A 144,179-nucleotide genomic window follows, 5' to 3' on the forward strand; every position below is an offset into this window, starting at 1 on the left:
CCAGAGAAGAGGACTTCAGCTGGTGGGGGTTGGGGACCCCCGCCAGCAAAGGTACCCGACGGCGGCGGCGGGGGAGAGTTGGCAGCGGCGGGAAGGGGGGTTGAAGGTGGTGGTGGTGGCAGTGGGGGGGGGGTCAAAAATGGCAGGGGGGGTCGGCGGTGCCGGGGGGAGCTAAAATGTGCCCCGTCACCTCGGGCTCTGGACCCCCCCTCCCGCTGAAGTCTGGCTATGCCCCTGGTTGAGAGTATATACAGTGTGAGCGACAAAACCAATTACACACAGCTGGTGCAAGGCTGGGTTTTCGATTTTCCATTTATTGAGACTAGTTAGAGTGAATAATAGGTCATTAGACGATTGAGAGTATATACAGACAACCATTTAACAGTGGAAGCACAGGTGAATGCGTTAGTTAAGAAAGTTTTTTTACCCCACTTGAGGCAAACTAGAGGAGGAAACCTAGTGGTTAGAGCACCAGACTGACAACCAGATAAGCTCAGTTCAAGTTCTACTGCTGGCTCCTTGTGAGCTTGGGCAAGTCTTTCAACTCTCCATTGTCTCAGGTACAAGCTTAGGGGTCCTTTTACTAAGCCGCAGAGGCGCCTATGAGCACCCAACATGCACCAATTCGGAGTTACCGCCGGCTACCGTGTGGCCTGTGCGGTAATTTCATTTTTTATGCATGCCTACTACGCGTGCCAGAAAATATATTTTATTTTCTGGTGCATGGTGAAAATCGGGCGGTAACTTTGACTTGATGCACGTAGGTGATTACTGCACGGTTAACGTGAGAAACCTTACCGATAAGTCAATGGCTGGCAGTAAGGTCTCAGACCCAAAATGGACACGCGGCAATTTTTATTTTGCCGCACATCCATTTTCGGCAAAAATTTTAAAAAGGCATTTTTGCAGGTACGCTGAAAAATGGATCTGCGCATGCCAAAAACCCACACCTACAATACTGCAGGCCATTTTTCAGCACACCTTAGTAAAAGGACCCCTTACATTGTAAGCCCTCTGGGGATAGGGAAATATTTGTGTACCTTAATGTAACTCACCTTGAGCTACTACTGAGAAAGGTATTAACTAAATTCAAATGAATAATAACAGAATATTGGCATATAAACCAACTTAGACATGTTGAGGTTGGACTCTCCAATCTGGATTATTGTAATGTGACATTATTGGGTCTCTCTGATCAACAGTTATAGCATTTACAAATTTTGCAAAATATGGCAACCAAAATAGTGCTGGGGGATCCAAGTAGGACAATTCCCTATTTGTGTTGCATTGGCTTCCAGTCCATGCTCAAATTCAGTTTAAATTATTGCTGGCACTGGGATATATGGATACTTTAATCTCTGTGTATGAGATGGTACATCAACCCATGGATTCTATATAAGGCATGGTGGGCAGCGTGTGTTAAATTGTGCATGCAGTCAATTTAAGCATGCTATTCAATTGAGTAACGAGCTAATCAGTGATAACCCTCCAACAGTACTTAGAACAGAAATGGATTTGTAGACTCCACTCTTTAGAACCTGGAGGTTTGAATACTCGCTTGGAATTGTGTCATTTTTCCTAGCCTGCTGATTGGCTGTTTACTTTCCAGCATCTGACGTCACGACGATTATAAATTCAACATGTAATGGCGGCAGATTGGAACTTCCACGCTGCCGAAGAGAGCTGTGCGAGTACTCTATGTACTGTTGGAGGATTTGCTATTGACTTTGATAAATTATATGTTTGCATGTGACTCCAATTGTAGAACGTTCACTATCTATTTTCCCACAGTTGCAGCCTGAGACCCTGAAGAAGCAGCGAAACGCTGGCCACCATCGACTCAGGGCAGCTTCTGAGGGTTCGCACAGCGTGAGCAGGAGTGAGAACATTAAACAGAGATAAGTGAACCTGTTTAATATTGAAGTTCTTGTGGCTTTGTAGTGTAACGTTCAATGCATTACAGATTAATTTATTAATGGAAAAAAAATTTTTTAAACTATAATAAAGTATTTTTGCTCCAGCTAGAAGAATTTTTATAGCTGTAGCTTCAGGGTTTTTTGCCAATGATGAAGAGAGGGCATTTTTGTCCATTTTAGCTTGTAGAGACTTTTTACAGAGTCCCCAAGCTCTTTGAGGCTTTTTCCCTGATTTTTGTTGTTTCGTTGTTTGTGCATCTATTTTTGATATTTGAAGGAGTGTAGGTGTGTCAGGGGTGTTGCTCAAATTTACGCACGTTGTTATAGAATTTGGAGTAACATGCCTACATTTAGGCACAGGTATTTACACCAGGTTTTCAGTGGTGTAAATGGCTGCACCTAAATGTAGTAGGCGTGTTCCCTGGTCCTATGTGCTATTCTACACACTGTGCTTAACTTTAGGCACTTTATATAGACTACTGCTAGGCATGATAATTTTTAATTAAATCGTCTACATTTTAGACACCATTTACAGAATCTAGCTCCAATTGTATGTGGAGGAGTGGCCTAGTGGTTGGAGCACCAGTCTTGACATCCAGAGGTGGCCAGTTCAAATCCCACTGCTGCTCCTCCTTGTGAACTTGGGCAAGTCACTTAACCCTCCATTGCCTCAGGTACAAAATTAAATTATGAGCCCTCTAGAGACAGAGAAATATCCACTGTACCTGAATGTAACTCACCTTGAGCTACTACTGAAAAAGGTGTGAGCAAAATCCCAATTATAAAAAAAAAATTGTATGGAGGGAATATTATGGCTGCCCAGTTTCACAATCATGCTTATTTTCGAAACGAGATCACTGGCCATCTTCCGACACAAATCGAGAGATGGCCGGCCATCTCCTGAAGCCAGCCAAATCAGTATAATGGACAGCTGATTTTGGCCAGCTCTAACTGCATTCCTTCGCGGAGCTGGCCAGACTTCAAGGGGGCATTTCGGCAGGGTAGCGGGGACTGGGCGTAGTTACGAGATGGACAGCTTCGCCTGATAATGGGAAAAAAGATGGCCGGTTCTGACGAGCATTTTGCCGGCTTCACTTGGTCCATTTATTTTCAGGACCAACACAGAAGAACAAGCCTCCACAAAAACAAACCAAGCAGGAAAACACATTAAAGAAGACAGAACACACAAAATAGGGCCAGTAATCCTGTAAATTGGAGCCGTTGTGATTATATTGCTGGAAGTGCTTGGCACATTGCGGCTATAGCTCTGTAGGCCTGAAAATCAGAGCTGTCACAGCAATGTGGTTGGGAGCCTTTCCTGAAATGCAGTCATCCTCATACCTAAATACCTATCATAGGCATGTTCTATTTTTGTATGTGAACTCACAATGGAGGTATATGCATTCATAATTCAGAGTAGAGGAGTGGCCTAGTGGTTAGAGCACTGGGCTTGCAATCCAGAGGTGGCTGGTTCAAATCCCACTGCTGCTCCTTGTGATCTTGGGCAAGTCATTTAACCCTCCATTGCCTCAGGTACAAACTTAAATTGTGAGCCCTCCTGGGACAGAGAAATATCCAGAGTACCTGAATGTAACTCACCTTAAGCTACTACTGAAAAAGGTGTGAGCAAAATCTAAATAAATAAAACAGCATTGCTTGGAAATAATTGTATATTGAGTTGACAGACGCTGCTGGATTTGGAAGATTTATGATTCCAAGCATCACCAGGATTTACTAATAGATGAAGTTTTTGGATTTTTTTTCTTTTTTTACTGCTATAAAAGGTACTTTGGAACATATTTTGGTCACTACATGGTAATTACTGGAGTGTTTTCCTAAACTGATGATAAGATTTACCACAACCTTAGAGCCTGTTTGGCAGGTTGGGTCTGTGGCAGACAGTGCTTTTTTTTGTAGGAAAAAAGGTACCGGTACTCACTATGGGTGGGGTCACCATATATGGCCACACCCATATGGTACACAAACAAAAAAAGCAACACTGTGCCTTTAGGACTCGGACAGTTGAAGTTCTTTATTAATGAGTGACCCGACAAGGGCCGCCTGCCCCTACTAGCGATTTTGTGCTAACCAGAAGGCTCTTTACAGAGTTTTACCTTCGCGAGTGCGGCGAGCTGCGATTATAATGATTGATTTTGGGGCATTGAATCTACACCACGTGTATGTCATAGAGTTGCTCTTTGACCCCTGAGGCAGGCGTTAACGCCGAAACACGGCCCGTGTCGGGTCACTCATTAATAAAGAACTTCAACTGTCCCACTCCTAAAGGCCCAGTGTTGTTTTTTTTGTTTATATACTTTCCATGCATGTTGTATTACCCTATTTGTGTCCCACCCATATGGTAGCCACACCCCTTATACCAGCCATGTCGCATATAAACAGGTATCATTGAAAATACTATACCAGTATAGGAGAAAAAAATAACATCATTTTTTTCATGATAAATAATTTCTGTAAGCTGTTACAGCTCCAGTATACCCAGTGCAAAAAAAGAGAGATGTAAAGTCTCAAATTGGACATATTCCAAACACTAAAATGAAAATAAAATGATTTTTCTACCTTTGTTGTCTGGTGACTATTTTTCTGATCATGTTGGTCCCAGTCTCTGATTCTGCTGCTATCTTTCCCTTAGCTCGGCTTCCTTTCCATTTATTTCTTTACTTTCCTCCTTTCTTCTTCATTCCTTGCTCTACATCCCTAGGTAAAAAGCTGGGTCTTCCGCAGACTTGACTGGAGGAGGTATAAAGTGAATCCAACTTTTGCCTATTTTATCCATCCATGTGCAGTTTTCTCCTCTTTTCCCTTTCCCTCATCTCCATCAGTACTTATCTCCTTCCTATTCTTCCCTCCCCTCCATCCATATGCATCTCCTTCCTCTCTCATCCATCCATGTCCAGCATTTCTCCTCTCTCCTCCCCCTCCATCCATGTTCATCTCTCTTCCTTCTCCTTCATCCATGTTCATCTCACTTCCACTCTTCCCTCCCCTCCATCCATCCAGCATTTCAACTCTCCCCTCCATGTCCAGAATTTCTCATCTCCCCTAAATCCATGTGCATCTGTCTTCCCTCCCCTCCATCCATATACAGCATTTCTCCTCTCCCCTCCATCCATGTTCATCTCATTTCCTCTCTCCGTGTCCAGAATTTGTCTTCTCCCCTAAATCCATGTGCATGTCTGTCTTCCCTCCCCTCCATCCATATACAGCATTTCTCCTCTCCCCTCCATCCATGTTCATCTCATTTCCTCTCTTTCCTCCTCTCCATCCATGACCAGCATGTCAACTCTCTCCCCTCCCCTCCATCCATGTCCAGAATTTCTTGTCTCCCCTAAATGCATGTGAATCTCCTCCTCTGTCTTCCCTGCTCTCCATCCATATACAGCATTTCTCCTCTCCCCCTCCTCTCAATGTTCATCTCACTTCCTCTCTCTTTCCTCCTCTCCATCCATGTTCAGCCTTTCAACTCTCTCCCCTCCATGTGCATCTCCTTCCTCTGTCTTCCCTCTCCTTCATCCATGTCCAGCATTTCTCCTCTCCCCTCCATCTGCATCTCCTTCCTCTCTTCCCTCTCCTCCAGCCATGTCCAGCATTTCTCCTGCCCTCCCCTCCATCCATGTCCAGCGGTTCTCCTATGGCTTCCCCTCCCATCCATGTCCAGTGATTCTCCTTTGCCCCTATCCTTCCCTCCCATCCATGTCCAGAGATTTCCCTCTCCCCTTCCATCCCCAGCAATTCTCATCTGGCCTCACCTCCCATCCATGTCCAGCGATTCTCCTTTGCTCCTATCCTTCCCTCTCATCCATGTCCAGCGATTCTCCTCTCTCCCCTGCCGTCCCCATGTCCAGTGATTCTTCTTTGCCCCTATCCTCCCCCTCCCTCCCATGTCCAGTGAATCACCCCAGCCTCCATCTGCCCCCGAGATCGTTCCAACCCCAGTCCCACCTGCCCGCCATCAGCTCCCCGAGTTTCCGTTCGTACCCCCTGCGTTGAAATCTCTTATTTACCTGAAGTTGCAGCAGCGAACCGGCAGTGAAAGCAGCAGGCAGGTTCACCTCCTTATCACTTCCCTCCCCTCTCACCGTCCCACCCTTGAGGAAAGGAAATTACATCAGAGGAAGGCGGGACGGTGAGAGGGAAGGGAAGCGACGAGGAGAGCCTGCCTGCTGCTTTTACTGCCGGTTCGCTGCTCTGACTGTGGGTAAATAAAAGATTTCAATGCAAGGGGGCATGATAGTGCTGGCCAGACTTATACGGTCTGTGCCCTGAAAAAGACAGGTACAAATCAAGGTAAGGTATACACACGAGTTTATCTTGTTGGGCAGACTGGATGGACCATTTGGGTCTTTTTTCTGCCGTCATCTACTATGTTTCTATGAATGGAAAGTCAGGGAGCTGAAGGCGGGCAGGTGAGCCGGCCCTCAGAAAAAAGGTGCCGGTATGCCGTACCGGCACAAAAAAAAGGCACTGGTGGCAGACGTTCTGAGGTCTTTTTATCCAGTATATTATTTAATCATTATTAATTTATTATTTTTTAAAGTTAGGTTGCTGTTGAGACAATAAAATTGAAGATTCAGCAGATATAGTAACTGACATTATCTACTTTTGTGTTATCAAATTTGTTTGCATCCCTTATTTTATGTGTCTGATCATTCTGGTGAGGTGAACAGTAGCATACAAAACAAAAACATCACCAGTAAGGAAAACTTATCCAAACATTTTGTGCCAAATAATTTCTTTTAAACAAAGAGAAAACTCCTCAGAACCTATCGGACGACAGTCCTAGGTTACAACATGCCACAATATTTTGGCCGTTGATAGTCTCTATCATAGGGGTTTGTTGGTCACTCCTTGTTTTATTTTATAATTTTTAAATCGTGCTCAACATTAAAAATAAGGCATCAAGTCCGTGAAAAATGGCGCCATTTTGCTGTGAAAAGTCAGAACTGAAAAGCTCCAGAAGTCAGCACTAGCACAAGGTGAAACAGTGGTACTGTTGGACCAAAGCTAAGTGTTGTTCTTTATCATCTGGCGCTTCCATTTCAATGTGTATATACAGTGGGGGAAATAAGTATTTGATCCCTTGCTGATTTTGTAAGTTTGCCCACTGACAAAGACATGAGCAGCCCATAATTGAAGGGTAGGTTATTGGTAACAGTGAGAGATAGCACATCACAAATTAAATCCGGAAAATCACATTGTGGAAAGTATATGAATTTATTTGCATTCTGCAGAGGGAAATAAGTATTTAATCCCTCTGGCAAACAAGACCTAATACTTGGTGGCAAAACCCTTGTTGGCAAGCACAGCGGTCAGACGTCTTCTGTAGTTGATGATGAGGTTTGCACACATGTCAGGAGGAATTTTGGTCCACTCCTCTTTGCAGATCATCTCTAAATCATTAAGAGTTCTGGGCTGTCGCTTGGCAACTCGCAGCTTCAGCTCCCTCCATAAGTTTTCAATGGGATTAAGGTCTGGTGACTGGCTAGGCCACTCCATGACCCTAATGTGCTTCTTCCTGAGCCACTCCTTTGTTGCCTTGGCTGTATGCTTTGGGTCATTGTCGTGCTGGAAGACCCAGCCACGACCCATTTTTAAGGCCCTGGCGGAGGGAAGGAGGTTGTCACTCAGAATTGTACGGTACATGGCCCCATCCATTCTCCCATTGATGTGGTGAAGTAGTCCTGTGCCCTTAGCAGAGAAACACCCCCAAAACATAACATTTCCACCTCCATGCTTGACAGTGGGGACGGTGTTCTTTGGGTCATAGGCAGCATTTCTCTTCCTCCAAACACGGCGAGTTGAGTTCATGCCAAAGAGCTCAATTTTTGTCTCATCTGACCACAGCACCTTCTCCCAATCACTCTCGGCATCATCCAGGTGTTCACTGGCAAACTTCAGACGGGCCGTCACATGTGCCTTCCGGAGCAGGGGGACCTTGCGGGCACTGCAGGATTGCAATCCGTTATGTCGTAATGTGTTACCAATGGTTTTCGTGGTGACAGTGGTCCCAGCTGCCTTGAGATCATTGACAAGTTCCCCCCTTGTAGTTGTAGGCTGATTTCTAACCTTCCTCATGATCAAGGATACCCCACGAGGTGAGATTTTGCGTGGAGCCCCAGATCTTTGTCGATTGACAGTCATTTTGTACTTCTTCCATTTTCTTACTATGGCACCAACAGTTGTCTCCTTCTCGCCCAGCGTCTTACTGATGGTTTTGTAGCCCATTCCAGCCTTGTGCAGGTGTATGATCTTGTCCCTGACATCCTTAGACAGCTCCTTGCTCTTGGCCATTTTGTAGAGGTTAGAGTCTGACTGATTCACTGAGTCTGTGGACAGGTGTCTTTCATACAGGTGACCATTGCCGACAGCTGTCTGTCATGCAGGTAACGAGTTGATTTGGAGCATCTACCTGGTCTGTAGGGGCCAGATCTCTTACTGGTTGGTGGGGGATCAAATACTTATTTCCCTCTGCAGAATGCAAATAAATTCATATACTTTCCACAATGTGATTTTCCGGATTTAATTTGTGATGTGCTCTCACTGTTACCAATAACCTACCCTTCAATTATGGGCTGCTCATGTCTTTGTCAGTGGGCAAACTTACAAAATCAGCAAGGGATCAAATACTTATTTCCCCCACTGTATGAGTACAGTCATTTTTCACAGACTTGATACCTTATTTTTAATGTTGAGCACGATTTAAAAATGATAAAATAAAACAAGGAGTAACCAACAAACCCCTATGATAGAGACTATCAACGGCCAAAATATTGTGGCACGTTGTAACCTAGGACTGTCGTCCGATAGGTTCTGAAGGGTTCTCTCTTTGTTTAAAAGAAATTATTTGGCACAAAATGTTTGGATAAGTTTTCCTTACTGGTGATGTTTTTGTTTTGTATGGTTTTACTATATTGTGGCACCAGTTTTCCTGCAAAACATTTTTTTGTGAAGTGTAGGTGAATAGTAGCATACCCCACTGCTATTCTCTTCCCCTTCACACAAGAGATTTGTGTTTACTAAGGTGTGCTAGCATTTTTTAATGCATGCTAAAAATTAGCATGCACTAAATGCTAGCCACACCCACAAACTCCTATGGGTGTCTAGTGTTTAGCACCTGCTAATCATTAGCGTGTGCTAAAAATGCTAGCATGCCTCTCGCACAGCATAATAAACAGGGCCCTTTGTTTCCTACAGAATTTTAGCCTGTTACAATCTATACCCTCACATAGCATCACACCTCCATAAACCTGATCCATTCGACCATTGATATTATTAGCATTTGTATATTCACCCCAATATCAAGGTGTTCCACTTATCTTCCATCAGATGTCTGAAATGCCAGTTTTATCTGTTTCTTTAGTGCTATACAGTCTACCAGATCTTATATTAACATAATAAAATGACAACATTTGAAGAACAGCATGGCATCCAGGGTTTTATATACCCTCCATGTGGGTTAGTTCTCCGCCCCCCCCCCCCCCTCCTCCACACACACATTTTTTAGGGCTGTATCTGATGCTCACTGTAAGCTAAAGAATTTTTTTAAGAGACTTCAAGGTGAGGGGAGGGTTAAAGTGTGAAACTTATGTTTTACTGTGAGTGGAAGTGCTTTATACTTTTATTCGAACATACCATATAGGAATGGGAAAATTAGGTTCTTACCGTGATAATTTTCTTTCCTTTAGTCATAGCAGATGCAGCCATTACCGATGGGTTGTGTCCATCAACCAGCAGAGGGAGATAGAGAGCACACTTTTTTCAGTGCCTCATACCAGCTTGCTTCACTGCCTCTCTTCAGTAGTTGAAGCTTCCAAAGCAGTATGGCAAACCGCAATGGGAACAACATGAGCTTTCCTCCCAGCGAACGATGGCCCTACAACAAAGGGCATTAACTCAGAATGGAGGGAATGAAACATTCTCCCGGAGGGCATAAACTCATCCTCCACTGACACAGAACTGGAGGGAATAAACTCATCCTCCCCAAGGGAATAAACTCATCCTCCAAAACATGAAACTGGAGGGAATTAAGTCATCCTCCTTTAATTGAACAAGAATCCTGAAGACTGTTTTCCGACTTTCTCCCAAGGACGGAATCTCCAGGAAACACGAACAGAACCTGAAATAGATTTACAGCAGATAGCATCAGACAGGGAGGGATCATGGCTGCATCTGCTATGACTAAAGGAAAGAAAATTATCAGGGTAAGAACCTAATTTTCCCTTCCTTGTCATCAAGCAGATGCAGCCATTACAGATGGGATGTGTCACGTCTGTGGCCGTGACCACCCTCAGACTTACCCTGTTTCTGGGAGTCAGTGGCTGTGCTGGCTTCTGCTTGTCTCTGTGTCTATCTTTGTTTCTCTCTGGCTCTGCATGCTGATTGCCCTACTGAACCTCACCTGTGTGGGCTATGCCTCTTCCAAGATGGCTTCCACCTCCTCCTCTATGCCAGTATCCAAGATGGCTCCCGCTGGTCCTTCCTGTGGGCTGACTTCTCTGTGTGTCAAGCCTCTGTTTGGATGCAAGGTGATTGCTGCAGCTGTGCCTCTGGTGTGGACGGGCTTTATTAATCACTTAGAGACTACAGCCCTTGCCTTTGCATTTCGTCTAAGGGCCCTGGTATGTGGAGTGTTCTGTTCACTGCTACATTGTTTGCTCTGTGTATGTTCCTAGTGCAGGACTAGCTAGCTTGGGCACAGCTTTGCTTGTTAGCCTGTGTATAGCTTTGCTAGTTCTCTGTGTTTGTTCCTAGTGTATGACTAGCTAGCTTGGGCACAGCTTTGCTTGTTAGCCTGTGTATAGCTTTGCTAGTTTTCTGTGTTGTTCCTAGTGTATGACTAGATAGCTTGGGCACAGCTTTGTTGGTTAGCTTGTGTACAGCTTTACTAGTTCTCCTGAGTTTGCTCTGTGTATGTTTCCACTGTATGACTTGTTAGCTTGGGCACAGCTTTGCTTTGTCAGCCTGTGTACAGCTTCCTGCGTTTGCATAGAGTATGTTTCTTGTGTATGACTGGTTTGCTTGGGCATAGCTTTCCTATTAGCTTGTGTACAGTTTACTAGTCCTCTTGTGTTTAGCCTGCTGGTTCCGTGTGTGTTTCTTTTGCTTCTGGAGCTTCAGCCCCTGTTCAGTCCGTTGCCAGTACTCCTTGATACTGAAGCTCCAGCCTTAGTCTTGTTCCTTGACCTGACCATTGCTTTAAACCTGCCTACTGCCGGAACCCGGACATTCCCTGCCTGTCTGCCCTGCCTTCGCCTAGGTGCCTGGGGGCACTCCTGGATCCTCATTCCTGCTGTTCCTGCTTGCAAGTTCCAGTTCCGGTTTTTCCTGTAAGTCCTGCCGGCCGCCCGAACCTGAGGGCTCAACCCTCGGGGAAAGGTGGTTAAGCGTAGGTGAAGCCTAGGTCCAGTGTGTTCCAGTCCAGCGGGTTTCACTCCTGTATGTTCCAGTCCAGTGGGGCCACTCCAGTGTGTTCCAGTCCAGCGGGCTCCACTCCAGTGCGCACCCGTCCGGTGCGTTCCAGTTCCATGAATTCCTGTGTAGAACTCCAGTCCGCGGTTCCAGTCCAGTCTTGTCTCATCTCTACCTTGAAGGTGATCTTGCCTGCCACTGCCGCTCCACGGTAGTGGCCCAAGGACTCACGAACCCAGTGCTCCCGGGGAAGACGCCTGACAGTATGCCAAGGTCCTCGAGCACGCGACAGGATGTATCAAAGCAATCCCTAGATAGGGTGGGAACAAGCCACACCACGCGCCAGCACTTGCGCTCCAAAATGTGCGTCCCTCCTGGCAGCCACATCCAGCCTGTAATGTCAGGCAAAAGAGAGCTTAGAAGCCCATGTTGCTGCACTACAAATCTCTTGAAGAGAGAGTGCTCCAGTTTCAGCCCAAGAAGAGGAAATTCCTCTAGTGGAATGCACCTTAAAGGCATCAGGCGGAGGCCGGCTGGCTAGCAAATAAGCTGAAAAGATAGATTCTTTAAGCCAGCAGGCAATAGTGGCTTTAGACGCTGGAGACCCTCTGCGAGGACCTGATAGCAAAACAAACAGATGATCAGAGGTCCTGAAAGAGTTAGTAACTCGCAGATACTGCAGCAGAGTCCTGCGCACGTCCAACAAGTGCAATTGCTGAAAAGATTCTGGAAACTCCTCCTCGACAAAGGAGGGCAAGAAAATAGGTTGGTTTAGGTGAAACGCTGAAACCACCTTAGGCAAGAAGGAAGGCACGGTCCGAACCATGACCCCACACTCTGAAAACTGCAGAAAAGGGTCTCTACAGGACAGCGCCTGGAGCTCTGACACCCGTCTCGCCGAAGTAATGGCCACTAACAAGACGGCCTTCAGTGTCAAATCTTTCTCTGAAGCACGCCAAAGCGGTTCAAAGGGAGCACCCTGAAGGGCCTTCAGCACTAGCCCCAGGTTCCAAGCTGGACAAGGTGCAAGCACGGGAGGACGGAGCCGAAGCACCCCTCTAAGAAACCGTGCCACATCCGGATGAGCAGCTAAAGACACGCCTTCAACCTTGCCACGCAGGGAGGCCAATGCTGCCACTTGCACCCGCAGGGAATTATAGGCCAAGCCTTTTTGTTCACCATCCTGCAAAAAGTCCAGAATCGGCGAGACAGGAGCCCGCAGAGGTGTGATCTCTCTGGAAGCACACCAGACTTCAAACTGGCGCCAAATCCTGGCATAAGCCACGGAAGTGGAACGCTTGCGGGCTTGCAGGAGAGTGGTAATTACTTTATTGGAATAGCCTCTGCCTCTCAATTGCGCCCTCTCAATCGCCAGACCATAAGACCAAATTGGCCGGCGTCCTCCATGGTCACCGGACCCTGTGACAACAGGTTGGGAACCAGAGGTAACTGAAGGGGAACCTCTATGAGCATCTGTCGGAGGTCCGCATACCAAGGCCTCCTGGGCCAATCCGGGGTGACGAGAACCACTTCTCCTGGATGCAGCCGAATCCGCAGGAGCACTCGCCCTATCAAGGGCCACGGAGGGAACACATACAGTAGGCCCGGAGGCCAGGGTTGAGCCAAGGCATCCAACCCCGCCGCGCGAGGATCTCTCCGTCTGCTGAAGAAGCACGGGACTTTGTCATTGGTGCTTGTCGCCCTTAGATCCATCACGGGCTTGCCCCACTTGGCACATATCTGCAGGAACACTTTGTCTGCAAGTTCCCACTCCGCTGGAACGATCTGATGCCTGCTTAGATAATCGGCTTGCACGTTGCTCTGACCTGCAATGTGAGCTGCCGACAGAAACTGTAGATGCAGCTCGGCCCAGTGGCAAATTTGTTCGGCCTGCGCGGCTAGAGCTCTGCACTGAGTGCCGCCTTGTCGATTTATGTAGGCCACTGCTGTCGTGTTGTCCGACATCACTCTGACAGCCAATCCTTCCAGGGTCACTTGAAAGGCCAGAAGCGGCTGAAACACCGCTTTCACCTCTAGGCGGTTGATGGACCACTCCGACTCCTCGGGTGTCCATAGACCCTGGGCATGCTTCCCCTTGCAATGTGCGCCCCAGCCTTTCAGACTGGCATCTGTCACCACTAGGCACCAATCGGGGAGTGCCAGCGGCATTCCTCGCTGCAGCATGCTGTCTGAGAGCCACCATTCCATGCTGAGTCGGGCCGCAGGGAGCCAAGAGAGTCTGCATTGGTAATCCTGAGATACTGGAGACCATCTTTGGAGTAGAGCATACTGTAGAGGTCTCAGGTGCACTCTCGCCCAGGGCACCAGTTCCAAGGTGGCCGTCATCGATCCAAGCAGCTGGACAATGTCCCAAGCTCGCAGGCGGGGCATCCTCAGGAGCAGACGGACCTGATTCTGAAGCTTGCACCGCCTTTGCTCGGGTAGGTACACATATCCCGAGGCTGTGTCGAACCTGGCCCCCAAATATTCTAGAGACTGCGAGGGGGTCAGGTGACTTTTGGCCAAATTGACGACCCAGCCCAGAGATTGAAGTACTGAGACCACTCTGGCTGTTACATGCTGACTCTCTGCAGCAGAGTTTGCTCGAAAGAGCCAGTCGTCCAGGTACGGGTGAACCCGAATACCCTCTCGCCTTAGAAAGGCAGCTACTACCACCATAACCTTCGAAAAGGTGCGGGGAGCTGTGACGAGGCCAAAAGGCAAGGCCCGGAACTGGAATTGCTTTCCCATCACCGCAAACCTCAGAAACTTCTGGTGCGGGGGCCAAATTGGAATGTGCAAGTAAGCTTCTTTCAGGTCCAGAGACGTGAGAAACTCTTCTGGCTGTACCGCTGCAATGACTGAGCGCAGGGTTTCCATGTGAAAATGCCGCACTCTCAGGGACTTGTTTAATTCTTTTAAGTCCAGAATAGGGAGAAAAAAAACCCTCCTTTTCACGGCACCACAAAGTAGATGGAGTAGCGGCCGCAGCTGTGTTCGGCGGGAGGTACCGGGGACACGGCCCCTATCTGAATCAGACCTTGTAAAGTCTCCTCTACCACTGCCCATTTGGCAGCAGAACCGCATCGGGACTCCACAAACACATCTCTTATAGGGGCGTCGAATTCTATTCTGTAACCGTCTCTGATCAGGTCCAACACCCACTGATCTGAGGAAATGTTGGCCCACTCCTCAGCAAAGAGGGAAAGACGTCCTCCAATGACAGGACTCGAGGAGAGGGCCGGCACACCATCATTGAGAGAGTCACCCCTGAACTCCAGGCCTTGAGCCAGTGGCTATGAAACGTTTGTCCGAGCAAAAGGAGTTCCTCTGCTGAAAACGGACACGAGAAGTGAACCCAGCAGAACACCCCGGGCGGTACCTTCGAGCTTCACGGAAGCGAGGTCTGTAAGAGGAGTGGACCGCCGCACCCTTAGAGGAAGGCCGAGGCCTATCTTCGGGCAAGCGCTGGGGTTTAGCCTCACCCAGGCCCTTCACAATTTTCTCCAACTCCTCACCAAACAGGAGAAGCCTTGAAAGGGCAACTTCACCAACCTTTGCTTAGAGGCCATGTCCGCCGCCCAATGCTGTAGCCAAAGAAGATGGCGAGCCGCCACTGCTACTGCCACGTGTTTAGCCGAAGCTCTGACAATATCATAAAGGGCATCAGCAAGAAAGGACAAGGCCGACTCCATCCGCGGAGCCACATCTGAAAAGGGCTCCGCTCCATCACCGGGCTGTTCCACTGCCTGTTGCAACCAAGCCAGGCAGGCTCTAACAGCATAACAACTGCATGCAGACGCCCGAATAGTGAGACCTGCAATTTCAAATGACCGTTTAAGTGCTGATTCCAGTCTACGGTCTTGAATATCCTTCAAACATGCATGGGATAAACAAAGGAATTCTGCTCAGAAGGAATGGATCCTAAGGAGCTTAGACGAGATTGGGTGGCAAAGCCGGTGGCGGGAGACGGAGATGGTGCTGGGCAGACTTATACGGTCTGTGCCAGAGCCGATGGTGGGAGGCGGGACTGGTGGTTGGGAGGCGGGGATAGTGCTGGGCAGACTTATACGGTCTGTGCCAGAACCGGTGGTGGGAGGCGGGGCTGGTGGTTGGGAGGCGGGGATAGTGCTGGGCAGACTTATACGGTCTGTGCCCGGGAAAGGACAGGTACAAATCAAGGTAAGGTATACACAAAAAGTAGCACATGTGAGTTTATCTTGTTGGGCAGACTGGATGGAACGCGCAGGTCTTTTTCTGCCATCATCTACTATGTTACGTTATGTTACCTCCTTCAACAGGGAGGGTAGTTCTCTTTGTCACAGCTGTGACTAGGGCATCCACTTTAGGCATAGCAAAGCAAGCCATATGCTCCTCACTCAGAGCGTATAATTGCCCCATAGCCCTGGAAACTGTCAAAGGTCCCTCGGGGTCAGCCCATTGAGCCGAAATAAGCTCTTGGATGGAGTCATGCAAAGGAAAGGCTCGAGCAGGCTTTTTGGTACTAGCCATCCTAGAGGAGGCTGCGCCACTGGCAGGGTCCTCAATAGAGAGAGCCTGCAGGGCATCAGAAATAAGCGCTGGCAGCTCATCACGGTGGAAACTCCTCACTGCGGAGGGATCGTCCAGATCCTGAGTCACTTCTGCACCAGACTCTGGCTCCTCAGACCATGAAGGCCTGCCAGAGTCCTCCGAATCCTCGCAGCCCGACCATGGGGGGGGGGGGGGGGGAATGGAGGTGCAGCACTTTCTGAAGGGGAATGAGCCCTCCTGCGCTTCATATTCTGCCAATTATCAGGCAATAACGCCTCAGAGGGCATACCCAGGCTAGAATCCACCAGGGGGGCATTAGAAGAGGCCCATGTCGGGCTTTGTGGGAGAGCTCTTTTAAGCATGTATGCTTTATGCATTAATAAGACAAATTCAGGGGAGAAAAATGCACCCTGGGCATCCGGATCTCTGCCGGGGCTAGTAGCTCTCATATGAGCCTCACTCCGAGGCCTCCCCCCGGGCTCAGGACTCTCCATCTCAGCGGAGGTTGCGCCATGTGGTAAATTCAAAATGGCGCCCGCTGCCAGCTCAGAGCGCGAAGAATCGTCGCTCGCCATGCTCGGGCCGACTCTTAACGTCTGTACAGCACAATTTATAGAGCCCCGCTGCTGATCTGCGCTTGCCACACTTGGAACAGCGCTTTACTGTCTCCGCAGCCATCGCCGAAAACAGCGGTAAAATTCAAAATGGCAGTTCGCGCCAAAATCGCCCCGATCGCGGGCCCATCCCGGAGGAGTCAGAAAACACTCTTACCTCACTGGACCGAGTATCACAGCTCTGGTCCCACAGAAAAAGGCAAGGAAAAAACCTCTGTTCCAGCGTCTAAGCGCTTTTTTTTTTTTTTTTTTTTTTTTTTAACGCTGTGAGGAAAGCAGAGGTAAATAGAACTCCAGAGGCTTAGGTGAGTGGGAAAGGCAGGGAAAGGGCGAACCTATGTGCCTGCATCCACTGTTGGTGGGGAAGGACAGGGAAAGCTAAGCAATGTGTCCACATCCATGGAGGTATGGGTAAGGCAGGGAAAGGGCGAACCTATGTGCCTTTAAAGTGAAGGTACTATAGCCTCCAACACCCCTGCTAACAACTGGCAAAAGCACAGGAGCAACCTCCAGAAAGATTTTAGATGGAGCTCGAAGAAGCTGCAGCCACTCTGCTAGGGGAGATAGAGAATACTGAAGAGAGGCAGTGGAGCAAGCTGGTATGAGGCACTGAAAAAAAGTGTGCTATCTATCTCCCTCTGCTGGTTGATGGACACAACCCATCTATAATGGCTGCATCTGCTTGATGACAAGGAAATCTGTGCTTAGCCCACACTTTTTTTTTTTTTTTATTCTGTCACTGCTTTTGGCCCCACCACTGCCCATGGAACAGAATTCTAATGATCAAAATGTCTTTCCTAACGTTGCCTTTAAATTTCTCTCCTTGCAATTCATTTCGTGTCCTCTAGTTCTACAGCCACTCAATTTTTGGAAGAGATTGTTTTGTTCCTTAAGGGCTCTTTTTACAAAGTGGCTTGTGGTAGTGTGGGAGCATGTATTGGACACACACTGGAACTTTTCTCCAGCAGGTCTGGAAAAAAAAGGGGGGGGTGGTTGGGCTGGGAAATGGACATGCAGCAAAATGAAAACCAGTAAGTGTGTATTTACAGCCCGAGCCCTTAACGCCACCCATTGACTTAGCAGTAAGGGCTCATGCGTCGTCTGCGTGGTAACTGCCACTTACCGCCAGGAATGCAAAGTGACTATATCATATCTTCCCTAGGGCATACATATTCAAGTTTCCTCTCATAGTTCCTGTGATGCAGACCCCCATACCCGTTTGGTAATTTTCCCTTGAATGGCTTTGAGTTTTGTTTTTATTTTTTTACATCCTTGGCAAGATACGACTTCCAAAACTGAACCTAGTACTCCAAATGCATTCTAACCAATAACTTGTACAGGGGCATTATCTCTTCCTTTATTTCTTCTAGTTATGCCCCTCTCAATACAACCAAGCATCCTTCTGGGCTTGGCCATCGTCTTGTCACACTGCTGTGCCACTTTGAGATCCTCAGACACTATTATGGTCTGGTCTGTGCACATGAGCTTCTGACCCATCACATAAAAGAACTTTTGAGTTTTCATGTTCCCCCCCCCCCCCCCCCCCCACATCACCCTACATTTCTTCGTATTAAAGCTTAACAGCCAAGCATAAGCTCATGCTTCTAAATTGCTGTAGCTCACTTCTCATGCATTCTGCTCCCTCCCTGATGCCCACTCTGTTCCTAATCTTTGATTCTTACACCTGCATACTTTTAAATATTTGCATGTTTCGCTTGAATTTACAGTCTGCTTATCAGTTGACATGTATAATTTGAAATCTTTCAGCTTTTCCTCTTTACTTAAAAGACGTCTGGGCTATCTTTGCCTTTATTGTGACCTTCCTAATGGGATGCCCTAGCTTCTCTGATCTGTTTAAAAAAAAAAAAATTAGCACTTGCAGCTTGATTCCACTGGTTTAGGTGAAGCCCATATTTTCAGAAAAAAAAAGTGTTCCTGTCCACAAAATGTTGCACAATTCCTAACAAATCTAAAGCCCTGTCCCAGCACTATCATCTCATGCATTCGTTGAGAATCTGGAGCTTGGCCTGCCTCTGGGATCTTGCACGTACAATGGGAAGCATTTTTGAAAATGCTTCCCTGGAAGTTTTGGATGCCATCTTTCTACCCCAAATCCTAAATTTGGCTTCCAGAACCCTCCCCTCATGCATATTCCTATGTTATTGCTACACACATGTAACATGGGGACAGCTGGCTCCTCCCCTGTACTCTCTTCAATCCTAACACACAAGGTTCATAACCTTCAGGCCAGGCATGCAAGTTACCAAATGATCCCTCACCTCCACCAACTACCCTGCTATCTACAATTCTAGTGATCAAACTATTCCAGCAACTGAAGAGAAAAAAAGTACCCATTTGGGGAGGGAAGTCAGGAAATGAATCAGGATACAGATGGACCTTTGTTCCTGACATAGTAGGGCAGCTCTTATGCTCCGTTTCCTACAGTAGTCAATCTAAATCACAAGTTCTTGGTAGAGACCCCAGTGATAAGCAGTGGCTTTCCCTAAATCTACCTTAACTTATATACTTTTCATCCAGAAATTAGTCCAAACCTTTTGTAAACCCAGCTATAACAATTGCTTTAAGGTCTCTATAGGTTCAATGAAATATGGGCTAAATAAAGACAGACATGCATAAGAACCTGATATGATTTATTAGAATTAATCAAAATTACTTTTCTGGGCATGGGTCATTATTTATGTAGGTTAATTGTATTTTGTTGACTAGTTTAATAGAAGTAGTAGTCAGCTGCATCACAGTATTTTCGAATGACTTGTTTGGGAACAGTAGATAACATTTAAACAAAACTTTTTTTTTTTAATATAAAAAGATAAAAAAAAAACTTTCAGATTTCCAGACCCAAGTCAGACACACATGAATCTGAACTGTATCAATAGAACGGCAAATATGTCCCTCTTAGCACACATATGTAATGAAGAAAATATATAGCTTTAACAGCTATCCACAATGTGTAATTGTAATATGTAACATTGTATACACTAATTTGGCCATATAAAATATTGTAGAAAGGATGTGCAACCACAGTTCCATGCACAAAATGGAAAATAATATTCTGCTTTAGGAAGCTTTTTTCCACCTCATCAAAGACCCCACGGCATGGATCACATATGACAGCGTAGCAAGATATGCAAACACCTAAAACAACAACAAAAAAGATTAGTTAATAAAATCAATTATGCAATTTATGAAAAGCATTGTCCACAGTGTGCCTAAAAGTAAGCATGGTGCCGGGTTAGAGAAAAACAGAACAAGTCTCCACATAAACAAACCACAGCAGAGAAGGCAAAACACAAAAAATAGTCAGTGCCAGTAATCTTTTAATACACTTTTAGAAGACTTGACATGGGCCATGTTTTGGGTATGACAGCTGCGTTGGGAGTCTCTGGAATCTTGGAAATCAAAAGTTCAGCCTGACATACAATAAGCTTAAAAACTACATCCGCAGTCCTTTGCCGTCTACAATCGTAGCACTCTTCTTCCAGTTGATGGAAGAGCACTGCAGTTGTGGCCGGCAAAGGATGCAGTTAAGATTTTGATCATTGATCCTTGCCATATTTAAGTACTGTATGCCAGTGTGAACTTTTGATTTTCAATACTCCAGAGACTCCTGATGCAGGTATCATAGCCGAAACACAGCCAGCGTGGAGTCTTCTAGAAGTGCAATAAAGGATTACTGGCACCAACTAAATTTTGTGTTTTTGCCTTCTCCACTGTGTTTTCTTGCCAGGTTAGAGACGCATTCCTAGGGTGGGTGGGTGGGTATGTATGAAAATACAGGCACAAAATATGTAATATATTTGTACACATGTGTAGCTAAGTTTCCAAAGAAAAACTACCAGAGTTGTTTCTCATTGAAACTAAGCTGCAAGGTACACATGTATGAAAAGTACTTTTATACTTTAAAACACCGCATGCTATGGAAAAATATCTCCTCTATTTCTATTTATTCATTTAGGTGCTAATACAGAACATACTAAAAACATGTTTTTTTGTCTGAAGTCTAGGGTGGGATATTAATGAGGGCACTTCAATCTTTAGTAAGCCTGAAATTGGTGATAGAAGACAAAGGCAGCCCGAGGGGGAGGGGTCCACACACACGGTAACCACATTTCTCTCATCCACCACCCCACTCCCTTGGAATGACTGGAATCCCCCCCCCCCCCCCCCACACCCCATGACCAGCATCTCTCTCCTCCACCCTGCCCACTATTAGACCGTAAAATTAAATCTTTTTGTGATTCGGACTGCATAACTAAAATGGCAGTATATATTATTCAGTGTCCCTGTAATAAGATATATGTAGGGAGAAGTATAAGAGCAATAAAAGGTATGCCTTACAGAACATAAGTCCAGGATTCTCACTAATAAAGTGGAAGCCCCGTTAGTACAACATTGGGCTGAATGTCAACATCAGACAGCAGACTTGCGATGGCGGATAATAGATAAGTGAGAGAAGGGTGGGAGGGAGGCGACTCAGAAAAAATGCTTAACTTCAGAGAGCAATTTTGGATATTCACTTTGAATGCTATAGAGCCTCACGGTTTAAAATTACAAAATTGAGTGGCTGGCACTAATCTGATGTTCTGTTTACTAGCTATCCTGGAGCTTGATTGGTGCTCTGAAAATCACATGAAGAATTGAATTGGCTATAAAGCCCTCCCTAAAAAAAAGCATGGCGACCATTTTAGAAGCCGTCATTTGGATGTAATCTATGGTCAGTGATGGTTAGTTTTAAGCTGGTGTATGATAGCTCTGTCAAAACTTATGGATTAATCCTGTATTATCTTATCCTGTAGGAGACTACCTTGAGACAGCTTACAAGCGAAACATGGATCTATGTTGGTGACAACTGGTCTCCACCAAGTATATCTGATCGTAGCTAAAAGCTAAGTACTTTTTTGAACTAGAGAGATATTATGTCATTTCTTTATAAATGCAAAATACAAAGAGAGACAACAATGCTTTTGAAAAAATAAATATAAAAAAACATTTTTGAGAATAAAATAAGGACTAATGCCATACGGTTTAAAATTGGATTGATGAGGATTGTGGCACCGCCCCTATTTGTATGCCTGGCTCATTGAATTATTCAGCCAAAGAGGAGGCGGGTACGCGTATCTGTTAGATCCTATCATGACTCCCTTATTCTATTGACTATTGTAATAGAAGGCTGAGAAATATCCGAGAAGCACAGCATAACTGTGGTTGATATAATGACCAGCTCCCTTTATTGCTTAACTGCATATAGTGCCTTGTTATTTTTGCGATACTATAAATAGGCACTGTTATGGACTCATTTAGGTGCTAATAGGTTGAAAAGGGGCTGACTCAGGAATAATGTTAGGAAGTATTTCTTTTTACTGAGAGGGTGGTAGATCCCTGGAATGCCCTCCCGTAGGAGGTGGAGATGAAAATGGTAACTGAATTAAAAAATGCATGGGACAAACACAAAGGAATCCTGTTTAGAAGGATTGGATCTAAAGAAGCTTAGCAGAGATTAGGTAGGAAAGCCGATGCCCTGATCGAGGCTGAATAGGTTTGGATGGGCTGAAGTAGAGCTATTTGGGAGCTTTGACAACTTCTTCAGAAATTTTAGAAGGCTGCCAGTGCCGGGCAGACTTCTATGGTCTATGCCCTAAAAATGCCAAGGATAAATCAAGATCATAAGTACATAAGTATTGCCATACTGGGAAAGACCAAAGGTCCATCAAGCCCAGCATCCTGTTTCCAACAGTGGCCAATCCAGGTGACAAATACCTGGCAAGATCCCCCAAAAAGTACAAAACATTTTATACTGCTTATCCCAGAAAGTAGTGGATTTTCCCCAAGTCCATTTAATAATGGTCTATGGACTTTTCCTTTAGGAAGCCGTCCAAACCTTTTTTTAAACTTCACTAAGCTAACCACCTTTACAACATTCTCTGGCAACGAATTACAAAGTTTAATTACACATTGAGTGAAGAAACATTTTCTCTGATTAGTTTTAAATTTACTACATTGTAGCTTCATCGCATGCTCCCTAGTCCTAGTATTTTTGGAAAGCGTAAACAGACGCTTCACATCTACCCGTTCAACTCCACTCATTATTTTATAGACCTCTATCATATCTCCCCTCAGCCGCCTTTTCTCCAAGCTGAAGAGCCCTAGCCACTTTAGCCTGTCCTCATAGAGAAGTCGTCCCATCCCCTTTATCATTTTCATCACCCTTCTCTGCACCTTTTCTAATTCCACTAAATCTTTTTTTGAGATGCAGCGACCAGAATTGAACACAATATTCGAGGTGCGGTCGCACCGTGGAGCGATACAACGGCATTATAACATCCTCATTTTTATTTTCCATTCCTTTCCTAATAATACTTAACATTCTATTTGCTTTCTTAGCTGCAGCAGCACACTAAGAAGAAGGTTTCAACGTATCAACGACAACGATCTCTTTCTTGGTCTATGACTCCTAGACTCCTAACATGGAACCTTGCATGATGTAGCAATAATTTGGGTTCCTCTTTCTCAAATGCATCACTTTGCACTTGCTCATATTAAACACCACCTGCCATTTAGACGCCCAGTCTCCCAGTCTTGTAAGGTCCTCTTGTAATTTTTCACAATCTTCCCGTGATTTAACGACTTTGACTTTTGTGTCATCAGCAAATTTAATTCTCACTAGTTACTCCCATCTCTAGGTCATTTATAAATGTGTTAAAAAGCAGCAGTCCAAGCACAGACCCCTGGGGAACCCCACTAACTACCCTTCTCCATTGAGAATACTGACCATTTAACCCTACTCTCTGTTTTCTATCTTTTAACCAGTTTTTAATCCACAATAGAATACTACCTCCTATCCCATGACTCTCCAATTTCCTCTGGAGTCTTTCATGAGGTACTTTGTCAAACGCCTTCTGAAAATCCAGATACACAATATCAACCGGCTCACCTTTATCCACATATTTGCTCACCCCTTCAAAGAAATGTAGTAGATTGGTACCATATGTAATGAATTTATCTTATTGGGCAGATTGGATGGACCATACAGGTCTTTATATGCTGTCATCTACTATGTTTGCCTAGATTGGTTGAGCAGGATAAGGATGCTTATTTGCTAAATAATCCTCCCCTGCTTAGTTTGTCAATTTCCATTTGACTGCGAGATGACTGAACAGCTCCAGTAAAGTAATGCATGCGCAAAGGATCCGGGGGGTTTCATGACCATACTGGTGCTGCTTTGCCCTTCTCCCATTTCCTTGGGGGTCTTCCTGTCATTATTGGTATGTTACCCATCTTCCAGTGTCTTGGGGGTCTTCCTGCCAATGTTGGATGTTGCTCTGTCCCTCTCCCCATGCCCTGAAGTCTTCATCTCACTATTTGTGCCACTTTGTCCCTCTTACGGTGGGGTTTGGAGTCTGTGTGTCAGTGTTAATGCTTTTTGCCCCTTTATTGCTTCCATGGGGACTTCGTGCTATTCTTGTTAGCTGGGAGTGCCCACCAGTAAGTTTCAATAAAAACAACAAAATGCCTCCGATACAATCTTAAATTGTAAGTTGCTTTGAGCTACCACCGAAAAAGGTGAGAGAAGATCAAAATAAATGAGTAAACAAAAAAATTCTTGCACCATTGATTTTAATGGACATGAATGAAAATGAAGACAACTTTTCAGAGTCCATAAATGACCTGTACCAAGCATGAACCCAACCAAAAATTTGTCATGCACATCCCTAATAGAATGCCACGCATACCTTCAGCTGTATTAAGGAGACCAGTTTTCAAATAGGATCATCTATTGGGGTAAAAAGACAACAAAACCCTTTCGTGCATGCTTCCAGTCGTCCTTCTGACTATTCGTTAATCTACCATTGTTGGAGACAATGGATTAGCCGCTGTTGGAAACAGGATACTGGGCTTGATGGATCTTTGTGTGACCTAGAATGGCAATGCTCAAATGGTGGAGTGAGCTTCAGACTCTGAAGTGCAAACACTCCAATTTCCCTTCAGAACAAGGTCCCTTGCAGTGTGGCAACACCTGCTAGAGTTTCCATTAATCAAAGTAAAGGCCTTTGAAGCCATTCAAAATGTAGGTTTACAGTGATTGCTTGTGGTTCTCCTAGAAGCTTACCTTAAATAAGAAGGTTCAATTATTATACGTTTAGTTTATTCATATTTACTTTACTATCAGGCTCATTTTCAAAGCACTTAGCCTCCAAAAGTTCCATAGAAACCTATGGAACTTAGCCTCCCAAAGTGCTTTGAAAATATGCCTCTATACCACCTTTGCTGACAGGTCAAGGCAGTTTACAATCTAAAAGCCATAAATTAGTCAGAAAGGAACTACAAATCAAGATAGGAAAGATGGGTCATACTCAGGAAATCAAGCTCACCATATAGAAACTAGAGGCGATAGAGGAAGGAGGGTTCAAAGGGAGAACAAGGAGGGGGGGGGGGGGTGAGAAAAAGGGAAAGGGAGTGGAGGATGAGAAGGTGAGTAGAACTGGTACTCCAGTGGTAGGGATGACTGCAGCCCTCCTAGGTAGGGTCAAAGTGAGGCAAAAAAGCCAGTTTTTGAGCGACGATTTAAACTTGTCAAAAAATAGCTCAGCCCAGAATTCGAGTGGAAACGGGACAGCAAATTTCAAATGGGCTTGCTTAGGACCTGGGAGCACTAGATGGTGATTGTTTATGGAGCAGGGAGAGGACGCAGGAGAATAGCAGATGGTGAGACACAAAAGATAGAGGGGAAGACCCATTTGAAAAGACTTGAAAGCGTGAGTAGTTTGAAAATGATTCTCTGCTCTACTGGAAGCCAGTGATAAGATTGAAATAAAGGAGAAGTGGGATCGTAGTGATTGACACAAAAGCATGACACAAAAGCCTAATTGTTATTTTGTAAAGTTTGCCCCTGTGAGCAAAACAATATTTTGTTGTGGAAATGGACTATTTGAAGACTGCCTACCCTGCCTGCAGGTAAAATTGCATGCACTGTTCCAGAACACATGTGCTTGTATCGGCATTTAGTGAAGGCATTCTCAGATGTGGAATACGGGTGAGGACTGAAATAAGATATGTACTTTTGTATTTTCAAAAGTACATGCATCGTTTTTGTCAGAAAAAGGATGTGCTAATATCTGTGGGTACTTTAGCAATTTTCAAATTGAGAGCATGCACATATACTTTCACAGGTACGGCGAACAAAAATGGCACATAGTTCCATTCTATAAACCTCGCCTAAAGTTAGGCACTGTTTATAGAACACGTTTAGCACCTATTCCCGTAAGTAAAATTTAGGTGTGGCCATTTATGCTAACTAAACCTGGTGTAAATGCCCGTGTCTAACCTTCTCTATAACAATGCATGTAATTTTTAGGAACGCCCATGACCCACTCGAGCTCCACCCATTGCCATCACCTTTAGAGATCCGCGTGTTTGAATTGGCGCACATCAATTTACAGAATATGCTTAGTGGCCAATTACTGGCACTGATTAGCTTGTTAACCAATTAAGTTGCAAGTACAATTTGGTCACACTGCCAAATTTGCACACACAACTTTAGGCGCCATCCCCCCAGATTCTATATAGCGCGCTAGAAATCCGCACCAAAATCCAAGCAGATTCTATAACAACGTGCGTAACTTAACAAGCTAATGAGCGCTAACAGAACTCAACAAGCAATAATGAGCACTAATTGGCATTAATTAGAATTTACATGCGCTACTCGCAAAGTGTATTCTGTAACAAAGTGCGCCAAACTTCTAACACATGCAGGCAAAAAGGGGCATGGCTATGGGTGGGGGAAATGGGAGTTTCATGGCTGAAATTTTGTGTGTATAGTTAAAGAATATGGTCCTCTGCGCCTAAATCTACACACAGATTTATTCAACGTTTTCAGTGGTGTAAATGGAGACGTGTAGTTTTAGGCGCTGAGATTTCAACTAAGCATATTCTATATACCAGGGGCGTAGCCAGACTTCGACGGGAGGGGGGTCCAGAGCCCGAGGTGAGGGGGCACATTTTAGCCCCATCCGGCGCCGCCGGCCCCCCTCCCCCCATTTTTGAGCCTCCCCCCGCCCCCGCCCTCGGTGCCAACCCTTTCGAACCCCCCCCTACCCGCCACTACCAACCCTTCCCTGCCGTCAGGTACATTTGCTGGCAGGGGTTCCCCAACCCCTGCCAACCGAAGTCCTCTTCTCCGGCGCGACCGCGTTGCTGATCTGCAAGGCTTCTGTTTCTGCGAGTCTGACGTCCTGCAGAAACAGAAGCCTTGCAGAGCAGCAACGCGGCCGCACCGAAGAAGAAGACTTCAGTTGGGGGAGGGGTTGGGGACCCCCTGCCAGCAAATGTACCCGACGGCGATGGCGGCAGCATGGGGGGGGCAGGGCCAAATCAACGTGGGCCCATGCCCCCACGTAGCTACGCCCCTGCTATATACCATGCCTAAATCTAGGCACTGCTTATAGAATACCCTTAGTAGACACTGATTTCTGTGCCGGGGGTTTTTTTTGTTTGTTTTTTAAGACGCCATATATAGAATCTCCCCACATATGTAAAATCTGGGGGATAGCGTAACAATAGCTTAACTTCTGTAAATGTCATCATTGGTCACTTATTTTAAATCATCAGTTTCCTTAATCATCCAAATGTTTAATACATTTGAAAAAACAAAGCTATTGTTATGCTATATGGCTGCTGCTGTGTTGATCCAAAAAAAATTTTTCTATAGATTATCAGTGTTTGTACTTTTGGAAGCTGTTACTTCACAATATTACTATTTCCTACTCCTAGAGACGTTTATATTAATTAACCACCATTCATGTTTTAAAACATAGAAAATAATGCTCCTTATCAATTTAAAACAAATGTTTTAAATTTGCCTTATTTATAATGGCACTTACCACTGCGGCAATGTTTTCTTGATACGCTTTATAATGGACACCTGAAGCAGCAGCTGACCTTCTTGTAGCAATAGCTTGTGCTACTGCAGCACTCAGGTAAAGCAGAGCAGCAATGCATTGGTAGGAAGTATCCTAAAAGAAAATCATTCAACATACTGAATTAACACAAACACAATGAACTAAGACCAACTACACTTGATTCGTCAAGGGGTGTAAAGCTTGAGGAAATGCATGAAATCTTATTTACATTATTAACCAATGAGTTTGGAAGTTATTTTGAAAGTGACTTTACAATGAAAAAAAAAAAGAATAGTCAAACCATCAAGAAGGCATTTAATTTGCTTACTGTTCACAAATCTAGATAATTCATTGTAACAAAAGACAAAACAAAAAAAAAAAACCTGAAATTCAATGAACTTCTCAAATAAGAAGTCCTCAAGAATACAGGGGCCATTTTACTAAGCAGTGTGTGAAGAAACTGTGTTTTAAGCCTGTAAAATGTATTGATAAGTTTCTTGTCTTAAATATGTCTGAAGTGTATTTCTCCTGTTTGGCCAGCAGATGGTGCATGTTTAAGCTTACAGCTGTTACAGAGGACTGACTCTTATTTGACACAGCCGTTAAGCCCGTTAAAATGGGCGAGTATTGGTATAGGGGTTTTCCAAGGCCCCCTCCCCCGCCGCTGCAAGGCCCCCTGCCCTCCCTCCTTCCCTGCCAGCTCCAAAGCCCCCTCCGTCCCTCCCTCCCAGCTCCAAGGCCCCCTGCCCTCCCTCCCCCTCCCTCCCAGTTACAAGGCCCCATTCCCTCTCGGCTCCAAGGGGCCCCCTCCCCCCCTCCCAGCTCCAAGGGCCCACTCTCCCAGCTCCAAGGCCCCCCCCTCTGTCCCTCCCTCCCAGTCAGCTTGAAGGCCCCCTTCTGTCCCTCCCTCCCAGCTCCAAGGCCCCCCCTCCTTGTCCCATGTCCAGCATCCTCCCTCCTTCCCTGCCAGCTGCAAGGCCCTCTGTCCCTCCCTCCCAGCTCCAACGGCCCTCTGTCCCTCTCCCTCCCAGCTCCAAGGCCCCCCTCCTTCTGCTACCTCCCATGTCCAGCATTTCTCCTGTCCTCCCCTCCCTCCCCCCCCCCAAGGTCACCCCCCCCCCCCCCCCGCCGCCACCCCTCCACCCGGGCCGGGCCCTCTGTTCGCCACTGAACTTACAGCGCTGAAACCGCAGCAAGCAGATCAGCTGAGCTCCCGTTGGCCTTCCTTCTCTGCCTGTGTCCCGCCCTCGTGTGACGTAACGTCACACGAGGGCGGGACACAGGCAGAGAAGGAAGGCTGACAGGAGCTCAGCTGATCTGCCTGCTGCATTTTCGGCGCTGTAAGTTCAATAGCGAAGAGAGGGCCCGGGCCGGGTGGAGGGGGGTGGCGGCGGCGCCGACCTCGGCGGATCCCTCCCTCCCCTTCGCGCAGTTTCCCTCTCTGTCCCGCACCCATCATCACGTATTGACGCGGGGGCGGGGCAGAGAGGGGAGTCTCTACTGCGCATTTGCGGGTGAGTATGGTCACTCAATTTATATGTTTGATAATAGGAAGTGCCTGTAGTGATGTAACCAGTTTTTATTTGAAACTTGACTGTTCTGGGCTCAGATTGGCCTGGAATTTTGAAATTACCCAGCAGCTGCTGACTGTTGCTTCAGTTTCAGCCAGGAAGGAAAGAGAGATCTCTTTGCTGAGGCTCGGTGAGTTATATATCCTGACATTCCCAGGTACTGCTTAGACAGTATATAAATGTCTAGCTACTGTTATAATTGATCCATATTTCAGTTACCTGTTATTGTTTGCTATTTGCACATTTTTTTTGTCCACGGTTCCAAGTTCTGAGAATAAACACATTTGTTTAGTTTGTTCTGCCTGTCTGGATTGATAAAGGCTCCTGGTGGTTTGTGTTTTGGGGCTGCGGGTGCTTTCTGGGAACTGTGGGATCACTGGGAGTGTGGCTCCAGTAACCTAGATATCACGGGGGATCATTTGAGCGCGGGAAACTCACCCAGAGGCAGTTGTTAGTATAGAGCACAAGTAGCAGGTGCAAGCTGACCTGAGCTGTGCTAGGAATAGACCATCTAACTGACCGTGGTGTAACCACAGGTGGGTGGCTAGGCGTTTCATGCCACTGTGTTAGGTACTAACACAGTTAAAAATGGAGTATCATGGGACCCGTTCAAGCGTCCTGCAGTAACTCCGAAATGTGCATGCAATAACCACGTGCTAAAAACATATTTTGAGTATTGTTTTAGGGGAGGGGTGCAGCATGGGCATTCCTGCTCTAATCAGTTAGCATATCTACATTCAGTGGCGTACCAAGGGGGGGCGCCGCGGCGCGCGCCTGCTCTGAGTTCGCTGACTTCGCTGCAGCTCCCTCTGCCCTGGAACAGGTTACTTCCTGTTCCGGGTCAGAGGGAGCTCCAGCGAACGCGCGAAGTCAGGGAACTCTGAGCAGGCGCGCGATGCGGCACCCCCCCCAGCGGCGTGCACCCGGGGGGGTTCCGCGCTGCATCGGGGGGGGGGGGGGGTGCCGCCCTGGGTGTCCGCCCCCCTAGGAACGCCACTGTCTACATTACCACACAACTGACTGGTTAGCACAGAAATACTGTTTAAGACCTTTCCAACCTACAAAATGAGTGGCAGTAAGTGCTCATATGGTATGCGAATGGCAATATTACTGTACGACAAATACAAAAAATAGAAAGTTAACCATTTTACAGCTGTGATAAAAATGGTCTTAACATACAGGAAACGCCCACGTAAGGGCACACACTAAGGCCACTTTTGCCACAAATCCATAATTATCTAGTAGGCTAGCTATGATTCAGGCTTGCATCAAACAGCTATAGGAATTTGATTACCACTGTTCTGCATGTCACTGCATCTGGAACAACCAAGCTCCTGCTTAAGGCAGATTTCTAGGATGATGCCAGGCATCATATGATATGTTTGAACCAGTCTTTAAAGTTTTCGGAAAGTACTGTTACCCTGCTCCTCCCCCTCAAAAAAACCCAAAGGTTGTTTTTTGTTTTTTTTTTGGGGGGGGGGGGGGGGGGGGGGAGGGTTAAGACTGAAATGTTTAAAGCTACAAAGTTTTAGGTCTGCTATGGCCCCTTCATTACCCATGGAACCAGGTCAGTGTGACCCCTTTGCAAGATGCTTGCATAGGGGAGTGGCTCTGAGAGGACAGCAGCCTATCATAATCAAGTTGGCCAACTCCATTTCAGTGGTGGGATGAACAGGCAGCAACAGACCAGGCTCATTCTGTTCTTCCTTCCTCAGATCAGTGTTGCCAGTTACCCGGTCCCCAAACCCGCCCAAAAAGTTCACACCCCCACCCCTGCCGTCATCAATCCCGCCTCCTCCGTCATCAGCCCCGCCCCCCACGGCCCGATAAATTGCACAAAACCCCAAAAAATAGCCCAAAAACCCGCGACCCGCAGCGGACAAAAATTTCCCGCAGTGGGTCACGGAAAACCGCCCAATTGGGCGGGAAAACCGCCCACCTGGCAACCGTGCCTCAGATCAGCTGTAGCAGGTGGCAACAACCCTAGTAAGTTCATCTAGGGAAGGGGGGGGGGGTGAGAATTAAAACAAACAAAAAAAAAAGAAGAATAGAATAAGTCAGAGCTGGAGAATGAGGATCCCTGGATTTGAGAGGGGGGTCCACAAAAAAATGTAGAAAGAAGGGCTACACTGGGAAAGGTGTTAAGGGTGGAAGAGAAGACAAAAGAAAAATAGGAAGGAAAGGAAAAGTATCCACTGAGATGGAAAGAGGAAGATGACAGGCAGACAGATAAAACAAAAAAAGAGGAGAGAAAAGGTCAAGAAATGAGACAGTGAGTCAGAAAATCAAGCCAGATAACCTAAGTTTGCAAACTATTTTATTACATGATAAGAGAATGTTAACAGGGACAACTAGTGCCACATGAGACATCAGTTCAGAATATGGATGTCTGTGGTTTATTTCAAGGGGGGGAGGTTTGATGGGACAGCTATATACAGTAATGTAGACTTTCTTCACTCCTGACTAGACTGGATTATGGAAATTCAGTCCATGTGCAGCTTCATAAAAAAATCATTTCAGAGGATTCCACTGTTGTAAAGTACAGTACAGCTGCAAGACTTACTGGAGGGCTCAGAGCAAGAGATGTGCTACTCCAATTTTCAGAGAGTGTAATTAGCTTTCTACTCAGCAGTGGTGTCAGTTCAAAATACTAATGCTGCTATTTAGACATGAGATGGCTCATCAATTTTATGGAACATCCAATTGTTCCTTATATATCAAGTTGTGATCTTCGGTACTCTCACGGAATTTTTATGCTGATTACTCCTCTTAGATAATTTAATCTGCATTTTTTTTCAGGAACAGGGCCATTTTGGTTGTGGCACGTTTCCTATAGCTATTCATTAGGGGACAAAAAGATCACTGGGTATGTTTATTAAAGGGTGATAAAGTTTTTGTACAAAACCTAAGGTGCAAAACCTAAGGTGTGATAAATGCAAAGTCTGTGCAGTAACGGCAGGACACATGCTGGGCATGGCCTCTGCATTGACTGAACAGGGCAGACACTTAGGCCCCGATGCTCAGATTCAGAAGCAAATGCGGGAGCTAGAGGGCATTAGCACCGGATCAGCGCCCTCATTTGTAAGCGCTGAATGCTCAGAGGGCTGTAGCACGGGGGAATAATGAGCATGCCACAGGATAGCACACGTTAGCATGCTAAATGCATTTAAAAGGGAAAATTAGGTTCTTATCCTGATAATTTTCTTTCCTTTAGTCATAGCAGATGAAGCCATTACGTATGGGTTGTGTCCATCAACCAGCAGGGGGAAGATAGAGAGCACTCAACTTTTCTCAGTGCCTTATGGCCAGCTAGCTCCACTGCCTCTTCAGTATTTGAAGCTTCCAAAGCAGTATGGCAAACCGCAATGGGAATAACATGAACTTTCCTCACAGCAAACAATGGCCCCTTAACAAGGGCATGAACTCAAAAATAGGAGGGAATGATCTCATCCTCCTGGAGGGAATAAACTCGTCCTCCACTTTGTATAAACAGAGGAAATACTTGCATCCTCCTGGAGGGAATAAACTCATCCTCCCAAAACATGAACTAGAGGGAATGAACTCATCCTCCTATAACTGTAACAAGAATCCTGAAGACTGTTTTCCGACTCCCCAAGGAAGGAATATAACTTCAGGAAACAAGAACAGCACCTAAAATCAGAATCACTGCAATACAGACAATCATACAGGGAGGGCTCATGGCTTCATCTGCTATGACTAAAGGAAAGAAAATTATCAGGGTAAGAACCTAATTTTCCCTTCCTTGTCATCAAGCAGATGAAGCCATTACGTATGGGATGTAACAAAGCAATCCCTAAATAGGGTGGGAATAAGCCACACCATGCGCTAGCACCTGTGCTCCAAAACGCGCATCCCTCCTGGCAGCCACATCTAGCCTGTAATGTCGGGCGAAAGAGAGCTTAGAAGCCCATGTTGCAGCACTGCAAATCTCATGAAGAAATAGTGCTCCAGTTTCCGCCCAGGAAAAGGAAATCACTCTTGTGGAATGTGCCTTAAAGGCTTCAGGCGGAGCCCGGCCAGACAGCAGATATGCTGAAAAGATAGCTTCTTTGAGCCAATGGGCAATAGTGGCTTTAGACGCTGAAGACCCTCTGCGAGGACCTGCAAACAGCACAAAAAGATGATCAGAGGTCCTGAAAGAATTTGTAATTTGCAGATACTGTAACAGAGTCCTGCGCACATCCAAAAGGTGCAACTGCCCAAATGAATCTGGAAACTCCTCCTCAACAAAGGAGGGAAGAAAAACAGGCTGGTTTAGGTGAAACGCTGAAACCACCCCTGACTCTGAGAATTGCAGAAAAGGGTCTCTACAGGACAGCGCCTGGAGCTCTGACACCCGTCTCGCCGAGGTAATGGCCACTAAAAAGACGGCCTTCAGTTTCAAATCTTTCTCTGAAGCATGCCGAAGCGGTTAAAAGGGAGCCCCCTGAAGGGCCTTCAATACTAACCCCAGGTTCCAAGCTGGACAAGGTGCCCGTACGGGAGGACGGAGCCGAAGCACCCCTCTAAGAAACCGTGCCACATCTGGATGAGCAGCTAAGGACACGCCTTCAACCTTGCCACGCAGGGAGGCCAATGCTGCCACTTGCACCCGCAGGGAATTATAGGCCAAGCCTTTGTGTACACTATCCTACAAAAAGTCCAGAATCGGCGAGACAGGAGCCCGCAACGGAGAAAGCGCTCTTGAAACACACCAGACTTCAAACTGGCGCCAAATCCTGGCATAAGCCACGGAAGTGGAGCACTTACGGGCCTGCAGGAGAGTGGAAATTACCTTATTTGAGTAGCCTCTCTCTCTCAATTGCGCCCTCTCAATCGCCATGCCATAAGACCAAAGCGGCAGGCGTCCTCCATGGCCACCAGACCCTGTGACAACAGGTGCGGAACCAGAGGGAACGGAAAGGGAGCCTCCAACAGCATCTGTCGGAGGTACGCATATCAAGGCCTCCTGGGCCAATCCGGGGCGATGAGCACCACTTCTCCTGGATGCAGCCGAATCCGCAGGAGCACTTGCCCTATCAAGCGCCACGGAGGGAAGACATACAGCAAGCCCAGGGGCCAGGGTTGAGCCAAGGCATCCAACCCGGCAGAGTGAGGATCCCTCCGTCTGCTGAAGAAGCACGGGACTTTGGCATTGGAACTGGTCGCCATAAGATCCATCATTGGCTTGCCCCATTTGGCAGGAATACATCATCTGCTAGTTCCCACTCCGCTGGATCGATCTGATGCCTGCTTAGATAGTCGGCTTGCATGTTGCTCTGACCTGCAATGTGAGCTGCTGACCGGGACTGTAGATGCAGCTCGGCCCAGTGGCAAATTTGTTCGGCCTGCGTGGCTAGAGCTCTGCACTGAGTGCCGCCTTGTCGATTTATGTAGGCCACTGCTGTCGTGTTGTCCGACATCACTCGGACAGCCAATCCTTCCAGGGTCACTTGAAAGGCCAGAAGAGCCAGAAACACCGCTTTCAACTCCAGGCGGTTGATAGACCACTCCGACTCTAGGGCGTCCACAGACCCTGGGCATGCTTCCCCTGGCAATGTGCGCCCCAGCCCTTCAGGCTGGCATCTGTCACCATTAGGCACCAATCGGGGAGCGCCAGCGGCATTCCCCGCCGTAACATGCTGTCCGAGAGCCACCACTCCATACTTAGGCGGGCCGCAGGGAGCCAAGAAAGTCTGCACTGATAATCCTGAGATACTGGAGACCATCGTTGAAGTAGAGAATACTGTAGAGGTCTCAGGTGCGCTCTCGCCCATGGCACCACTTCCAAGGTGGCCGTCATCGATCCCAACAGCTGGACAATGTCCCAAGCTCATGGGCGGGGCATCCTCAGGAGCAGACGGACCTGATTCTGAAGCTTGCACCGCCTTTGCTCGGGAAGAAACACATAGCCCGAGGCTGTGTCGAACCTGGCCCGCAAATATTCTAGAGATTGCGAGGGGGTCAGGTAACTTTTGGCCATATTGACGACCCAGCCCAGAGATTGAAGGACTGAAACCACTCTGGCTGTAGCTAGATGACTCTCTTTTTCTGAGTCTGCTCTGATGAGCCAGTCGTCTAGGTACGGGTGAACCCGGATACCCTCTCGCCTGAGAAAGGCAGCTACTACCACCACCACCACCACCATTACATTGGAGAAGGTTCGGGGAGCTGTGGCGAGGCCAAAAGGCAAGGCCCGAAACTGGAAATGTTTTCCCAACACCGCAAACCGCAGAAACTTCTGGTGTGGGGGCCAAATTGGTATGTGCAAGTAAGCTTCTTTCAGGTCCAGAGACGTGAGAAACTCTCCTGGCTGTACCGCCGCAATGACGGAGCGCAGGGTTTCCATGTGAAAATGCCGCACTCTTAAGGACTTGTTTAGCTCTAAGTCCAGGATCGGGCGAAAAGACCCACCTTTTCGTGGCACCACAAAGTAAATGGAGTAGCGGCCTAGACCTTGTTCGGCGGGAGGCACCGGAGTCACAGCCCCTATCTGGCACAGACTGTGCAGAGTCTCCTCTACCGCCGCCAGTTTGGCAGCAGAACCGCATCGGGACTCCACAAAAACGTCTCTCAACGGGGCATCGAATTCTATTCGGTATCCGTCTCTGATCAGGTCCAAGACCCACTGATCTGCAGAGATTTTGGCCCACTCCTCGATAAAGAGGGAAAGTCTTCCTCCGATGACAGGAAACGAGGATGGGGCCAGCGCACCATCATTGAGAGAGTCGCCCCTGAACTCCAGGCCTTGAACCGGCAGCTGCGGAACATTTGTCTGAGCGAAAGGAGTTTCTCTGCTTAAAGTGGGCACGCGAAGTGAACCCAGCAGCACGCCCCGGGCGGTACCTTCTAGCTTCACAGAAGCGAGGTCTGTAAGAGGAGCAGACCGCCTGAGGAAGGCTTCGGCCTATCTTCGGGCAAGCGCTGAGGTTTGGAATCCCTCAGGCCTTTAACAATGTTTTCCAGCTCCTCACCAAACAGGAGAAGGCCTTGAAAGGGCAACCTCACCAAACTTTGCTTAGAGGCCATGTCCGCCGCCCAATGTCGTAGCCAAAGAGTGCGGCGAGCCGCCACTGCTACAGCCATTTGCTTAGCCGAAGCTCTGACCATATCATAAAGGGCGTCAGCCAAAAAGGACAAGGCCGACTCCATCCGCGGAGCCACTTCAGATAAGGTCTCCGCTCCATCACCGGGCTGTTCCACTGCCTGCTGTAACCAAGCCAGGCAGGCTCTAGCAGCATAACAACTGCATGCAGACGCCCGAACAGTGAAACCTGCCAAATCAAAGGACCACTTCAGAGCTGAATCAAGCCTGAGGTCTTGAATATCCTTCAGGGCAACACCTCCTTCAACAGGGAGGGTAGTTCTCTTTTGTCACAGCCGTGACCAGGGCATCCACTTTAGGCATTGCAAAGCGAGCCAAATGTTCCTCACTCAGAGGGTATAATTGCCCCATAGCCCTGGCAACCTTCAAAGGTCCCTCGGGGTCAGCCCATTGAGCCAAAATAAGCTCTTGAATTGAGTCATGCAAAGGAAAGGTTCGAGCAGGCTTTCTGGTACTAGCCATCCTTGGATTAACCGAGGATGCTGTGCCACTCCCAGGATCTTCAATCGAGAGGGCTTGTAAGGCATCTGAAATAAGTGCTGGCAGCTCCTCGCGGTGGAAAATCCTCACCGCAGACGGATCATCAAGCTCCTGTGGCAATTCTGCACCTGACTCTGGCTCCTCAGTCCAAGAAGTTCTGCCAGACCCCTCATAGCCCGACCACGGGGGGGGGGAAAGGGGGGGTGCGCCACACTCAGAAGGGGAATTAGCCCTTCTGCGTTTATCAGGAGGATAAGAAACAGGCAAAGCCAACTCCAAAAGGCCAGGATCTACCGGGGGGAGAGGCAGAGGGTCCGAACATCCCTGTGGAAGAGCTCTTTTAAGCATGTATGCCCTATGCAGCATTAAAACAAAATCAGGGGAGAAAACCGCTCCCTGACTGCCCGGATCATGCCCAGGGCTATCAGCTCTATTATTAGCCTCACTCAGAAGACCTCCCTCCCCCCCCCCCCCCCCCCCCCGGATTCAGGGCTCTCCATCTCAAAGGAGGCCGCGCCATGTGGAAAATCCAAAATGGTGTTCGCTGCCAGCTCAGAGCGCGAAAGATCGCCGCTCGCCATGCTCGGGCCGGCTCTACCGTCTGTACAGCACGAATTACAGAGCCCCGCTGCTGATTTGCCCTTGCCACATTTAGAACAGCGCTTTACAGTCTCCGCAGCCATTGCCGAAAACGGCGGTAAAATTCAAAAATGGCGGTTCGCGCCAAAAACGTCCCGATCGCGGGCCCACCCCGGAGGAGTCAGAAAACACTCTTACCTCACTAGACCAAGTATCACAGCTCCGGTCCTGCAGAAGAATCACAAGAAAAAAAACCTCTTTTCCAAGATCGCTGTGCTAAAGCGCGACGCGACTTTAATTATTTTTTTTTAACGCTGTGAGGAAAGCAGAGGCAAAAGAGGTAAATAAAAAACACTCCGGAGGCTCAGATAAGTGGGAAAGGCAGGGAAAGGCGAACCAATGTGCCTGCATCCACTGAGTGGGAAAGGACAGGGAAAAGCAAGCTAATATGTCCACATCCACGGGGGCATGGGTAAGGCAGGGAAAGGGCTGACCTATGTGCCTTCAAAGTGAAGCTGCTATAGCCTCTAACACCCCGGCTAACAACTGGCAAGCCAGGAGCCACCCCCAGGCAGATTTTTGATGGAGCTCGAAGAAGCTGCAGCCACCCTGCTTGGGGAGATAGAGAATACTGAAGAGGCAGTGGAGCTAGCTGGCCATGAGGCACTGAGAAAAGTTGAGCGCTCTCTATCTCCCCCTGCTGGTTGATGGACACAACCCATACGTAATGGCTTCATCTGCTTGATGACAAGGAATTGGTATCTCTGATTCACTCCGATGCTCAAAGAGCGCCCTGTAACAAGGGCAACCTTACCGCCGGGAACCTTATGCTAGCTCCGAGATGGCATCAGGTGTCTGAAGAGGCCGAGAAGTGGAGGAAAGAACAGTACAAAAAAAAAAAAAAAGTGCAGAGCTAGGTAGTGAAGGAGAAGAAAAGAAAAAGTGAGATATTGGAAAAGAAAAGGAAAGGAGGGAGGAAGGAGGGCAACAGAGAAACAAGGAAATGAATCTATTTGGAAGAAGTGGCATTACTTTCCATGAAGAGACTTGAAAACGTCCATTAATCACAGCTGCACACTCACGTTAAGAGGCGCTGTGTGCTTCTTCCAAGAAGTGATCTTTCCCATGCTCCAAATTGCACTAAGAAGCTGCTGCTTTAAAAGTCCAGGGCTGAGCAACTGGCACCCTCTTCCTCCTCCTTCCCCTCTCTGGTGTTCTAGGCATATGCTCAACAGTGTGCTTAAGTCACAACTCTTGAGCGCAAGCACCAGGCACCATCCTCCCCTTAACTTCCAAAGGACTTCTTAATGCTTAACGCTATGGGTTCATCTATATTTACAACTCACTAGCACTGAGCATTAAGGAGTTGTTCCAACGCGCTGTACCTGCGCTGTTCAGTACAGCGCTAGAGTTTTAAGCATCGGGGCCTTACTGCATGAGCTTGCACTCCTTGCCTCAACAGATATGTGCCAAGATGTGCTATGTGCCAAGATATGGAACACGGGCCATAATACAAAAAGTGAAAATACACGATCCTTCCCCCCCCCCCTAAGCACACAACCCTCTTGATCAGATTCCCCACTTCCCACCCCCATTCCAACAGTACTGCCTGCCCAAATCAGGCCCCCTAAGTATCTACCCCTTTAGACAACACCTACGTAAACAAGCTTCCCAATAACTTACCCTGCTTCTCCACCACCCCCAGTAGTCTAGTGCAGGGCAGGAGCAGTCTCCACTCCCTTCTGCTCTTGTCTCAGAGGTGCCAGAGTTCAAACGTGCAGCTATTATCCTCAGCAATAAGGAAAGATACATTACCATTCATAAGCTACAAGAGATTGCAGAAAGAGGAAGACCAAACACAATGGCCTTGATGCAATTAGCTGTGATTTAGAATGGTGCACTAAATTTCAACACACAGCATTCTAACAAAAGCACCAAAAAAATCCCATTTTACTCCTGATGCAGTAGGCTAATGCCATACAAATTAAAACTGTGTTAAAGAGTGTAATAGAAACAGCTGCCAGAAGCACTGCCTTATAGGGGTCAGCAGCCACATTTTTCACAATGGCAGTAGGAAGAACAGGCCTTCGCTGGACACCTCCCCAGACCAGTACAGGGGCACCACACAAGTTGTATGGCCACATCATGTAGTTAGAACACTGACCCTTTCCGAGTTGTGCACATAGCCACATATGTCATACTAGGGGATAGGGAGCATCCATGTTGCTCCACAGTGTCAGCCATATGATTGATATCACATAGGCAGAGATCAGAAATAACACAAATACTTCGTTTTGGCCACATATCTGTCCCATCATATACCTGCATCTATTGACATAACACCAATATGTGCCACTTGATAGTAGAAACAGAAACATGATGGCAGAGAAGGGCCAAATGGCTCATCCAGTCTGCCTATCCTCAGTAACCACTAACTCCTCCTTTTCCTAAGAGATCCCACGTGTCTGTCCAACACCTTCTTAAACTCTGACAGTCCTCTCCATGACCTCCACTGGGAGGCCATTTTATGCATCCACTACCCTTTCTGTGAAAGATTTTCTCAGATTCCTCCTAAGCCCTCTCAATCCAGAGGTTTCCTTCATTTGAAAAAGGCCCACCTCTTATACAAATGCCACTAAGGTATTTAAACGTCTCTATCACATCTCTCTCTCTCTCCCACCTCTCTTCCAGCGTATACATGTTGAGGTTCATGAGCCTGTCCCTATATGTTTTATGACACAGACAGGTAACCAATTTTGTAGCCACCCTCTGGACCGACTTCATCCTGTTTATATCTTTCCATAGGTGCGGTCTCCAGAATTGCACACAGTATTCTAAATGGGGCCTCACCAGAGACTTATACAAGGGCACTATTGCCTCTTTTTTCCTGCTGGTCATCCCTCTCTTAATGCACCCAAGCATCCTTCTGGCTTTGAGCGTCGCCTTTTCTACCTGTTTGGTCACTTTAAGATCATCAGATATCATCCTCCCCAAGTCCCGCTCTTCGTTCATACACAGCACATTACCCCCTATACTGTACTGTTCCCTTGGGTTTTTGTGACCTGCGAGCATAACCCTGCATTTCTTAGCATTAATCTTGGTTGCCAATTTTTGGACCATTCAGGCTTCGCTAGATCCTTCCTCATGCTATCCACACTCTCCGGGGTGTCAAACTTATTACAGAGTTTGGTATCATCTGCAGAGAGAGACAAACTTTACTAGACAGCCCTTCCGCAATATCACTCACAAAGATGTTAAAAAAAAGCCGGCCCAAGGACTGACCCCTGTAGTACACCACTGATAACTTCCATTTCCTCAGAGCAAACTCCATTTACCACTACCCTGTGTCTCCTCCCATTTAACCAGTTTTTAACTTAGACACTTTTGGTCCCATACCGAAGGCATTCAGTTTACTTATCAGTCGCCTGTGCACAACTGTGTCAAAGGCTTTGCTAAAATCTAAGTACACCACATCTAGCGCCCCTCCCACGTCCAACTGTTTGGTCACCCAGTTAAAGAAGTCAGATTTGTCTGACAAGATCTGCTGCCCCGGGTCCTGCAGCCCATTCGATTCAAGAAAACTCACAATCCTCCACTTTAAAGAAGTGTTTCTATTAGTTTACTTACCACTGAGGTCAGACTGACCAGTCTGTAATTCGCAGCCTCCTCCTTGCTTTTATTCTTGTGCAGAGGACTACATCTTCCCCTCTTCAGTCCTCGGGGACCACTTCAGAATGTAGGGAAGCATTTAACAGTTCAGACAGCAGAGCTGCCAGAACCTCTCCGAGTTCCTTGAGTATCCCATCAGGCCCCATCGCTTTACCTATTTTTAGTTTAGCCAGTTCCTCACGAACACAGTTTTCCGCGAATCGGTCCCCATCTACCATATATCCATCTTCATTAGCATTTGTCTTCTGCAGTCCTGCCCTCGGTCTTTCAATCGTGAACACAGAACAGAGAATTGTTTAGTAGTTCAGTTTCTACATATTCCTCCCCTTCAGCCTTGAGCCTCACAATGCTATTATGGCACTTCCTCCTGTCGCTTACATATCTAAAAAAAAGTCTTGTCCCCCAATTTTACCATATCGGCTGCCTTTTCTTCCGTTTGCCTCTTCGCTTTCCTGACAGCATGTCCAGCTTCTCTTAACATTTCCAGGTATTTTTGCCCGTCTTCCTCTTTCCAAGTCATTTTCTGCAATGGAAATCATGCCCTTAAATCTACAACAGCCAAGTATCCACTGGTCCCCCCTGAGTGCAATGAGGAAGCCATACAAAGTCCCTCTCACCACAACCATAGCAGCTGAAGAATATGGGTACTTGACAACCGAGCCTGATGTATGCCTACTGCCACACCAACATAGGAAGTGTGCTACTGAACCTGTACACTTACTCCATTGTATAGGCCCTACGCCCAAATGAGCTGCTCCACCATAGAGGCACTCTGCATATCCATTCTTGTGGATCCTTCCCCCCAATAAGGGACCAAGTCTATGTGAAGATAACCAGCAAGACCGAGCCCGCAGAGCACTGTGAAGTGGCACCAAATCTAAACAAAATTGGAGTTACAGGGTAAATCAGAAAGATAACATCAGCATAAATGAAGAGGTGAATGTTGTGGTCTTGTAATAAAGTCACGAGTGGGCTAATGAAAATGTTAACACAAGCAGAGAGAAGACCGATCCCTGGGGTACTCCAGAGCAAAAGGGGATTTCAGCAGATATCCCGGTTAGAGTAATAACTGAAAAACTATGGTCCAATAGAAATAAAGTAAAGGCAAGGGTACGGTTGTTTAGTCCAATAGTCTTAAAGGCGTGATATTAGTAATGAATGGTCTACAATGAAGGCTACTAGAAGTCAAGGGAGACAAGCAGTACAACTTTTCCTTTATCCAAAATGGAATTAAGTTTGCTAATCAGTGAGGTGATAGTTATCTCTGTACTGTGGTTCATTATGAACCTGATTTGTCTGGGATGTAGTATCCTTCGTAACTCAACAGGACCCAAGGAGTTGATCAAAGACAACTTTTTCTGCAATTTTTATAGACTATACAAAGGTTTGAGATTGGTCAGTAATTTGTAGGGCCTGAATGGTCTAGGGAAGACTTGAGGGCTGGTTTAACTATGGCATGTTTCCAGCACAGAGATACTGTTCGGGTGGGGTTGAGAATGTGTTCCAGGAGAACATAAGTGTAGGTGTAGAGGAGATCGAGGAAGAGTTAGAGAAGACCCAGCAGTGTTAGCAGTGGAAGAGAGATGCTGCAGTAACTTCTGAACTTTAGTCTGGAAATAGTGGGCTAGGGAGAGTCTGCTGAGGGAGATGCCCAAGTGTACAATATGGGCTAGTAGAGCGTCAGATCATACACAACTCGAAAGTTAGTAGAGCTGGTAATAGCCTTGGAGTAGTAGTTATTCACTTCACTATTGTACTGTCTGCAAGGTCTCAGTATTTATGGCATGCTAGAAAGTCATCTTGAGTGTTTTCTCATGGTGTTGTAATAATAGAAGACCTTGGTGAAGCCACAGAGATCTTTTCCATTGCTGGGGAACCAAGGATGCACTGTCAAGGCAGAGGTGCAATGGGAGAATGGAATAATAGAGCAAGGGATGAATCCCAACAGCAAGCAGCCTCATTAAGTGGCATGTCAAGGAAGTTAGTAGGTAGGTGAAAGAATAAAGGCTGAAATGTTGCTGGATAATGCTTAATAAACAAACAAAACAAACAAAAAAAAAAAATCAACAAAGGTGGGTTCTAGAGGAGACTTTTTTTGGTAGGGAGATAAGTCTTGGGAGAAGTAGTGATAAACAAGAGATCAGTCCAAGGAAGGGCAGGTGTATGCAATGGAGAAAAGGAGAGTACATAAGTATTGCCACACTGGGACAGACCGAAGGTCCAGCGCGCCTAGCATCCTGTTTCCAACAGTGGCCAATCCAGGTTACAAGTACCTGGCAAGATACCAGAACAATACAATACATTTTATGCTGCTTATCCTAGAAATAAGCAGTGGATTTTCCCCAAGTCCATTTTAATAATGGTCTATGGACTTTTCCTGTAGGAAGACATCCAAATCTTTTTAAACCCCGCTAAGCTAACTGCTTTTCCTACATCCTCTGGTAACGAATTCCAGAGTAGTCCACGCTGAGTGAAGAAAACTTTTCTCCAATTTGTTTTAAATTTACTACTTTGTAGCTTCATTGTGTGCCACCCTAATCCTAATATTTTTGGAAAGAGCAAACAAGCAATTCACGTCTACCCATCCCACTCCACTCATTTTATAGACCTCTATCATATCTCCCTTCAGCCGTATTTTCTCCAAGCTTAAGAGCCCTAGCCGCTTCAGCCTTTTCTCATAAGGAAGTCATCCCATTCCCTTTAACATTTTCATCGCCCTTCTCTGTACCTTTCTAATTCCACTATACCTTTGAGATGCGGTCACCAGAATTGAACACAATATTCGAGGTGTGGTCGAACCACAGAGCGATACAAAGGCATTATAACGTCCTCAATTTTGTTTTCCATTCCTTTCCTAATAATACCCAACATTCTATTTGCTTTCTTAGCTGCCGCCACACACTGAGCAGAGGGTTTCAACCTGTCATCAACAATGACGCCTAGATCCCTTTCCTGGTCAGAGACTCCTAAAGTGGAATGTTGCATTACATAGCTATAATTTGGGTTCCTCTTTCCCACCTGCATCACTTTGCACGTGCTCACATAAACGTCATCTGCCATTTAGATGCCCAGTCACCCAGTCTCATAAGGTCCTCTTGTAATTTTTCACAATCCTCTTTTGAAAAGGAGGACATGCCATTATGTACAAGAATAAGGTCTAAAGTGCACCCAGCACAATGGGTAAGAGTGTTTACTAATTGGGTGAAATGAAGGTCATGTATGAGAGAACAGAACATGGAGGATCTGGGGGCATGCAAATCATCCATATGGGTGTTGAAAATCACCCAGAATAGTAAGGTTGGGGTATCAGGTAGAAGCGGTAGCTACTGTCTGAATTAAGGCTTCCCGGTGCTGTTTTGCAGGATTTGGGGGAATGAAAGAGACCATCAATTTTAGGGAACAAGGGGAGGACCATTTCAGAATTAATGTTTCTGGGTAAAGATCTACTATTGCACATGATAAATTGCCATTCCTCCCCCTTCATATTTACACAGCAGTTAGTAACTTCATTTTAAACTAAGGATGATTGTGTCAAGGCAGCATCTACTTCATGCATTAGTCTTAAGTAATCTGGATTACTGTAATGCCTTATTTCAGGGGAACCATACAATTGATCTCAGGCATCTTCAACTTGTTCAAAACATAGCTATTAATGTAATTAAGGGATCAAGTTACTCCCCTCCTAAAATCAGAACATTAACTGCCTATAAAACATATAGGATACCTTTCAAGATACTCTGGGGCCTTTTTACTAAAGCTTAACAGGTGCTAATGGACATTAGCTTGCACTAAATGCCATATAGCCCTAGGTATAAAATAGGACATGCAGAATTTATCATGCGCTAATTCTATTAGCACACTTTAATAAAAGGGCCCCTCAGTTTGGTACATAAGATTTTTCATATTGGTGTTATCAGTTTTTTGGTCCAGATACTCGATTCATTGTTTTCCATCCCAATTGTTAAAACCCACTCAGTTACACTTTTTGGTTATTCCTTCATTTAGGCTTATCCACTTGGATACTATCCTGCTTATAATCGAACGAGAAAAACGCCCAAGTTCCGACCTAAATCGGGAGATGGACGTTTATCTCACAAAAATGAATAAAGCGGTATAATCGAAAGCCGATTTTTGGACGTTTTCAACTGCACTCCGTCGCGGATGCGGACAAAGTTGATGGGGGCGTGTCAGAGGTGTGGTGAAGGTGGAACTGGGGCGTGGCTATCTGCCGAACAAAGATGGGTGCATTTCACCGATAATGGGAAAAAAGTATGCGTTTTTAGCTAGAATTTAGGACACTTTTCCTGGACCCTGTTTTTTCACGAATAAGGCCCCAAAAAGTGCCCTAAATGACCAGATGACCACTGGAAGGAATCGGGGATGACCTCCCCTGACTCCCCAAGTGGTCACTAACCCCCTCCCACCACAAAAAAATGATGTTTCACAACTTTTTATTTTCACCCTCAAATGTCATACCCAGTTCCCTGGCAGCAGTATGCAGGTCACTGGAGGAGTTGTTAGGGGGTGCAGTGGACTTCAGGCAGGTGGACCCAGGCCCATCCCCCCTACCTGTTACAATTGTGCTGCTTAATGCTTATTAGTCGTCCAACCCCCCCAAACCCACTGTACCCACATGTAGGTGCCCCCCTTCACCCCTTAGGGCTATAGTAATGGTGTAGACTTGTGGGCAGTGGGTTTTGAGGGGGATTTGGGGGGCTCAACACACAAGGGAAGGGTGCTATGCACCTGGGAGCTCTTTTACCTGTTTTTTTTTGTTTTTGTAAAAGTGCCCCCTAGGGTGCCCGGTTGATGTCCTGGCATGTGAGGGGGACCAGTGCACTACGAATCCTGGCCCCTCCCACGAATAAATGTCTTGGATTTATTCGTTTTTGAGCTGGGCGCTTTCATTTTCCATTATCGCTGAAAAACAAAAACGCCCAGCTCACACATTGTTGAATAAAACATGGGCGTCTATTTTTTCCCAAAATACGGTTCGGTCCACCCCTTCACGGACCCGTTCTCGGAGATAAACGCCCATGGAGATAGGCGTTTTCATTCAATTATGCCCCTCTATATATCATTCCACTTTTAGTGTTATGGTTGGAGTGGTGTGGTTTTTGGGGCCTGGACTCAGTAAGCCTCTATGTTTTTGCCTCTCTGATACCAATTGTAATTTCTCTTTCCTCTCATTTCCTTTGTTAGATTATGCTCTATTCGACATTTTATAAACTACTTAGTGTTCTAATTTATTATTTCTTTATTCAAATACTAGTAAAAAAGGCCCGTTTCTGACACAAATGAAACGGGCGCTAGCAAGGTTTTCCTTGGAGTGTGTATGTTTGGGAGAGTGTATGTGAGAGTGACTGTTTGAGAGTCAGAGTGAAAGTGTGAGTGTGTGAGAGAGAGTCTGGGTGTGAGTGTGTTTGTGAGAGAGTGTGTGTGAGAATGAGAGTGTGTGCAAGTCTGTATGTGAGACACAGTGTGAGAGAGTGTGTGTGTGTGGGCAAGAGAGAGAGTGTGTGTGTGAGACACAGATTCTCTGTGAGAGTGAGTGTATGACACCAAGCGAGTGTGTGTGTGAGCCGTGCCCTCCCAATCCATGGCCATCTGTCCCCTGCCCCCTCCATTCATCCTTTTCCAGCAATTCCCCTCTGTCCCTGAGTCGTGCCCTCCCAATCCATGGCCATCCATGTTTGTCTGTCACCTGCCCCCTCCATTCATCCCTATCCAGCATTTCCCCTCTCTGCCTGAGGCCTGCCCTGCAATCCATATCCATCCATGCCCATCTGTGCCCTCCATTCATCCCTATGCAGCAATTCCCCTCTCCCTGAGTCCTGCCCTTCCAATCCATGCCCATCCATGCTCCTCTGTCACCTGGCCCCTCCATTTTTCCCTATCCAGCATTTCCCCTCTCTGCCTGAGGCCTGCTCTGCAATCCATATCCATCCATGCCCATCTGTCCCCTCCATTCATCCCTATCCAGCAATTCCCCTCTCCCTGAGTCCTGCCCTTCCAATCCATGCCCATCCATGCTCACCTGGCCCCTCCATTTTTTCCTATCCAGCATTTCCCCTCTCTGCCTGAGGCCTGCTGTGCAATCCATATCCATCCATGCCCATCTGTCCCCTCCATTCATCCCTATCCAGCAATTCCCCTCTCCCTGAGTCCTGCCCTTCCAATCCATGCCCATCCATGCTCCTCTGTCACCTGGCCCCTCCATTTTTCCCTATCCTGCATTTCCCCTCTATGCCTGAGGCCTGCTGTGCAATCCATATCCATCCATGCCCATCTGTCCCATCCATTCATCCCTATCCAGCAATTCCCCTCTCCCTGTGTCCTGCCCCTTCCAATCCATGCCCATCCATGCTCATCTGTCACCTGGCCCCTCCATTTTTCCCTATCCAGCAATTTCCCTCTCTCCCTGAGTCCTGCCCTCCCAATCCATGCCCCTCTTTCCCCTGCCCCCTCCATTCATCCATTTCTAGTAATTCCCCTCTCTCCCTGTGCCCTGCCCTCCTAATCCATACCCATCCATGCTCCTCTGTCCCCTGCCGCCTCCATTCATCCTTTTCCAGCAATTCCCCTCTGTCCCTGAGTCGTGCCCTCCCAATCCATGCCCATCCATGCTCCTCTGTCCCCTGCCGCCTCCATTCATCCTTTTCCAGCAAGTCCCCTCTTGCCCTTCCATGACCCCCCCCTCGCATCCATGCTACTCTCTCTCCCATGTCCCAGCCTGGCCCGCCCTCTTTCCCCCCCCCCCCCCTTCGCATCCATGCCTCGCATCCATGCCCCCCCTTCGCATCCATGCATCCCCCCCCCCCGTTCGCATCCATGCTTCCTTTTTTTTTTTTCTTCTTCGTTTTAACTTTACCTCCGTGGCGGTTCGTGCAGTGAAGCGTCAGGGAAGGAGGCGGCGCTCCCGACGTCTAGCTTTACGTCGGGAGCGCCGCCTCCTTCCCTGACGCTTCGCTTTCCGATTTGTTTGGTTTGAGGCGAGGGCGGGGCAGAGACGGCTGGCTGGCTTGAAGGCTTCACTGGGAGTGACGTCAGATGGCTTCAAGGCTTCAAGGCTTCAGCTTGAAGTTTCCGGCTTCAAACTTCCGGCTTCACAGAACGTTGTCTTCAGAACGTTCACGGTGCGTTTTATTATATTAGATTTCCATATATCACCACACTACGTGAATATGCAATCGGCATTTATACAAAAGGCAAAATTAAAAAATAAAGAGAAATATCATTAACAGCCTTTCTGTCCACAAGTTTAGGAAATTTTGGAATCCAAGAATTTAGAATTTAAAGTAAAACATATAGCAATAATTAAGGACTAGTGGTTGCAACCTCTGGTTCAGACCCCAGCCTGCGTTTAGGGAGGGCACACAACATTCAATTCCACTCTAGCATCTAGAAATTGTTTTAACTGTTTTGGGTCTACAATTTGAAACTGTTTACCCTCAAGCATTACATTACAAAAACAAGGAAAACGTAATATAAAAGTTGCTCCCAGTGCCACCACCCTAGGGCGGAGTTCCAAAAAGGCCCTCCGTCTCATCTGTGTAGGCCTTGAGAGATCAGGAAAAATACGAATTTTTGAGCCCAAAAACAGATTTTCTAAGTGTCTCAAGGAAAGCCTTAATACGGCATTCCTGTCAGGCTCCAGCACAAAAGTAACAAGCAGAGTCAACCTCTGAGCAATTATCTCCAATGAACTTTCAAGGAAAGAAGTAAGATCCATTCCTTCCCCTGCTATCGGGGGATTTTCTTCCACCACTCCACCACTCCTGATGTAATAAGCCCGAGTAAGGGGAGGCAGTGAGTCCTTATCCATTCCAAGAATATCAATCATATATTTTTTAACCATGTCCAAAGGAGAAATTAAAGGCGATTTGGGAAAATTAAGAAACCTGAGGTTTAATCTTCTAGTCTGGTTTTCTAGGTACTCCAATCTTTTATGTAGGAAATTATTATCCTTAACCAAAGCCGTTTCTACAGATCCCATTTCTTGAATTTTAATATTCACAGCAGGGGCGTAGCTACGGGTGGGCCTGGATGGGCCCAGACCCACCCAGTTTTTAGTCAGGCCCACCCAGATGCCACCGTGTCTCCTCACCCTCTCCCACCCCCGCCGTAGCGCTGGTCTTCAACGCTATCGGCGCTGCCTCCTCTACCTCACAGTCTCCGAGTCAGTCTCCCACTCCCATGGCAGCTTGCGATTTGTTACTGGCACTGCCTGACAGCTGACTGACGCGGCGCAACGTCCTGCTCCGGGGGCGGGGCCTTCCCTCTGCTGCGCTGATTCAACTTCCTGTTTACGCAGGGCAGAAGAACACACGCGGCAGAGGGAAGGTCCTGGAGCAGGTCGTCGGCTCCGCGTCTGTGGTGTCAGATAGCGCCGGTAGCAAATTGTAAGCACTGCCACGGGGGGGGGGGGGGGGGGGGGGGGAAGATGGAGACTGTGAGGTGGAGGAGGCAGCGCCGATATCGTCGAATACAAGCGCTGCGGCGGGGGTGGGAGAGGGTGAGGAAGACAGTGGTCTGCTCGCCCTGCAAGGGGAGGGGGCTGAAGGGAAGGGAGAGGTTCTGGACGTGTGTGTGGACATTAGGGAAGGAGTGGGGGAAATCCTGGCCACACTGGATCACAGGAGAGGGGGGCAAGACGAAAGAAAGAAGTGACAGGAAGATGCTGGGATGGGGTGAAGGGTGGAGGGAGAGAGACACTGGGAAAGGTGGAACCATGTGGGAGAGGCCAAGGGGGTGGCAAGGAAATAAACGCAAGGAAGATGGTGATTACAGGGGAAAGAAATATGGTAATGAGGAATAGATTGAAGATGGAAGGGAATGGATGGCTGGGGAAGTAGAGAGATGGGGAATAGGAGAACTAGTGTGTGGAAAGGAAATGGAAATCTGACAGGTATCTGAAAAGTAAAACAAAGGAAAAGGGGTTAGGATAAAATTTGGGTGGACAGAGAAAAGAAAAGAAAAAAAAGAGAGGAAAGAGCTAAAATGGAAAGGTCAATATGTCAGAGGCAAGTGAAGTGAGGGAATGGAACAGGAGAGGAGAAAAAGACAAATGGTCAGCAGCTGCTTGAAGGAGAAATAGCAGAAAGATTGGAAAGTTCAAAAGAGAAACTGGATCAACATGATGGAAAAAGAAAATGACCAGACAACAAAAGGTAGAAAAGGCATTTTATTTTATTTTGAATCTTAACTGAAATATGATAGCTTGAGAAATGTGCATAGCGGATGTCACTTTCCTCATGAGCTAAAGTGTTTCTGGTTCTATTTTGAGTTGGGAGGTGCCGGGGGAGAGGTGGAGAATAGGGGGAGGAAGGGGGCAGGGCAGAGAGAAAATTTTGTGCCCACCCACTTAGGGCTGAGGCCCACCCAAAATTGGCTGTCTGGCTACGCCACTGATTCACAGTCTCCAAATCTAAGGTTTGCTGTGCAGTCTTTTGCGCCTGAAGCAGGGCAGCCTCAGAAAGAGTCTTTATGTCAGAAGTATTCATTTTTAAAGTAGTTTGCATAGAAGTGTGAATGCTGTAAGCCATATCCCATAGTGACTCTAATATCACAGTTGCTGGTCTATTCACACCACTAATGGCTGGAGAAGGGTGAGGTTGATCTTCAACACAAGCAAGTTTAGAAACTATATCCTGAGGCAATACCTTTGAAGCTGATTGTAGCAATAGTTCTTGGCGTTGAGATTCAGCCTCCGTTACTGCAGACACTCCCTCAAACAGGTCGGGCTGAGCCCCTTCGGTTTCCTTCCCTGTCAGAGCTGCCAGCAACTCCCCTCTAGGCTGGAGTGGAGCAACTCGTTCCACGGGGCTCAGGGAAGCCCCGTTTCCATTCTCAATCGACACCGAAGTGCCGAGAGTTGCAGAGGGGGTCGAAAAGCCCTGAGGACCTGGTTGCTGTCTGAAAAATTGCAAAGTTGTCTGCCTCGTGGCTGAAGAAGTCACAGGAGCTGAGGGATGTTCCTTCACTTTTCCCCTCCATTTCCCCATGCTTAATGAGGCGACAGAGGTGCTGTAGAGGACCTACAAACAGAGCAACTTCCAGGAGCTAACACAGGTGCGTCCATTCACAACGCCATCTTGGAATCCCCCCCTTAGTGTTCTAATTAAGTGGTATATCAAACAAAATTGAAACCCACACAACCCCAAAAAAGGAAGGAAAGTCTTCCCTCTTCACTACCATCTCCTGGATCCAGAGATGAAGATACTAAGGGGTGGGGGGGAGGAGTGCTACAGATGCTTGTGGGGATAAGTTTTAGAAAACAAAACAAACTTACCAATATGATCCAAGAAGACTGCCCACCATGAGCTCCCATTATATACAGAACGATGAGGATCGATGTGATCACAAAGCAAAATATTGAGACAAACATAACCCAACCTTGGGTGTCAACGAAAAGTACTGTTGTTGAAGCTACCAGAATCCAGACTAGACCACCAAAAATCTATAAGCAAAAGATAAAATAGAAATATAATTGCATTAAAACTCTTGCACAGTATATTTAATCCACACGGGAATAAATAAGCCAATGTCTTACAGTGATTGTTAACATAAGACTAAATCATACACTGCAAGTTATTCTCTCTTCATTAGTCAGAGGAAAAGACTTCAGATTCTCTGCACTCGGATTGCAGGCTGCTACCTACCCTTATGCAGATGATTATCTGCTATCAATAGAGTGTTTAACATAAGACTAATGCAAACATCGACCATAATCCAGTGCAATTGATTAGAATCTGAATTTTTTTAATGCTATAACTATTACATAGGTGATTACACATTCAACTTACCTGGCCCAAAATATTTAGGCAAAATGTAAAATTATTACACAAAGAAATGGAGAAGAGCATTTCTAGAGTTAAAATTCCATTGGCTAAAGCGGAAACAAAGTAGTTTTGGAAACTTTATATGAATATCCCTTAGAGCAGTATTTCCCAAGTTGAGTCCTGAGTACCCCTTGCCAGTCAGGTTGTCAGGATATCCACAATGAATATGCATGAACTTTATTTGCAAGCACTGCCTCCATTATATGCAAATCTCTTTCATATATATTCATTGTGGATATACTGAAAACCTGACTAGCAAGGGCTCCTCCAGGACTGGACTCGGGGGAAACCCTGCCTTAGAGCACCACTGAGAGGCAAAACAGCTATCCAATATTCAGGACAACTCAATTTGAATGGCACTAAATCCACTGAGGGGCTCATTTTCAAAAGAGAAAAACCATCTAAATTGTGGCACAAAGCAGCATTTCGACATTTTTCTCACACAAACATCCAAATCGGTATTTTTGAAACCCATTTTCCAAATGTTTTTCTATGTAGTTCGTCTGCAGGGCATCCAAATCTAAAGGGGGAATGTCAGGGTGTATTAGGAGCACACCCAGGACTATAACAGACGTTTTAAGCTAGACCTGTTTTAATAACGACTAAGTTACAAAATAGTGCCCTAAATGACCAGATAACCACCAGAGGAACAAAGAAATGACCCCCCCCCCTTACACCCCAGTGGTCACTGACCCCCTCCCACCTCCCCCAAAATGGTAAAACAAACAGTACATACCAGCCTCTATGCCAGCTGTATGTATAATTTTTCTATTGATATTTTCACTTTTTCATGTACTATGGATTATTGCATTATCTCAATCCATTATAATCTTTTGTTTTGTGTTTAAAAGGCAGAATAAAATTACCTGTCATAATATTCTTTTTCTATGTTCATGCCTTGGGTTTTTTTTTCTTTAATGTGGTATCTTTGCTTAGCAAACTGTTATAATATCTGTTCACCTGTCTTGTGTGTGCTGTTGAAGTCAAATTTTTACTGTTCAGGTTCACTCATTTCATCTGTAAGGGGGTCATTTTACTAACAGGGCACGTTAAATACCATAAACATACTACTTTTTAACTGCTGAACTCCTTTTAGGCCAGTGGTTTCACCCTAGTTCTCCGGAGATATTTGTTTTCAATGAAGGTAGTATGTAGAATTAATTGTATATATCCCAATTGACAAGGTGTATCCCAAGGACAGGGTTGAGAACCCCTGCAGTAAATAATATGCATTAACAGTATTAGAACATGCGATTAGTGGTGTTGTTGAAGTAGGTCAAAATACACATTTACTTTTACTTAAGTACAGTGAAGAACACATTAAGGTGCTCATTTTCAAATCATATAGTAACATAGTAGATGATGGCAGAGAAAGGCCTGTATGGTTCATTCAGTCTGCCCAACAAGATAAAGTAGCACATATGAGTATGTGTGTATACCTGACCTTGATTTGTATCTGCCATTTTCAGGGCACAGACCGTAGAAGTCTTGCCCAGCACTAGCCCCGCCTCCCAACCACTAGTCCCGTCTCCCCCTTACAGAGTTACACGGAGCAGCATCTTCAATATGACATCCAAGTCCGACTTTGGACATTTTGCTCAAAACATCCAGAATCAGAATAGCGAATATAGCAAATTTTAAAACAGCAAAATGTCTTTTTCCCCCCAAATGGCCACTTGCTAGATGTTTTTGTGCTCAGTGTGTTTCTTTTTGCTCCATTTGCAGAAAAATAAAAAAACATCCAAGTGAAAAACGCAAAAAAAAAAAAAATTCAAGCCATTGGGATGTAGGAGGCGCCAGCATTCCTAGTAGACTGGCCACACAGACATCCCAGCACAGCAGTGGGGCATCCTAGGGGGCACTGCAGTGGACTTCACATAAAAGCTCACAGGTACATATCAACCACTGTTCTCTTAAATTGTATGGGAAGCCCTCCAAAATCTACCAAAAACCTACTCTACTCAACTACAATAGCCCTTATATCTGCAGGTGTCACCTATATGTGAGTAGAGTAGGTTTTTGGTGGATTTTGGAGGGTTCACATATTCCACCACAAGTGTAACAGAGTGGATTATTGGTTTGGGTCTCCTTCTCCACAGTGCAGGCTACTCCAGGGACCTGCTTGCTGCTCTAATAGGACTGGCTTTAACATCTGAGGCTGTCAGAGGCTGGTATGTACAGTTTCTTTTACATCTTTGGGGGTGGGAGATGGGTCAGTGAACACTGGGTGGGGGAGGGAGTAAGGGGTGGTTATTCTTTTATTCTTCCAGTTGATGTCTTGTCATTTAGGGCACTATTTTGTGGCTTGGTGGTTAGCTATATTTTGCTGATTTTTAATTGTTCCTTAGTAAAAACTTGCCATTACTAGTGCTTAACCGTTATTAAAATAGGTCTAGCTCAAAACATCTTAGCTGTAGTCTTAGACATTTTCGTTTTGTTCCACTATGGCTGAAAAACAACAACTAGGTCTTAGGAACATCCAAAATCTCACCCTTAGCATGCCCCAGACACATCCCCTTGAGATTTGGATGCACTACAGACAAACAACATAGAAAAACACCTGGAAAATGGTTTATACTACTTTTTAAATGAGTTTCTCTTTCAAAAATGAGCCCCACAGTAACCCACATAACTCTATATGCTTTGTAAAATTAGCTTCTATATTACTTTACTGGCCTGCAATTCAACCTATTTTGCTTTTAGTAAAACTAAATTTTGAAAATGACCATCAACTTATGCGAGTGTGCTTGTGAGTCATTAATCCAGCACAGTTAGAAAGGTGCTCAACAACTGAATTAGTGGATTTTTCAGTCTTTTAAGTTCCTTCAAATCAGGTCAGAATGAAATATTATTGATGCCTTTTGACTGGATCTACAGGTCAAAGGAAAAACTGTCTGAAATACTTGACTTCCTTATAGCAAAGAATGCCTTATCAACATTGTCATTATGAACTGCATTAGAACTAGAGCTGTTTAATTCATCACTGCCATCTTCATCTTTGTTATCAGTCATGCTGTTTAATTAGAAAGAAGGCTTTTGCAAAGTTAGAATTGTCTGTTCCATCAGACGAATAATTGTTAGCAAGAACTGATGAAATAATGTCCAATGCGTGGGAACCCTTCAGTTTCACATAAAGGAGCCTCAGCGTGCACAGGAAGTCAGCAAGAAAAAAAGAGCAGGGCAGTGAACGCAGCTGCGCTGGAGACTGGTGCTGAAGGCGGCTTCGGCTGGCAGGGGTTGGAGAACCCCGCCAGCCAAACCAAGGGCCTGGACGAAATATGCGGGGGCCCAGGCTCCCATGGCCCCACCTAGCTACGCCCCTGGTCTGTTCACCAAGAACTGCAACCAGCTTCAGCTTCATTTCCACTTCAAAGTAATTGAACTCATAACTGTTCTAATTTGGCTGGAGACCAGTAACCAATTCAAACAAACCCAGGTAACTCTACTGTTCTCATACGCTGTAATTCCCTGAACAGCACAATTTAAACTGAGATGATCCACTGTTTGCGTGTCGAGCTTTACAAAAGAAAAATCCTGTTCAGGTTTTACTGTTTCATTTGTGTTACTGAGGAATCATCATGTAGCTCTCTTTTCCTTTTAACTGCAAGCATCAGACGTAACTAAGTTGTAAAAATTGGTGAAATTATTACTTTGGTAGAAGTAAAAGTAATATGTTTCCTGCATTTACAAGTTTAAACATTTTGTTTTACTAAATGCAGCACTAATTACTTTTACTTAAAACTGGCTGTTAGTTCTATGCATTTAGAAGCAAGGGTTTACTACATAATTACTTTTTTCTTAACATTGCCAGATTTCAGAATGGTTAAATTTTGACCATAAAATTCCCACTATTAACCATATATATGGAGGTGGGGGGGGGGGGGGGGGGTTGAGGCATTTTAGAGACATTACTGACTAAACTTTTTGGATATTGGGGCTCGTTTTCAAAGCACTTAGACTTACGAAGTTTCATAGGTTACTATGGAGCTCATTTTCAAAAAAAAGAAAAACGTCCAAAAAGTGGCATAAATCTCCATTTGGACGTTTTTCTCACAAAACCACAGCCCATTCAATACAAACCGGCACTGTATCGGCATTAGTGCACAGCAGCCACTAGCATGGATTAGTAAACGAAGGGGGTAAGGGGCCCTTTTACAAAGGTGCGTAAGGACCTACACGCGTATACAGCACATCAAATCGGCATTACCGCCCAGCTAGCGTGTGAACCTGGTGGTAATTCAGAGTTTGGCATGCACCAAAAACCCGTGGTAGAAAATAATTTTATAAAATTCTTTACCACAGGAGCATTCCCAGCGGTAATCGGCAGTTGGTGCGTGCTGGACGGTTACCGCGCGGGTAACGCACGAGCCCTTACTGCTAAGTCAATGGGTGGCATTAAGGGTTCATAAGTACATAAGTAATGCCACACTGGGAAAAGACCAAAGGTCCATCGAGCCCAGCATCCTGTCCACGACAGCGGCCAATCCAGGCCAAGGGCACCTGGCAAGCTCCCAAACGTACAAACATTCTATACATGTTATTCCCAGAATTGTGGATTTTTCCCCAAGTGGTGTATGGACTTGTCCTTTAAGAAACCGTCTAACCCCTTTTTAAACTCTGCTAAGCTAACCGCCTTCACCACGTTCTCCGGCAACGAATTCCAGAGTTTAATTACGTGTTGGGTGAAGAAACATTTTCTCCGATTTGTTTTAAATTTACTCCACTGTAGTTTCATCGCATGCCCCCTAGTCCTAGTATTTTTGGAAAGCGTGAACAGATGCTTCATATCCACCTGTTTGGTTCAGGCCATAAATAGACACATGCTAGTTTTAATTTAAAATTTGTCCATATCCTGGCCCACCAAAAAAAACAAACAAAAAAAAAAACTCCCCCCCCAGACGTGGTGGAGAAATGGTCCAGCTAGTGTCCAATATACGCACCTACACTAACACAGGCAACATTTTGGTGCGACTTTGTAAAAGGACCCCTAAGTGTATAGATCCAGGCTCAGAGATCTGTTTTAAGCCTTCCTCAGGAGTCTCAAGATCTAGTCAAATAGATGTTACATTCAGATGTAGGTAAAATAATTTTTTTTAACGAGTCTGCATGTGTGAAGAATGCACAGAGATAATTCTATCAGCATTGGAAAGAATGGTCAGTAACCAAGCATTTGAGACTCCTGAAGAAGGCTTTAATGGCCAAAATACAGATCTGTATAGAATCATAACTACTTAGGTGTTGCCATACTGGGACAGACCAAAGGTCCATCAAGTCCAGCATCCTGTCTCCAACAGTGGCCAATTCATGTTACAAGTACCTGGCAAAATCCCAGAACAGTAAAATACAGTTTATGCTGCTTATCCTAGAAATTAAGCAGTGGATTTTCCCCAAGTCCATCTTAATAATGGCTTATGAACTTTTCTTTTAGGAAGATATCCAAACCTTTTTTAAACCCTGCTACTCTAACTGCTTTTACCACATTCTCTGGCAAAAATCCCAGAATTTAAATTACACGTTGAGTGAAGAAATATTTTCTCCAGTTTGTTTTAAATGTACTATTTTGTAGATTCATTGCATGCCCCCTCGTGCTAGTATTTTTAGTAAAAAGAGTAAAGAAGTGATTCATGTCTACCTGTTCCACTCCACTCATTTTATAGACCTCTATCATATCTTCCCTCAGCCATCTTTTCTCCGAACTGAAGAGGCCTAGCCGCTTTAGCCTTTCCTCATAGGGAGTCGTCGCATCCATTTAATCATTTTCATCGCCCTTCTCTGTACCTTTTCTAATTCCACTATATCTTTTTTGAGATACAGTGACCAGAATTGCACACAGTATTCAAGGTGCGGTTACACCATGGAGCAATACGAAGGCTTTATAATGTCCTTGTTTTGTTTTCCATTCCTTTCCTATAAAACCTAACATTCTATTTGCTTTCTTAGCCACAGCCACACACTGAGTAGAGGGTTTCAACATCATATCAATGATGATACCTAGATCCCTTTCCTGGTCAGCAGTTCCTAATCTTGAACCTTGCATCACATAACTACAGTTCGGGTTCCTCTTTCCCACATTCATCACTTTGCACTTGCTGACATTAAACATCATCTGCCATTTAGAGGTCTATAAAATAATGAGTGGAGTGGAACAGGTAGACGTGAAGCATCCGTTTACAATTTCCAAAAAAACTAGGACTAGGGGGCATGCGATGAAGCTACAAAGTAGTAAATTTAAAACGAATCAGTGAAAATCTCTCTTCACTCAACGTGTAATTCAACTCTGGAATTCGCTGCCAGAAAATGTGGTAAAGGCGGTTAGCTTAGCAGGGTTTAAAAAAAAGGTTTGGCCGGCTTCCTAAAGGAAAAGTCTATAGACCATTATTAAATTGGACTTAGGGCAAATCTGCTATTTCTGGGATAAGCAGCATAAAATGTTTTGTACTTTTTTTTTGGGGGGGGGGGGGAAATCTTGAAGGTATTTGTGACATGGATTGGCCACTGTTGGAAACATGATGCTGGGCTTGATGGACCTTTGGTCTGTCCCAGTATGGCAATACTTATGCACTTATGGATGCCCAGTCTCATATGCTCCTCTTGTAAATTTTCACAATCTTCTTGCAATTTAACAACTCTGAATAACTTTGTATCATCAGCAAAATGTAATATCTCACTAGTTACTCCCATCTCTAGATCATTTATAAATATGTTAAAAAGCAGTGGTCCCAACACAGACCCATGCAGAACCCCACTATTTACCCTTCTCCATTGAGAATACTGACCATTTAACCCTACTCTTCTTTTAACCAGTTTTTATTCCACACCTCCTATCCCATGACTCTTCAATTTCCTCTGGAGCCTTTCATGAGGTACTTTGTCAAATGCCTTTTGAAAATCCAGATACACAATATCGACTAACCGGCTCACCTTTATACACGTTTGTTCAGACCTTCAAAAAAATGTAGCAGATTGGTGAGGCAAAATTTCCCTAGACTAAATCCATGTTGGCTTTGTCTCATTAATCCATGGTTTTGAATTTTGTTCCTTATAAAATAGTCTGTACCATTTTGCCTGGCACCGATGTCAGGCTCACTGGTCTACAATTTCCAGGAACACCTCTGAAATCTTTTTTTTTAAATCAGTGGTACATTTGGCCACCCTCCAATCTTACGGTACCATGCTTGATTTTAAAGATAAATTACATATTATTAACAATAATTCTGCAAGTTTGTTTTTCAATTCTAGCAGTACTCTGAGATGAATACCATCCAGTCCAGGCAATTTGCTACTCTTCAAATTTGTCAAATTGTGCCATTACATCTTCCAGGTTTACAGAGATTTAATTCAGTTTTTCTGACTTGTCAGCTTTGAATACCATTTCTGGTACTGGTATCTCTCCCAAATTTTCCGCGGTGATGACAGAGGCAAAAAATTTAATTTAATATCTCTGCTATGGCTTTGTCTTCCCGAGTGCCACTTTTACCCCTCAGTCATCTAGCGGTCCAACTGATTTTTTTTTTTGCCAGCTTCTTGCTTCTATTATGCCTAAAAAAAAGTTTTTACTATGCGTTTTTGCCTTTTTTTCAAAGTCCCTCTTTGCCTTCCTTATCAGCGCTTTGCATTTGACTTGCCATTCCTTATGCTGGTTCAAAGTTTTGACCTTCGCAGCTGCTCCCAAGTTTAATTCACCGTTCTCATTTTATAATATGTGGAGGGGCATAATTGAACGAAAACGTCTATCTCCATGGGCGTTTATCTCCGAGAACGGGTCCATGAAGGGGCGGACCGAACCGTATTTTCGAAAAAAATAGACGTCCATGTTTTATTCGACAATTTGTGAGCTGGGCGTTTTTGTTTTTCAGTGATAATGGAAAATGAAAGCGCCCAGCTCAAAAACGAATAAATCCAAGGCATTTGTTCGTGGGAGGGGCCAGGAGTCGTAGTGCACTGGTCCCCCTCACATGCCAGGACACCAACCGGGCACCCTAGGGGGCACTTTTACAAAAACAAAAAAAAGGTAAAAGAGCTCCCAAGTGCATAGCACCTTTCCCTTGTGTGTTGAGCCCCCCAAATCCCCCTCAAAACCCACTGCCCACAAGTCTACACCATTACTATAGCCCTAAGGGGTGAAGGGGGGCACCTACATGTGGGTACAGTGGGTTTGGGGGGGTTGGACGACTAAGCCAGGGGCGTATCTGCTTGGGGCCACAGGGGCCTGGGCCCCCGCAGATTTTGCCCCGGACCCCCCTACTGCCGTTAACCCTCCCTCCCTCGCCTACCGCCATCACCTACCCCGAGGTCCGCTTCCTCCGGCTTTTTAAAATATTGCTTCAGCTGGCAGGGGACCCCAACCCCCCGCCAGCCCAGCCGCGATCTTTAACTTTTTCATCTTCGTCATGCAGCGCGCCATGAAAGCTGCATGCATCTTTAGTTCCAGTTGGATGGAGTCTGACGTCGGTAGGGGGGGCTATAATGTGCCCCCTCACTCTAGCCCCTGCCCCCCTACCGCCGAACCTCAGATACGCCCCTGGACTAAGCATTAAGCAGCACAATTGTAACAGGTAGGGGGGGTGGGCCTGGGTCCACCTGCCTGAAGTCCACTGCACCCCCTAACAACTGCTCCAGGGACCTGCATACTGCTGCCAGGGAGGTGGGTATGACATTTGAGGGTGAAAATAAAAAGTTGTGAAACATCATTTTTTGTGGTGGGAGGGGGTTAGTGACCACTGGGGGAGTCAGGGGAGGTCATCCCCGATTCCCTCTGGTGGTAATCTGGTCATTTGGGGCACTTTTTGAGGCCTTATTCATGAAAATACAGGGTCCAGGAAAGTGCCCTAAATTCTAGCTACAAACGCATACTTTTTTTTCCATTATCGGCGAAAGGCACCCATCTCTGTTCGGGTGATAACCACGCCCCAGTCCCACCTTCACCACGCCTCCGACATGCCCCCGTCAACTTTGTACGCTTCCGCGATGGAGTGCAGTTGAAAACGTCCAAAATCGGCTTTCCATTATACCGATTTATTCGTTTTTGTGAGCTAAACGTCTATCTCCCGATTTGGGTCGAAATCTAGGCGTTTTTCTCTTTCAATTATAAGGTGGATAGTAACATAGTAGATGACGGCAGAAAAAGACCTGCACGGTCCATCCAGTCTGCCCAACAAGGTAACGCGTATGTGCTACTTTTTGTGTATACCTTACCTTGATTTGTATCTGTCTTTTTCAGGGCACAGACCGTATAAGTCTGCCCAGCACTAACCCCGCCTCCTTACCTTTTTGAAAGTTAAATGGCAACGTATTGGATTTCCTGTATGTACTTACTCCAGAGCCAATATCAAATCTGATCATATTATGATCAACATTAACCAGCAGCCCCAGCACCTTTACCTCCTGCTCCAGATCAGGCGCTCCACTAAGGACCAGGTCTAGAATTGTTCCTCCTCTTGTTGGCTCCTGTATCGGCTGCTCCATACAGCAGTCCTTGATTTAGTCAAGGAATTTTTTACCTCCCTAGCATGCCCTGATGTTACATTTACCTAGTCAATATCAGGGTAATTGAAATAATCTATTATTGTGTTCCCCAGTTTGTTAGCTTCCCTAATTTCTGATAACATTTCTACATCTGTCTGTTCATTCTGGTCTGGATCTACAGACCCTTTTTTGTTATACATTCTTATTTTTATGGCATACTGCATGAGTCTGGACCTATTAACTTACTAGATTTTTGTCATCTATGACATTATATTGCATTAGTTAGCATCAAATTGGTCTTCCCCTACTTTCCTCCGCCGTTTGAAGTTTATAATGAACATAATCGCCATACTGGATCAGACCTTCAAGTAAGGTCCATCAAGCCAATCCAGGTCACAAGTACCTGGCAGGATTCCAAAAACTAGATATATTTCATGCTATTTACCCCAAGGAATAAGCAGTGGCTTTGCCAGTCTATCTTAATTAAAAATGTATTGACCTTTTCTCCAGGAATTTGTTCAACCCTTTTTTTAAACTCAGCTACCCTAACTGCTTTTACCACAGTCTCCAGCAATGAGTTCCAAGGCCTAACTATGCATAGGGTGAAAAAATATTTTCCACTATTTGTTTTAAATGTACTACTTTGTAATTTCATGGCAGATTCCTACTCTTTATATTTCAAATGGATAAACAATGTGTGTTTACCCATTCCAACCACTTATGATCTTTCAGACCTTTATCACAAGTTCCCTCAGCCATCTCTTCTCCAGGCTGAAGAGCACTAATATCTTTAGTGTTCCCTCTACTTTATCATTTAGGTCATCCTAACTTCTCTAAGGGGTCCATTTACTAAGAAGTGCTGAAAAATAGACTGCGATAGTGTAGGTGCATAGATCCATTTTTCAGCACACCTACAAAAAATGCCTTAGTTTTGCCAAAAATGGACATGCAGCAAAATAAAAATTGGCGTGCGTCCATTTTGGGTCTGAGACCTTACCGCCAAGCCATTGACTTATTGGTAAGGTCTCACACATTAACCAGGCGGTAATGACCTAAGCGTACCAAATGCCAGAAAATAATTTTTTTTGGTTGCGCGTATTGTACGCACATCAAAAATGAAATTACCGCAAGAGCCATTCGGTAGCCGGGCAGTAACTCCAAATTGGCACGCATTGGGCTTGGGTAGATGCCTACGTGGCTTAGTAAAAGGACCCCTATATTTTTTTTTTTGTGATGGGGTGACCAGAACTGCATACAGTACTCAAGGTGTAGTTGCACCATGGAGCGCTACAGAGGCAAGGCAATAAAATATTCATTTGTTTTATTCTACATTACTTCCCAATATTCTGTGTGGTTTTTTAGCTGCTGCTGCACAAGCAATTTCAAGGTATTGTCCACCATACATTTAGATCTTTTCCCTAGCTGGTGACTCCTAATGTGGAGCCTAGCATCACCTAGCTATAGTTTGGGTTTACTCTTACGTTCATCACTGCACTTATCCATGTAACACCCCCCCTCCAAATAGTGAAGGTTTACTGAGCAATTGTGGGGGAGAAGAAATCTCTGGTCCAGTGAGTTTTAAAAGTGAATTTGTTCTTGCTATCCGAGGTGAAGTGAGAGGTTTCCAGTTGTCATTTTCCCTTGGCAGCACTGCTGAGGGAGCTGCAAGGGGAATGCATCAATTTCATAAACATTATATAACTTGACCGGGGTGGGGGGGGGGGGGGGGGGGAGGGGAGCAGCACAGGACTAAGAGTATCTTAATTGCTCACTGAAGAAAAAGAGACAGACAGAATCAGCCACATTTACCTACTCTGGGGAACTTTAACCATTAACAATAAAAGTAATGTGATATTAATAACATACACACATGGGGGAAAGGATAACTAGAGTGAATGGTAGGCGGGGGGGAGGGGGTCAGAGAATCTTCACCAGGAGTTCAGAAGGGTGGGCTGTCTGTGACCTCTTGACTAGGATCTGTGATCTGGAGTCTCTCATATTCAGAGATCCTGTTCTTGCTTTTTGGCTGAGAAGGGAGGTTGCCCTCTACTGGAAACTTAGAACCATGGTCACAAGATATTTTGAAAGCTCTGGACCAAGCAGGTGCAAGCCCAGTGAAATAGGATACACAGGGGAGAAAAAGCAATACTGGCCAACAGGCAGGAGTTAAAAAAATTTTGACTATAACTAAAAAATGTAATTGCAGTTAAAAATTTTAAAAATTAAAATCTCATTAATAGTGCACTGAGGGGGTCTTTTACTAAGGCGCGCTAGCGTTTAGCGTACTACACTCATATATTTCTATGGGCCTTCTGTCAGAATGTTGGCTGATTGGTAAATCATCCTGGTATTCTGACTCTAAGAGATTTGAAAAGATTGTGCCATCAACTTGAAAGGGCATGGAAGAAGACTCAGAATTTCTTGGCATCTTAAGGATCAGGGAATATAATGAAGCTTTAACAAAAAAAAATCATATTATGGAAATTTAATAGGGAGAGAAATTAAATCAGAAGGAGCTTTTACATTTTTTAAAATTTAAATCTTACTAAATCATCAGCTGTGTGCCATTTCAGAACTTCAACCACCATCGGCTGAGGACTTAGGGGCCCCCTTTTAACTAAGGTGCTCCAAAAAATATGGTAGCGTAGGCGCATGTTTTGGGCATGCGAAGATCTATTTTTCAGCGTACCTGTAAAAAAGGCCTTTTTAAAATTTTTGCTGAAAATGGACGTGTGGCAAAACAAAAATTGGCACACATCCATTTTGGGTCCGAGACCTTACCGCTAGCCACTGACTTAGCAGTAAGGTCTCACACGGTAACCATGTGATAATCGTCTACGTGCATAGAATGATGATTACCGCCCAGTTTCTGCCGTGCGCCAGAAAATAAAAATTATTTTCCAGTGTGCGTAGCGGACGCACGTCAAAAATGAAATTACCTCAAGGGCCACGTGGTAGCCGGGCAGTAAGTCCAAACTGACGCACGTAGGCGCCTATGTGGCTTAGTAAAAGCCCCTTATAGAGATATTTTGTGGACAAAGTCATGAAGATTAGGACCTCTGAGTGTTATTGGATCTTATCCACAACTGTTGTCTGCAAATATTAGTAACACAGCGGATGATGTTCCTGTTGATCAGCTCTAGTTATTCTTCCATATTCTACAACAGCAGGAAGCTTGTATGAAATTGAAATCTATGGCAAGCAAATCATGTCTATTAAATGTCCAGCATATTTACTGAAGGATATACCGCTAGAGATTATCAGCTAACAGCATTATTGAATAAGTTATTTGAAGAAGGTAACTTTCCATCAGAATTGGGAAAAATGATTCTAACACCCATACCAAAATCAGAGTGTGCTGATCATACTATGGTATCTTAACTTTGCCCAGTAGCAAGTATACCTTGGTTTACTAAATTAATGGAATCTTGGTTGCGTCTCAGGTTGTGCCTTTTACGGAATCTTTTCATCGCCTGTATCATTTGCAACACGGTTTCAGAGCTATGCACAGCATTGAATCACAAATCTTAGCTTTAGTTTCAAAAGTAAAATTGTTGTTACATCAGAAAGCAGCTTTTGATATGGTTGATCGTTCTTTGCTACTGAATAGGTTATCAGAATTGGGCATTTCTGGAAATGTAGGGAATACTATGTTAAAAAGAACAATACTTTTTCTAATTGTTGGAAATTCAGTTGACAGGGTTCCTCAGGGCTCTCTGTTGTCGCCAAATCTCTTTAATATCTTTATCTTTCTATTTTCCTATTCTATGACATTTTTATTTTAGTTCTATTGTATTTGAATATTGAGGCCTCAACACTATTGGAATGTAGAAAGTTCAGGCTTGGGCAACTAATAAAAACTCAATATCAAAAAAGCTAGTTTATTATAGTTTAGTAATTCTGTGTCAGAAGGTTCTAGATACCTAAGGCTCAAACTGGGTAAACAGATTGGTTATGTGACATCAGCTAAAGGTACTGGAGATTATCTTGGACTCTCAATTGACAATGGAAAAACAGATTAATAATCTCAGTAAAAAAATGTTTTACATTTCGCCAATTAAGATTTGTATGATCTTTTGTTTTACCCAGTGCATTTTCAACTGCTGGTTCAGGCAATCTTGATGTCTCAGGTGACTACTGCAGTGTTTTGTATGTGGGAATTGCTCATAAGATTAGAAATAGAATTCAACACGGCTGCAAGAATGATTTTTGGTTGTAAAAAATTTGGCCATGTGACCCCGTTATTGAGGAATTTGCATTGGCTGCCAATCGATGCTCGTATTGAATTTAAGGTAGAATGCTGCCCTCAATTTGTAGTCCAGTTAATTACTTTTCCTACTGTTCATTCTGCCTCTCGCTTTGGATCTTTATTAAGACTGGGTAGTCCTTCTGTATCTCAGGTTCGCTATAAACGCATTCATGAAAGTTCATTTAACTACCAGTCGTAGTAGGATTTGGAATTCTATTCCAGTTCAAATATGGATACTTCCTAATTATATGATGTTTAAGAAAGCACTAAAAACTTAGGCGATCTTTTACTAAGGAGCACTGACGTTTTTAGCGTGCATTAAAAATAGGTGTGCGCTAAATGCTAAAGGCGCCAATGTATTCCTATGGGCATCTTTAGCATTTACAGCGTCCCTATTTTTAACACACACTGATAACACCAGCGTGCCTTAGTAAAACACCCCCTTACTAATCTTCCATATATTTGCTAAATAAGTAGTACATGCTTCTTATTATATGAGTAGATTTGTTTTGGTTTTTTGGATGTAACCCGCCAAGGAGGACATGGATCAAAACAGCTCACGAACATCCATTAAAATTGTACCACAATTCATTGGTACTACAAGTTAATTCTGTGGTTAAGAGTTCTTTTGTTCTAATGGAAGAAATTAAGAAAAATTAGAAAAAATTCTTTGAAACTGAACAATTCAGGTTGCTTGTTCAAACATTACTTCTGTCAAAACTGGATTACTGTATTGCAGCTTTCTTAGAGGCTTCTAGACAATCTTCAACATTTACAGACAATTCAAAATACTACAGATCGACTGTTTTCTCTCTAAATATGACAGGATTTCCAAATTTTGTGTGACCCTTCATTGGCTTCCTAAGGAGGACAGGATTTTGTTTAAATTTTCCTGTATATTATTTCATGTCCTTCAAGGTGATTGTCCTGAATATTTGTTGTTTCATTTCAAATTTTCAAGGTCCTCTAGAAGTTGAAAAATTTTAAAAACTGTTCTCCTTTTGCATTTCCTTCAGTCAGAGGGGATAGGAGGTCTAGGATTTGTGAAATGCTTCTTACCTATCAAGTTCCTAAAATGACAACTTAGCTTTACTAAGCTGCGCTAGAGGCGCTATCGTTTTTAGTGAGCGCTAACCGTGTAGATGCCCGTAATTTTCCTATGGATGTCTACACGGTTAGCGTGTGCTAATTTTTAGTACACGCTAAAAACATTAGCGCACCTTAATAAAACAGGGCCCTTAGAGTAATTAGATTTTAGAAAGATGCTCAAAACTGGTCTTTTTCAGGATTTTCTTATTTCTAATTAGTTTTTTCTTTTAATTTTTAAATCTTTATCAGGATTGTTGTTCTAAATCTTATTGTAAACTGCTTTGAACGATTAGGTATTAGCAGTGCCTTTTTTGTAGAAAAAAAGGTGCCGGTACTCATTATGGGCGGGGTCACATATGGCTCCACCCCTGTGATAGCCACACCCACATTAACCACACCCCCTATACCAGCCATGGCGCATATAAACAGACATCATTGAAAATATTATAGTACTATAGGAGAAAAAAATAACGTGATTTTTTTTCATGATAAATAATCTCTGTAAGCTCTTACAGCTCCAGTATACCCAGTGTAAAATAAGACAGCCAATGTAAATTCTCAAATTGGACATATTACAAACACTAAAATGAAAATAAAATGATTTTTTTTCTACCTTTGTTGTCTGGTGACCGTTTTTCTTTCCATATTGGTTCGCTTAACTCTTCTGTGCCATTTGTCATTTTTGTCTCCTTTTTCTTTGCTTTCTTCAATATTTTTCAGGCTCTCTCTCTGTCCAGATTTAATTCATTCTTACTATCCATTCTTTAATTTCCTTCATCTACCTGTGGCTTTTCATCTTTTCCTCACCCTTGTTATCCCCATGCCCCTTCCTCTTATTCTCCAGTCTTTCTCTATTCCCCTTTTCCATCCAGCAGCTCTGCTTTCTCTCCCCATCCTTCCAGTGTCTCCCCTATTTCTTTCTGCATTCTTCCATCCAGCGTCTTCCCTCTCTCTCTCCCCATCCTTCCATCTGTTTTTCCCCCTCTCTCTCCCCATTTTTCCATCTGTTTTTCCCCCCTCTCTCTCCCCATTTTTCCATCTGTTTTCCCTCTCTCCCCAATCCTTCCATCTGTTTTTCCCCTCTCTCCCCATCCTTCCATCTGTTTTCCCCTCTCCCCAATCCTTCCATCTGTTTTTCCCCTCTCTCCCCAATCCTTCCATCTGTTTTTCCCCCTCTCTCCCCATCCTTCCCTCTGTTGGTTTCCCTCTTTCTCTCTCTCCCCAATCCTTCCCTCTGTTGGTTTCCCTCTTTCTCTCTCTCCCCAATCCTTCCCTCTGTTGGTTTCCCTCTTTCCCTCTCTCCCCAATTCTTCCCTCTGTTGGTTTCCCTCTCTCCCCAATCCTTCCCTCTGTTGGTTTCCCTCTTTCTCTCTCTCCCCAATCCTTCCCTCTGTTGGTTTCCCTCTTTCTCTCTCTCCCCAATCCTTCCCTCTGTTGGTTTCCCTCTTTCCCTCTCTCCCCAATCCTTCCCTCTGTTGGTTTCCCTCTTTCCCTCTCTCCCCAATCCTTCCCTCTGTTGGTGTCCCTCTTTCCCTCTCTCCCCAATCCTTCCCTCTGTTGGTTTCCCTCTTTCCCTCTCTCCCCAATCCTTCCCTCTGTTGGTTTCCCTCTCTCCCCAATCCTTCCCTCTGTTGGTTTCCCTCTCTCCCCAATCCTTCCCTCTGTTGGTTTCCCTCTTTCCCTCTCTCCCCAATCCTTCCCTCTGTTGGTTTCCCTCTTTCCCCAATCCTTCCCTCTGTTGGTTTCCCTCTTTCCCTCTCTCCCCAATCCTTCCCTCTGTTGGTTTCCCTCTTTCCCTCTCTCCCCAATCCTTCCCTCTGTTGGTTTCCCTCTCTCCCCAATCCTTCCCTCTGTTGGTTTCCCTCTTTCCCTCTCTCCCCAATCCTTCCCTCTGTTGGTTTCCCTCTTTCCCCAATCCTTCCCTCTGTTGGTTTCCCTCTTTCCCTCTCTCCCCAATCCTTCCCTCTGTTGGTTTCCCTCTTTCCCTCTCTCCCCCCCAATCCTTCCCTCTGTTGGTTTCCCTCTTTCCCTCTCTCCCCAATCCTTCCCTCTGTTGGTTTTCCTCTTTCCCTCTCTCCCCAATCCTTCCCTCTGTTGGTTTCCCTCTTTCTCTCCCCAATCCTTCCCCCCCCCCCCCCCCCGCGACACTCCGGGCGAGTCCTGCACTTAGTTTTTTTTTTTAAGACTCAGAACGTGCGAACGATGCAGCCGGCAGCGATTGAAAGAGGCTGTCTGGGCTGGCGTCTGCGTCGGAGCTTCCCTCACCCTCTGCGAGTCCCGCCTTCGTTGTTACAACTTCCTGTTTCGCGGGACTCGCAGAGGGTGAGGGAAGCTCCGACGCAGACGCCAGCCCAGACAGCCTCTTTCAATCGCTGCCGGCTGCATCGTTCGCGCGTTCCGAGTCTTAAAAAAAAAAAAAAACTAAGTGCAGGACTCTCCCGGAGTGTCGCGGGGGGGGGGGGGGGGGCGGGCAAAAAACGGTGCCGGTACGTCGTACCGTTGCGTACCGCCACAAAAAAAGCACTGGGTATTAGTGATATATAAATTATAACCTGTTCCAGATTGACACTAGCCACGGATGCCTCTTCCCAGCTATCAGAAGCAGCAAGTCTACAACAGAAACAGGCTCTCATTTTCAAAAGAGAAGGACGTCCATCTTTCGACATAAATCGGAAGATGGACATCCAAATCGGTATAATCGAAACCCGATTTTGGACTCTAACTGCAGTCCGTCGCAAGGACGTCCAAAGTTCAAGGGGGCGTGTCAGAGGCGTAGCAAAGGTGGGGCTTGGGCATGCCTAACACTTGGACATCTTTGACCCATAGTCGAATAAAACAAGGACATCCCTGACGAACACTTGGACGTTTTCACCTGGACCTGTTTTTCTTATGAATAAGGCACAAAAAGGTGCCCGAAATGACCACCGGAGAAAATCGGAGATGACCTCCCGTTATTCCCCCAGTGGTCAATAACCCCCCTCCCACCCTCAAAAAACATCTTTAAAAATATTTCGTGCCAGCCTCAGATGTCCTACTCAGGTCCATGACAGCGCATGAAGGTCCCGGGAGCAGTTTTATTGGGTACCACAGTGCACTTCAAACAGGCAGACCCAGGCCCATACCCCCCCCCCCCCACACCTGTTACATTTGTGGAGGAAACAGCGAGCTCTCCAAAACCCACCACAAACCCACTGTACCCACATCTAGGCACCCCCCTTCACCCATAAGGGCTATGGTAGTGGTGTACAGTTGTGGGTAGTGGGGTTTGGGGGGGCTCTGAACACAAGGGAGCTATATTGTTGGGAGCATTTTATGAAGTTCACTGCAGTGACCCCTAGGGTGCCCGATTGGTGTCCTGGCATGTCAGGGGGACCAGTGCAATACAAATGCTGGCTCCTCCCATGACCAAATGGCTTGCATTTGGACGTTACTGACATGGACGTCTTTGGTTTCGAAAATCGCCATAAGTCAGAAACGTCCATGTCTAGGGCCATCCAAATCTAGGGATTTGGACATCTCTGATGGTATTTTTGAAAGATGGATGTCCATCTTTTTTCGAAAATACAGGTTTCCCTGCCCCTGGATTTCGCTGTTTTGCAAGGACGTCAAATCGCAATTTGAATGTTTCTTTCGAAAATGCCCCTCAAAGTCACAAAACAACGCAACACTACATATCGATTCTACCTTAATTTCAAACCAATCAGCCAGGGCCTGCCTATGTCGACACTTCCCGAGACTCTGAAACATCCTATATCCCAGTCAAGGTCTTCACGGTCTCAAACAACTTTTTAGGAATCTGAGTAGAACACAATATGCCCTTTCTTCCCCGTCAATCCCTTGTCATTAAACATCAAACAAAAAAGACAAAATAGAAAATTTATGCTCAAGCATTTCTGCCTCTTTTGCTTCCTCAAAGTGGCAGAAAAACAAGAAGCAGCATCACCTCATACATACATCGACCTACCTCAGTGGAGCAACCTAATCAATGTACTACAAATAGAATTCTAATTTGAAACCAAGGCTGAATTCCTATTAAAAAGTGGCAAATAAATGCTAATAATTAAAATAAGGAAGACCAATTCAGCTTAAAGTTTCTCATCAATTGATCCTGCTTCATAATCATCTCCAGACTTTATCAAGCATCAAGACTTGTAACCCTCAACACACTACAAACCCCCCAGTGAGTGGTCTGATCAAGGCACCGAGATTATTCACCGATCATTTTTATATTTAGATTAGAGAAAATAAAGGTGTGTCCTAGCTCATGTGTTGGGTCATGAACAACCAACCTTAACACAACCAAAAATTCCTCACAATGTGGAACAGGCAGCAGAACAGCAACGGGAAGATTTTAGTTACCCACCACTAAAATATTACCCAAATCCAATAGAAGGCTCATTAAAATCTCCACCAGTGGTGAAAAATCCCCACCTAAAAACATGGAGGATGGTACACCATGCATATGCCCCATACACCTGCAGATGCTAACAGTCTTAACTCTAATCACATTTCAATTCTGTCTTACAGGCCAAAAGCACCTCACTTCCCTCTGTGTGAAACATTTAACACAAAACACTGCTGAAGACAGAGAATTTACTGTCACTGCATCCACCTTAGACAACCATGTCTCAGTCATACACACACACAAATATCACATTCCCCAACTAATGAAATCATACAAAACTGCAAGTTTTTCTATTACAAACTCAATGAACCCTTCAGCCACTCTCCCAAACCAAATAATGGTACCTCCACCAGCTCCCCATACATTCATACGACATTCAAGCTTCATACGATGTTCACGCTTCCACCAACACAGTGGCTGACATACACCACAATGCCCAGTCAGTACCAAAATCAGTTACACTGTTCCTAATGAATTCTTTAAAAACACAGTCTCAAGAACACATACACTCACTCACCCACCCACAACAGCACTACACAAAACCCCAAACAGCTGATACACCAGCCACATAGAAACTATAACAAACCCAAATCACCAAATACCACCCAATACAAACCACATGTGAATTCTCAAAAAGCAATCCGATGAAGAATTCAGTGTATGGAGAACAAAAGGAAAACAAAAATTGCTCACCAAAAGCCCACAAAGGGGCAAGACATGCCTCTTAGGCATGCCCCTTCAGCATCCATTTGATTTTGAAGGGATGAGACAGCCCAGAATGATATCACAGGAGTGGGCAGATCTCACCGCCTCACTCAGCGGTACACCAGCAGAAAATAAACTGGCTCCAATGAGGGTAATATTATATCAAATTGCCTAAGCTTGGAAATGGAGAAGGCACCTATGTGTTATGAAATGCCAGCATAAGCCCTGCAGAAATCAGTGGTAAAATGCATGTTTATAAATTTATGCCTGATTGGGAGGTGTGAATGCATGATTTATAAAACATGTGCAAAAGTACATATTGTACAAAGTATGAATGTATATTGCACTTCTGCCCAAACTGTGCTCCAGAACACACACGTACACACAATCTTGCTATGACGTGTACCTTTAAATAGCATTGAATATCTACCCCTTTGATTTGAAGTTGTTGGCGCTTGTCAAACCTGAATACTTTTCATGCCACAACTGGATCTATGCAACATTCTACAATGATAAGATATTATTATTAAAATAAGCAACGAAATGCATTTAGAAAGTAGGTGTGTGAGATAAGAATTGTTCTATAAATGGCTTCAGCTAACAGAAACTGTATGTCCAGCAATAAGGTAAGGAGGAGAAAGAATAAGACCCTGGGTGGAACAGAGATACTCTTCATAGGCTATTTTCCCCCTTGAGGAAAGGGAGGGTGATGACCTTGGGGGCCAGTAAATGGAAGATGATGGTGGCATGGTATAGTGTTCTATGGCAAAGCAAAGGTTTGGAAGGTGGGGATGCTGCTAATGTGCAATTCGGGTACAGGCGTGGAAGGGGAGGGCATAGTCAAAATCATTTTTCAACTATGTCAATAAGCTTACAGCACCACATCAGGGGTGTAGCCATGGGGGCTGGTGGGGGGAAGCTCAGAAACACATGCTCCCTTACTTCTAGATCCGGGCCTTAGCTCCCTGCACCGATTAAATTCCAATGTTGACTGCAACTAACAGCCAAGGAGCCAGGCCAGAGGAGCTGCACATATGCAGAATGCAAAGTTGTTTTCTACTGATTCCACAAGGAAGAATAATAAAAGGGAAATGGGACTTAACATACCGCCTTTCTGAGATTTTTGCAACTACATTCAAAGCGGCTTACATATATTCAGGTACTCATTTTGTACCAGGGGCAATGGAGGGTTAAGTGACTCGCCCAGAGTCACAAGGAGCTGCAGTGGGAATCGAACTCAGATCCCCAGGAACAAAGTCCACTGCACTTACCACTAGGCTAGTCCTCCACTCCTTGACCTATGACCAGCTTAAGACCAGGCTAAGATCATTTGTGCAGAGTACAGTGTGCACAAATTAGCCTTTCATCTTTGCCTGGAGAATACTGGTAATCTTAGGGTTACTATATAAGCGACCGGCTTTTTATTTTTATTTTTGTTACATTTGTACCCCGCGCTTTCCCACTCATGGCAGGCTCAATGCGGCTTACATATTGTATACAGGTACTTATTTGTACCTGGGGCAATGGAGGGTTAATTGACTTGCCCAGAGTCACAAGGAGCTGCCTGTGCCTGAAGTGGGAATCGAACTCAGTTCCTCAGTTCCCCAGGACCAAAGTCCACCACTCTAACCGGACATGTCCTCCATTCGAGGACACTGTCGGGTGTCCAGTTTTCTTTATTTGATAGTTTGTGTGGTTTCCAGGCAATGAATGAAGAACGAGCAGTCGCAGACACAAATGTACGCGCCAGTATTAGTGAGGTCATGGTCACCTGATCTACTGGCACATGTGTGGTGTGGCTGAGTGGGCTCGTACAATGAAGATCCTCTGTCCGATTCCTTCCTTGCAGACTGTATGCAGCCCAGCTGGTAGGCCTCAGTCAAGGACCCAGGAGCCATCTCTTCAGGTCGTTGAACTCAACCTGCTCCGCGCACACTTCCACTATCCTGCTGCTGAGAGTCTGCATGTGGACTGGGTCTGGCAGGAGTTTGGACTAGTTGACTGCTACATGGTGGACCCCCATCCCCCCAGTGACATATCACCAGGAGGACTAAGTCTGCAACTGGACTGGGTCTGGCTCACTGGGAGGGAGGAAGGGAAATGTGCATCTTTTCTAATTTTGTATTTAGCAAAGTACAGAAGAAAATGCATTTCTGTTACCTTTACCAGTATTTTCACCACTTATAGAATCTGGCTTTCTTGGGGGGGGTGGGGGGAGGATTAAGGTAACAGTACAACAGGGCAGAGGTGGGGGTGGAATTTTATTTGTGTGTCCTCTTTTTTTGTCTCCACAAATATGGTAACCCTGGGTAATCTCATGTAATAGCTTGCACACACCAGGGAACTTCGTATGTTGGAGCTGCCAACAGAAATTTTCTCCAAACTTAAATGAAATTTTGATGCGTCCTAGCACATCAATGTACTTAAAAGAAAATTCTCACCATTTTTTTCTTTAATTATACTGAATGATATGCTGGGTCATGATAAACGTGTACGAGTTCTCATCTTAAATGAAGGATTATCAGGCCAGATATCGTATTTGATACAAATAGCAAGGCTTGAATTCATAGCTATGTTGTTCAGCATATTTATGGAGGGCTGGAACCTATGAATTCAAGCCTGTTTGTACCAAATTCAATATGCCAGCCAAATCCCAGGATGAACACATATGCACATTTAATGCATTTTTAAAAATCTCTCAACCTTATTTCCAACCATTATAACAGGCAGGGATGTTGGGGGAGGGGTAGGGAAGGAGGAGACCGTTCTATACAAAAAGGGGGCCTGAGCTGATCTGGTTTACTCTGGCCCACTGGCTTATACAGGAGAACTAGCGTATATTATTTGTAATTATGTAAATATATTTGCATATTGAAGCTTAAAATTTTGCACTGAATCTGCTTATGTCTCCATTTTGACCTCTTTGGATTTAAGTATTTTCTTCTTAGATACTCTGTGCCCTTGAGTGCCACATAGTTTGATCTTGAGCCCTAAACCTGCAGAAAGAAACCACAGAACCTTCTACCCTCCTGTAGGAGGACTGTGAAGGGCGATAACACAGCACCCACCATCCTCCTTTGACCTCCTGGCTGTTAGTAAAGCAAGCATGAGGTTTTACAGAGACAAGGATCTTCAGCCTCTTTCACACAAACTTATTTAAACCATTTCAAAAATTAGCAACAAGTACCACAATAATCAAGTAATGCTTCGCATCCTCCCTAAAAGTCACTAATCCAGTCACTCCTTCATTCCCATTTCCTACTGAAGCTCCAAACTAAAGTAGCAAATTGCTTGTTTCCTCCTCATTCACTCTGGGTCAACGGTATGTTCCTTCTCCTTCCTCTAACTACAACTAGCCTCTAACTACAACTACACACAGCCTGGCTTCTCCTCTGTGCAACAGGTGCCTGGTGCAGCCCGTCCCCCATTTTCATCGGTCGTTCTATCTCCTCCACCCCTTACTTCATGACTCTTTTTCTTCCTCCCCACCCCCCACAAACCATTCCTTCTCTTTCTCACCTGGGCCTTTGTTATTCTGTACTCTCTCGCCTACCGATACGATCTCATCAGATTTACAACCCCCACCCACCCTCTCTAGCAATAGAGGTAACCAACTCCGGCAGAGAAGCACTTCACTAATCACTATACTACATCCATCTACAAGCAACTCATTCGAGTCTGGGTTAAAAAAAAAAAAAAAAAGAAAACTGAATCCTCTTGGGTTCTCTGCTAGTCTGTTGCATAAATTCTAAGCAACCCAAGAAAAGAAGACAGCTCTGCATGCAGCCTCAGTTAGAGAACAAGATCCATCAAAGGACACACTGAGCAAGGCGAACATGCCAAACAAAATATGAGAGAGACACAGATTAAAGAAAAAAAAATAGTGGGTGCTTAATGAACAAGAAGGCGTTTCAAGAGCGTGAATCAGTTTTCTTGGCACTGCCATGTGTGTACTACTTGTATAAGAGCACTAATGTTCCTAACATCTGAAGAGTTACATCAACCACAGATACAATCCAATTGCTTTGTGTACAAGTTTTATGACATGACCCCGGTGCTTGCTCGTCACAGTTCTGATTTCTAACAATGCTGATAAAGCACATTGCCATACTTACAAAGTCGGTTATCATGAGAGCATCGGGAAAGCTGATGAATACGTGCAGTCCAGATGGCAATGCAGCACTATTGCCATGGTCCGAGGTTGCACTTGCGCCAGTAGCTGCCATACTATACTTTCAAGTCTTGGTTAATGAAAAGCGCCTGCCTTGGCTCTTATGATTACTCAAGAAAGGCAGGTGCTCTGCAGCCTCAGGCAACGCCTCTACACTACAGGTGGAGCTAGGAGTTTTGTTCTTTGCGATTCTTCTTCCCCCCCTCACCTCATTTGTAACCTGAGCTGATAGTGGAATGTCCACCTACCGAGACAAAACCTTCAAAACTTTTAAATACTTTCATGCCAGACGACTTCGTTTTGCCGAAATATATTACCGTGTTCAACAGCAGACTGATTTTACTCATGTTTTGATCCTTTGGAGTAGCCTAGTGGTTAGTGCAGTGGACTCTGATCCTGGGGAACTGGGTTCAATTCCCACTGCAGCTCCTTGTGACTCGGGGCAAGTCACTTAACCCTCCATTACCCCATGCACATAAGTATTGCCATACTGGGAAAGTCCAAAGGTCCATCAAGCCCAGCATCCTGTTTCCAACAGTGGCCAATCCAGGTCACAAATACCTGGCAAGATCCCAAAAATGTACAAAACATTTTATACTGCTTATCCCAGAAATAGTGGATTTTCCCCAAGTTCATTTAATAATGGTCTATGGACTTTTCCTTTAGGAAGCTGTCCAAACCTTTTTGAAACTCCGCTAATCTAATTCCAGAGTTTAATTACACATTAAGTGAAGAAACATTTTCTCTGATTCATTTTAAATTTACTACATTGTAGCTTCATCGCATTCCCCCTAGTCCTATATTTTTGGAAAGCGTGAACAGACGCTTCACATCTACCCATTCAACTCCACTCATTATTTTATAGACCTCTATCATATCTCCCCTCAGCCACCTTTTCTCCAAGCTGAAGAGCCCTAGCCGCTTTAGCCTTTCCTCATAGGGAAGTTGTCCCATCCCCTTTATCATTTTCATCTCCCCCTCTCTGCACCTTTTGAATACCTGTATATACTATGTAAACCGCTTTGAACGTAGTTACAAATAAAACCACAGAAAGGCGGTATATCAAGCCCCATCCCCCCCCTTTTCCCTTTGCAATTTATGTATCAATAGAAACATTCTATGCTCATTGGAATTTAATAAAACTGTTTCTTATAATTTGACAGTCTGAGTAACATTTGAATTCGTATCATGTTCCGTTGCCATAAACGCAGATGTGTCAATGTTTTTCTTGTGCTAAAAAAATTGTTTTTTAAAATATTCCAGTATTTTTACAAGGAAGTCGCAGAGCTAAGATAGCTGTGAAAAAGTTGCAGCAGCAAATTATGAATACCGTCTCGACTCTGTGTATGTGGAACTGAAAAGCTCTTCACTTGCAGGGAAATTCAGGCACAGGAATGCAATGGGAGAGGATCATTTGTCATTTTCTTCTAAACAGTATAAAGATATGTTTCTCTGGTAAACACTTTATCAGAATCTAAATAAGGTTCTGAACAGGTTGTCACCTAATGCAGATCAACAGAGGCTGATTCAGTTTTGGATTTGCTCCATTGAATGCATATGGAAATAGCACTGGGTTGGTTGGTTTGGGTTTTTTTTTTTTCTTCCCTGAGGACAGCTGAATCTATTTAAAACAGTTGCTTTTCCAGAGCTGCAAAGTTACCCAGTTCAAGAAGAAAAACTTCCTGAATCAGTCCTGGTTTTGAACTTGCATCTCAAAGCAGTGTAGTATTGTAGTCCCAGATTCTACTGCAGATCCCACCATGCAACCAGGATGGGAAAACTAGGGCTGGCTACCAAGTTCCTGGGAGGGAGACGTTTTGGCCAGTTCTGACTTTGAACTTCCAACCCAAAGCAGTGTGATATTTATTTTTGTTACATTTGTACCCTGCACTTTCCCACTCATGGCAGGCTCAAGGTGGCTTACATATTATATACAGGTACTTATTTGTACCTGGGGCAATGGAGGGTTAAGTGACTTGCCCAGAGTCACAAGGAGCTGCCTGTGCCTGAAGTGGGAATTGAACTCAGTTCCTCAGGACCAAAGTCCACCACCCTAACCACTAGGCCACTCCTTCCTTATTTTATCCATTGAAATAAGTGCCACATGTCCCATAGCATAGGAGCTGACTCTGTGGGTGCTTGAGAACCCCCAATACTGAGAAAATTCCTTGCATGTGTCCAGGGAGGGGTTATTTCCACTGGGCTTAGCACCCCCAATAATTTTGAAAAGTTAGCTCCTATGTCCCATAGTGCACCAGGATAGGGTTGTCAGAAAAGCAGGACTGGCCAAAAATCTCCCTCCTGGAACTGAATAATTGCTCTATGCATGCATGAGCAGATGGCCCCAAGTATATAGACACTTATCACCCAAAGAAGCTCTGCTTTTATCTGTGTGATGGCAGCAAAGTGAGAAAAAGTAATGGAACACAGCAGTCTGCTGTAGCAGCAAGGTAGCAATAAGGACATTTGGAGATTGAAGGAAGAAGGGTGGAAGCAATTTTAGCCTGCCATTTTGTGATAGTCCTTTCCGTTTCAGTTATACCACTGATATTTCTCAATTTAGTTGGTTTTGAGATTTGACTTATTTAAACTTTGATTCCGTGGCATAGAGAGGGAGAGCGAAGGGGTCCATGACCATCTTGCAACTGTGCTGGATGATGTGGAGAAGAGAGACAGAGAGCAATGCTGGATACAGGGAAAAGAGATGCTGGAGGTTGGAGGGTAAGGGGTGGATGGTGGGAGAGTCAGTGGCGAGAGAGAAGGCTATGATGGATGATGGGGGAAGACAGAGGGAGAAAGAGAATGGGAGATGTGGATGATGGCTGTGAGAGAGAGGGGAGATACTGGAGGAAGAAGAAGAAGAAGAAGAGAGAAGGGGCATGCTGTATAGTTGGGGGGGGGGGGAGAGAAAGCAGACATGCGGAAGGAAGAAAGATAGCTGGATGGGATTCTGGAGAGTAAGGGGGGGGGGAAGCAGATGCTGGTCATGCTTAGACCATATGGGAAAGGCTATGGGGGAGGGAGAAGTAACAGAAAGACGAAAACAGTGACAGGGGTTATAGTATGAAGTTCCATGCTCTGGAAGAGAGAATATGGCCTGAAATATTTGATGGGGAAAGAGTGGGAATTTAGCTATTTTGGGGAGGACACCTGGTACAAATGGGACTCAGTGACTGGGGTAGGGAACAAGTATGGGAGAACTGTTGGGTTGAGAACAGAGTGTGGGAATGGAGAGTAAATATAATTGTTGGGGGAGCGGATGGAGGGAAGGGACGATGAGCACAGAGAGAAGAAAGACTGGCTGAGAAGGAGGATAGAATGAGAGATGAAAAGTCAAAGATGGGAAGGATTGAGGGAGAGTACATGAAAATAAATGAAGTGGAGCAATGGCAAGAGGAAGAGGTGGAAGGAAAGGAAAATGAGAAAGTAAGACTGGTGAAAGAAAATCGCTATGGTGATGATTGGGAGCAGGGGCGTATCTGGAATCCGGCGGTAGGGGGGGCCAGAGCCAGAGAGGGGGGGCACATTTTTGCCTCCCCCCCCCCCCCCCCCCCCCCCCGCCGCCGCCGCCTCTCTCCACCCCCTCCCCGCCGTCAACCCTCCCCCGCTGCTTACTTTTGCTGGCGCCGAGGTCCGACCCGCAATCTCCGTTTTTCGTCTTCCTCCGTGGCCATGCTTCCAGGAAGTAACGCTGCAGTGCTGATTCGTTGACTCCAGTTCGACGTCTGACGTCAGACGCCGAACTGGATTCAACGAATCAGCACTGCAGCGTTACTTCCTGGAAGCATGGCCACGGAGGAAGACGAAAAACGGAGATTGCGGGTCGGACCTCGGCGCCTTGAAAAGTAAGCAGCGGGGGAGGGTTGACGGCGGGGAGGGGGGCCAGGGCGAAATCTGCGGGGGCCCAGGCCCCTGTGGCCCCACGCAGATACGCCCCTGATTGGGAGTATGAGTAGATAGAGAAGAAAAGAGAGAAATGAAATAAAAGAAGTTGAAAACAGATGGATTGATGTCAGAGACAAATACAATAGAAGAGGCTGGAGATATAACACAGAAAATGGACAGTAAACCCCAGAAAAAACAAGTAAAAGAAAACCAACAAGGAAAAAAGGGACCAGGATAAATGTGATTAGAGAAATAATGCATCCAAACAACAAAGGTAGAAAAATTATCGGGTCATCATTCAAAGAGAAATATCTGGATAACTGCTTCTAATTTGTATTCTTATCCTTTATTAGAGGATATGTAAACATAGTATATACCCCGGGGCGGTGGGGATGGTCTGCCCCTGGTGCAGGAAGCAAGGGGGGGTACACCGAGACAGTGGTGTAGCCACAGGTGGGTCCGGGTGGCAGGGGCACACCCAGTTTTGCTTCGGGCCCACCCAATTAGTGTAGCTGGTGGGGATCCCCGGGCCCCGCCAGCTGAGGAGTCCTCTTCAGAGTTTCCTCCCTGTCAGTGCAGTCAGCAGCACATTTTCAGCTGCTGACACTGACACGGCACTCCCACCCCCCACCCCCACCCTGTGCGCATGCTCAGTTCAATTGGCTTCCCTGCGCATGTGTGCATGGGGCATGTTGGTTGAACTGAGCATGCGCAGGAGCCTGGAGTTGGGCAGTGCTGGTGTTGGCAGCAGCCGCAAGGATGAGACTGCTTGGGATAAAAACAGGAGCAGGTATAAACTACTCACAGGTAAAATACATGTGAAATTTTATAATGTTTATGTTTATTCTTCACTTAATATACTGCCTTTACACAGATAAGGTCAAATCGGTTCACAAAAACAGCAACATTAAAAGAAAGGAAAAGCACTCCAAATTATTGACAGGATAAAGAAAAACATACTCGGCGAGAACAGTCATAGTCATACACACACACACACACACACAGTTTATTTGCTAGGTCTGCCATCCCTATCTGAGCAGCGGAAGCCATGGCCCTTACTAGCCTGGAAGGAACTGCATATCCCCTCTGGATCCTTAATTACCCCAACCTGGTATCTGCTCATGACAGTGTTACTCAGTCAAGGCAGTATAGGCCCTTGTAATTAGAAAGGAACCCAGTATTTAGTAGATAAAGAAGTATAGTTTATTAACATTGATATCTCACCCAAAGATAGTACAAGCAGTTCAGGCAGTCATATGATAGAACAGCATCTCCCGCCACGTCTGTCTCCAGCCTTCTCTCTTCTCTTGTCTCGTCTTGTCTGATTTAATACCCCTCAGACTGGTCCTTATATACCATTTTGGCTTCATTGGTTCCAATGGACCCCAGTCTTTCTCACCAGGGCTCTTGGCCCTTATCAGTTGATAAGAATGACTTGACAAGTTCTCAAGCTCTAACTATAAACAAGAGCGCATCTGTGAGATGATCTCATAGACCATTTTGCTCTCTTCAGCCCCCCCTCCCCTTGGGTATGCTCATCCTACGTACATCTAACCCTTTATCAACTTCTATTAGCCAAAACAATCTGCTCGTGACTTCTCACAGGTGCCAGTCCCAGAGCAAATGCCGCCTTCCCTTGCCAGCTCAGCACTTGCTACAGTGGAATATAACTGTGTTAAAGGTGATCTCCGATTTTACTTTGTATCAGAGACGATGTTTGATTTCTAAGAGAGGCCTAGCTCTTTAGCCTGAGCCATTGGCCTGTATTTTACTGAGAACTAGGGCTAGCATAACTCTTCAACACACGCAAATAAAAATATCCATAATTTCATGCACTGAGCTCCGAGTCACTGCACAGACCACTGCACTAGCACAGGTTGCCAATGGGCATGTTAAAGTCAAGTTTAGAAAGTGACTTGAGTAGTGATTTGAATCTAGGGAGGAAGAGTTATGATCTAAGGGAGGGGGGAAAGATCATTCCAGAGTTTAGGGGCAGAACATCTAATAGTATCATAATGAGCTGATCTCAGAGAGGGAGGAACTAAGTGATGGACATTGAGGGGGCAAAGGGAACAAGCCGGGGTATAGGGAATGACAGCTGATGAAAGATGAGAGGAAGAATCTTAAACCAGAACCGTAGGGGGAAGGTAACCAGTGGAGTTGCAGATACAGAGTAATGACACGGTCAGACTTCTTGGCTTTCAGTAATAAACAGGTTGCTGAATTCTGTAATGTCTCAAGACAGCGTAATGGACTATGAGAAATGCCGGCATACACCGAATTGCAATAGTCTAGACGTGAGATAAGTTCACAACTAATCAGGAACTGTGTCTCTTTTTGCAGGCAACAGCTGAATTTAAACTATTTGTCCCTGGGTCAGCTACACCAGGCCACAGTTACAACCTTAAAAAGGTCATGGCAGAAGGGAAGGGGCAAGTATTGAATTCTACATGAGAATCTGTATGCATGTCTACCCAAAGTGGACAAGTCGCTGTTGAACAGACTAAATGGGCCATTATCTATCTTTATCTGCTGCCGCTTTCTATGTTATCCGCCCCTTTCTTTCTGAGCACTCTACCAAAACCCTCATCCACACCCTTGTCACCTGTCGTTTAGACTACTGCAATCTGCTTCTTGCTGGCCTCCCACTTAGTCACCTCTCCCCTCTCCAATCGGTTCAAAACTCTTTTGCCCGTCTCGTCTTCCGCCAGGGTCGCTTTACTCATACTACCCCTCTCCTCAAGTCGCTTCACTGGCTCCCTATCCGTTTTTGCATCCTGTTCAAGCTTCTACTAACCTATAAATGTACTCACTCTGCTGCTCCCCAGTATCTCTCCACACTCGTCCTTCCCTACACCCCTTCCCGTGCACTCCGCTCCATGGATAAATCCTTCTTATCTGTTCCCTTCTCCACTACTGCCAACTCCAGACTTCACGCCTTCTGTCTCGCTGCACCCTACGCCTGGAATAAACTTCCTGAGCCCCTACGTCTTGCTCCATCCTTGGCCACCTTTAAATCTAGACTGAAAGCCCACCTCTTTAACATTGCTTTTGACTCGTAACCACTCGCCTCCACCTACCCTCCTCTCCTCCTTCCTGTACACATTAATTGATTTGATTTGCTTACTTTATTTATTTTTTGTCTATTAGATTGTAAGCTCTTTGAGCAGGGACTGTCTTTCTTCTATGTTTGTGCAGCGCTGCGTATGCCTTGTAGCACTATAGAAATGCTAAACAGTAGTAGTAGTACTATGTTTTGGCTTTTGCTTGTCTAACCACCCTCCCTATCTCCTTCATAATCCTGCAGAAGCATGCTGTTTATAGATGAGTTCCAAATCAGCAAAGGTGAAAAGTGTAATCCTGTGGGGTTTTGTACTATTAAGAAGTGGCAGATCATAAGAGCTTTATAAATATTTGTCTCTTCTTGTGTTGTGCTTCATCATGAAGCCTGGGACTGTGTCAGCGTTCCCAGTTTTCATGCGTGACCTTGATGAGCAGGCTTAGATAAATTATTTGTAGTCAATGAACTGTATAATTACAATAGTAATTCCATCTGACTACTGACTTACTTATTAACTTACCTGGTACTAGAAAAACAGCACAATTAACTAGCTATCATTTCAACGTGCATAGCCAGTTAGGTATTACTTTTGTAAGTAACTATTTTAAAAACTGTATGTATTAATTATGTAACTGGTAACTGACTGGGGGGAGAGGGGGCTGCACACCAGGTGTACGGTATGAGCAGGGGCAAAACTCCAGGCTCCTGATTGATCCCTGTGTCTGTATTGAGGGAGGGGAGGGGGGACCAGCTTTCAAGGCCCTACCTCTGTGGAAGCTGTTCTGTATCACACCAGTCCTTTCCCCCGCTCAGGCATGCCAGAAAGTTCAGGTCAAATTTTGAATTAAAAAACACAATTTATTGGTTTAGTATTAAGATCAAAAAGGCCCAAAACATAGGTAGTTCAAAACAAGATCTTCTTGCAAAATACTGTAGTCCTGTATCTTTACTGATGTGGAAGGGCATTTTCAATATTTTATTTATTTTTGTTACATTTGTACCCCACACTTTCCCACTCGTGGCAGGCTCAATGTGGCTTACATGGGACAATGGAGGGTTAAGTGACTTGCCCAGAGTCACAAGGAGCTGCCTGTGCCTGAAGTGGGAATTGAACTCAGTTCCTCAGTTCCCCAGGACCAAAGTCCACCACCCTAACCACTAGGCCACTCCTCCACTCAATATGATGTCTAAGTTCGACTTTGGACGTTTTGCAAAAAACGTCCAAACTCTGAATAGAAAAAGAAGGTCATTGAAAAAAAAAGTGTATCTTTTTTTTTGTCGAAAATACTGTTTTGAACAAGGTTTTCTAATTTGGACGTTTTGTTTTTTGGTCCATTTTCATAAAAAAAAAATGTCCACGTGCCAAACGCATAATATCAAACCATTGGAATGTAGGAGGAGCCAGCATTTTTAGTAGACTGGTCCCCCAGACATCCCAGGAGATAAACGGGGCACCCTAGGGAGCACTGCAGTGGACTTCAAAAACATGCTCCTAGATACACATCTCACCATTGCTCCCTTATTTTGTCTGCTGAGCCCCCCCCCCCCCCCCCCAAACCCACTATCCCCAACTTTGACATGCTTAAATCTGGTTTCTCAAGTTTACAGTCGCTCCATATCTTACGTAATTTTCTAGACTTCTCTGCTTTACACACAGCTTGTCATGCACTTTTCACCTCCTATCTAGTCTATTGTAATATCGTCTATGCTGGTCTACCTGTTACCCAGATCAGATGCATTCAAACTCTTCAGAACAATACAGTGAGACTACTGTGCAAGGCTAAAATGTTTTAGCATGTCACCACAATACTTATTCTATTTACAACACTTCTCTTGACTTATAAAGCCTATAATCTGAATGAACCAATATACTAGAATAATATACCAATATATTATTCTAGATAACCATCTTACCTATTCTGGCCATATCTCAATGATAATGAAGAAATCCTTCTATACGTTAAGACAAATCTGAGTTACTTGTTCATTTTTTGATTCCCAATCTCTTTGGTTGTTAATCCATTCTTCACTAATATCAAATCGATTACTGCAACTCTGTTTCATGGTTTACCCCAAGTATCAACTGAGAAGATTGCAAGTTATACAAAATACTGCAGTGAAGTTAATTTATGGAGCCAAGAAATCCAACAGTGTTTCTTCTTTGCTTAAAAATTAACATTAGCTTCCTGTCTTTTTTTCACATATCTTGTAAAATTTGTTTCTGGCCCACCAGATTCTTCATACTGGCTTACCCTCTTTCTTATACCGCCGGTGGTGGGAGGCGGTGCTGGTGGTTGGGAGGCGGGGATAGTGCTGAGCAGACTTACACGGTCTGTGCCAGAGCCGGTGGTGGGAGGCGGGGCTGGTGGTTGGGAGGCGGTGATAGTGCTGGGCAGACTTATACGGTCTGTGCCCTGAAGAGCACAGGTACAAATCAAAGTAGGGTATACACAAAAAGTAGCACATATGAGTTTATCTTGTTGGGCAGACTGGATGGACCATGCAGGTCTTTTTTCTGCCGTCATCTACTGTGTTACTTATCTGTTTGGACAATACCATACACTCTGTAGTGTGCCTTATGTTTTTTTTACTCAAATCAGCTTGTTTTTTCAAGTCCCAGGGTAGCTCGATACAAATCTATTTGTCACTCTTTCTGGCACCAAAGCTTTGGAACGATCTTCCACCGTATATACAAAATGAACTTTCTTTACCTAAGTTCAAGTCCTTACTAAAGACTCATTTTTTAACTTCTGCCTTTAATGCCACCTTATGATACTTTTCCTTCTTTTTTGCAGAGGAGGTACCTGGTCAAATTTGTTAAAAAAAAAACATATTTAACTAGTGGAATGAGTGAGCCTTGTGTGTAAGGAGTCTTCTTTCCTTTTATTAATGGAGTTCCTTTTTCTTTTTATGTGTTGTTTATTTTAGTATTGTCCACTTCTAAGATCTGTTTTGTTTCAGAATTAGCGGTATAGCATGTTTTAATAAATATGAACATATATGCAAATAGTGTGCACTTTTATCAGCAAATGACATTTGTTTCAATTGACAGTGCATCCCTAATAGTTACTCTACCTAAATGTAGCTTACCTTGAACCACTCCTGAAAATGTGAGAGCCAAATCCAAATATCAAATAAGCTGGTGGACTGATGCGCTGCTTCTTCCTTCTTCTTGCCCAGCTTACGTCTACTCTTTACACTCTGGTGAACAAACCCTGCTATTTTGTGGAACTTTTCAATCAGTACATTCAGGACATGGTTGCCACTTTCTCCACTAGCCATAACAAAGGAGTCTATTACTCTCAGGTGCAGCAAGTGTGCAAAGCAGCAGATACCATAAAAGCCCTGCCTCCTTCACTTCCTTAATCATGTTCTTCCCACATTCTGGTACAAATTAGACAGAAAGCATTGTTCTCTCACTTGGGTCTAGCTGCTAACCTCCTTTATTTCTACCAAGATATGGGTTGAGGTATAACAATCATCCATCACCTGGCTGTGCAGTACAGCTCACCTGTACCCTTCTGCTGGTATATCCTTAGGATTCAGAAAGTCCTGCGATCCGTGGGGTTTGTGTAGGGGAGCAGGATCATAGGATTCTATTTTATGCTAATGATATTCTTTTTATCCACTGCCTTCGCTGGAGGCTGTGGTGGATCTACTGCTCCGTTGTGGGCAGGTGTTGGGTTTTAACTAGCAAGCCTGTGAAATCCGAGCTTCTGAATCTTACGGTGTCAGGTCACCTACTTTCTGTTTTGCGTGGGCGCTTTCCTTTTCAGTGTAGTATCCGTTATTTGGGGGGGTCTATCTCAGCAGATCTGGAACATCTGTTTAGTTTAAATTGTCCTCCTTTGTTCACTTGTGTAATGGCAGGTTTGGATCGGTGGGATGGTTTGTGTGTATCTTGGGTGGGAAGGATTAGTGCGGTTAAAATGAATGTACTACCCCATTTCTTATATTTGTTTGCTTGTCTCCCCTTACTTATTTTGGTCAAGATTCAACGGAAAGTGTTTAAATATATATGGTAGCGTAAGCCTCCTCGGGTGCGTCAGAGTCGCATGTATATGGATAGAGATCGGGGGGCATGGGGGTGCCTGATTTTTTTAAACTTATTATAGAGCACCCAATTAACGGCTCTATTTGAGTGGACTCTTTTTCCATCTAAGCAGTGGGTGCAGTTGGAGCAGGCAGTGTTGCGGGGGATGCCTTTTCCTTGCCTTAACTGTGCTCTAGATTTCATCAGGCGCCTTATGAATCTTATTGTACTCTTGCCCTCTGGTACTCCATTAGGTCAACTCTCTTTCCTAAACAACACTATTTTTCGGCTACTTCTATTGTGTATGCTTCAGGGTTTGATGCATCAGCCCATACCAGAGTTTTCACAGGTGGGAAAAACAGGGTCTTCGGGTCAATAAAGATCACCTTTCTGAACTAGTATCTCCCTCGGTTTTCTGGAAGAGCCTATCTACCCTACTCCTTGGTTTCTCTCAGGGGTCCCTTATTCCATGTGCTGCATTACGGGATAGGTATGGGTTGTGGGAAGGGGATTACTTTTCTTATATGGCCAACTGAAAGACTTTAAGCAGAGAAAAGTTCTTCCGGATTGGGAATGGGGTGATCATGCTCTGCTTAAGATCTTTCATATGGGCACGGGGTCATGTTTGATCTCTACACTTTGTCGAGCCTTATTATATAGTAAATCTATTGTACAACTCTATGAAAAGTGTTGGAAGGTGTTGCTGGGAGCTTCTCTGTCCAAGCTCACAGTGGCAGTCCATTTATACACAGCTTACGAGGGTGTCCATTGCTTCCAACTACATTGAACATGGCTATAAAATGTTATTTCAGTGGAACTACGTTCCAGTCAGATTATGGAAAATCTTTGGAACTGGTTCAGGTCATTGCTGGAGGGGTTGTGCTATTGAGGGATCTTTTGATCACATTTGGTGGATGTGTCTTAAAGTGCAGACCTATTGGGATATGGTGTCTCTGTTACTTCATAGTCTGCTAAGGCTCCCATGCCTCCCTCAATTTTAAGTTACTTACTTAATGGATACCTGGCTCTTATGGACTCTACTAAGGGTCAATTTCTGGCCATGGTGGTGTCTGCAGCACATCTTTGTTTGGCAGCTGCCTGACGCCAGCCAGAACCCCCTACTAAAGATCAACTACTGCTTAAACTTGTTTATATTCAATGTCAAAGTTGACGGCCCTTAAACATAATCATATGGGTCATTTCTTTGAGGTATGGAAGTTATACCGCCAGTGGAAGGGCATTTCTTGACTGGGAATGCTTTGGCATTTGAATTTTTCACTTACCTATGGTGTGTAGATTTTGTTGGGGGGGGGGGGGCAGGGGTTTGTGGTAAGATAATGTACTTTTGCTTGATCTTTCTGTTGGTATTCAACCTGTGTTATGTTCTTTTATATTGAATAAAGGATATCTTAAAAAAACAAAAACATAGGTGATGAAAATGATAAAAGTGATGGGACAATTTCCCTATGAGGAAAGTCTAAAGAGCTAGAGGCTCATTTTCAAAGCACTTAGACTTACAAAGTTCCATAGGTTAGAGGCACCAAATCTCCAGCCCCCGTGCTCGCATGTTGGGGGGGGGGGGGGGGGGTCGGGGGCTGGAGGTCTACTGGACCTCCTTCCCCTCGCCCGTGTCTGGGGAGTGGGGGGACGGAGAAGGCCAGTGGGCCACTAGGGAAAACTGACATGTTGAGAGGTTTGGAGGGCCTGCAAGCATGCAAATGCTGACTAGGGCTCCCCATTCCCCCAGTGCTCTGCAAACCCTAACGCCAGATCTGAGCTGGCATAGGGTTTGCTGCGGGAGCAGCGCCAATGTGTGGCATACTGTCCACTGAGCATTGTGGAGGAATAGGTAATGCCCTGTTTAGCATGCATTTGCATACTCATTGCATTCAGAGCTGGTGAGCGCATTGCTATACACACTCGTCGGCTCTGATCATCGGACGGGAGCAAACGCGGGCGCTAGTACAGCGCTATTGGCCTCTAGTGCCCGCATTTGCTTCTGATCTTCGGGGCCCTAGTGTTTGTGTATTGGGCTTTTTGTACCACTGTTCAATATGCTCTACTCTTTTTTTGTGCCTTCACTTTTCATGCCACCCAATCTGCTGCTGCCTAGTGTGATCACTTGCTCTACCATTCTCCTATTTCTGTTGATGTGTTTTGTTCATTTTGGGAAGTATACGGCTGGGGTGATTACTAGGATTGTTCTATTTAATATTCAAATTATCAGTTATGGGGAAGGGAGAGGTTAGAAGCCTGGAAGCCTGGAAGTTAATTGAAGATGCCACAAGATTAAAAGACAGCTAATAACCTCACACCACCCTACTTAAATGCTAATGCAAGAATTTTAAATTGATGTAACGATGTGGTGGCCCCATGTAAGTACAACAGACTGGCTTCCTTTTAGCTAAATATTCTCAAGCTTTGAAGGGCCTCCTTTGTATAACCAGCAGGTTAAAATTTAAAAAATGTACCTGGGCTTTTAAAATTTGAGTCCCATGGCAGTGGCTTCCTGTCACAGAGGTCATGTGTTTGGTGCGATTGCAGCTGTTCTGGGCCACTGTGAAGAGAAAGGGGCCTGGGAGAGGGGAGCAAGAGAGGTCCTGGCTTGTGGTGTGGCCTTGTTGGCCCGGCAACAATGACATCAGCAGCTGTGTCATCTGCGCAATGCGCAAGACAGCAGAGGCCCAGCAACCTCTAGGAAAGCTCCTGGACAGGCAAATTTATACCCTGGACAGGCAAATCTTTTTTTAAATCTAATTGCCAGGTGTAGTGGCAAAGGCTCGAATGGTTTTTTTTTTTTTCATTAATGAGCCATATTTTGACATGATTTGCATTAAAAACGCAACCACGCATGCATGGGAAAGAAACATTTGGAGCCTGATGGATTCTGGGAGTGAAGGGAGCTATAGAAAGTCCATACTGAGGCCAATTTTAGTGCAAGAAAAATCACACATGAGCATTAAATTAAAGGAAACCCGCACGGAGACTAGCTCCTTACATTAAATTTAAAAATATCAATTTTGTGTGTTTGAAGTAGTTTTAAAGTCATAACAGATGTAGTGGAAGGCCCCTAATATGTGCTATGTGCTTGCTAAGAGGTCCTTTTACTAAGCTGCAGGAAAACGAGCCCTGTGGTAGCAGCGGGGGCCATTTTTCCCATGCACCAGGCTCTTTTTTAACAGCAGCCGGTAAAATGCTTCTCCCCCAAAAATGGCCATGTTGTAAGATAACTCTTACCTTGTGGCCATGCGGCAGGGTGCACTTACCGCCACCCATTGAGGTGGTGGTAAAGGTTCCCGCGGTAACCTGGCGATGCTCGATTACCGCCGGGTTAGCGCCGCACTAGGGAAAGAAATTTCCCAGAGTGCCGGAAATGGCGTGTGCTCCAGCGGAGCTACTGCTGCGGTGGCTGCGTTGGGCTGGTGGTAGTTCCCTTTTAGTGTGCGGTAAGCCCACGTTGAGCTTCCCTCTGTTTTATAAAAGACCCCCTAAGTGACTAAGAGGGGCATAATCGAATGGGGCCGGCCATCTATATGGCCGGCCCCGTAAAGCGGTGTCCCGACCGTATTATCGAAACAAGATGGCCGACCATGTTTCGTTTCGATAATACGGTCGGAGCCAGCCAAATCTCAACATTTGGGCCGGCATTGGTTTTCAGCGATAATGGAAACTAATGGCTGTGATCTCAAACCCGGCCAAATCCAAGGCATTTGGTTGTGGGAGGAGCCAGCATTTGTAGTGCACTGGTCCCCCTCACATGCCAGGACACCAACGGGGCACCCTAGGGGGCACTGCAGTGGACTTCAAAGGTTGCTCCCAGGTGCATACCTCCCTTACCTTGTGTGCTGAGCCCCCCAAATCCCCCCCAAAACCCACTCCCCACAAATGTACACCACTACCATAGCCCTTAGGGATGAAGGTGGGCACCAAGCGGTTAGCTTGGCAGAGTTTAAAAAGGGGTTAACGGTTTCCTAAAGGACAAGTCCATAAACCGCTACTAAATGGACTTGGGAAAAATCCACAATTCCGGGAATAACATGTATAGAATGTTTGTACGTTTGGGAAGCTTGCCAGGTACCCTTGGCCTGGATTGGCCGCTGTCGTGAACAGGATGCTGGGCTCGATGGACCGTTGGTCTTTTCCCAGTGTGGCATTACTTATGTACATGTGGGTACAGTGGGTTTGGGGGGGGGGGTTGGAGTGCTCCCATTTACAACCACAAGTGTAACAGGTAGGGGGGGGATGGGCCTGGGTCCTCCTGCCTGAAGTGCACTGCACCCACTATAACTGCTCCAGGGACCTGTATACTGCTGTGATGGAGATGGGTATGACATTTGAGGCTGGCATAGAGGCTGGCAAAAAAAAGATTTTTAATTTTTTTTTTGGGTGGGCGGGGGTTGGTGACCACTGGGGGAGTAAGGGGAGGTGATCCCCGATTCCCTCTGGTGGTCATCTGGTCAGTAAGGGCACGTTTTGGAGGCTTGGTCCTAAAAATAAATGGACAAAGTGAAGCCGGCCAAGCGTTCATCAGAGCCGGCCTTCTTTTTTCCATTATTGTAACTTCGCCCCCGTACTGCCTTCCATACCCTTCCGACACACCCCCTTTAACTTTGGCCGGCTCTGAGACAGAGAGCAGTTGACTCCGGCCAAAATCGGCTTTCGATTATACCGATTTGGCTGGGTTTGGGAGTTGGCCGGCCATCTCCCGATTTGTGTTGGAAGATGGCCGGCCATCTCCTTCGAAAATAAGCAGGTAAGGGGTCCTTTTACTAAGGCATGCTGACACATTTAGCACACGCTAATGATTACCGTGTGCTAAATGATAAGACGCCTGTTATATTCCTATGGGTGTCCTATTTAGAGCACGCTAATCATTAGTGTGCACTAAATCTGTTAGTATGCCATAGTAAAAGGACGATTAAAATGTTACAGATGCTTGTAATTAATAGAAATAGAACCGAGTCAAAATAAAATTCCTAAGGGCCCTGCTTACTAAGCCGCACTGTAGGTGTGCAAACTTTATGCATCATGTATTGGCCAAGGTTGGGGTGGGGGAGTCTTTTCACAAGTGGATTGTTTCTTTGTACCATCAACCGCGGGCTTGTTTCAGGATAAATGGTATGAATTCTCCTATGTGTTTTTTTCTCAGCTAGGGATTGAGACAGGTATGTTCCGTTTTGACTGTCCTGCTTGCACTGCTAATGGAGCCATTGGCTTATTCTGATCACAGTAATTGGGATATAAAGGACTTTCAGGTAGGGGGAAAGAGGGTATTAGATAGGGCTCTTTGATGATAATGTTCTTTTTCCCTCTTACAGCCCTCCAGACAACTTTTCCTAATTTGCTCCAAACTTTGTAGCAATATGGGCAGGTGCCAGGTTTTAAAATTAATATGAATACATCTCAGGCTTTGAATATCAATTTAGTGGCCTTGTACAATGCTTACAGGAGGCATTTCCTTTTACGTGGACAAGACGTTCTCTAAAATATTTAGTGATTCAAGTTACCCAATTCTGCATCCATACTCTAGGCCAATTATCTGCCTTTGTTTCAGGTAATCTCTCAAGACTTGGAAGTGTGGTCTAAGTTGACTTTATCGTGGTTTGGAAAAACAGCCTCTGTTTAGATGAATATATTGCCCAGGCCATTACATTGTCTCCAAATTTTGTCAATTGCCATTCCCCGACGAGACCCGGTGTCTCTTCAGAATAAATTATTGGCTTTTATTTGGGCTGGCAAGAGCCCGAGGACTGCTAGAAAGACTTTGTACTGGAGTAGGGGGGGCCTGGGGGTGCCCAATTTACAGCTTTATCATGTGGCAACACAACTGTGAGCGGCGGTAGATTACGCTACTTCAGTCCATGATAAGCCATGGATAGATAAAGACCAAGCTTCGATGGGCCCAGTATATATTTTTTGTTGTTACATTTGTACCCCACACTTTCCCACTCATGGCAGGCTCAATGTGGCTTACATGGGGCAATGGAGGGTTAAGTGACTTGCCCAGAGTCACAAGGAGCTGCCTGTGCCTGAAGTGGGAATCAAACTCAGTTCCTCAGTTCCCCAGGACCAAAGTCCACCACCCTAACCACTAGGCCACTCCTCCACCCATCTGGATCCTTTGAAGTTTTAGGCAGGGGATGATAGATAAGTCCCCCTTTGTGGTTTACACATTGTCCCTGTGGGATTCTCAGTTCCTTGGGTGTTGGGTTCAGTCACTTCACCCACACTGCTAGCAGGTAATAAAATATTGTCATTAAGTTTGTCAGCTGGGTTTTAGAGACCTGGGCAGCTTTGGGCCTTCAAACTGTTGGGGAAAATCTATCAAGTTAGCACAAAGACTTTTAGTGCAAAAGGGTTTGAATGCAGCCAAACTTGTTTTGGCCTCAGCTTGGAAGGTTCTCAGTCCACCATCTGTGAAAGAGTGGTTGAGCCGTATGTTGGATAGTTATACTATGGAAAGCAATTAGACTTTGCCAACAAGCTAAGGGCCCTGTTTACTTAGCCACGCTGTAGAAGTGCAAACCTTTTAGCGCACGCTAATGCTAGAGACACCCTTAGGAATATAATGGGTGTCTCTATCGTTAGCGCTCCTAAAAAGTTTTCACACCTACAATATGGCTTAGTGAACAGGGCCCTAAATTTGAAAGAGTATGGCAAACCTTTTTAAAGATCTTTGGGGAAGAGTCTGGCTGCCGGGGGGGGGGGGGGGGGTCGGGGGTCGGTTCATTGTACTGAGCAAACCTTTTTTTGTGTGATGGGTGATCTTTACTTCACTTTTTTGTTTGGATTACTGTCTGGAAGATTTCCTTTTTTTGTTGGGGGAGGGGGATGTTCCTGGTTTATTTTGTTATTATTGGATGTGGGAGAGCACTTAGTGCAAAAGCAAAAATATGATATATATTTAGACAGTTGACTGTTTTGTTGCTGTTGGTTCTGTTGTTATTGCTTTTGCTGTCTTAAATGATTAATAAAGATATCACAAAAAGGAACTATTAGGAACAGAATGGAGAATAAAACAGAAAATCTCATAATGACTCTGTCTCACTCCATGGTGTGACTGCACCTTGAGTATTTTATGATATTCTGGTAATCGCATCTCCAAAAAGATATATCAGAATTAGACAAGGTACCAAGAAGGATGGCCAAAATGATAAAGTAGGTAGACCGGCTCTGCTATGAAGAAAGGCTAAAGGAATTAGGGATCTTTAGTTTGGAGAAGAGATGGCTAAGGGGAGAAATTATAGTTGTATTAAAAAAAAAAATGAGCTGAGCGGATAAATGCAAATTGATTCTTTACTCTTCTAAAAAGTACAGAGACTAGGGGCATGCGATGAAGCTACTAGGAAATGCATTTTAAACAAACTGGAGAAAATATTTTTTCACTCAACATATAATTAAGCTATAGAATTCATTGGCAGAGGATGTGGTAAAAGCTGTTAGTGAAACTGGGTTTAAAAATGTTTTGGACAAGTTCCTGGAGGAAAAGTCCATAAACCATTATTAAGATTGATTGGGAAATTCCCCTGTTTATCTCTGGAATAGGCAACATGGAATCTATTTACTTTTTGGGATCCTGCCAGGTATTTTACCTGGATTGTGCACTGTTGGCAACAGGATACTGGGCTTGATGGACCTTAGGTCTCACCCTGTATGGCAATTCTTATATTCGTATTTTTATAACTCATGTGTTTGTGTTTGTATCTGGGATGTCTCTGTATATGTCTCTGATCTAGAGGAGAGAGAGGAAGGGTGGTTGAATGATATGGTACCTATTATTGATAAATGTATCTAATCAACAGATCTTGTCAAGCAGATTTAAAATGACGACATTTACAGTTTAACCACAGGTATAGCTGTACTTCTCCACCACAAATTGACAGTAGATGTAACAACCAGCAACAAATTGCTCAATTCAGTCTCACTAGTTGTCATGTAGGGAGACATGCTTGGCAGCGGTGGGGAGGTCTTGTATGTTTGTGCATCTTTGTGTCTGTGTATCTGTGTGTGTCTGTGACCATGAAAATAGAAAAGGGGTTTTAAAAGAGCAATTAACTGCTGTGTGTCAGTATTGCACTGTGATTTTTTTTTTGTGGGTAACAACACTTTTCTGGAATCCCTAGTCCAGTACAACCCCATTTTTGAACCTTATGTCATTTCCCTCACACCAAATATGGTCCCATTCTGCTCAGTTTCTTCTGACTTATTTTGATTCAATACAGACAAATATTCTCAACCTGTGATATATCATTTCTTTCCAATATTCCAATGGGTTGAAAGAGAAAAGGGACTACAATCAAAATGCTTATTGTGTTTGGTCTTTCCTTATCCTGTCTTTCACTATTTTACATCTTTCTAGCCTGGTGTTTTACTGACATGAGAAATGGATACATCAGGGCAGGTGAATGCTGCCCTTCCACTTCTCCCCTTAAGCAAATGAAATAACTCAATATCACAAAGTTTATTGTTTCAATTTGGCTGATGCCATTAAGGTTGTTAGATACCAAGATCTGAGCAATTGTTGAACAACCAGAAAGTCTAGTAGAGCATTTTGGAGGAAGCGGCTATATGCAAACTGTTCTGGGCGAAAGGTCTTGTTTCCACACATGACTTGTTTCAAGTTTCATCATAAAAAGTTTGCAACCTGACATTTACAAAGCAAAAAAAGTTGCATAAAGTGTTTTCCATACTGTTGATTTATATTGCTGCTGTGCTAAATTGTTCCATTCTCCTAGAATCAAAGACATCCAAAAAAAATATAAGCATATGGGGTAAACAATTTGGGCTAATCTTTGTACATAAGAAACCTATTAATTTCTAAAGCTTTTTGAAATCCAGTTTTAATTTGGATGGTATGGGCAGAATAGTATACAGAGGAAAAAGTAATAGTTTACGGCCTTGCTAACAATCCCCCAGCAGTGTCACTCTTCTGACAATTATGTCTGAAAAGAGAAATGCCTTGTTCCCCCATGTAAAGAAGGTACTGCAGAAATTTGAAAACAAAGAACAAGGGGCCCTTTTACTAAGCTGTGAAGGTGAATACACACGCCCAACGCGCGCCGATTCGGAACTACTGCCTAGCTACCGTGTGGTAATTTTATTTAGAGACGTGCATCCAGTAGGTGTGCTGGAAATTTTCCAGCGTGTGGCACTAACTGGGCAGTAATCAGCATTGTATGCGCGCTGACAATTACTGCCCAGTTAACGAGTGAGACCTTACCACTAAGTGAATGGGTGGCGGTAAGGTCTCAGACCCAAAATGGATGCGCGCCATTTTTCATTTTGCCGCATGTCCATTCTCGGCAAAAAAGGCCTTTTTTGCAGGCGTGCTGAAAAATGGACCTGTGCGCGTCCAATACACGCGTCTACAACAGCACAGGCCATTTTTTGGCGCACCTTAGTAAAAGGACCACTAAGGAACTCTTTTACTAAGCTGTGGTAAAAAGGGCCCTGTGCTAGTGGCAGGGGTCATTTTTGCCATTCACCTCAGACCTTTTTATTGCAGTGGGTAAAAAGCCTGCAAAAAACCTTGGCCGTGCAGTAAGATCACTCTTACTGCGTGGCCATGCGGGAGGGAGCACTTACTGCCACCCACTGAGGTGGCAGTAAGGGCTCCTGCACTAACCCAGCTGTAACTGGGTAGCACGCGGCACTGCCCGATTACCGCTAGATTAGTGCCGCACTAAAATTTGAGCTTGATTTTCCCTAGCATGGGAAATAGCATGTGCAAGGGCTGGTGCATGGTAAGCCTGCATCGCAGGGGCATAGCCAGACCTCGAGAGGAGGAGGGGCCAGAGCCCAAGGTAGGGGGGACATTTTGGCCCGCCCTCCCGCTGCCACTTCCCCCCACCACCACGGCCACTACTGCCTCTCCGCTCCCCCCCCGCCTCCGCTCCCCCCCCCCCCCACTGCCACTGCGAAGGTACCTTGGCTAGCGGGGGTCCCCAACCCCCTCCAGTTAGAGCATTTGTCCCGCGCTGGTCTCACATTGCCTGGTGTCCTGTCCTGTTTCCAGTCGTCGTGCACTGAAAACAGGAGAGGGCGCCAGGTAATGTGAGATCAGCGCGGGACAAACGCTTTAGCTGGCGGGAGTTGGGGACCCCACCAGCCAAACTGGGGGCCCAAGAGCCAATTTGGGGGGCCCAGGCCCCCATGGCCCCCCATAGCTACGCTACTACTGCATTGGGCTTACCACCGCTTAGTAAAAGAGGCCCTAAGTTGTTTGTTTCTACCCCTGGAAGCTGGCCTTTCAAAGGTCAATTTTCAATCCCTCTTGTCATTTGAATATTATCTGTGTTGAGATAGGTGGCAAAATAAAATAACCCTCAGAGCATGTATGATTGCTTATTCCAGCCTGGCCCATCCATACCACCCACACTCTCCTACTCCCAGCCCGTCCTTGACAGCCCCTATTCCCTACCTTGCATGTATACACTATACACTCACCTCTCCCAGATCACATAATTTCTTTTCACCTTTTTTCTTGTAATCTCTTTTTCCTTTCCCTGAATTTGTATCCTATTTTACCCTTGCTTTTTACTCTCTATGTATAGCTGCACTTTTGTTTGGGGGACGGTGCTTAGTACCCCCCCCCCCCCCATATCTGTTCCATTTCCCATCGTAAATTTCTCTGCTGTCTGCTTCGTCCTAACCTGGCCTGCTCTATTGTATCCCCTACTATTCCTCTTCCCATTAGGTTCCTCCTTACCCCCCAAGTCAGCATTTCTTCCCCCCCCCCCTCCTCCCACAAGCTAGGCACACCCTTCTCTGTCATCCCTCCACAGCAGATTCATCTCACATCTCAATTTTTTATTCCCCCTTCCTCACATGCATGGATCACCTTCCTACTCCTGCATCCCAAATCCACAAAACATCTGTTTCCAGACACCATGCCTATCTTCCCATCCCCTGCAACACTTTCCCAGAGCTCACAGACTGCAGGACAGTAGTAGTTCTACATTCAGAAAGTCTGTATGATCTGTTCTACCACCTGCAGTATCTGAGCCTTGGAAATTCAACAGTCAGCAGTTTCACAGCCCCAGGGCCAAAGCTGTGCATGCTATTTCCTGCCTCCACCCTAAAAACTCAAGAAATCAGATCAGGTGTGGACTGAAAGTGATCTGGGCCCCAGGGCAATGAGGGTCATGATCCCCTAACCACCTATCAGTTACAGTTTATTAAAAACTTGATTTAGCACCTGGCTTCATCGAATCAAAGCAGCTTACAATAAAAACATAAAATGTAGGAAAAAAAAAAACAACTCCATTATTATAAATAGGACAGACCTAACACAAACATTCCTATGTAAAAGATTAAAGAGAAAAAAAGCCCATATTGTATTGCATTTTCTTTCTCCATCAAAATACCTTTTTCTCCCCTTCAAACATGATTAAACTAGATATAGACTAGTGGAGAGTGGGCCCCCTGCTGCTCTGGGTCCTCAGGCACTGCCCTACTGTTCCAATGGTCAGTCTGCCCCTGGATCAAATTCAGAGTGGGAGATCCCTGGACACAAAGGTATGTATTAATCAGTGGCGTTCCTAGGGGCGCTGACACCCGGGGCGGTCGCCGATGCGCCCCGCCCCCTGGGTGCAGCACCCCGCCCCACCGGTGCAGCGCGAACCCCCTCATCACCCCCCCCCCACCCCGGCGAAAGAATCCCCCCCCAGGAGCATGCCGCTGGGGGGGGGGTGCCGTGCACCGGTCAGCTTCGTTGTTTCCATGCTCCCTCTGCCCCGGAACAGGAAGTAACCTGTTCCGGGGCAGAGGGAGCATGGAAACAACGAAGCTGACCGGCGCACAGCACCCCCCCCAGCGGCGTGCAACTGGGGCGGGCCGCACCCACCGCCCCCCCCCCCCTTAGTACGCCACTGGTATTCATATCAACTGCCTGCCTGCCAACTTACCAAGTACCTGGTCTGGAGAGCTGAGTCAGGGCTGGCTCTAGGCTAACCCATGCCCTCTGCAAAAATGGAAATTAGTACCCACTTTGGTAGGGGGAGCAGCTTTGGCACAATACCCCCTCCTTTAGCAGTTGTGAGATGGTTCCAATATAACAGCCCTATTTTTTTTTTTTAGCCTAAACATCCCCTCTTTTCTTCTGCACCCTCTGCTTAGCACCACCATCCACCAACCCCTCTTTCCCTCAACCTCTCATGGGAGATAATTCTATAAGGAACCACCTTGATTTCGGTGGCAGGGACGCTCATAAGTGACCTCGTATAGAATGACAATGACAATGACCTAGACTACATCTCCCACCACATTTTCCCCTGCTTATCCCTTGTTCTATCCCCTTTCGCCTCATCGGCCCCTCCCCCAATGCTCACCTACCCTTACACCTCTCCTACTCCCTTCACTCTTGCCCATCCCCCTCCGCCTCATCTACCCCTCCAATTGCTCACTTACTCTTGCTCATACTTTTCCTACTCCCCTCATCCCTGCATTTCTTCATTCTTATTTCTTTTATTACTCCGATAATGCTCAACTTATTTCTCTCCACCAATTCTTTGTAATCCCAATTACTATGTAAGCCGCATTGAACCTGCTTTGAGTGGGAAAGCGCGGGGTACAAATGTAATAAATAATAAATAAATAATAAATAAATAGAATAATATGCTCCCTGATGACATGTACATTGCCAGAGGGGACATGCATGAATGGAGACTGGGTGGAGCATGCAAATACGCCCATAAATAATAGTATTCTATAATTTATGCATGTTCTGGCTGACATCTAGTTGTGGACTATAGGGCTGGTGAAAGTGATCACGCCTTAAATGTAAGCATGTTTTCTGCAGTTGCGATTGTAATCTGTAAAGAAAAGTAGGTGCCTACCTTACTTAACCTCTTATGTTATGCACTGTTGTAGAATTTCACATGGTAAAAGGAGGCCTCAGCGCACATCAAAAACACATGCTGACATTAGCGCAAGCCCCCTTTTACCACAGCTTAGTAAAAGGACCCCTAAATGAATTCTTTGCTAGAGATACCAGAGCCAGAAATGCTGACAAATCAGAGAAACTGAAACAAAGCACTACAAACTTGGAGGATGTAATGGGGCAATTTGAAGAGGAGCAAATCGCCTGGACCGGAAGGTGTATATATATATATATATATATATATATATACATACACCAGAGTACAGATAGAATTGAAAAATGAACTTGCAGAGTTATTGTTAGTAATATGTAATTTATCTTTAAAATCAAGCATGGAACTGGAAGATTGGAGGGTGGCCAATGTAACACCAATTTAAAAAGGGTTACAGGGATGATCCAGGAAATTATAGACCGATGAGCCTGACATTGGTGCTGGGCAAAATGGTACAAACTATTATAAAAAAAAATTACAGAGCATATACATAAAGAGACAAAGCCAACATGGATTTAGTCAAGGGAAATCTTCTCTCACCAATCTGCTACATTTCTTTGAAGGGGTGAATAAACGTAAGCCGGTCCATATTGTGTATCTGGATTTTCAAAAGGCATTTGACAAAGTACCTCATGAAAAACTCCTAAGGAAATGAGAAAATCATGGAATAGGAGGTAACATCCTATTGTGGATTAAGAACTAGTTAAAGGATAGAAAACAGTAAGCTCCGTGTGGGTCTAGGGACCTTGGAGGCTATGGGAGGCTGAGAATATTTATTTTCTTCCTTGGACAGTGATGGTGCTATGGAAGTTGAGCTTTCATATAGCCGTGTGGAGATGGTGCAAGACACGGACTCTCTCCATACTTATGGTAGTCAGAGTGAGGGTGTGGCTGGGGTTTGCAACTATTAATGGAAGTTTGACCAGCACACCTGGGAGGATGGGAACTTGGGATAGTAGTGGGGGGGGGGGGGTAAGAGGGGGGAGGTTTTTCACTGTTTGCGTTATGCAAGTTTCCGGAGGGTGGGGATGAAAATTGTAAAAAATGATAAATGATAGGCAATTTCTTATTGTTGTATATACTATGTTTGGTACTTGGTCATCAATAAAAATTTTAAACACAGAGCTGTGATTTCTTGCAGCTCCTTCAGTCTTGTGGCGGCGTGAGGTGAAGCGCCAATGTGCTTTATCAGCTGCCTGGCTGCATGAAGGGAGAAACTGAAGACTGATTGTCAGACTTGTGAGTTCTTGTACCAAGTAGAGCACTGCTGAGCCCGGTACTCAGGCCAGGTTCTGCTTGGCAGCTTGACAACTCCGGGTTTCACCTGCGCTGACCGCCGCTTCCCAGAGGTTGAGCCCCTAGGTGCAGGAGGCCTACAATGAGCCATCCTTCTTGGAAACAAAAAAGAACCCTGCCCCCGCCGGGGATGAAGAGGGTCTGATGAAGCCCTTATGGAGGTTTTCTTGAATATATTCCCACATAGTATTAGATTCCTCCCAAGAAAGGGTGTAGAGCCGGCCCCGAGGAGGCATTTTGCCTGTGAGTAGCTCAATGGGGCAGTCAAAAGGGCGATGAGGAGGAAGAGAGTCCGCCTCCTGCACATTAAGGACGGAAATCACGATATTCCTTGGGGAGAGAAGCATCACCCGGGCTCAAGACCCCCGGGAAGGCCGCAATAGTCCTCGGGGAAGGCACCACAGGTGTGAGACATGTGGCAAAACATTGAGAACCCCAACTGCCAATATCACCCGTAGTCCAGTTGATACTTGGTGCGTGTAGTCGTAACCAGAGCAGGCCCAAAAGAAAGGGATGAATGATCCGGGGAAGCACCAGAAATTGAATTTCCTCCTTATGTAAAATTCCAACTTGCATCTGCAAGGGCTGGGCAATGTGAGTGATGGAGTAGGGAAGAGTTAAACCTTGAATGGAGGTCACTTGTAGCGTAGGTTTGCAAAGAATTGAAGGAGCTCCTAGTTGGTTCAGGAGACTGGCGTCAATAAAATTTCCTCCTGCTCCTGAATCAATCAAAGCCACAGTGTTAATACTGAGTTCCTTCCAGCACAGGGAAATTGGGACGGAGTCAAGATTATCCAGAAGAGGTGAAAAATGCTTTCCAAAAATACTAGGACTAGGGGGCATGCGATGAAGCTACAATGTAGTAAATTTAAAACGAATCAGAGAAAATATTTCTTCACTCAACGTGTAATTAAACTCTGGAATTTGTTGCCAGAGAATGTGGTAAAGGCGGTTAGCTTAGCGGAGTTTAAAAAAGGATTGGACGGCTTCCTAAAGGAAAAGTCCATAGACCATTATTAAATGGACTTGGGGAAAATCCACTATTTCTGGGATAAGCAGTATATAATGTTTTGCACTTTTTTGGAATCTTGCCAGGTATTTGTGACCTGGACTGGCCACTGTTGAAAACAGGATGCTGGGCTTGATGGACCTTTGGTCTGTCCCAGTATGGCAATACTTATGTACTAAGGGTGGAAGTAGGAGGAGTGGGTAAAAGACAGAAGAGGATAGGAAGTTGGGAAAAAGAATACGATGAGGAAATGAGAGAGCTAGAGAGAGAGATAAACTGGGAAAGAGATGAGAGAACAGGATGGGAAGTTGAATGGTGAACAGTAAAAAAAAAAGGGGGGATTAGGAATGGTGGTTGGGAAGAAGGGTTCAAATTAAATGACAGAAACATGTAAGGGAGAATGGACAAAGATAGGAGGAGAGAGAAGAAATGGCAAATGGTCAACAGACCATGAAAAGAAAGTTAAGTGAAAATAGAGAAAAGGTAGAAAATGTATTTTATTTTTTATTCGGAATATGTCAGATTTTGGAAATGTGCACCTCTGATGTCCTTGTAGAACACGTTGTCTAGTAGAAGAAGAAATGCATTCATTTCTATTCCTTTTTTTTAAATTGTAATTTGAAATCTACAGGGTTGATATTCAAAGCAACTTAAATGGCTAGGAGAGCCTCCTGACTGTTTAAATCTCTTGGCAGGAGCTATCCAGGAATGTTCAGCGGCACTTAAAAGGACAGTGCCACTCAATACCCTATCATGCCAAACTGGCTAGTTCAAGTTTCAATTTATTTAATATTTGCTATTCCACCCATCAAATGTATGTCTAGACAGCTTACAGACTAGATAGGTACATTAAAGGAAGAGACAGAGAGAAATAATACAGCGTAAGACTAGAAGGGGGGAGAGGGGGGAATTACAATATTGTTTGTGAGTATTCTGGGTGCACAGTTTAGGGCAGAGCAGAAACTAAGCTGGTTAGCAGCGGTTTTCAGTCCACTAATCGACTGAGCAACCACAAAGTTAGGATAGAAGAAAGCCTGTCCTAACTATATGTGAAGAGTTAACCAAGTACCAGTTTGAATAACAGCTAGTGCCGATATTCCTCCCACCTCTCTGGAACATCCTGAACCTCCGCCCCCCCCCCCCCCAATTCTCCCTTCTTGAAGCGCATACCCTTCCTTTTGAACCCCTCTCTCCCGCCCCTCCGATGAGGCAAGATCACCCCTCCCAACCCTCCAGTCCATACCCATTTTCCTCACACCACTGATAACACCTCCCTCCACCCGCCCCCCTCCCACCACCTCACCCCCGGCTGAATGAAAGTTGCTGGTGGTCAGTGGGGGGAAAGTGAACCCCAGCAAGCAGTGCTGAAAATATGTACAGATTGCTGTCCGACAGTGGCGATATTCAGCCCTTATCAGTATAGCCATGCTGTTTAGGGTACACAGTCACAAAAGAGAGGGTAAAACAGCATACAAGCATAAACAGAAACAAAAAAGCAACACTGGGCCTTCAGGATAGAGATAAATGTCGTCCTTTAATATGAAAATGACCCGACACGGGCCGTGTTTCGGCACACAAATGCCTGCCTCAGGGGTCAGAATGATTCTTTAAAAGTATAAACAGATGTAGACAGTCAAGCAATTCAGGTATATTACCTAGTCCAGAGCCTGCTAAATGTCCGTGTAATCGAACCAGGCCCTCTGTAACTTGTTCTGGAATAGTTCAGTTACCAGGGTTTTGCGACACACAAGGGCATTGGCCATTATTGAGGACTTCTTCATTATTGAGACTTATACGGTCTGTGCCCTGACAATGGCAGGTGTACACAAAAAGTAGCACACATGAGTTTATCTTGTTGGGCAGACTGGATGGACCGTGCAGTTCTTTTTCTGCCGTCATCTACTATGTTACTATCAGACTTATTTTCGAAAAAGTGATCGCCGGCCATCTTCCGACATAAATCGGGAGATGGCCGGCGATTTCGCAAAAGCGGCGAAATCGGTATAATCGAAAGCGGCATTTTTGACACCATCGCCGCTTTCCCGTCGCCGCGCTGGAAAAAGTTCAAGGGGGCGTGTCGGTGGTGAAGCAAAGGCGGGACATGGGCGGGCATGGGCGTGGCTACCAGATGGCCGGCTTTTGCGGATAATGGAAAAAAAAAAAGCAGCGTTAATCAGTATTTCACCAGGTTTACTTGGCCTTTACTTTTCACAACCAAGCCTCAAAAAGCTGCACCAATTGACCAGACGACCACCGGAGGGAATGGGGGTTGACCTCCCCATACTCCCCCAGTGGTCACCAACCCCCTCCCACACTAAAATAATAAAAATAAAACACTTTTTTGCCAGCCTCAAATGTCATACCCAGCTCCCTGACAGAAGTATGCAGGTCCCTGGAGCAGTTTTTAATGGGTGCAGTGCATTCCAGGCAGGCAGACCCAGGTCCATCCCCCCCCCCCTACCTGTTACACTTGTGGTGCTAAGTGTTGAGTCCTCCAAACCCCCCCAAAACCCACTGTACCCACATGTAGGTGCCCCCCTTCGCCCACAAGGGCTATGGTAATGGTGTAGAGTTGTGGGGAGTAGGTTTGGGGGGATTTGGGGAGCTCAGCACCCAAGGTAAGGGAGCTATGCACCTGGGAGCTATTTGTGTACTTTTTTAACATTTTTAGAATGTTAACCCTTAGGGTGCCCGGTTGGTGTCCTGGCATGTCAGGGGGACAAGTGCACTACAAATGCTGGCTCCTCCCATGACCAAATGCCTTGGATTTCGCCGGGTTTGAGATGGCCGGCATTTTTTTCCATTATCGCTGAAAAACAAAACCGGCGATCTCAAACCTGGCAAACTCTGGCATTTGGCTGAGCTAAACTGTATTATCGAAAAAAAAAGATGGCTGGCCATCTTTATCGAAAATACGGTTCCGGCCAGCTGTTGCGCTGCCGCCAAAATAGATCGCTGGCGACCTATTTCACCGGTGGCGTTCGATTATGCCCCTCCACGTTACTATATTCATGCTTTTTTATGCATACAGTTGTTGCCTCTTACACATATTCACTATCACTACCAGATAACCTCTTTAATCAGAGTCTTGAACGAACCAAATATTTACACAAAATGTTTTAAATGACAGGGAATAATCTTGGTGTAAAAAAAATACTTGTTTTAGTTTCATTCTTTGTAATCTGAATGTTTATCACCAGGGCACCTGCAATCCTGACATCAGGGCAGTTCTATAACCTAGATGCCCACATTTACTCGTATGTTGCACGCCTAAATGTTCAGAACACCAGTGCATATATGTGTGCAAATAACCACGTCCATGCTAGCAGAGCTAAGCACTCTTCTGTAAATAGCCACTGAACTTATACAGCATGTATTTTGCATGGGGGTGTATACAGGGAGGACATAGGTGGGCCCCCACTTACATGCTGTAAGTTACACACATCTCAGCCACATTTAGGTGCTCTCGCTTTTGCCAGATCTACTGCTATTAGTGCAGCTGCTTTAATGTTAGGCATGCCAATGAGGGACATAGCCAGCAGCCCATTTTGCGAGGGCTCTGGGGTAGCCACCCATTCCTCTCTGCTCTCCCCCCCCCCCCCCCCCCCACATTAAAAATTGTACTTTTGCTTTGATTTGATATACCACCTATAAAAAAAAAAACAAGACACAACTTACAAATACAGTACATAAGAACAAAGTTTGGGAAAAATAAGTGGAAAGGTTAGAATTCGAACAAGAGGAAAGTGCAATACAAAGCAGGGAGGTAAATCTCTAAACTCCAGATTCCTACGTTGGCCTTCTAGACCTGGGTAGAATTGGGAAAGGCCAGGGAGAAATAGTATGCCTTGAGGAAAGATTCAAATTTTACAAAAGATGGTTCAAATCCAATATAAAGGGGAAGACCATTCCAAAGAGTTGGCACCGAGACACTGAAATTATAATTCTGGGTAGTATCCTAGAAGACCCGTCGAAAAGTGGGAACAAAAATTAAGTGTTGGTGGGAAGATCAAAGAGTTTGTTGCAGGGAATAAGGTAGAAGAAGATTAGAAGGGAACAGCAGGTGACTAGAATTCTGGATCTGCAAACTATAAGGGCACCTTTTACCAAGCTGCGGCAAAAGAGGGCCTGCGCTGGCATTGGTGCGTGTTTTTGACGTGTGCCGAGGCCCCCTTTTACCACAGTGGGTAAAAGGCAGGTCTTTTTATTTTAGAGGAAATGACCGCGCAGAAGGTGAAGCTCTTGCCGCGCGGCTATTTTGGGGAGGAGCCCTTACCGCCACCCACTGAGGTGGCGGTAAGGGCTCCTGCAGTAAACTGGCGGTAAACCGCACACTGCCCAATTACCACTGGGTACACACTAGCGCTAAAAAAGAAATGTATTTTGTAGAGCTGGATACGATGGTGTGCTGGGGGCGGGAACTACCGCTTGGCTGCTGCGGTAGCCGAGCGGTATTTCCTTTCTAGTGAGCAGTAAGCCCACGTTGGGCTTACCACCACTTTGTTAAAGGGGCCCTAAGAGCTAAGGTTTTAAATGGGGGGGGGGGGACCTAACTTGTAGGGGTGGGGTGGGGTGGAGACAGGATGGTAGAGATTGATAGGCGTGTGCCGTTTTATCTGGTTCTCACACTGAACTTTTTTTTACGAATTGCCCCTCCCTCTCCTCCACCTTGAAAAATAGCATAGGTTTTTGATCTAATCACTCTTACTCCACCCATGAAAAAGGTTAAGAAAAGATTTTAGCTTTTGAACAGGTTTTGCAAGTTGTGTTGCCCTGGCCAGCCAGCTTGCTACAAAGTGTAAACATCCCAAGCTTGACAAACTGGAGATAACTGATAGTCTTGTTCTGATAGCTGAGCAGTACCAAATTTACCCAAGGCAGTAACTCCAATATCTCTGCAAGCCACCGTCCACAGTATCTGGCACTGAATGCCAAAGCAAGAGATATCTGTGTGGAATGTGCACTGCTATGTTGCGCTGTTGCAGTTCATACAGAAATTTGTGAAAACGGGCAGACTGATGTATCTAAGAAATTAAAAGAATTTTAAAAAGCAGTTCTCCAGTTAAAAAATGGTTACCATAACTTTCCCACATAATCCCTAAGGATATTTCTGTACTATTTGCTTGAAAACTATTACTTTCAAATCAGCTGTCGGGATTTTTCTGTTTTTACAGTGTGCCATAGTGGGTTGTGAATTTTTTTTTTTTTTTGCTTACAACCTGAATAAACTCTTCCTCTAAGTAAAGCATTAGTGAAATCAAAGTTTCAAATGAATTTCTAATTTTTGTTTAATTTGCTGAGGAGGAAGTAGGAGGAGTAGCCTAATGGTCAGTGCAGTGGTCTGAGAACTAGGGGAACCGGTTTGATTCTTACTGCAGTTCCTTGTGACTCTGGGCAAGTCACTTAATCCTTCATTGTTCCAGGCACAAAATAAGTACCTGTATATAATATATAAACTACTCCGCTATCATAGGAGCCGACTCTGTGGGTGCTGTGGATGCTTGAGCACCCCCAATATTGAGAAAAGTCCTTGTATGTGTCCAAGGAAGGGTTATTTCCACTGGGCTTAGCACCCCCAATAATTTTGAAAAGTTGGCTCCTATGCTCCGCTTTGATTGTAACCCCAGAAAGGTGGTATATCAAATCCCATACTCTGTATACTCCTTATTAATTAAGAAATACATTTCAGTAGTCAAAGGATGAATTGTGTATTGAGTCTGTCAAGATCAGTGGGTGAGAAGATTTTTCTGTAGTGATTAAGTATATTATTTTCCTATTGAGTAATTTCAATATTTATTTTTTAAAATATTGGGGTAAATATTTAAAAGCATTGATCTCGGTAGCAGCACCCAACACTTGGATTAATGCTGCTAAGATTGCATGGCACTATCCAGATAGTGCTGGGGGAGGGGGGAGAGTCCAGGGTTGGAGCTAAGGCAAAGACCAGGGTTATCTGGCTATTGGCAGTTTTCAGCATTGCAACCTGTGCTAAGTGTACCTGGATAAGATATCCAGATAGTGGCTGAATTTCACCACTACCCGGATAGTGCTGGGTACTCACGACAGTATCTAGATATCCAACCACTATCTGGTTATAGTCACTGAATATCCAGATTTTTTTTTCTGCAGTAGACAGTATTTAAGAAAAACAACAAAAAAAAAAAACTTTCAGCCACCCGAGTTGAATATCTGGAGGGGGGGCATTTGTATTGCTATGATTGCCATTAATATTTATTGCACTTTCATTATTTAGAGTCATTTAATTCCATTTTACCTTAGGTTTCTACTTTCATGTATTCCCATCATTGTTTCCGTATATCTGTTAGCTGATATACTTCCTCTCAGAATTGCTGAAATATGCATATGTGAAGAGTTGCAATGAAGGCATAACGTTACTGGCGCAGCATTTTCTAAACTGTATTATGAGGGTAATTTTCAAACTGCCCGGATTGGGGCAAACTGCAGGGTACTTTAACCATGGGCTTCGCACAACTTTTCAAAGTGTACAGGTGTACTTTAACTTTTAAAATGGCCATGGATGCGAGGAGTGGCCTAGTGGTTAGGGTGGTGGACTTTGGTCCTGGGGAACTGAGTTCAATTCCCGGCACAGGCAGCTCCTTGTGACTCTGGGCAAGTCACTTAACCCTCCATTGTCCCATGTAAGCCGCATTGAGCCTGCCATGAGTGGGAAAGCGCAGCATAGAAATGTAACAACAACAACAAAAAAAGTATCCATAGCTGCTTACACCTGCTTTTTCTTTGGATATCTTTTAAGTGAAAAATACCTCACATAGGTTTGAAAATGCAGTCCATGCACACCATAGGAGCCAACTTTTCAAAATTATTGGGGGAGCTAAGCCCAATGGAAATGACCCCTCCCTGGACATATGCAAGCAATTTTCTCAATATTGGGGGTGCTCAAGCACCCACAGAGTCGGCTCCAATGATGCACACTGTTTTCCTCTTCCAAACACTGCATTTCCCTGCAGATACCTCCAATTAATGTGACTCAAAACACACATGTTGTGGATTCTGGTGTATACTTTTATCATGCTTCAGGATCGGAAATTTTCAGACAGCCTTTTAGCTAAATGTATTTGAAAATTGCCTGGCTCCTCATCACAATATCATCCTTATAAAGAAAATAAACAATACATATAAATACATAATATACGTATATATAACACTTACAAAGTCAGTAATAAAAAGAACATCTGGAAACGTGAAGAGGACTCTTCCACCACTTGGTAAGCAGACGCTAGTATCAGGAGTTTGCATTTTTCCTCCTTGAGAAATAAAACCCAGCTGAAAGTTCTCAGTGCAGCTTCTCTGCAGAACTCAAAACAGGAGCGGTCACAACAACCAAGCCCATATGCACGGGAGTGTACTCATTTAAAGCAGTGAGTCCCAGTCTACTACGAGGGGAGGGGTTAATTTTGCAAGTACAGGCAAGTAGAGCAGCATTTTTTTTCACACTCCTTAACTTCATTGATTAAGAACAGGTCTGCCTCAAACAGGTAGTTCATTTTTGTACTTCTTAATAGTTACCTCTTTGAATAAAAAAGAGTTAGGGAACAGAAGTTAGTATTCATAAAAGAAGGATAAAATGGAAGTCTTTTCATTGGGCCTGAGAAAGTAAAAAAAAAAAAAAAAAAAGGGAACCTATTGAAACCTATGTTAAATGCAACATAGGTACCTATCCAGCTTATTTTCGAAGGAGAAGGGTGACCATCTTCTGACACAAATCGGGAGATGGGTGTCCTGCTCCTAAGGGCGCCCAAAACGGTATAATCGAAAGCCGATTTTGGCAGTCCTCAACTGCTTTCTGTCGCAGGGACGGCCAAAGTTCAAGGGGGCATGTTGGCAGTGTACCGAAGGCGGGACGGGGTGTGGTTAAGAGATGGCCGTCCTCGGATGATAATGGAAAAAAGAAGGGCGTCCCTGACGAGCATTTGGCCGACTTTACTTGGTCCCTTTTTGTTCACGACCAAGCCTCAAAAAGGTGCCCGAACTGACCAGATGACCACCGGAGGGAATCAGGGATCACCTCTCCTTACTCCCCCAGTGGTCACCAACCCACTCCCACCCAAAAAAAAAACTTAAAAAAACATTTTTTTTGCCAGCCTCTATGCCAGCCTCAAATGTCATACCCAGCTCCATGACAGCAGTATGCAGGTCCCTGGAGCAGTTTTTAGTGGGTACTGCAGTGCACTTCAGGCAGGCGGACCCAGGCCCATCCCCCCCTACATGTTACACTTGTGGTGATAAATGGGAGCCCTCCAAAACCCACCCGAAACCCACTGTACCCACATCTAGGTGCCCCCCATTACCCTTTAAGGGCTATGGTAGTGTTGTACAGTAGTGGGTTTGGGGGGGGGGGGGTTGGGGGGCTCAGCACACAAGGTAAGGGAGCTATGCACCTGGGAGCAATTTGTAAAGTCCACTGCAGTGCCCCCTAGGGTGCCCGGTTGGTGTCCTGGCATGTGACGGGGACCAGTGCACTACAAATGCTGGCTCCTCCCACGACCAAATGGCTTTGATTTGGCCGGTTTTGAGATGGTCATCCTTAGTTTCCATTATCGGCAAAAACCAATGTCGGCCTTCTCTAAGGGTGACCATCTCTAAGGTCGATCCAAATGTTGAGATTTGGCTGTCCCTGACCGTATTATCGAAACAAAAGATGGCCGCCCATCTTGTTTTGATAATACGGTCGGGGACGCCGCTTTACATGGCCATCCTTAGAGATGGGCACCCTTATAGATGGGCGCCCCTGTTCGATTATGCCCCTCCATATGACTTTGTATAAAAAAAGGCACACAAAGCATGCAAATACTGATACACACCCTTACACCTGTTTGAAAGCACAAAGGAGGAGATTCTATAAATGGTGCCTAAAAAAAAAATCTGCGCTGAAATCAATGCCAATTAAGCGTATTCTATAATCAGCGCCTAGATTTAGGTGCTGATTATAGAATATGCTTAGTTGATATCACAGCGCCTAACACTACACGCATCCATTTACACTAATGAAAATATGGTGCAAATCCCAGCGCATAGATTTACACACACCGTGAGGTATATTTTCAGATCACTTAGACTTATAAAGTTACGTAGCAACCTATGGAACTTTGTAAGTCTAAGTGCTTTGAAAATGAGCCCCTGTGCCATATTCTACAACTATCATAGAAGCCAACTTTTCAAAATGATTGGGGGTGCTGCTATTTTTTTTTACAGGTGGTGCTTTCCCCCATCCCCCCTCCCTCTCGTCTCACTCCCTCCGAGTTTCAGGCCTCCTCCCTCCCTCCGAGTTCCATCCCTCCGAGTACCAAGCCCCCCTCCCTCTCTCTCCCTCTGAGTTCCAGGCCTGCCCTCCCTCCGAGTTCCAGGCCCTCCCTCCCTCCAAGTTCCAGGCCTTCCCTACTACTACTACTACTATTTAGCATTTCTATAGCGCTACAAGGCGTACGCAGCGCTGCACAAACATAGAAGAAAGACAGTCCCTGCTCAAAGAGCTTACAATCTAATAGACAAAAAATAAAGTAATCAAATCAATTAATGTGTACAGGAAGGAGGAGAGGAGGGTAGGTGGAGGCGAGTGGTTACAAGTGGTTATGAGCCAAAAGCAATGTTAAAGAGGTGGGCTTTCAGTCTAGATTTAAAGGTGGCCAAGGATGGGGCAAGACGTAGGGGCTCAGGAAGTCTGGAGTTGGCAGTAGTGGAGAAGATAAGTCTCACGTCGGTGGTAGGAAAAATAATGGAGTCGCTGCTCAAAGGATAATTAACTTTCTAGAAGCTACAAACATGGTATGGGATTTGTGTTGCAAACCATACAAGGAGAGACTTGCTGACCTGAACATTTATACCTTGGAGGAAAGGAGAAACAAATGATACAGACATTCAAATATTTGAAAGGTATTAATCCGCAAATGAACCTTTTCCAGAGACGGGAAGGCTAGAGGAAATGAATTGTGGTTGAAGGGGGGCAGACTCAGGACTAATGTCAGGAAGTATTTTTCCCTCCCTCCAAGTTCCGAATTTTAAAAGTCATCTTACCTCAGGGTCCCGGCGGCAGCAGACAGTGAAAGGCATGCAGGCTTGGCATTTCAGCCTTCCCTTCTCTCTCTCTCTCAGCTCTGGTCCCGCCCTTGCGGAAACAGGAAATAAGGACGGGACCAGAGCTGAGAGAGAGAGAGAGAAGGGAAGGCTGAAGCGCTGAACCTGCTCGCCTTTCACTGCTGCCGCCGAGATCCAGAGGTAAGATGACTTTTAAAATTCTGGGCGGCACGCAGGAAGGCGAGGGCGGGCACCGGGCTGGCGAAGGGAACTTCCGGTTCCAGCGGGTGAAATATTGGGGGTGCTCGAGCATGCTTATTTTGTACAAGAACACCTTAGTAAAACCATTCCAGCTACTCATAATGTTAGCGAAATTGAAATCTTCTTGTCAATTAGAATGCAACTGGCAATACTTGCAAAGTTCTAACCTGAAATCTGAATGGAAGATAGCCATTAAACTTTATAAAGTAGCCATATGTAACACTAAAAAGTCATATTTTGCTACCCAGATAGAAAATTCACTATCAGCTTCCAGACAGTTTTTTTTTTTTTACCATTTTAGAAGTTTTTCGTCCAGCCATGTTGGGTCAATTGGTCAGGATTGTTTTCCATCAGCTACTAACCATGCAAATTTTTTCTCAGATAAGATAGTTGTGCCTCCTAATTTACAAGCAATTGTTACTACTACTGCTACTACTATTTAGCATTTCTATAGCGCTACAAGGCGTACGCAGCGTTGCACAAACATAGAAGAAAGACAGTCCCTGCTCAAAGAGCTTACAATCTAATAGACAAGAAATAAAGTAAGCAAGTCAAATCAATTAATGTGTACAGGAAGGAGGAGAGGAGGGTAGGTGGAGGCGAGTGGTTACAAGTGGTTACAAGTCAAAAGCAATGTTAAAGAGGTGGGCTTTCAGTTGTTGGCATACCTAATTCTCTAAAACTTGCAACACAAGAATATGCCATAATTTACTTTTTGTTTTTCCATCTATTAAGGGTGTAAAGAGATTTACAATATTTGATAGGCTCTGGAGTGATTTTTATATCTTTATATTGTTTTATATTTTTATATTTGTTTTGCTGTACAGTCATCCATAGACCGGTGAGTCTGACATCAGTGACGGGCAAAATGGTAGAGACTATTATAAAGAACAAAATTACAGAACATATTCAAAAGCATGGATTAATGAGACAAAGCCAACATGGATTTAGTGAAGGGAAATCTTGCCTCACTAATCTATTACATTTCTTTGAAGGGGTGAACAAACGTGGTTAAAGGTGAGCCGGTTAATATCATGTATCTGGATTTTCAAAAGGCGTTTGACAAAGTACCTCATGAAAAACTCCAGAGGAAATTGGAGAGTCATGGGATAGGAAGTACTGTCCTATTGTGGATTAAAAACTGGTTAAAGGATAGTAAACAGTAGGGCTAAATGGTCAGTATTCTCATTGGAGAAGGGTAGATAGTGGGGTTCTTCAGGGGTCTGTGCTGGGACCGCTGCTTTTTAACATATTTATAAATGATTTAGAGATGAGAGTAACTAGTGAGGTAATTAAATTTGCTTTACTTATTGTAAACCGCTAAGAACCTGGTGGTTTCAGCGGTATAGAAACACATTATAATTGTGTCAAGAGTTAATTCAGCAACTCCCATTGATAGACTCTGGAGCTCCTTTTCAGTTACTGGAAAGGACAAGATTAAATCTCGACTGGTCAAGTTTTCCTCATCATCTTGTCTGCTAGATAGTTGCCCTTCATACCTTATGAAAGATCCTCCCTCTCAGGTGATAGATTGGCTTACACATTTCTTAAATAGTCTTCTAGAAATAGGTCAATATCCTTTACGTTTAGGTGGCATTATTCTCACCCCCATTCTTTAAAAAGATACATTGGATTCTAGCTTACCCTCTAGCTTTAGGCCAGTAGCTAGTATTCTGTTACTCTCATAAAAAATTACAGGCTATTGTGGCAGATCAACTAGTGGAATATTTGGATCATCACAACTGCCTCAGCCCGGTGCAGTTCAGCTTTAGAGCATTTCATAGTATTGAAGCTGCTTTATTAACATTGGTTTCTGATGCCAACCAGCTTATTTTCGAAAGAGAAAAACGCCCAAATTCCGACCTAAATCGGGAGATGGACGTCTTTCTCTTGTGGGTGCCCAAATCGGTATAATCGAAAGCCGATTTTGGGCGTTTCCAACTGCACTCCGTCGCGGGAACGCATAAAGTTGACGGGGGCGTGTTGGAGGCATGGTGACGGCGGGACTGGGGCGTGGTTATCGACTGAGGAGAGATGGGCGCACTCGGCTGATAATCGAAAAAATAAAGGCGTTTTTAGCCAGAATTTAGGACACTTTTTCTGGACCCTGTTTTTTCACGAACAGGTCCCAAAAAAGTGTCCTAAATGACCAGATGACCAACGGAGGGAATCGGGGATGACCTCCCCTGACTCCCCCAGTGGTCACTAACCCCCTCCCACCAAAAAAACCCGAACTTTAAACACTTTTTTTCCAGCCTCTATGCCAGCCTCAAATATCATCCCTAGCTCCATGACAGCAGCATGCAGGTCCCCCGAGCAAATTTAGTTTAGTTGGTGCTGCCCGGACCCATGCAGAGAGCAAAAATCACTTAGAAGCTACGAGCCACTTTATGTTTCTTTAATCCATCGATTGATGTGTCTCTCGTGCTTCATAGACTTCGCTTTGGGTAGGCATTGTTACCGGGGATTTGATCAAGATTTCATAAGCGAAGTCTATGAAGCACATCAATCGATGGATTTAAAGAAACATAAAGTGGCTCGTAGCTTCTAAGAAGATTAAGATAAGTTTTATATATGCTTTTGCTTTTTTTGATTTAGTTGACTACAACAGTGATGTAGTTTTTTGAAGATCTAGAACTCTATGGGTGCACAGAAAAAACAATTATAAAAAGTGATATGGAACAGTATGATATTAAGATATACACATTTAAAATTGAGCACTAGCAAATCCACAAAAAGCAAATATTGTGCACTATTGGAGACTGGGGGCAGTCAATGATTATATTATGTCACAAACGTAGCGGCTCAACATAAGCTAGACACTTTTAAGTGCCTGTTTGACTGTATGAGACGTCCCCTTATTTACAATACATTTCTGTTGTGGCAACGTGCTCTTCCTATCCAGATTTGTGCATCCTAGAACTAAGCAGTGGATTTCCCAAGTCATTCTTAATAATGAATTATGGACTTTTCTTATAGGAAATTATCCAAACTTTTTTTTAAAACCCTGAAAAACTGCTTTTACCACATTCTCTGGCAGCAAATTCCAGTTTATTTACACATTGAAGAAATATTTTCTCGAATTTGTTTAAAATTTACTACTTAGTAGCTTCATTGTGTGTCCCCTAGTCCTAGTATTATTGGAAAGAGTAAACAAGTGATTCATGTTCACCTGTTCTGTTCCACTCATTATTTTATAGACCTCTATCATATCTTCCCTCAGCCATCTCTTCTCCAAGCTGAAGAGCCCTAATCTCTTTAGCCTTTCCTCATATAGGAAGAATTCCATCCCCTTTATCATTTTGATCGCTCTTCTTTGAACCTTTGGAATACCAAGGAGCTAGTGAGACAAGACTTCTGGTTCACAGGGAGTATGTGAGCTCTTGTGAAATCTGCACCCATAATAAGGTGTGATGAGACAGCACCTAAGGATTTTAATGCCATTACATACACTTTATAAACCCTGGGAGTGGATCTTCATTGATTTTTGTCATATATTTACCCATATCATAAGGGAAGTCCACCATCCTGGTAGTTATTGATTTGAACTTGAAAATGGCCCACTTTATTGCCACTGCTTCTCTTCCTACCAAACACAACAGTGGACATATTGGTATGGGAGCTAGTCTGCCTTCTCATATGGCTTCTAACAGAAGTACCCTGTTCACTAAGAACATAAAATTGGCATACTGGGTCAGACCGATGGTCCATCTAGCCCAATATTTTGCTTTCAACAGTGGACAATCCAGATCACAAGTACCTGACAGAACCCCAAAGAGTAACAAGATTACATGCTATCAGTCTCAGGGATAACTAGTGGCTTTGTCCATGTCTATCTTAATTGCAGATTATGAACTTTTTCTCAAGGAACTTGTCCAAACCTTTTTTAAACCCCAATATACAAACTGCTGTTAACACATCTTCTGGGAATGAGTTCCAGAGCAAAACAGTTTGAGTAAAAAAATATTTTCTCCTATTCGTTTTAAAAGTATCAGCCATGTAACTTCATGAAGTGTCCCCTAGTCTTTGTGCCTTTTGAAGAGTTAGCAATTGATTCACATTTAACCATTCTACTCCACTCAAGATTTTGTAGACCTTTACCATATCCTCACTCAGATGTGTCTTTTCCAAGCTGAAGAGACCTAACTTTAGCCTTTCCTCAATGAGAGGAGTTTCATCCCCTTAATCATTTTGATTGTTCTTCTTTGAACCTTTTCTAATTCCACTATATCTTTTTTAAATACCATGACCATAACTGGACACAATACTCAAAGTGAGGTCACACCATGGAGCTATACAGGGGCATTATAATATTTTTTGTCTATCCCTGTTCTAATAATTCCTAGCATTCTGCTTGCTTTTTTTGCCACTGCCGCACACTGAACAGAATATTTCAACATATTGTCTGGATAATAAATAGAATTTTTTTTATCTTTTTTATTTTATTTACAGCATTTATATCCCACATTTTCCCACCCACGGGCAGGCCCAATGTGGCTCACAATAAATTACAAAAGCATACATTAAATCTTCATCAATCAATGGCAATGTAGGGAAAGGGACAAGTGAGTAATAGCAGAGGTGGGAAAATAAGGATAGAAATAGAGTTCAATAGGTAACGGTGCGGGGCAGGTCAAGAGCGTAGGCCTTTCCAAATAAGTAGGTCTTAAGCTATCCTTTGAAGGCTGGATGGTCAGAGATAACTTTCACGAATTTAGGTAGGCCATTCCCCAGTTGTGCGCTAATATAGGAAAAGGTGGCATAAGTGGTTTTGTACTTGAGGCCACAGATTTAGATACAAACGAGCTGAGCTGTGAGAGTTTCGAGGTGGTAAGCTGACGAGGGCATCCATGTACGCAGGGGCTTCACCGTAGTAAATTTTATGCACCAAAGCCCAAATTTTAAACGTTATTCGGTCCTTTACAGGGAGCCAATGCAGTTTCTCCCGCAAGGGCCTTGAGCTTTCAAACCTCGATTTACCATAAATGAGCCTAGCAGCTGTGTTCTGGGCAGTTTGTAATTTTTTCAGGAGCATGTCTTTTCACCCTGCATAAATCCCATTACAGTAATCAAGGCGGCTAAGGTTATACCTTTTTTTTATTGGACTAAGTTAATACATTTTTTGATTAGTTTTCAAAGGTAACCAGAAATTAGCAAATGTTGACAAATATCTCTCTATATAAAAAGCAACACCAACATTCTATGAAGCCTCCAGCCGGAAGTGTGAAGGGGGCGAGATATCCGGTTTCCCTATGAGTGTCTGCCCCGCCCTCTCTGTAACACAGTCAGTGAAGGAAAACAGCAGAGCACGAAATCAAATCGCTGGCTCTGTAACAGTGAAGGACTCACAGGGGGGAGGGGAGAGAGGCCAGAGGGCAGGGACACACACACTCCCACATGCACACAGAAGAAAACATTGCTAGCCCCCGTTTCATTTGCATCAGAAACGGGGCTTTTTTACTAGTCAGAATATATAAGTGAAACACAAAAGCATTCCAATGAAAGTCTCACAGGAAGAGGGTGGGGTGGGTTAGGTGAGAAACAGGGAGAGCTGGGTGGGTGAGAGACAGACAGGGAAAGATGGATGACTCTTACCCACCCAGCTCTCCCTGTTTCTCACCTAACCCACCCCACCCTCTTCCTGTGAGTCTGCCATTGGAATGCTTTTGTGTTTCACTTATATATTCTGAACATTTGTCAACATTTCTGATCTGAAGAAGGGTTACCTTCTAAAGCTAATCAAAAATGTGTTAACTTAGTTCAATAAAAAAAGATAATTTTCCTTTCTATGTTTTGGTTTTTTTTTTTCTATTTCTTATCAATAATTAAAAGTGGACTAACACAGCTCACACCACTTTACTCAACATATTGTCCACAATGACACCTAGATCTTTTTCTCGAGTGGTCAATCCTATAGTGAAACCTAACCTCAGGTGACTGATTTGGATTATTCTTCCCAATGTGCATTGCTTTGTATTTGTCCACATTAAATTTCATCTGCCATTTGGATGCCTAGTCTTTCAGTTTCCTAAGGTCCTCCTATAATTTCTCACATTCTACATGTTATTTAACAATTTTGAATAGTTTTATGTCATCTGCAGATTTAATTACCTCATTCATCATCCCAATTTCCAGATCATTTAAAAATATGTTAAAAAAACATAACATAAATTTTTTTTTTTGCATAGCACTGGTCCCAGTACAGATCCCTGGGGCACTCCTTTGAGAGAAATGGCCCCCTGTATTCCTCTCTTTTAACCAGTTTCCAATCCACAACAGAACATTGCCTCCCATCCCATGGCTTTTTAATTTTTTCAGGAGTCTCTCATGAGACACTGTCAAAAGCTTTCTGAAAATCTAGATACACTACATCAACCAGCTCAGCTTTATCCACGTTTATTTCACACCTTCAAAGAAATGAAGGAAATTTGTGAGGCAAGACTTTCCCTTGGCTGAATCCATGTTGGCTTTGTTCCATAAAACCACATTTCTCTATGTGTTTGGTAATTTTATTCCTTATAACAGTTTCTATCATTTTGCCTGGCACTGACTTCAGGATCACTCCAGAATGCTTTAAAAAAGAAATAGCATTACATTGGCCATCATCCTCTAGCTGGAAGACTTTTTTTTTTTTTTATCTGGCAAGGCTCTTCTTAATCTTTAGAATGTTTTGGTAATTTTTTTTAACTTCTGTCACCCTCTTGTCATCAAATCTGAGGTGAAGTGGCATATCTCTCATTTAACTTTTCTGGATGTTCAATTAGTTTGTGAAGATGATAAACTTTTCACAACCATTTATATTAAACCTACAGATAGGAATACATTACTGGATGTTTCCAATATGCACCCTTTCCATTCACGATCATATATACCTTTTTATCAGGGGCCCTTTTACAAAGCCGCGTTGCTAAGGTCTCAGACCCAAAATGGATGCGCGTCAATTTTGATTTTGCCACAAGTCCATTTTTGGCAAAAATTTTAAAAATTCCTTTTTTACAAGTGCACTGAAAAATGGACCTGTGCGCGCCCAAAACCAACACCTACACTACCGCAGGCCATTTTTCAGCGCACCTTAGTAAAAGGACCCCTCAGTTTTTTATGGCACCCAACATATTTGTATAACAAGGGATGACTTGTACCAGTTGAAGCTTTTTGAGTATATGTCAATTTGTGAAAGAATGAGGAATGAATATTATAGAGAGAAGATTAGGTATATGATGAATAGGCCAAAAGAGTTGTTTCATACAGTAAGATATTTGATGAGGGAGTGTGAGAAGGGATATAAGGGGCCAGGGTCTGAGGACTTTGCTAAATATCTGGTACAGAAGGCAGCTATACTAGAGAGGAGAGTAGGCAAGGAATTGGTTCGAGAAGAGTTGGGAATGAGGGTTTTGATTGGGAACATTTTGGGATGGTATCAAGGAGTGAGGTGCAAGGTATATTGAATGCTTTAACCCCTATGAAGTCAGTGGTAGACCCCTGTTCTTTTTGGTAGCTGAGGTGCTGTTATCTTCTATAATAGATATTCACGATCATATATACCTTTTTATCAGGGGCCCTTTTACAAAGCCGCGTTGCTAAGGTCTCAGACCCAAAATGGATGCGCGTCAATTTTGATTTTGCCACAAGTCCATTTTTGGCAAAAATTTTAAAAATTCCTTTTTTACAAGTGCACTGAAAAATGGACCTGTGCGCGCCCAAAACCAACACCTACACTACCGCAGGCCATTTTTCAGCGCACCTTAGTAAAAGGACCCCTCAGTTTTTTATGGCACCCAACATATTTGTATAACAAGGGATGAATTGTACCAGTTGAAGCTTTTTGAGTATATGTCAATTTGTGAAAGAATGAGGAATGAATATTATAGAGAGAAGATTAGGTATATGATGAATAGGCCAAAAGAGTTGTTTCATACAGTAAGATATTTGATGAGGGAGTGTGAGAAGGGATATGGGGCCAGGAACCCCAGGTCCTTGTTAAGTCCTTTCTAGCCCATTATAAACCATAAAGCTGTATGTCTCTGTTGATCACCCCACCCCTCACTTATCCACACCCATCCTGTTAGAATATCAATGATATGCTTTGATGTCCCCATGCATACCTCCGACCCACCCCCATCCTCCCACCCTGTCAGACTGTCATAGTAATGCTTGAATGTTTTCACTTATATACACTGTCAGCTAGCACATTTGCTTATTTCCGATCTGACGAAGAAGGGCAACCTTCGAAAGCTAATCAAGAAATGTATTAAGTTATGTCCAATAAAAAAGGTATCATCTTATTTTCTTTTCCATGTTTTATTTTGTTTGATTTCTATTGATAACCTTAAGAGTGGACTAACACGGCTACCACACTCCTCTACTATAGGATAAGTACATAAGTACATAAGTAGTGCCATACTGGGAAAGACCAAAGGTCCATCTAGCCCAGCATCCTGTCACCGACAGTGGCCAATCCAGGTCAAGGGCACCTGGCACGCTCCCCAAACGTAAAAACATTCCAGACAAGTTATACCTAAAAATGCGGAATTTTTCCAAGTCCATTTAATAGCGGTCTATGGACTTGTCCTTTAGTAATCTATCTAACCCCTTTTTAAACTCCGTCAAGCTAACCGCCCGTACCACGTTCTCCGGCAACGAATTCCAGAGTCTAATTACACGTTGGGTGAAGAAAAATTTTCTCCGATTCGTTTTAAATTTACCACACTGTAGCTTCAACTCATGCCCTCTAGTCCTAGTATTTTTGGATAGCGTGAACAGTCGCTTCACATCCACCCGATCCATTCCACTCATTATTTTATACACTTCTATCATATCTCCCCTCAGCCGTCTCTTCTCCAAGCTGAAAAGCCCTAGCCTTCTCAGCCTCTCTTCATAGGAAAGTCGTCCCATCCCCACTATCATTTTCGTCGCCCTTCGCTGTACCTTTTCCAATTCTACTATATCTTTTTTGAGATACGGAGACCAGTACTGAACACAATACTCCAGGTGCGGTCGCACCATGGAGCGATACAACGGCATTATAACATCCGCACACCTGGACTCCATACCCTTCCTTATAACACCCAACATTCTATTCGCTTTCCTAGCCGCAGCAGCACACTGAGCAGAAGGTTTCAGCGTATCATCGACGACGACACCCAGATCCCTTTCTTGATCCGTAACTCCTAACGCGGAACCTTGCAAGACGTAGCTATAATTCGGGGTCCTCTTTCCCACATGCATCACTTTGCACTTGTCAACATTGAACTTCATCTGCCACTTGCACGCCCATTCTCCCAGTCTCGCAAGGTCCTCCTGTAATCGTTCACATTCCTCCTGCGACTTGACGACCCTGAATAATTTTGTGTCATCGGCGAATTTAATTACCTCACTAGTTATTCCCATCTCTAGGTCATTTATAAATACATTAAAAAGCAACGGACCCAGCACAGACCCCTGCGGGACCCCACTAACTACCCTCCTCCACTGAGAATACTGGCCACGCAATCCTACTCTCTGCTTCCTATCTTTCAACCAGTTCTTAATCCATAATAATACCCTACCTCCGATTCCATGACTCTGCAATTTCTTCAGGAGTCTTTCGTGCGGCACTTTGTCAAACGCCTTCTGAAAATCCAGATATACAATATCAACCGGCTCCCCATTGTCCACATGTTTGCTTACCCCCTCAAAAAAATGCATTAGATTGGTGAGGCAAGACTTCCCTTCACTAAATCCGTGCTGACTTTGTCTCATCAGTCCATGTTTTTGTATATGCTCTGCAATTTTATTCTTAATAATAGCCTCCACCATCTTGCCCGGCACCGACGTCAGACTCACCGGTCTATAATTTCCCGGATCTCCTCTGGAACCCTTCTTAAAAATCGGAGTAACATTGGCTACCCTCCAGTCTTCCGGTACTACACTCGATTTTAGGGACAGATTGCATATTTCTAACAGTAGCTCCGCAATTCATTTTTTAGTTCTATTAATACTCTGGGATGAATACCATCAGGTCCCGGTGATTTACTACTCTTCAGCTTGCTGAACTGACCCATTACATCCTCCAAGGTTACAGAGAATTTGTTTAGTTTCTCCGACTCCCCCGCTTCTGGACAGAAACTATTATCTCCCTCTAGATAAGGATCCCACAGACAAACTCAGATCTGAAATCAAGCAGGTAGTTGACTTCACATTCAAGGCAGGATATATAACCTCAAAAGTGAAAGACTTTCTTACTGTTGACCAACCAACTATTTCTACCATCTCTATTTTGCCCAAAATTCATAAATCCTTGACTGAAGCACCAGGGAGGCCGATTATTTCTGGTAAGGGCAACATTTTAGAAACACACTCTATTTTTGTTGATTTCTGTTTGAGACCGTTTGTCCCTCTAGCAAAATCATTTGTCGGTTATTCCACCCATATGATGAATCTGTTGAATGAATAGACTCTTTTTATACACTAACATTCTGCATAGAGGCCCTGGCAATTTGGGAAAACATTAAGAGAGAGACCCACACACTTCAGAATACCTAATTGCTTTATTCTTGCCCTAGCCACCATTGTCGTTATCAAAATCAATTTTTCCAACAGATCAAGGGCACAACCATGGGTGTTACCAATCTATATGTCACCAACTTTGAAGATTCATATTTATGTGCCAATTTATTTATTTTTTACTCTTCACCATTCTACTAATACACTGATGTTTTTATCATTTTTACATTTAACTCCTTTTATCTACTTGGTTTTATTCATGTGCATTGTCATTCTTTTCCCTTTTATCCCTTTTAAATCTCTTTTAACCTTTTTTTTAAGCTGTTTTTATTGTATTTTGCTCTTTGGTGCATCTTTAATTTGTTTTGGCATTTTTGTTAATCCCACAATCATTTCCAGCATGATTACCATATTCCCATTCTGCCTGTAGCCCTTCCTGTACCTGAAGATATCATTACGTCACTGGAACACATCCAATATGGCAGCTGGAATGCATAAAATCTCTAACTTTTTTAGTGATTTTTCAGCACTTTTAGAATTTCCAGGTGAGCACATGCTACCACACTAGAATTTATAACCGGTTTAGTAAGTTTATATTTTTCAAATAATCATTTCTGTTCCCCAGTGTCCCTCTGGACCAGCACAGATGAGTTATGCACCCCTACCAGCAGATGGAGACAGAGAACACACTGAACTTCAAGTAGGTGTATAAGTGGACTATCCAGTCCCTTGGAAGTTAGTCTGTTCTTTGTCTCAGCAGAGAGTAGGAGTGGTAAGTCTGGGCACTTCTCTTGGGACCATTTGTCTCCCCAGCTGCTTTTTGTGGTCCTGGAGGGAGTGTCTATTCTGGGCACCCCTTGTTCCCAGTCTGTACTTCGTGGTGGCGTCTGAAACGCTGTTCCTCCTGTCAATGCTGCGGAGTGGATGCTTCGGGCTGCTGTTCTTTATGTGTAGGGTAACAGGCAGCTCTGAATTCTGCATTTGTGGTTCCAGGGCAAGCACCACTGTCTGAATCGGTAGAGCCAGGGGATTCCTTTGAGTTGGCATCGGGGCTGGTGGTTTCAGTTTCACGCCATTTTAAACTACATCTTTTCATGTTCATGACTGTCTCCTAGATAACTATCATAGTGCAGTCATAAAATATGCCTAGCTCCTCATGTATATTACATTAAATTCAACAGAAGGCAGTCACATTTTTAGCAACCCCCCCCCCCCCCCCCCCGTGGTGTTTTCCTTATATTTGGTCCACTCTTAGCATGGCTATGTGCCTTTTCGTGCCTTGCTCACCCTCCCAGGGTAAATTTTGCTTTTATACGATATACAATTATGAGTCCTGTTTACTAAGGTGTGCTAGCGTTTTTAGCGTGCACTAAAGTTTAGCATGTGCTAACGCTAAAGACACCCATATATTCCTATGGGTGTTTCTAGCATTAGCGCATGCTAATTTGTAACCCACACTACAAACACTAGTGCGCCTACAGAGCAGCTTAGTAAACAGGGCTTCATATTTGTTAACACTTGACTGAATGTGCACTCAAATCACTCTTTTTATGCTCTCTTACACTGTTCCCATTTTACTGTTAAGGTCTCTCATTTTTGAATTTTTTTTTAATAGGTTTACTGCTATGCTTTTGGACTCATTTTCGAAAGAGAAGGGCGCCCATCTTTTGACACAAATCGTTGTCCTTCTCCCAGGGTCACCCAAATCGGCATAATCGAAAGCCAATTTTGGGCACCCTCAACTGCTTTCCATTGCGGGGATGACCAAAGTTCCCAGGGGCATGTCAGAAGCATGGCGAAGGTGGAACTGGGGCGTGCTTTACACATGGGCGTCCTCGGCCGATAATGGAAAAAAGAAGGGCGTCCCTGACGAACACTTGGCTGACTTTACTTAGCCCCTTTTTTTTTATGACCAAGCCACAAAAATGTGCCCTAAACGACCAGATGACCACTGGAGGGAATCGTGGATGACCTCCCCTTACTCCCCCAGTGGTCACTAACCCCCTCTCACCCTAAAAAAATGTTAAAATATTTTTTCCAGCCTCTATGCTAACCTCATATATCATACCCAGCTCCATGACAGCAGTATGCAGGTCCCTGGAGCAGTTTTAGTGGGTACTGCAGTGCACTTCAAGCAGGCGGACCCAGGCCCATCCTCCCCTACTTGTTAAACTTGTGGTGGTAAATGGGAGCCCTCCAAAACCCACCAGAAACCCACTGTACCCACATGTAGGTGCCCCCTTTCATCCCTAAGGGCTATGGTAGCGGTGTACAGTTGTGGGGAGTGGGTTTTTTTTTGGGGGGGGGGGGTTGGGGGCTCAGCACACAAGGTAAGGGAGCTATGCACCTGGGACCTTTTTCTGAACTCCACTGCAGTGCCCCCTAGGGTGCCCGGTTGGTGTCCTGGCATGTGAGGGGGACCAGTGCACTACGAATGCTGGCTCCTCCCACAACCAAAGGGCTTGGATTTGGTTGTTTCTGAGATGGGCGTCCTCGGGTTCCATTATCATTGAAAATCGGGGATGACCATCTCTAAGGTCAACCTAAATGTGGAGATTTGGGCATCCCCGACCATATTATCAAAACGAAAGATGGCCGCCCATCTTGTTTCAATAATACAGGTTTCCCCACCCCTTCGTGGGGATGTCCTGCAAGGACGCCCTCAGGAAAACTTGGGCACCCCGTTCGATTATGCCCCTCAACGTGAACTAAACATAACCTCATGCATGTGAAATATGCACGTGTTGGAATGTCTTCTCTCTCATGTCCATATTTATTCATGTTTTTTCACATTTTGTGTATCACATAACATCACTTATACCTACAACTGCATTTATATTTACAAATTACATCTGTATTTTTATAGAAACATAGAAACATGACGGCAGATAAAGGCCATATGACCCATCCAGTCTGCCCATCCTCTGTAACCCCTAATTCTTCCTGTTCCTAATCGATCCCACATGCTTATCCCATGCCTTTTTAAATTCTAGATCAGTCCTAGACTCCACCACCTCCACCAGGAGGCCAGTCCATGCCTCCACCACCCTTTCTGTGAAATAATACTTCCTTAGGTGACTCCTAAGCCTATTCCCTCTTAACATTGTCATATGCCCCCTCATTCCAGAGCTCTCCTTCATTTGAAAAAGGCTCTCTTCCTGTACATAAATGCCCTTGAGATATTTAAACGTTTCTATCATGTCTCCTCTCTCCCTCCTCTCTTCCAGCGTATACATGTTGAGGTTCATAAGCCTGTCCCTATAATTTTTGCATTCAAGACCACTTACTAATTTAGTAGCTGCCCTCTGGACCGACTCCATCCTGTTTATATCTTTCCGTAGGTACAGTCTCCAGAACTGCACGCAGTACTCCAAATGAGGCCTCACCAGAGACTTATACAATGGCACTATCACCTCCTTTTTCCTGCTGGTCATGCCTCTCTTTATGCACCCAAGCATCCTTCTGGCTTTGGCCGTCGCTTTTTCTACCTGTTTGAAAGCTTTAAGGTCATCAGACACAATCACCCCCAAGTCCCGCTCTTTCTTCACACATTGACTCACTACACCCCCTATACTGTACCGTTCCCTCGGATTTTTGCGACCCAAGTGTTGACCCTGCATTTTTGGGGATTAAACCTTAGTTGCCAAATATCTTTCCATTCCTCTAGCTTTGCTAGGTCCTTCCTCATGTCATTCACACCCTCCAGGGTGTCCACCCTGTTGCAGAGTTTAGTATCATCTGCAAAGAGACAAACCTTACCAGACAGCCCTTCCGCAATATCGCTCACAAAGACGTTAAAAAGAGCCGGCCCTAGGACCGATCCCTGCGGTACTCTACTGACGACCTCCTTTTCTTCAGAGCAAGCTCCATTTACCACCACCCTCTGTCTCCTACCATTCAACCAATTTTTTACCCACTCAGTTACTCTAGGTCCCACACCGAGGGCACTCAATTTATTTATCATTTGCCTGTGCGGAACCGTGTCAAAGGCTTTGTTGAAATCCAAGTATACCACATCAAGCTCCCCTCCCACATCCAACTGTTTGGTCACCCAAAGAAATCAAATCAGATTTGTCTGACACGACCCAGTCGAAGAAGACAGTCAGATTCGTCTGACATGACCTGCCACTAGTGAAGCCATGCTGCCTCGGGTCCCGCATTCCATGTAGTTCAAGAAATGTCACAATCCTCCTCTTTAGAAATGTTTCCATTAGCTTACTCACCACCGAGGTCAGACTGACAGGTCTGTAATTCCCTACCTCCTCCTTACTTCCACTCTGCCTCAAAGGAACCACATCCACTCTTCTCCAGTCCACCAGGACCACTCCAGTTTCTAAGGAAGCATTGAAGAGGTCCGTCAGCAGAACCGACAATCTCCGAGTTCCTTAAGCACCCTCGGGTGTATCCCATCAGGCCCCATCGCTCTGTCTACTTTTAGTTTGGCAAGCCCCTCTCGAACACAGTCCTCCGTAAACAGGTCTTGGTCTACCATACATCCATCCCCTTTAGCCTTTGTTTTCTGCAGCCCTACCCCCGGTTTTTCATTCGTGAACACAGAGCTAAAATAATCATTAAGCAGTTCAGCTTTATCCTTATCTTCCACATATTTCTCTCCCTCAGCTTTGAGCCTCATGATGCTATTAAGGCACTTCCTCTTGTCACTTACATATCTGAAAAAGGCCTTGTCCTCCAATTTTACCGTATTAGCTATCTTTTCCTCCATTTGCCGCTTCGCTTTCCTGATAGCTTTTCCAGCTTTTCTTCGCTTATTTAGGTATTCTCTCCTGTCTTCATCTTTCTGAGTCTTCTTATAACGAGCAAAGGCTAGCCTCCTTTCCCTTATCTTTTCAGCTACTACATTCGAGTACCAGAGAGGCCTTCTTTTCCTCATACTTTTATGTAATTTTCTAACATAAAGGTTAGTTGCCTTTAATATAGCTCAAAGATTGTTTGACCAACGCATATGATTAAAGGTCTTATGTCCCTTCTTTGAAGGCTCCTGGTACTTTTCCTTTTGCTATTTGGACTCTTATTTGTACTTTGTTCCCTCTCTCTGCTATACTTAATATTGAACCATACCATACGATGATCACTAGATGCCAAATGGTCCACCACCTTGACGTCAGAAATGTACTCTCCATTCGTAAGCACCAGGTCCAGAACAGCTCCATCCCACATCAGTTCCGTCACCCACTGCTGGAACAATTCTTCCTGTAGGGAATCTAAAATCTCTTTGCTTCTAGACAACCCCACAGCTAGGACACCCCAATCAACATGCGGCATATTGAAGTCACTTATCAGTAGTACTTCCCCTTTCCTAGCTATCTTGCGGATGTCTTCAATTAAGTCCCTGTCCAGTTCCTCCGACTGTGAGGGAGGTCTGTATATCACTCCGATACAGATATATTTTCCTTTCCCTCTTTCCAATTTAAACCACAGCGCTTCTTCCCTACCCCACACATCCTGCAGTTTTGTCACTTGGATATCATTCTTAGCATATAATGCCATACCTCCACCCTTTTTTCCTACTCTGTCCTTCCTGAATAGATTATAGCCAGGTATAGCAACATCCCAGTCATGGTTCTCCGTGAACCACGTCTCCGTGACCGTTACTAAATCCAAGTCCGCTTCCATCATTGTAGCCTCAAGTTCTAGAAGTTTGTTTCCCATACTACGGTCATTGGTATGCAAGGCTCTCCATATTTTACTCTTTTTATTCACTTCTATAGAGGCATTAGATGTTCTACCTTCCTTGGGGTTAATTATGGCTTCGTGGCCTTTTATACCCATCCCCATCAATTTTAGTTTAAAGCCCTCTTTAGTACTTTAGCCAGCCTGTTGCTGAAGACACTCCTTCCCTTCCTTGACAGATTGACACCATCACCGCTCAGTGCCCCTTGGAAAATCATCCCATGGTCTACGAAAGATGTGAGCTTCTCTCATTCGACCTTTACCTTCAACAGGGAGGATCGATGAGAACACCGCCTGCGCACCTAGATGCTTCACCCTCTGACCCAAAGCCAGGAAGTCTCATACGATACGTTCAGTAGGATACTTAGCTGTATCATTTGTGTCATTTCTCTATTGATGTTCATTTCTATACATATGTGTCACTTTTTAAATATTCTTATGATTTTAATTTGTATTTTTCTTCTTTTCTAGACCTATGTACTGTGGACTGCTAACGCAGTCACTGTAGTCAAAACATGGCCTGTGTTGAGACCCTGGTGTTTGCCACTTATTTTTATTAAAGTTTGTCAGGAGACTCCTTTGGCTCCACACTGGTCCTTGGTTATCTCCACTGTGTTTTGCTGCTTCTAATATTTTGACTTTTAAAATTAAATAGTGGCCTAGTGGTTAGGGTGGTGGACTTTGGTCCTGGGGAACTGAGGAACTGAGTTTGATTCCCACTTCAGGCACAGGCAGCTCCTTGTGACTCTGGGCAAGTCACTTAACCCTCCATTGCCCCATGTAAGCCGCATTGAGCCTGACATGAGTGGGAAAGCGCAGGGTACAAATGTAACAAAAATAAAAAATATATACATCAAGTATAGATCACTTGGTAGTGCAAGTTAAGAAGCATTTGTGACTGCTGGCTGTCCATCCTTGTTTCTGAAATAGTATTTTCTTGTGTCAGAAATTCAAATTTATTTGATAGATTGTGCTGCTCATTTTCAAAGCAGATGGACATCTCAAAAGGGGCAGATGGACGTTTTTCTGCCAAATCAGCCCAAACTGCCATAATCAAACACACGCTCAGAAAACATCCAGGCCGGCAAGCCAGCCAAAAAAAAAAACATTTTCAGAAGGGGCTTTTCAGAGGTGTGTCGTGGGCATGTCATGGGAAGTTTTAGGAGATGGATGTTTTCTAGTGATAACGGATAGCAGGAGAATGTCCTGGGGTAGAAATGAAAAAATCCCAGTTTAAACCTGCTATAAATGTGACCAGGTGAAGCCACAACTTGTCTTTGGCCCCATTTGTGCTGTTGCTGAGTTGGAGAGTGGAGAGGTGGATTTGGTTGCAGCATGAAGGACATGGGCATAGTTTGGGGGGCGAGGGGGGCATTGCACCCTCCAAATTCAAGGCCGGCGCAACGCTGCAGGCAGCTCTCCCTCCGTCCCACTCTCAGCTCCCCGACCGACAGCCCTCCTCTCCATTCCTCCCCCACCCCCCGCACGTTTGACCCTTTTATTTTCAGTGACAGCGATGGCAGTGAAGAAGAAAGCACTGCGGGCTCACCTCCAGCTTCTCCCTTCCCTCACACAGTGTCCCGCCCTCGCGAAAACAGGAAATACATCATCGCAGAAGTTTTCACTAAGGTGAAAGCAGATTTGCTCCACTAGACTGTTGTTTGAAAAATATGAAAGTTTTTTACGAGACCAACCACTATTGAATACTTTTTTCACATCAATCAAGACTCCTGAGGCAGGCCTGTGGCTGAAACACAGATCTGTGTCGAGTCTACAATAAAGTTTTTTTTTTTACTACATCATCATAGTCTCATCTTCCTGAAGTCATTGGTCCACTTCCCACTTTGTTTCTCTGTATTTTGACCTCGTGGGATTTTGTGTTCATCCACTCAGGTGGAGAGCCTATCCTAACCACTTGATAAAGTACCTCATGATAGACACCAGAGGAAATTGGAGAGTCATGGAATAGGAGGTAGTGTTCTATTGTGGATTAAAAACTGGTTAAAAAATAGAAAACAGAAAGTAGGGTTAAATGATCAGTATTCTCAATGGAGAAGGGTAGATAGTAAGGTTCCCCAGGGGTCTGTGCAGGGACTGTTGCTTTTTAACATATTTAAAATGACCTAGAGATGGGAGTAACTAATGAGGTAATTAAATTTGTTAAATCACAAGAGGACCTTACAAGATTGGGAATCCAAATGGCAGATGATGTTTAATGTGAGCAACTGCAAAGTGATGCATGTGGGAAAGAGGAACTGACCAGGGAAAGGATATACCACCTTCCTGTGTTTGTTTGGGGTTTTTTTTTCGAACTACATTCAAAGTGGTTTGCATAGTATATACAGGTACTTATTTGTACCCGGGGCAATGGAGGGTTAAGTGACTTGCCTAGAGTTACAAGAAGCTGCAGTGGGAATCAAACCCAGTTCCCTAGGATTAATCAAAATCTGCTACACTAACCACTAGGCTACTCCTACACTCCAGGTAAGAGATCTAGGTTTCATTGTTGATGATACATTGAAAACCTCTGCTCAGTGTACAACAGTGGCTAAGAAAGCAAATAGAATGTTAGGTATTATTAGGAAAGGAAGGAAAACAAAAATGAGAAAGTTTGTATCGCTTCATGGGGTGACTGCACCTTGAATACTGTGTGCAATTCTGGTCACCGCATATCAAAAAAGATGTGGAGGGGCATAATCGAACGGGGTGCCCACGTTTTCATGAGGGCGTCCTCGCAGGACGGCCCTGTAAAGGGGCAAGGCAACCCGTATTATCGAAACAAGATGGGCGGCCATCTTTCGTTTCGATAGTATGGTCGGGGACACCTAAATCATGAAATTTAGGTCGACTTTAGAGATGGTCGTCCATAGGTCGTTTTTGAGATGGTCGTCCACGGTTTTCGGCAATAATGGAAACCGAGGACTCCCATCTCAAAAATGACCAAATCCAAGCCATTTGGACATGGGAGGAGCCAGCATTCGTAGTGCACTGGTCCCCCTCACATGCCAGGACACCAACCGGGCACCCTAGGGGGCACTGCAGTGGACTTCAGAAAAAGGTCCCAGGTGCATAGATCCCTTACCTTGGGTGCTGAGCCCCCCAACCCCCCTCAAAACCTAAAACCCACAACTGTACACCACTACCATAGCCCTTAGGGATGACGGGGGCACCTACGTGTGGATACAGTGGGTTTCTAGTGGGTTTTGGAGGGCTCACATTTACCACCACAAGTGTAACAGGTAGGGAGGGGATGGGCCTGGGTCAGCCTGCCTGAAGTACACTGCACCCACTACAACTGCTCCAGGTACCTGCATACTGCTGCGATGGACCTGAGTATGGCATTTGAGGCTGGCATAGAAGCTGGCAAAAAAATGTATTTTTAAAGATTTTTTTTGTGGGTGGGAGGGGGTTAGTGACCACTGGGGAAGTAAGGGGAGGTGATCTCCGATTCCCTCTGGTGGTCATCTGGTCAGTTCGGGCACCTTTTTGATGCTTGGTCGTAAAAACAAAATGGACCAAGTAAAGTCACCCAAGTGCTCGTCAGGGATGCCCTTCTTTTTTCCATTATCGGACGAGAACGCCCATCTCCTAAGCAAGCCCCAGTCCCGCCTTCGCTACACTGCCAACACGCCCCCGTGAACTTTGGTCGTCCCCGCGATGGAAAGCAGTTGAGGGTGCCCAAAATCGGCTTTCTATTATGCCGATTTGGGCGACCTTGTGAGAAGGACACCCATCTCCCGATTTGTGTCGGAAGATGGGTGCCCTTTTCTTTCGAAAATTCACCTGATAGTGGAATTAGAAAAGATACAAAGAAAGGTGACGGAAATGATAAAGGGACTTCCCTGTGAGGAAAGGCTGAAATGGCTAGGGCTCTTCAGCTTGGATGAAAGACGGCTGAGAGGAGATATGATAGGAGTCTATAAAATAATGAGTGCAGTGGAATTGCTTGTTTACTCTTTCCAAAAATACTAGGACTAGGGGGCATGCAATGAAGCTACAAAATTTAAAACAAATCGGAGAAAATATTTCTTCACCGAACATGTAATTAAACTCTGTTAGTGTAATGGGGTTTAAAAAAGGTTTGGATAGCTTCCTAAAAGAAAAGTCCATACGCCATTATTAAAATGGACTTGGAGAAAATCCACTGCTTATTTTGTAGAATAAGTGGCATAAAATGTATTGTACTGTTTTGAGATCTTGCCAGGTACTTGTGACCTGGATTGGCCACTGTTGGAAACAGGATGCTGGGCTTGATGGACCTTCAGTCTGTCCCAGTATGGCAATACATACTTATGTACTTAAAGGCTCCTGGCTTTCTTTCACTTTTGTTGCAACATCTCTATTGGGATTCCCTAACTTTCCTCTTTTGATAGTATCCTTCAAGGATACCTCACTCTGAAACCTGTGCTCCATGTTTCTGGAGTGAAGTGATGAATCTTCTGGACATCCAAATCTACATATCTTCAACCTACCACCAATAATCTAAAGGACAAACAAGTATGTGAACTAGACTTTAGAATATTATTTATGATGCTTTTGTAATTATCAAAAAAATTGGATCCAACTGCTATAAACAATGGCACATGCTCTTGCTTTCATTCTGATAAAATCCAAGATTCCAAAGGCCTAGCAGCAGCAAACTAAGAGGGTCTTTTCTATGGGCCTCGAGGACCGAATTTGAGTAGCCTTGATATAGGGCTTGAAATATGCTCCAACCTCCACTTTTGCTTCTTCTTCCTTTCTTTGCCGTCCACCACATGTAAAGCTCATTTGGATAATAACAGCAGGATGCACTCAGGAATTGCGTCCCATCTCCTCTCACACAAGGTCATCCGCATGGACTCTCACTCTCTCCTGAGCTCAACACTTCTCTCCTTGTTGGATGTAGAACCAGTGGCAGCTTCACTGTCATAACTTCATTGGGATCCGCCTTTCTTATCCCCTCCTTACTTCTTTGATTGGCATACTGTGCTTTGGGATTAAGCTGAGGCTCTGACCTGACTTCCCCCCCCCCCCCCCCACACTGTCCTCTCTTATGGGAAACAGGCCCTTCTCTTCTCTTCTCTTCCTCTCCCTTGGTCTCTGAGGTAGAAGACCATGGTCCTTCATGGGCCTTTTGGGAAGAAGCCCATTGCTTCTCCTTTTACATCTTTACTGGACTCCATTTAGGGAAAGAAGGCCCTGGGCATTTTTCTACAACCACTTTTATAGATCTCTCTAATTTCTGAAGAAAGCGTACTACCAGAGTTTGCCCGGACTAGTCAACCACCCCTTATGTTGAGTAGACCTACTACTGGAGCAGGGACCCAGAATGTTCATCTTGGTACTGCAAGTAAGGTATATTTTGGTGTGCTGCTACACATGCACATGACTTCTCACCAACTGGGAGATAATCCATTCATGTGGCACTCAATGAAAAAGTCTGGATAACCCCAATCTTGCTATTTGACTGCTATCTGCCTCTTAGTATTGGTGAGTTGTTTTTTTTAGAGATGCTAAAGGAGTACAGATTTAAAGCAAATCAGGACTATGAATTGTATGAGATACCTAATAAACGTATTACATAAGTATTGCCATACTGGGAAAGACCAAAGGTCCATCGAGCCCAGCATCCTGTTTCCAACAGTGGCCAATCCAGGTCACAAATACCTATCAAGATCCCAAAAATGTACAAAACATTTTATACTGCTTATTCCAGAAATAGTGGAATTTCCCCAAGTCCATTAAATAACGATCTATGGACTTTTCCTTTAGGAAGCCGTCCAAACCTTTTTAAAACTCCGCTAAGCTAACCGCCTTTACCACATTCTCTGGCAACGAATTCCAGAGTTTAATTACACATTGAGTGAAAAAAAACTTTCTCCGATTCATTTTAAATTTACTACATTGTAGCTTCATCGCAAGTCCCCTAGTCCTAGTATTTTGGAAAGCATGAACAGACGCTTCACATCTACCCGTTCAACTCCATTCATTATTTTATAGACCTCTATCATATCTCCCATCAGCCGCCTTTTCTCCAAGCTGAAGAGCCCTAGCCGCTTTAGCCTTTCCTCATAGGGAAGTCGTCCCATCCCCGCCCTTCTCTGCACCTTTTCTAATTCCACTATATCTTTTTTGAGATACGGCAACCAGAATTAAACACAATATTCGAGGTGCGGTCGCACCATAGAGCGGTACAAAGGCATTTTAACATCCTCATTTTTGTTTTTCATTCCTTTCCTAATAATACCTAACATTCTATTTGCTTTCTTAGCCACAGCAGTACACTGAGCAGAAGGTTTCAACGATGACACCTAGATCCCTTTCTTGGTCCATGACTCCTAACATGAAACCTTGCATGACATAGCTATAATTCCGGTTCGTCTTTCCCACATGCATCACTTTGCACTTGCTCACATTAAACGTCATCTGTCATTTAGATGCCCAGTCTCCCAGTCTCGTAAGATCCGGTTGTAATTTTTCACAATTCTCCCGCGATTTAATGACTTTGAATAACTTTGTGTCATCAGCAAATTTAATTACCTCACTAGTTACTCCCATCTCTAGGTCATTTATAAATATGTTAAAAAGCAGCGGTCCTAGCACAGAGCCCTGGGGAACCCCACTAACTACTCTTCTCCATTGAGAATACTGACCATTTAACCCTACTCTCTGTTTTCTATCTTTTAACCAGTTTTTAATCCACAATAGAACACTACCTCCTATCCCATGACTCTCCAATTTCCTCTGGAGTCTTTCATGAGGTACTTTGTCAAACACCTTCTGAAAATCCAGATACACAATATCAACCGGCTCCCCTTTATCCACATGTTTGTCCACCCCTTCAAAGAAATGTAGTAGATTGGTGAGGCAAGATTTCCATTCACTAAATCCATGTTGACTTTGTCTCATTAATCCATGCTTTTGAATATGCTCTGTAATTTTGTTCTTAATAATAGTCTCTACCATTTTGCCCGGCACCAACGTCAGACTCACCGGTCTATAATTTCCCAGATCTCCTCTGGAACCTTTTTTAAAAATCAGCGTTACATTGACCACCCTGCAATCTTCTGGTACCACGCTCGATTTTAAGGATAAATTACATATTACTAACAATATTTATTTATTGCATTTGTATCCCACATTTTCCCACCTCTTTGCAGGCTCAATGTGGCTTATAATGTGTTATTGTTAGTAGATAGTAGAATAGGAGATAACTGTTAGTGTTAAATGGAAAGTAGTATCATCGAAGATTAAGCAAATGAGAATACGTAGAAAACATATTGTTAATAGGTCTAGATCGAGATTCAAGCAAGTAGGAATGAGCAGGGGCTTTGTTGATGACAGGCAAGGTTGCTTCGTGTTACATTTCTAGTTGTTGATCTTGTTGGTATGCCTTGTTGAATAGGTGAGTCTTCAGGGATTTCCGAAAGTTAGCTTGTTCGTAAGTAGCTTTTAAACTGCGCAGTAGTGTGTTCCACAACTGTGTACTCAGGTAGGAGAAATTTGACACATGTGTTAGTTTGTATTTTAGGGCTTTACAACTGGGGAAGTGCAGATTAAGGAATGTTCGAGATGACCTTTTAGCGTTTCTGGGCGGCAGGTCTACAAGATCTGTCATGTAGGCTGGGGCATTTCCGTGAATGATTTTATGAACTAGAGACCATATCTTGAACGTGATGCGTTCTTTAAGTGGGAGCCAGTGTAGCTTCTCCCTAAGGGGCCTTGACTTTCGTATTTTGTTTTTCTGTATACAAGTCTGGCTGCGGTATTCTGGGCGCTTTGCAGTTTCTTGATGATTTGCTCTTTACATCCTGCTTAGAGTGCATTGCAGTAATCTAAGTGACTAAGCACTAGTGATTATACCAGGTTGCAAAAAAATGGTCCTTGGGAAGAATGGTCTTATCCTTTTTAGTTTCCACATGGAATAGAACATCTTTTTAGCTCATTTTTCAGTTCTATCAGTACACTGGGATGAATACCATCCGGTCCAGGAGATTTGCTACTGCCCCATTACATCCTCCAGGTTTACAGAGAATTCATTAAGTTTCTCCAACTCGTCAGCTTCAAATACTATTTCCGGCACTGGTATCCCACCCAAATCTTCCTCGATGAAGACCAAAGCAAAGAATTCATTTAATCTCTCCACTACGGCTTTGTCTTCCCCAATCGCCCCTTTTACTCCTCGGTTATCTAGTGGTCCAACCGATTCTTTTGCAGGCTTCCTGCTTTTAATATACCTAAAAAAATGTTTACTATGTGTTTTTGCCTTTGACTTGTGTCCCGTTCCGGGCCCTTACCTGGCGCCCCGCGAATCGGAGCGGGGGGCTGGGGCGTCCGGGGAGCGTGGGCCGACGGGGGAAGGTTGCCCCGAGGATCGCCGCGACGGCTGGTTGCCCCGAGGCCGGCGACCCAGGGGAACTAGCGCCGGTCTCGGGGAAAGGGATCCGCCGGACAAGATGGCGGCGCCGGCGTCAGCGTCCTCCTCGCTGTGGCAGGACCAGCGAGGAGGCTCCGCCCACTTGCGCCGGATTGGCGCATCGTCAGAGGAACTCCGCCCATTGGACAGAGGGACCAATCCGGTCCCCGTTACCGGCTGGGGCGGAGAGGATTGGCCCAGCGGTTCCCCAGCCAGAACAAGCGGGGGATTTAAACGGAAGCACGGAGGGGAACCGATGCTTCCGTTTCCTTGTTCGAAGCCCTCGAGCTAGCGGTTTCCAAGACGGTGTTCGTGCCTCGTGTCTGCCAGCCGTCCCGCTAGCTCCTTCCAAGACTGTGTTTGGATCTCAAGCCTGCTAGCCGTCCTGCTAGCCATTTCCAAGACTGTGTTTTGTTCTCAAGTCTGCTAGCCGTCCTGCTAGCCATTTCCAAGACTGTGTTTTGTTCTCAAGTCTGCTAGCCGTCCTGCTAGCCCCTTCCAAGACTGTGTTTGGATCTCAAGCCTGCTAGCCGTCCTGCTAGCCATTTCCAAGACTGTGTTTTGTTCTCAAGTCTGCTAGCCGTCCTGCTAGTCATTTCCAAGACTGTGTTTTGTTCTCAAGTCTGCTAGCCGTCCTGCTAGCCATTTCCAAGACTGTGTTTTGTTCTCACGTCTGCTAGCCGTCCTGCTAGCCATTTCCAAGACTGTGTTTTGTTCTCAAGTCTGCTAGCCGTCCTGCTAGCCATTTCCAAGACTGTGTTTTGTTCTCAAGTCTGCTAGCCGTCCTGCTAGCCCCTTCCAAGACTGTGTTTGGATCTCAAGCCTGCTAGCCGTCCTGCTAGCCCCTCCCAAGACCGTGTTTTGTTCTCAAGCCGGCTAGCCGTCCTGCTAGCTATTTCCAAGACTGCGTTTGTCCCTCAAGCCAGCTAGCCGCCCCGCTAGCTGTTTCCAAGACTGTGTTTGTTCCTCGTGACTGCTAGCCGTCCTGCTAGCTAGTTCCAAGACTGCGTTTGTTCCTGTTGTCAGCGAACCGTCCGGTTAAGCCACGTTACCAAAGACTCTGTACCCACAGCCAGCCAGGCCAGCCGTCGCCCCGTGGTTCCAGCAGTCCTGCTGGCCGCCCGCAGCTGAGGGCTCAACCCTCGGTGAACGGCGGTCGCCGCAGGTGAAGATTCGGGGTGCGCGGTTATTTCCTGGGCCTCATAGAGCTCGGGAGAACTCGAGAGCTCACCTCCACCCGAGTGACCTCAGGGCCGCGACAGAAAACGGAAGCCATGAGCTCACCGACGCACCCTGATCTACGGGACCTGGCTAAGGTTCTCCAGCAGCAACAGGAACAGCTTAATGCCCTGTCGGGGGCTCTCCAGAATGTATGTTCGCAACTATCCACGCTTCAGGTACAGAACCAGGCCGCTGCGGTCCAAGAGGCCGCAGCCGCTCCCCGTATGGGAGGGTTCCGCGTGGGACCTCGGTTCCCTGAGCCGGCACGATACGATGGGAACCCGGGAGGTTGTCGAGGGTTTCTCCATCAGTGTAATCTGGCCTTCCGGATGCAACCGGAGGCTTTTGCTTCGGATCAAAGTAAGGTAGGCTACATTATGGGCCTTTGTGAAGATAAGGCCCGGGATTGGATGGTCCCTCTGGACGAACAACATGATCCCATTTTGGAGGATTATAGCGAATTTCAGCGCCGGTTCCGGATGGTGTTTGACATTCCGGGAAGACCCTCCTCTGTGGCATCGGAGCTGCTCCGAATTCATCAGGGAGAGGGTACTGTGGCCGACTATGCCATCCGGTTCCGGACCTTAGCCGCGGAGCTGCGTTGGAATCCGGAGTCCTTGACGGCCATTTTTATGGAGGGATTACACGAACGGATCAAGGATGAATTAGCCGGACGGGAGATCCCCGGATCCTTGGATGCCCTCATCTCACTCTGTATCCGGGTGGACACTCGATTCCAGGAGCGAGCCAGAGACCGGGCGGAGCGGCAGAAGTGGATACGAGGGTCCTCCAAGACGAGCAAAGGACCGGCCCCTCGTCAGGTGAACCGGGACGCTACGGAGCCCGGAGAGGAGCCCATGGTAATGGGCCGGCAACGGCTGACTCCCGCCGAACGACAGCAACGACAGTCTAAGGGACTGTGCTTCTATTGTGGGCAGGCTGGGCATTTCCTCCGGACGTGTTCCATCCGGCCGGGAAATGCGTTCCCCAAGGCACCCTGAGGGGAGGGTTCTTGGGGCACTCCGCTCCCCTACCAGACCCCTTGCTCATCTTACCAGTGACCTTACAGTGGCAGGAGGCCACGGTCCAGACCCGAGCCCTGGTGGACTCGGGGTCGGGGGGAAATTTTATTGGGCTCGAACTGCTACAGCAAATGGGCTGGCCCACGCTCCCCCGGAGACCTATGCTCCGGATAACTTCTATCCAGGGAACTACCCTTCCTCAGCCGGTCACTGAGATTACTCCTATGTTGGGTCTGCAAGTGGGGGAGGGTCATCGGGAGGAGGTTGAATTCTTGGTATTGTCTCGGACCATCCACCCGGTGGTTCTGAGATTGCCATGGTTACGATACGATAATCTGAAGACAGATACGGTACCTCCACGGGGCCGCCCGTACAAACTGTCTCGAGGAGAGGTCAAGGCTATGCGAGAGTATATCCATGAGAATCTACGGAAAGGGTTCATTCAGCCGTCTACTTCCCCAGCCGGGGCGGGGTTCTTTTTTGTTACCAAGAAGGATGGAACCCTGAGACCCTGTATTGACTATCGGGGATTAAATGCCATCACCGTGAAGGATCGGTTCCCGTTACCACTCATTCCCGAGCTCTTGGACAGACTGCAAGGAGCCCAGATCTTCACGAAGTTAGATTTGCGGGGAGCCTACAATCTAGTACGAATCCGGGCAGGGGATGAATGGAAGACGGCCTTCAATACCCATGAGGGGCATTTTGAATATCGGGTAATGCCATTCGGTCTCTGTAATGCCCCTGCGGTGTTTCAACGGCTTATCAATTGTGTATTAGAAGAATTACTCAATTCCACAGTGATTGTATATCTGGACGACATCTTAATTTACTCTAAGGACCCCAAGGAGCACCCGGGCCATGTACGCGCAGTGCTGTACCGCCTACGGCAAGCCCATCTATTTGCGAAGCTGAGTAAGTGCGCCTTCCATCAGCGGTCTTTACCATTTTTGGGGCATATCTTGCTTCCAGGGGGGTTACGGATGGAACCAGACAAGCTCCAAGCCATTCGAGAGTGGCCTCAGCCGAAGAGCCTGAAGGCCTTACAACGATTCCTGGGCTTCGCCAATTATTATCGCCAATTTATCCCCCAGTATTCTCGCTTGACAACCCCGCTGACGGCGCTCACCCGTAAGGACGCAAGGGTCAGGGATTGGCCGCCAGAAGCGCAAACGGCTTTTCGTCAAATCAAGGAGGCCTTTGAGTCCGCATCTATTCTGCTGATTCCCGACCCTGAGAAGCCTTTCACGGTAGAGGTGGACGCATCCGCTCTAGGGGCCGGCGCGGTCATTTCTCAGATCAACCCCGAAGGCCGGCGCCAACCATGCTCCTTCTTTTCACGTAAATTCTCGCCAGCCGAGCGAAATTATACGGTTGGGGATAGGGAACTCTTGGCCCTGAAATTAGCACTGCAAGAATGGAGACATTTACTGGAAGGAGCGGAACACCGGTTCACGGTCATCACTGATCATAAGAACCTCCTATACCTCCAAGAGGCTCAGCGACTGAATCCCCGACAGGCCCGGTGGTCATTATTCTTTGCTAGGTTCCATTTTCAACTAGTGTTCCGGGCGGCCTCCCAGAATACCCCGGCAGATGCACTCTCCCGGGCCTTTGAAGTACCAGAAGAGACGAAGGAGACTCATCCTATGTTAGACCCTGCGTGTCTCAGTGCAGCCACCGGGGAGGTTGCCCAAGTCCCGAGATTCGTGGCGGCCACGGATCGGAAGAGGGTTCTGCAATGGGGACACTCGTCTAGGTGGGCCGGGCACTTTGGGTATCATAAGACACTCCGGTTCATCGCGAGACAGTATCGATGGCCACAGATGAGACAAGATATCCTCCAATTTGTTACCTCGTGCCCGGTATGTGCCCGAACCAAGCCAGTAGGAGGACCCCCCGTGGGAGACCTACAACCTATGCCCATACCGACCAGCCCCTGGTCGGAGATATCCATGGACTTTATCACTGACTTACCTCGTTCCCAGGGCCATACTGTGATCTGGGTAGTGATAGATCGGTTCTCGAAAATGGCTCATTTTGTTCCCTTCACTAACATTCCGACGGCCGCCTCGTTAGCTCAAGCATTCATTCATCACATCTTTCGACTACATGGACTGCCCACTCGGATCATCAGTGACCGGGGGCCCCAATTTACCTCCCGCTTTTGGAGAGCTTTATGCAAGGCCTTGGGGGTGGAGAATCATTTTTCATCCGCTTACCATCCTCAAACCAATGGCATGGTTGAGAGGATAAACCAAACTCTGAAAGGGTTTTTAAGAGCCTTTGTCAACCAACGACAGGATAACTGGGCTTCTCTACTTTCATGGGCCGAGTTCGCTTATAACCAAAGTGACCACTCATCCTCAGGACAGTCCCCGTTCTTCTGGGTATATGGCCGACATCCACGGCTTCCAGGGCCGTTCCCGACTACCGCCATGATCCCGGCTGGGGACCAAGTTGTAGCCGACCTACAAGAGGTCTGGAGGATGACTAGGGAGCAATTACAGAAGACCGCGACCAAGGACAAGCGATTTGCTGACCGCCATCGGCGGCCCGCCCCCGTGCTCCAACCAGGACAGAAAGTATGGCTAAGCACGAAACATCTGAGACTCCGAGGACCTTCCCGAAGACTGGGACAGCGATACGTGGGACCCTATGCCATCCAAGAACGAATTGGGGCAGTAACTTATCGATTGCGGTTACCCGCCACTCTACGAGTACATAATGCCTTCCATATCTCGCTACTGAAGAGGTTTCGGGAATCCAGGTGGCACCCGCCGCCAGCCCCGGAGAGGGATCTCCAGGTGGCGCCGGACCCGGAGTTTGAGGTAGAAGAGATCCTCGATTCCAAGTGGCGGCGGGGAAAACTGTATTATTTACTATCCTGGAAATCGTTTGGTCCCGAAGATAATTCCTGGGAGCTCGTGTCTAATGTTCATGCTCCAGAACTGGTCAAAGCCTTCCACGCCCAATATCCGTCCAAACCCGGGCCCCGGAGGAGGGGGTCTTCCGGGGAGGGTACTGTCCCGTTCCGGGCCCTTACCTGGCGCCCCGCGAATCGGAGCGGGGGGCTGGGGCGTCCGGGGAGCGCGGGCCGACGGGGGAAGGTTGCCCCGAGGATCGCCGCGACGGCTGGTTGCCCCGAGGCCGGCGACCCAGGGGAACTAGCGCCGGTCTCGGGGAAAGGGATCCGCCGGACAAGATGGCAGCGCCGGCGTCAGCGTCCTCCTCGCTGTGGCAGGACCAGCGAGGAGGCTCCGCCCACTTGCGCCGGATTGGCGCATCGTCAGAGGAACTCCGCCCATTGGACAGAGGGACCAATCCGGTCCCCGTTACCGGCTGGGGCGGAGAGGATTGGCCCAGCGGTTCCCCAGCCAGAACAAGCGGGGGATTTAAACGGAAGCACGGAGGGGAACCGATGCTTCCGTTTCCTTGTTCGAAGCCCTCGAGCTAGCGGTTTCCAAGACGGTGTTCGTGCCTCGTGTCTGCCAGCCGTCCCGCTAGCTCCTTCCAAGACTGTGTTTGGATCTCAAGCCTGCTAGCCGTCCTGCTAGCCATTTCCAAGACTGTGTTTTGTTCTCAAGTCTGCTAGCCGTCCTGCTAGCCATTTCCAAGACTGTGTTTTGTTCTCAAGTCTGCTAGCCGTCCTGCTAGCCCCTTCCAAGACTGTGTTTGGATCTCAAGCCTGCTAGCCGTCCTGCTAGCCATTTCCAAGACTGTGTTTTGTTCTCAAGTCTGCTAGCCGTCCTGCTAGTCATTTCCAAGACTGTGTTTTGTTCTCAAGTCTGCTAGCCGTCCTGCTAGCCATTTCCAAGACTGTGTTTTGTTCTCACGTCTGCTAGCCGTCCTGCTAGCCATTTCCAAGACTGTGTTTTGTTCTCAAGTCTGCTAGCCGTCCTGCTAGCCATTTCCAAGACTGTGTTTTGTTCTCAAGTCTGCTAGCCGTCCTGCTAGCCCCTTCCAAGACTGTGTTTGGATCTCAAGCCTGCTAGCCGTCCTGCTAGCCCCTCCCAAGACCGTGTTTTGTTCTCAAGCCGGCTAGCCGTCCTGCTAGCTATTTCCAAGACTGCGTTTGTCCCTCAAGCCAGCTAGCCGCCCCGCTAGCTGTTTCCAAGACTGTGTTTGTTCCTCGTGACTGCTAGCCGTCCTGCTAGCTAGTTCCAAGACTGCGTTTGTTCCTGTTGTCAGCGAACCGTCCGGTTAAGCCACGTTACCAAAGACTCTGTACCCACAGCCAGCCAGGCCAGCCGTCGCCCCGTGGTTCCAGCAGTCCTGCTGGCCGCCCGCAGCTGAGGGCTCAACCCTCGGTGAACGGCGGTCGCCGCAGGTGAAGATTCGGGGTGCGCGGTTATTTCCTGGGCCTCATAGAGCTCGGGAGAACTCGAGAGCTCACCTCCACCCGAGTGACCTCAGGGCCGCGACAACTTGACTTTCCTTATACTATTATTTTGTTAATTTATCATTGCATTGAAAAGGATTGCTAGGGGTTAATCATGTGCCAATGCAAATCCCCATTAAACCCTGTGGTAAAACATTTATCTCCTATCTTCTTAATGGACATAAAATTCCATAAATCAAGATTAGGCCTGGAGTGGGTGAAAATAAAACACAAACAGAAAGCATTTAAACTAGTCTGATGGTTAAATGACTTTTAAATAAACACAGATTTTATCAATTTAATCCACAAAAAAGAGTAAGAAAACATAATTGAGAAGATCCCTAGTCCTGATTTGCTTGTCTAAGAAGTCCTTTTGAAATACAACCTAGAATAGAGTGCCTAGTTAGTCATAAACAGTTGAGCAAACACCAGCAGTGAAAGGAAGCCATGACTCTGAATTAAGCAAAGGTTTCTGCCATCCTGGATGTTTTATACACCTTTAGAATTGCAAAACACATGTATAAGTACCCAGCATATTACTGATAAGCCTGAGAACATGAAGGGTGAGGCTATTTATTCTTAGTACAAGAAGTTCTCCGTTGTCTCAAGCTTTCCACTCACTTTGATAACTTTTATGAGAGCAACATAGAACTAATTCAAACATAATGTACTACACAAGCATTTGAGATCACTAACTTGATTTTTTTTTCAACATTCATTCTTCGGACATCTCTGTCCAAAGCTACAGTTTAGTTGTGGTACCAGCTTTTTTCAATTCTG

General features: G+C 45.2%; 1 protein-coding gene across 2 annotated transcripts; it reads right to left on the reverse strand.

The window, feature by feature from the left end:
- Positions 1-19,119: 19,119 nt before the first annotated feature.
- On the reverse strand, positions 19,120-109,277 carry MAL (mal, T cell differentiation protein). Of its 2 annotated transcripts, none has more exons than XM_030195918.1 (4): positions 109,082-109,277; positions 51,101-51,268; positions 27,388-27,519; positions 19,120-19,645 (listed from the first exon to the last, which is right to left on the reverse strand). In XM_030195918.1, the coding sequence occupies exons 1-4, from the start codon at positions 109,166-109,168 to the stop codon at positions 19,568-19,570; spliced, it is 465 nt and encodes a 154-aa protein (XP_030051778.1). In that variant the 5' UTR covers positions 109,169-109,277; the 3' UTR covers positions 19,120-19,567. The 2 variants fall into 2 exon arrangements, with proteins under 2 accessions (XP_030051778.1, XP_030051777.1); XM_030195917.1 differs by lacking the exon at positions 109,082-109,277 and adding an exon at positions 75,679-75,836.
- Between the last annotated feature and the right edge of the window lie 34,902 nt (positions 109,278-144,179).

The sequence above is a fragment of the Microcaecilia unicolor genome, chromosome 3 (genome assembly GCF_901765095.1).
Source record: "Microcaecilia unicolor chromosome 3, aMicUni1.1, whole genome shotgun sequence".
NCBI lineage: Eukaryota > Metazoa > Chordata > Amphibia > Gymnophiona > Siphonopidae > Microcaecilia > Microcaecilia unicolor.

Bases quoted from the DNA above. Each gene is read 5' to 3' on its own strand.
- MAL (XM_030195917.1), bottom strand. From the start codon at position 75,789: ATGGCAGCTACTGGCGCAAGTGCAACCTCGGACCATGGCAATAGTGCT. The intron at 27,520-51,100 runs GTAAGTTTGTTT...ATTTTCTTTTAG, and splicing joins AGTCTTCTTGGATCATATTG to GATACTTCCTACCAATGCAT. The intron at 19,646-27,387 runs GTAAGTGCCATT...TTGTTGTTTTAG, and splicing joins AAGAAAACATTGCCGCAGTG to GTGTTTGCATATCTTGCTAC.